General features: G+C 43.1%; 2 protein-coding genes, 1 long non-coding RNA gene and 1 pseudogene across 8 annotated transcripts; 2 read left to right on the top strand and 2 right to left on the bottom strand.

Annotated features, from left to right (window-relative positions):
* Positions 1 to 61,150, bottom strand: part of LOC111950536 (glutamate receptor 3-like) — a 98,871-nt pseudogene extending 37,721 nt beyond the window's left edge.
* A 20,352-nt stretch (positions 61,151 to 81,502) lies between these two features.
* LOC111950362 (uncharacterized) lies at positions 81,503 to 82,593 on the bottom strand. Its single transcript, XR_002875490.2, has 3 exons — positions 82,449 to 82,593; positions 82,195 to 82,302; positions 81,503 to 81,653 (listed from the first exon to the last, which is right to left on the bottom strand). It is a non-coding gene; the product is annotated as an uncharacterized lncRNA (long non-coding RNA).
* An 8,785-nt stretch (positions 82,594 to 91,378) lies between these two features.
* LOC111950748 (neuroligin-3-like) lies at positions 91,379 to 133,767 on the top strand. 5 transcript variants are annotated; one of them, XM_023968610.1, is made up of 8 exons: positions 91,379 to 91,951; positions 95,424 to 95,490; positions 98,828 to 99,510; positions 100,866 to 100,916; positions 103,391 to 103,540; positions 104,385 to 104,570; positions 128,415 to 129,204; positions 130,727 to 133,767. In XM_023968610.1, exons 3-8 carry the CDS (start codon positions 99,027 to 99,029, stop codon positions 131,565 to 131,567), a joined length of 2,502 nt encoding a protein of 833 aa, XP_023824378.1. In that variant the 5' UTR covers positions 91,379 to 91,951; positions 95,424 to 95,490; positions 98,828 to 99,026; the 3' UTR covers positions 131,568 to 133,767. The 5 variants fall into 5 exon arrangements, with proteins under 5 accessions (XP_023824378.1, XP_070290583.1, XP_070290582.1 ...); XM_070434482.1 differs by lacking the exon at positions 91,379 to 91,951 and adding an exon at positions 100,286 to 100,345 and having other exon boundaries at positions 95,262 to 95,490; XM_070434481.1 differs by lacking the exon at positions 91,379 to 91,951 and having other exon boundaries at positions 95,263 to 95,490.
* Positions 133,768 to 133,913: 146 nt separating this feature from the next.
* Positions 133,914 to 139,474, top strand: LOC111950750 (myelin proteolipid protein). Of its 2 annotated transcripts, none has more exons than XM_023968615.2 (7): positions 133,914 to 134,080; positions 136,424 to 136,610; positions 136,846 to 137,002; positions 137,338 to 137,515; positions 137,626 to 137,699; positions 137,869 to 137,934; positions 138,454 to 139,474. In XM_023968615.2, the coding sequence occupies exons 1-7, from the start codon at positions 134,077 to 134,079 to the stop codon at positions 138,526 to 138,528; spliced, it is 741 nt and encodes a 246-aa protein (XP_023824383.1). In that variant the 5' UTR covers positions 133,914 to 134,076; the 3' UTR covers positions 138,529 to 139,474. The 2 variants fall into 2 exon arrangements, with proteins under 2 accessions (XP_023824383.1, XP_023824382.1); XM_023968614.2 differs by lacking the exon at positions 133,914 to 134,080 and adding an exon at positions 135,715 to 136,013.
* The last annotated feature ends 4,705 nt before the right edge of the window (positions 139,475 to 144,179 follow it).

The raw sequence follows: 144,179 nt of genomic DNA, 5'->3' as shown, positions 1-144,179 counted from the left end.
GAACTCAACCTCTCACATTAGTCAGGACAGGTATACATTTATCCTGACCTGAATGAGAAAGTGATATCCTGTCACTTTTAGATACATCCTTCAAGGTCAAGTGGCAATGAACACAAATCTGTCTGAAAGGTCACAGTAACACTCTTTAGCGCATCATAATGAAGGATCATTATATGAGAGCCAGAGGCCTGTATGCACATACACACACCTCAGCAGAGGACAAGAAGGTCAGCGTTCAGCCATGATTAATGATGAATATGAGGCCTTAACACACACACACACACCATCATATGAACCTTGTATGTTTGTGTAAAATATTAAGGAAACCTAGCATGGGTGAAACAAACAGTGTCGTTATGAAGAGCGGAAGTCCTGTGTGGGTTGAAGGTCCTGGGAGCCAGTCAGTCAATCTCATTCCTTTGAACCGTCTGCCCCTGGCCCTCCATCTCATTAGAGCTCTGTTACATTTTCAGAGAAAACTCTGCAACAYCGCTGACTAAAGAAAACAAATTGTGGAATTACTTCAATTTCAATTGACAGATTGAATATTAGAAAAAAGGCCTTTGACCAATGTCACTGATAAGGGGATATTTCCAACATATCAACTATGTTAGAAAAAAACTAGTGGGATACATGTTTTATGAAAAAACCTAAAGCATTTAGTTACAGTTGGGAATTACATCACTAGTTAATCAAACTCTGTATATCAGCATTAAATGTCATCCTGAGTGTAACAAGCAAAAAATAAAACAACTGGGATGAAATTAAATTCTTGACAATAGCATTAGTGAACCCATTCCAAGCTTGTGCACAGCAGACATAAACAAATACATAAAAATCAACACTAATGGCCAACTMRGTGGCTGATCACCTAGGAAACGGGGAACCATTGTTAATAGTAGCTGTTATTCCTAAGTGAAAATGTAGCCCAAGAGTCGACCTCAAACAAGAACCAACAAGCTTTAATTGAGTTTTCCCTGTGTTTTTGTTATGTTGCACAATAACCCCTTTAAAGAGAGAATGTTCCCTCTGTTTGTGGTGTGTGAGGTTATTACAAGGCTCTAAGTAAGGGGTTTAGCCTTACTGCCCTGTTAAACGTGTCTGAGGGTAATGGAAAAGCCCTGGTAAAAGTCTTAGAGGCTAATAATGGAAAAGGAATAAGAAGTACAAAGCTGAAGAGGCCAGGAGAGGTGCCTACAAATGGAGATGGGACTTTCAGAGGTATTGAAGGAATGGAGGCAGACTGAATGGCAGATTGAGGCTCCTAAAAGGCTTCTTTGAAAGGATGGAACACAGCCAGAGAGCTACGTGGGTGAATCAGACTCTCTTGAATAAAGTCCTCTTTGTATTTGAAAACAAACAAGAAGTGCACAACCAAACTTTTAATAATCTTTTGTAGAATCAAGATTATCAAGATTAAATTCATGCACACAAACTAAATAAGTGGTGTCGCCACCTAAGATCCAAAGCTCATAAACTGTGTGTGTGTGTGTGATAATTCTTCCCATAGGTATAAGAGTATAAATATGATAGCAAACCTTGGTTGTCTATTCATTCAGTTGATCCACAAGCACCCAATACAACCAAACTCGGGTTGCAACGCAATTAGCTCTTACATCAGTCTTCAGGTTTCAGGTAAGGTAACTCATCATCCAAGTGGAGTTCAACGAACCCCCTCAGCTACAGCAGCAGTGTATTAGTGTTAAACCCCACTGTACTTTACCTGATCCAGGATGGCATTGATTCTTCCCACTTCACAGTCGATGAGGAAGCGTTTCTCCTGCCTACGGTCCATCTCCTCTATGATGCGTTTGTACTCTGTAGGGTCTACTATGCTGCCCACCGACCGGGCCGTAACCTGCCAGTTATTGGCCACCGCTGACTCCATGATGGCCTGGAGGATAGAGAAACCTGGAGTGGAGAGAGAGGGGATCAGTCACATACTGTAGAATGGTGAAAGGTGGCATTGTGGTTTGCAGAGAACAGTGAACTTAATCAAATAATTTCAGTTACTGTAAAGTCAAAATAGAAAGCTCTTTGAAAATCACTTTTTGGCACAGTATATCACGTTGTGTCATAGCCCATTTAAAAACRAAACTTATTGAGGTAATTTTCTGCTGGTTCTGTTCGTTACTTTTTCTTAACCAACCAGTGGAGGGCATGAACATTTTATGTGAATGATTTCTGTCCACTTGAATGGTATCATTACGTCATAAAAACAACCACAATACTCTCTGAGCCCATGAGAAAAAACCTCCCAAAAGGCCAGCCCTGTCAATATCACATTTCATGGGTCAACTAAATGGTACAGTAGGCATGCCAAATGAAAAAAATTGCTTATAGCTTCAAAGACAGCCAACTAGTAATTCTAGTCTGGAATTTTTTTGATGGGAGTGACAGAGTTTAGCAGAAATACTACTTGCAATGTGCCAAGAAGCTTTGGATGGACATTTTAATTGAATAGGATTTCATTTCAACTCCCAATGTCTCCRCTGACACATTGTGTAATGACTGAATTAATATGATTTAAAATTCAAATTGTGAAGTACATCATGTCAATGATATTGCCYCTCCAACTTATAGGTCAAAATGGATCTCACAGTCCTCTAGGGCTGATGAGCAAACCTCATTTAAACACTCTAAATGGKGCCTGGCCAGTGACACAGTGATAACCAGGACATGTTTCCTTTTCAGGAGATCAATGCATYGTCTATTATGCCAACTCAAGGTCAAAAGCTATAAATATAGACRAGGTAGAAATGCGGGTGTGAAATGGGGGTTATGCTGCGAGACAAGAGTAGCACCCCTTTACAGGTAATAGCCTTATCGAAATATGAATGTTATTTAATAACCACAATGAATAATGATGTGCTACCACTGGATTATTTATTCATAGCAATATACAACCCTAGAATAGGGTAATGAAAGAAAGCATGGATGGACAAAATCAATCAGACATTTGCATAGTTCCATTATCTGGCAGGAAAACGTGTATTAATTTCAGCAATGGTGGAAATGTGTGGTGGCAGTAGCTCATTATGTGGTAGGCTGTAAGTAATAGACAGAGAAAATGGTGCGGTTGGGAAAAGCTTTTTTTCTTCTCCTTCATCCCAGTACGAGAGCCAGCATGCTAGTCGGCTTGGCTAAATGGGCAGAGGCAGCAGCACGTGTTCGGCTATCCTTTCCTCTTAGAGCTGGGGATAAAATCGCTGATTCAATAAAATGATGAATATTATTACTGATGCTGAAGCAATCCGTGTATATTATGCTAATGTAGATTCGGTCTGTGCAGTGCACTACAGAGCAGGGGAAGAAAACACCCTGTCTCACTTTGACGGCCCAGTCTAAAGACACCTGTAGACCAACACACYTCACAGCACCTCCACTAACAGCCAGCCATCACAACCTCAGCATATTACTTTCCATGTGAATGGGACATTTTGATTCATGTCAAATGGAGAAAACATGTTATGAGTGTTCATGAATACTTTAAACAGGATAGAATGCTGGCCGTAGGCACCGTAAGTGGGTCTACTATATGCATAGATATATAGCGCTGTAAACTGAAGTGCTACCATAGACTAGCTAGCTAGAGCACATAAGAATTCCGAGCACAGCCACAGACTCAGCCATCCACTCTCCTCTCCTCTAGCTCCTCTCCTCTACCTAAGTGACCTTCACACAGCAGAACACTGCAGAAGGCTGTCCAACCAGGCTTGGCCTTTTATAAGACAGGCGGCTGTGAAGAACTGAGCATGGCCACATCATCATCGCCCACTCAGGTGGCGACTGGAGGAGCAGTGAGGAGCAGGAAGAGCTGTTTATGCACGTCTGATATTTCCAAAGGCTGGGAGACTCAWCAAGGGGTTTCATGCGTCTGGCGTATCGCAGCACAGTGTGAATGACAGTCAGATGTAAGATAAAACCAAGGAGCTGACCCCTGGATGAAAGGACATTGTAAAAGCACCATCAKGGCACACTGAATAACACAACACTTTTATCATCCATCCCCATAGCATGTTAAGAGAGAAAAAACACTCCAGTCTATGTCTGATAGCAGCACAGAGGAAATTAAAAAGCAAATGCTGAAATATGAGGTGTTTTTTCTGCAGCTTGCCTGAGACTTGATATTGAATAGAGTAAGCTGGGTAATGCCTGATATTTTAAGCATGTTACCAGGTGCTTATGAAGAAAAAGGATTTGGGAGGATTTAGAAATGATTCCCTCATGAGTTTTATTGTGTATCCATTTCCTGCTATAAGCTGATTTGGAAGTTTTGGGATTCAGATGTTATTGTGTACATCTCAATGTTAAACGTGTTGTGAACGTTGACAAGTTAAAATACTGAAGAGACAAAAAGAAATTAGCAAAAATTCTGACAGAAAATATAAACAGGGGATGAACTGTAATTCAATACACTTTGACTTTCATTTCAATGTGAAAAGAAGAACAATTTTGGACATTGGCATAGCCTGTCTGCTGTGTGTAAAATGAAGATAGTGTCACTCTGTGGGGCAAACAACAAAGTGAGTAAATGTTGGTTCAAGCTTTTTAGTCGACATTCTAAACAGATGACACATCACAGAAGTCAGAGGGCAAGGCAACCATCAAGCAAATTTTTAAAAACGGTCAATTATACACTTCCAGGCCATAATAAAAGAGCAAAGATGATCCATCTTGACAGACACTCAAGGGTTGAAACCGGTTATGGGAACAGAAGCAAAAACCGGAAAATAACTAAATTATYAGAGGAATAAAATCCGGAACAGAACTRTTATTTTAAAAGCACGAGAACCGGTTAATAACGTTATTTTACGTTCTGGGCATTTTTTTTCAGTCCCACTAAAATCGCAACAAAGCACATATGCAAAGCCCTCACTCTGTCACTCAGAAACGGATTCAAGCGTCTGCCTGCCAGCTGGAAATCTTTACCAGTGGGTGTGCGTGTGTGTAGGCTACCTGCCCCTCCCCTCTGAACCATATGTTACTGTAGCCTCCTGAGGACGTTAAACGCGTAATTCAGATATTAGGGAGAGATGTTTATTACAGAAGAATGGATAAACTTTTTCAAAGCTAGTTAAGAATACTACACAACTCGGAAGTTCAGAGASTTTCCAAGTTAGAAGCTGCTCCTCCGTAGGTATAATTCTGTGGGCCCAATTCAGATAATGCAAGATGACTGGCAGCACAGTGTGTTTGTCTTTCATTGTGATTAAACCATGCTGTTACMGCAAAATACAATTTGCTCTTAATGACTTTCCTATATAGTGTAACGACCCTGGGTTTATAAGCGCGGATATCAACTCTGCCGCTCGAGCATGCTTTTGGGGCACAGTCGATAGCGCGCTGGACTCCGGACTAGAAGGTCGAGGGTTCGAGGCCTGCTCCCTGCCCGTTTCATTACGTTGGTGTCAGAAGTTGGATCGGACCTTGYATCCACAACAGTGCATGTGCTTGGCCAGTGAGCGCGTTCCTATAAGGCGTAGAGTCSCAAGCTAGCGCAAGGACGCGCTCTTTGAAAGGAGGGAGTAGTGTAACGACCCTGGGTTTTTAARCGCGGACATCGACTCTGCCGCTCGAGCATGCTTTTGGGGCGCGCTAAACTTCGGGCTAGAAGGTCGAGGGTTCAAGGCCTGCTCGCTGCCCGTTTGATTATAATAGGTTCAATCGCTTACCTGCTCCATAGCAAACTGCTCTATCCACACTGATTGGTTAATTAATTTAATGGTTGGAACAGTTGAACAGACATGCGGGGAAAATGGTTCTGTTCAACGAAACGATTGGAAAATAATTTCAGTTCCAACCCCTGATTGTAGTACATTTCTTTAAAACATTTGATACATATTTGTGTGGAAATTAGTCCCAGATACAGAACTCAGGGACAGGGTTGACACCTTCATTTAAATCAGGTTCTCAACACTGGATGTCTATCATTTGAACTACTCTGACATGACAGACACTCTATTCAAGTGCAATATCTGACTTCCTGTAAGATGATGCAGTAAAGATGGAAGTCTGAAAAGCTCAAAGAATCTCTGTCTGACGCATGATACTCAATTGAACCAATTTTTGTCAGAGAGAAAAACATAAATGCTTCTATACACTATTTGATCTTTGAAAACTAGACATGGTGAATGAACGAACAAGGAACGTTCAAAACATAATTTTAATGGTGGCGATGTTGACTGGAAAATAAGATTTCTTGGCTCTTCACACAAATCTCATTTACATTTCTTCATATGAACACAATTCCCTGGCTCAGTGTGGAGGGTGAAAGGTCAAAATAATTATGCAGAAAACAGAGAAAATTTATTTATTTAAAAGAACAATTACAACCCCTGATACTTGTCAGTGTCCATTATCATAATTGGTCTACTTGAGTAGAGTAAAACATTTACATTTTCCTGGCGCTTCTTGTCTATTTCTCTTGCTCAAATTTTTTCTTCTTCTTGGGATCCTTTTACAGTCAGTGAAAGCTATGTTTACAGTATTACAAACTTTTTTTTTTAACGAAGAATATGTAAGAATTAAAGGCTATTACTCACCATTTAAAATATACAGTTATAAACAAAATAGACTACATCTGAGACTGCACAAGCTCAAAGCAGTGTGATTTGAATGCCGTCCTTGTATGTGGGAAAGATGGATAGAGAGCAGTCTTACTGTAGGTGGTGAGCAGTATCAAATCAAATTTTATTGGTCACATACACGTGATTAGCAGATGYTATTGCGGGTGTAGCGAAATGCTTGTGTTTCTAGCTCTGACAGTGCAGTAATATCTAACAAATTACACAACATATACCCAATACACACAAATCTAAGTAGGAATGAATTAAGACTATATACATATGGATGAGCGATGTCAGAGTGGAACAGACTAAGATACAGTAGAATAGTATAGACAATATATACATATGAGATTAATAATGCCAGATATGTAAACATTATTAAGTGACTAAGATATCGTAGAATCGTATAGAATACAGTAAATACATATGAGATGAGTAATGCCAGATATGTAAACATTATTAAAGTGACCAGTGTTCCATTCCTTAAAGTGGCCAGTGATTTCTAGTCTATGCCTATAGGCAGCAGCCTATAGGCATGTGCTAGTGATGGTTGTTTAACAGACTGATGGCCTTGAGATAGAAGCTGTTTTTCAGTCTCTCGGTCCCCGCTTTGATGCATCTGTACTGACCTCACCTTCTGGATGATAGCGGGGTGAACAAGCAGCGGCACAGGTGGTTGATGTCCTTGATGATCTTTTTGACCTTCCTGTGACTTCGGGTGCTGTAGGTGTCCTGGAGTGCGGGTAGTTTGCCCCCGGTAATGCTTTGGGCAGACCGCACCAATTGTGCATCTGTAAAAGTTTGTGAGGGTTTTCGGTGACAAGCCAAATTTCTTCAGCCTCCTGAGGTTGAAGAGGCTCTGTTTCRCCTTCTTCCCTACACTGTCTGTGTGGGTGGTAGGTATCAGTTTGTTAGTGACGTGTACGCCAAGGAACTAGAAGCTTTCCACCTTCTCCACTGCGGTCCCGTCGATGTAAATAAGGGGKCTGTTTCCTGAAGTCCAYGATCATCTCCTTTGTTTTGTTGACGTTGATTGAGAGGTTGTTTTCCAGGCACAACACTCCCAGAGCCCTCACCTCCTCCCTGTARGCTGTCTCGTCATTGCTGGTAATCGAGCCCACCACTGTAGTGTCGTCTGCAAACTTGATGATTGAGTTGGAGGCGTGCTTGGCCACGCAGTCATGGGTGAACAGGGAGTACAGGAGGGGGCTAAGCATGCACCCTTGTGGGGCTCTAGTGTTAAGGATCAGCGGAGTGGAGGTGATGTTTCCTACCTTCACCACCTGGGGGCGGCCCGTCAGGAAGTCCAGGACCCAGTTGCACAGGGCAGGGTTCAGACCAGACTAGAGCTTAATGATGAGCTTGGAGGGTACTATGGTGTTGAATGCTGAGCTATATTCAATAAACAGCATTCTTACATAGGTATTCCTCTTGTCCAGATGGGATAGGGCAGTGTGCAGAGTGATGGCCATTGTCTGTGGATCTATTGAGGYGGTAAGCAAACTGAAGTGGGTCTAGGGTGGCAGGTAAGGTAGAGATGATATGATCCTTGACTAGTCTCTCAAAGCACTTCATGATGACAGAGGTGAGTGCTACGGGGCAATAGTCATTAAGTTCAGTTACCTTTGCCTTCTTGGGWACAGGAAAAATTGTGGCCATCTTGAAACATGTGGGGACAGCAGACTGGGATAGGGAGAGATTGAATATGCCCGTAAACACACCAGCCAGCTGGTCTGCGCATGCTCTGAGGACGCAGCTAGGGATGCCGTCTGGTCCGGCAGCCTTGCAAGGGTTAACACATTTAAATGTTTTACTCACGTCAGCCACGAAGAAGGAGAGCCGGTGGAAATGTGTTATCCTCAAAGCGTGCAAAGAAKATGTTTAGCCTGTCCGGAAGCAAGACGTCGGTCTCGGCAACGTGGCTGGTTTTCCTTTTGTAGTCTGCCACATACGACATACGTCCCTGCCACATACGTCTCGTGTCTGAGCCRTTGAATTGTGACTCCACTTTGTCTCTATACTGACGTTTAGCTTGTTTGATTGCCTTGCGGAGTGAATAACTACACTGTTTATATTCTGCCATATTCCCAGTCACCTTGCCATGGTTAAATGTGATRGTTCGCGCTTTCAGTTTCGCGMGAATGCTACCATCTATCCAYGGTTTCTRGTTAGGGTAGGTTTTAATAGTCACAGTGGGTACTACATCTCCTATACACTTCCTTATAAACTCAGTCACCGTATCTGTGTATCTGTGCTACCCGGAACATATACCAGTCCACGTGATCAAAACAATCCTGAAGTGTGGATTCTGATTGGTCAGACCAGCGTTGAATAGTTCTTAGYGCSGGTACCTCCTGTTTAAGTTTCTGCCAATAGGAAGGGAGGAGCAAGATGGAGTCGTGGTCAGATTTGCCGAAAGGAGGGTGGGGGACTTGAGCTCCTGTATGTTCCTAGAATTACACCATGAGTCGTTATTCATGAAACACACCCCTTCGCCCTTCTGCTTCCCGGAGAGATATTTATTCCTGTCTGCAMGATGTACTGAGAATCCTGCTGGCTTTATCGACCATGTTTCCGTGAAACAAAGTATGTTACAGGCCCCGATGTCTCTCTGGAAAGAAATCCTTGCTCTAAGCTCATCAACTTTGGTATCCAAAGACTGAACATTAGCGAGTAATATACTCGGAAGCGGTGGGTGGTGTGCGCGCCTCCTAAGTCGAACCAGCAGGCTGCCTCGAGTGCCTTTCCTCCGCTGGGGAGAGTGAACAAAGGATCTGCTCCAGGGAAGTCGTATTCCTGGTCGTAATGCTGGTAGTTCTGGTGAGTTACCGCCGCTCTAATTTCCAATAGTTCTTCCCGGCTATATGTAATGACTCAAAACATTTCCTGAGCTAATAATGAAAAAAATTGTACATAAAAAACAAAATAGTGCAAAGTTTCCTAAGAGCTAGTCGCAATGCTACCATCTCCATCGGTGCCATCATACAGGCTAGTGTGTACTGAGGTTATGACAGTGTTTTGTCTCAGTTGGAGAGCTCTAAAGTGTGACCATGCGGCTAAACATTTTKGTGTGCAACCAATACTTTTATTTTAGGAGCACCATGAGGAAAAATAATTATCCAATAAAAAAAGTCAAGGCGTAACAATATTTAGTCGCAACACTCTTCTCTTCACTGCTCAAACAAGACAGGCTGATACACTGATTAAAAATCATAACGAAGGTTAATGGGAATTGTAACTCCAGTTATATGAGTASAGCGGAGCCTCATAGGGGGGMATCCCATTGGTTTACCCTGCTACCAAGACAGCATCGCATGAGAAAATGTATTATGCACGCACCTTCAGCCAAAGATGATTTCAGTGACTGGCTCAGCTAACGTTAGCAAGCTAACATTAATGTAGGACACATTTATGCTAGCTGTTGTGCCCATAGTCAAACTTCAAGTCAAACACTCAAATACTGCTCAATGAAGCACAATAATCCTTAGCTATATGTAAAATTGGGCCCACTGGGCACAGGCAATACAGCCATTCCTTTCTCTGTTCCCTGTGAGGAACAGAGAGTCTGATCTGTAGGAGCTCTTGACAATCTTAGGCAAAAAAGACGGATTAGGACGAGCTCAAGTCACGGCGAGACAGTTGGGTCGCGTTGACAGAGCCTCAAATCACTGATCTGTTTAGTGGAGGTCAGGGCAAGTAACAATACAATTTTAATAGACAACATTTTAAGAGGAATCTGATCCAAGTGCTCGAATGGCAGCTCACAGAGCGCWTCGAGCACCAATGTCAAATCCCACTGTGGAACTATAGTTTGGGTTGCTGGTCTCAGTCGCAGTGTTCCCAAAAGGAAACGTTTGAGGGGAGGATGGCTGAACAAAGACACTCTACCAAAACCCTCATGACAAGCTGAAATCGCTGAGGCGTACACCTTGATTGTGAGAACGAGTTCCTGTTTGAGAATCGTTTCCACCTGGCAGCATGCTGGGTCAACATTCTCTTCCACGCACCATTGCATAAACATTTTCCATTTGCTGGCATAAGTTCTGGATGTGGAACCACCACATCCAGAACTTATGCCAGCAAATGGAAAATGTTTATGCACTAGTGCTACCAATGGAAATAGTTAATGTAGAGCCCTGTTTGGAGGGTATGAGGGTATATGAGGTTTGTGTAGATAGTATACTGTGTCATTCAGAGGTTATGAGGGTATGTGAGGTTAGTGTGGATAGTATGCTATGTCATTTAGAGGTTATGAGGGTATATGAGATTAGTGTGGATAGTATGCAGTATGTTGTCTCATGTGAGTGTTATGTGAGGTAGAATGGACATTATGTTGTCGCAGGTGGTGGATAGCATCATGGCCTCTGCAGCATCATGGATGCTGTGTGGTCTTAACTCTGACTCAGTCGTCCCTGCTGCCTCCCAGGAGATGGTGACCTCTTTTAAACTCTCTCTCAGGCCAGGAATCTGAGTTACAGTATTTGCTGTGAGGACTTGCCCAAAGCTGAGCAGTGCACCACCATGTTGAAGTCACACAAAGCTTCTGAACCCACTTTTAGAGAAAGGTCACAATATCTCAAAGCTTAAGTCAGAGAGAAAAAACAACAAGAGCTACTCCAGAGAGAGACATTCCAATTCCCTGAACCAGATTTCAACAAAATTGAGTTTGTTGGCTGGCTTTCTTCTTGAGTTTAAAGCTTCACTTACAATACTTCAATGCCTTCCCTGTTTCTGCCCAGATGCCTAGAGAACACCCATCTCTTAAACAAACAAAAATGGCCTTTCATCTTGGGCAAACCATGAACTGAACACAGCACATTAATCTTTTTCATAATGCAGAAAGACCACTGTTCAAATGGGCCCTGCATTATCCTGAAAGCTAGTTCCCAAAAATAGATGAAAGGCATTGGAGAAAGGCGGTCAGAGACAAGTGAGCAGAGGACTGTGCCATTTTAAGTCATAGGGTCAGGGTCAAATTAGATGTGACAGACTGTGAGTCTCCTTCGGAGATGTTTAGAATTCATAAAGTAAATAATATTTGGTTGAGCTGCTACCGGGCGTCTGACAGAGCTTGACCCCATGTGCCATGTTGCTGTTTTTCTGTTGAGGCAGAGGCACAAAGGCTTTGCTGACTCCTCCATTATTTTCCCCAGGCTACGCCTCCCTACTGTTTTGTATTCTATTAAAGTTGCTGCTATTTCTCCTGCAAACAGCTGAGACTAGTGCAATCACTAGAAGAGAGAGAGAGAGAGAGAGAGAGAGAGAAGAGAGAGAGAGAAGAGAAGAGAGAGAATGAGAGACGAGAGGAGAGATGAGAAGCCGTACGCCCGATTGAGAAGAGAGAGAGAGAGAGATAGCGAAAGATTATAAGAGAGAGATAGTGAAAGATTATAAGAGAGAGATAGYGAAAGATTGGCAGAGAGATAGATAGTGAAAGATTGAGTGAGATATAGTTAAAGATTGGGGTAGCGAGATAGTGAAAAAATGTGWGAGAGAGAGAGAGAGTGAAAGATTGGGAGAGTGAGAGAGAAAAAACAGATCCTGGCCATTATAAGGCTCCTGGGCTCCTCTCTTACTATTGTTTACAATGGATTTGTGTACATTTCTCCCCTAATGTCAGGTTTTCACATACTACGGTATTGTAGCAGAGAGGGCACTGGAGGATACAAATGCAAGGGTATTATTCTGTTTGGGATACAAAAGCTGTATAACAATAGGGTTTAAATGCTAACACCTTGTAAATATTTACATACCTAGGATAATACTGAAATAAGTCACATTACATGTCGATGTTAGAGGTATGCACATTGTTCCGACCTGGCTCATAGTTCCTAACAACAAAGGGAGACCACGCATGACTTAAATCTAAAAACGAATACATTTATTATACTAAATAATAATAAATACAAAAATGTAACATAAGCTGTGGACGTCTGTAGGATCAGTAGCGTATGCAGTGTGTGGATGAGTGGAGAGGGTGTTGTATGGTGAAACAGACAAAAAACTATAGTCAGGGAAGAGGAAGAGAGAGAGTGTTGGCTGATGTGGCCATCCTTTATAGCCTGCAGGCCAAGCCTACATTTTAAGGTCTGTGACTGTGCTGGTTTTCCTTTTTCTCTGCACCTGCCTGCATCATGTGTACCGATTTCTGTATTTTTCCCCAGCAGCAGTAGGGGCGGTCGCTACATCAACCAGGCAGGCAGCAGAGAAAGGAGAAATGTCCAATGCTGAAATACTGATTTCTGCAGTCAGAGCCAGTACTGTAGAGTAGAACTGTCCAAGGTTCTGAAATATTATCAGCTTAGAACAGAGAGCAGTGGAAAGCAGGAGAAAGATCTGAGAATGGAACTGAAGCACTCAAGGCTGCTGCATTGGGAGATGTTGTGTTAGGAGATGTTTCAGCCCAGTGCTGAAATACTAGCTGCTCAAAGAAAGATGAGTACACACCAGTCTGAAATCCTGAGGTTTGTGATGGTGGGATGTAGTATCCAACGCAGATCGCAGACCAAACCAGACTGATGTGTTGAGTAACATACTCTAATGTGCTCCCTGGATAATAATGGGAATGTAGACTAGGTGTGCACATTATGGAGGACTCTAATATATCAGGCGGAAAACAAGCTGTTGTTATAGCAACACTATGGACTCTTGTGATTTCATATTTGACACTGAATTATATTCAAATATACATTTTTACTGTTGGTTCTCTAACTCAATGTCCTTTGTTTGTCACTCTGAAAACCGCATGATAACTGTTCCTCATTTGTCTTTGTGCTTTATGATTGAGAACATTTAACATTTTTTTTTTTACAATTGTAATGATTATGATCTTGTCTTATGTCTGTGACTCTCCAACTGGCTTGGGAGAGGCGAAGGTCGAGTCATGCATCCTCCAAAACATGACCCGCCAAACCTCGCTTCTTAACACCCGCTCGCTTAACCCAGAAGACAGCTGCACCAATGTTTCGGAGGAAACACCGTTCAACTGACAATCGAAATCAGCCTGCAGGTGCCCGGCCCGCCACAAGGAGTCGCTAGAGAGCGATGAGCCAAGTAAAGCCACCCCCCAGCCCAACCCACCCCTAACCCGGACGACGCTGGGCGAATTATGGGCCGCCCTATGGGACTCCCGGCCACGGCCGGTTGTAACACAGCCTGGGATCAAACMCCAGGTTGCAGTGATGCTSCAAAACTGCGATGCAGTGCCTTAGACCGCTRCACCACTCGGGAGGCACATTTKACATTTTAGTCATTTAGCAGACGCTCTTATCCAGAGCGACTTACAGTTAGTGAGTAACTCCAAAATGCATCAAGAGTGCAAATTACTCAGCCTAAAAGTACAGAAATCAATGTGTCATTCTTATCAATACCAGAACAACTCATTCCTTAGTTAAAAAAGCTCCCCTTCTCCCTCCTCTAACCTGCATGCTCCTGATACTGTATTTCCTTTGAGGAAATGTCAATAGCAAGATTAAAAATGAAGCCATAACACATTCTATATTCATAATTAAGGCATTTCAATTCTGAAAATGTAACCGCAGGGGTTGGAACTGGTTCAGGGAAGCGGTTCAGTGGACAGGGCCGCGTTTCCCAGAGCYCTCGTAGCGTTAAGATCATCATTAGAACCTTCTTACCATGCATCTTTAGTAGCCGAGGTGTTTCCCAAAGACTTCGTTAGTAAGGTAGCTCTTAAAACCTTTGAACCTCTATGAGTGATCCAGACCACTCGTACAGCAGCCAAAGTGCAACGTTAGATACTTTGTTGCCCTTTTTCACAGAAGATCTCTGCTAAATATTTAGGCTATCTGTCTGACTGTGTCTGCTGATAACTTCATAAACAAGTTGACTACAAATACAAAATTGCCAATGTATTTGCAATTGTTACAAACAAKTTGAAGGATAAAATGATGCTTCAAATGAAAACTGAGATGACTGCATTAGAAGATACATAGGCTACATTGGCTTAAAGTTGAAGTCAGAAGTTTACATACACTTAGGTTGGAGTCATTAAAACTAGTTTTTCAACCACTCCACAAATTTCTTGTAAACAAACTATAGTTTTGGCAAGTCAGTTAGGACATCTACTTTGTGCATGACACAAGTCATTTTTCCAACAATTGTTTACAGACAGATTATTTCACTTATAATTCACTGTATCACAATTCCAGTGGGTCAGAAGTTTACATACACTAAGTTGACTGGGCCTTTAAACAGCTTGGAAAATTCCAGAAGAATTATGTCATGGCTTTAGAAGCTTCTGATAGGCTAATTGACATAATTTGAGTCAATTGGGGGTGTACCTGTGGATGTATTTCAAGGCCTACCTTCAAACTCAGTGCCTCTTTGCTTGACATCATGGGAAAATCTAAAGAAATCAGCCAAGACMTCAGAAAAAAATTGTAGACCTCCACAAGTCTGGTTCATTCTTGGGAGCAATTTCCAAATGCCTGAGGGTACCACGTTCATCTGTACAAACAATAGTACGCAAGTATAAACACCATGGGACCACACAGCCGTCATACCGTTCAAAAAGGAGACACGTTCTGTCTCCTAGAGATTAACGTACTTTGGTGCGAAAAGTGCAAGTCAATCCCAGAACAGCAAAGGACCTTGTGAAGATGCTGGAGGAAACAGGTACAAAATTATCTATATCCTCAGTAAAACGAGTCCTATATCGACATAACCTGAAAGGCCGCTCAGCAAGGAAGAAGCCACTGCTCCAAAACCGCCATAAAAAAGCCAGACTACGGTTTGCAACTGCACATGGGGACAAAGATCGTACTTTTTGGAGAAATGTTCTCTTGTCTGATGAAACAAAAATAGAACTGTTTGGCCATCATGACCATATTTGGAGGAAAAAGGGGGAGGCTTGCAAGCTGAAGAACACCATCCCAACCATGAAGCACGGGGGTGGCAGCATCATGTTGTGGGGGTGCTTTGCTGCAGGAGCGACTGGTGCGTTTCACAAAATAGATGGCACCATGAGGAAAGAAAATGATGCGGATATATTGAAGCAACATCTCAAGACATCAGTCAGGAAGTTAAAGCTTGGTGGCAAATGGGTCTTCCAAATTGTCAATGAAATGGCTTAAGGTCAACAAAGAAGGTATTGGAGTGGCCATCACAAGCCCTGACCTCAATCCTATAGAAAATGTGTGGGCAGAACTGAAAAAGCCTACAAACCTGACTCAGTTACACCAGCTCTGTCAGGAGGAATGGGCAAAAATTCACCCAACTTATTGTGGGAAGCCTGTGGAAGGCTACCCGAAACGTTTGACCCAAGTTAAACAATTTAAAGGCAATGCTACCAAATACTAATTGAGTGTATGTAAACTTCTGACCCACTGGGAATGTGATGAAAGAAATAAAAGCTGAAATAAATCATTCTCTCTACTATTATTCTGACATTTCACATCCTTAAAATAAAGTGGTGATCCTAACTGACATAAAACAGGGAATTTTTACTAGGATTAAATGTCAGGAATTGTGAAAAACTGAGTTTAAATGTATTTGGCTAAGGTGTATGTAAACTTCCGACTTCAACTGTATATCATTMATCATATTGAAATCAGGCTGCTATGTGTAATTTCTGGCTCAATGTGTTTCATGATGTGTGACAACATGTGCGCAATGATGTGCCCAATCTGTGATTCAGTGCATTATTATTGAGTAAACATAAAATGCCGCCTCAATAGCCCATATACAGCCATAGGTGGTAATATCTCTCTAGGAGCTGATCCATTGTCAGTATTGCTGAATAATAATATTATAAGGTAAGATTTGGATGGGGAAAGCTGATCTGAGAGCAGCACTGCTTTTCTTTAGACCCCATTAGTATCAACACATGGTCTAATGACACGGTCTCTCTATACGTGCTTGTTTGGAAAACACTCTTAAAAATKTGCCTTGTATATAACGATGCATCTGGTAAGAATCATCATAAAGTTAGCATGCATTCGGAAAGTATTGAGACGCTTTGACTTTTTTCACATTTTGTTACGTTAAATCCTTATTCTAAAATGTATACAATACATTTCTTTCCTCATCAATCAACACACAATACCCCATAATGACAAAGCAAAAACAGAAATACCTTATTTACATCAGATCCTTTCCTATGAGACTCTATATTGAGCTCAGGTGCATCCTGTTTCCATCGATCATCCTTTGATTGGCTGTCCACCTGTCGTCAATTCAATTGATTGGACATTATTTGGAAAGGCACACACCTGTTTATATAAGGTCGCACAGTTGACAGTGCATGTCAGAGCAAAAACCAGCATTGAAGGTCACCAAGAACAGAGTGGCCTCCATCATTTTTAAATGGAAGAAGTTTGGAACCACCAAGACTCTTCCTAGAGCTGGCCGCCTGGCCAAACTGAGCAATCGGGGGAGARGAGCCTTGGTCAGGGAGGTGACCAAGAACACAATGGTCACTCTGACAGAGCTTCAGAGTCCCTCTGTGGAGATGGGAAACCTTCCAAAAGTACAACCATCTCTGCAGTACTCCACCAATCAGGCCGTTATGGTAGAGTGGCCAGATGGAAGCCACTAGTCAGTAAAAGGCACATGACAGCCTGCTGGAGTTTGCCAAAAGGCACCTAAAGGACTCTCAGACCAAGATTCTCTGGTCTGATGAAACCCAGATTGAACTATTTGGCCTGAATGCCAAAAGTCGTGTCTGGAGGAAAACTGGCACTATCCCTACGGTGAAGCATGGTGGTGGCAGCATCATGCTGTGGGGATGTTTTTCAGCGGCAGGGACTGGGAGACTAGTCAAGACTGAGGGAAAGTAGAGAGAGATCCTTGATGAAAACTTGCTCCAGAGAGCTCAGGACCTCAGACTGGGGCGAAGGTTCACCATCCAACAGGACAACGATCCTAAGCACACAGCCAAGACAATGCAGGAGATGCTTCGGGACTGTACATCGCAATTGGGAAACGAGTCCAAAACCATACCTGGAAAATAAGGGAATTTTTGAGGAACAACAACAGAACCAAGAACTAAAGTGATCTCTACTGTTCTGGAACATAATTGTTATTTTAAAAGCATGGGAACCAGTTAATACATATTTTTTAACTTCTGACATTTTTCCAGTCCTACAGAAAAATGGCAACAAAGCACCTATGGAAAGCCCTCCAATGTCTGTCTGCCAGCTGAAAATCTTTGCCAGTGTTTGTAGGTGTTTAGGCTACCTGCCCTCGAAGCATAGCCTACTGTACTGACATTACATCAGGCCTTTACTAGCATGATTCAGAAGATAGGGAGAGAGATTTTTGTTAATTAGAGAATAATAGTTTATTAACTACAAAAAGATAAGTTTTTAAGTCTGTTGTTGCTCTGCACACACAAGCTTGTTGGCTAGCTCTGGTCCAGCGTAAAGCCAACTGTGGCAAGTTCAAAGACATTCAAAGATCCTGTATAGAAGCTGCTCCTCTGCAGGTATAATTATGTGGGCCTAATTCAAATAATGCATGTCATAACATGATGTCCACAATCATCCAAGCCGCCTACCTTCACCCTCTCTTGCTCTCTGCCCACCCATGTTGTATTTGTCTTCGTATTTATTATGGATCCCCATTAGTTCCTGCCAAGGCAGCAGCTACTACTCTTCCACATTAAGGCACTTACAGTACATTACACATAAAATAAAACAGTACATCACATAACATTATTACAACACTACATATCATGGGACATGCATTATCATGCTGAAACATGAGTGATGGCTGCGGATGAATGGCACGAAAATGGCCTCAGGATCTTGTCACAGTATCTCTGCACATTCAAATTGCCATCCATAGCTTATGCCTGCCTATACTATAACCCTACTGTCACCATGGGGCACTCTGTTCACAATGTTGACATCAATATCTGCCCGGAGTACAGTTGAAACCGGGATTCATCCGTGAATGTTTATTATTTCTTTTATTTAACCTTTATTTAACTAGGCAAGACAGTTAAGAACAAATTCTTATTTATAATGACAGCCTATCCTGGCCAAACCCTAACTCGGACGACGCTGGGCCAATTGTGAGCCTCCCTATGGGACTTCCAATCACGGCCGGTTGTGATACAGCCTGGAATCGAACCAGGGTCTGTAGTGACACCTCTAACACTGAGATGCAGTGYCTTAGAYCGCTGCACCACTCGTGAAGAGCACACTTCTCCAGCGTGCCTGTGGCCATCAAAGGTGAGCATTTTCCAACTATCGATTACGACGCCAAACTGCAGTCAGGTCAAGACCCTGGTGAGGAAAACGAGCACGCAGATATGCTTCCCTGAGACGGTTTCTGACAGTTTGTGCAGAAATTSTTCGGTAGTGCAAACCCACAGTGTCATCGGCCGGATGTGGAGGTCCTGGGCTGGCGTGGATTAGTATTACATACATAGTATGCGGTTGTGCGGCCGGTTGGACGTACTGCCAAATTCTCTTATGGTAGAGAAAATAACATTTAATTCTCTAGCAACAGCTCTGATGGACATTCCTGCAGTCAGCATGCCAATTGCACGCTCCCTCAAAACACGAGACATCTGCACATTTKAGAGTTGTCACATACTGATCTGTTTCACCTGTCCTTGTGCTTGTCTCCACCCACTCCAGGTGTCAACCATCTTCCCCATTATCCCCTGGGTATTTATACCTGTGTTTTGTCTGTCTGTGCCAGTTCATCTTGTKTTGTCAAGTCAACCAGTGTGTTACTCTGTGCTCYTGCTTTTTCCTCTTCTCTGTSTTTTGCTAGTCCTCCTGGTTTTTGACCCTTGCCTCCCTTGACTCTGAACCTGCCTGCCCTGACCTCAAGCCTGCCTGCCACTCTGTACCTCCTGGACTCTGACCTTGATATGATCTTTTGCCTGTCCACGACCATTCTCTTGCCTGMCCCTTGGATACTAATAAATATCAGCGACTCGAACCATCTGCCTCCCGTGTCTGCATCTGGTCTCGTTCTGTGCCCTTATAAGAGTGGCCTTTTATTGTCCCCAGCACAAGGTGCACCCGGGTRATGATCATGCTGTTTGATCAGCTTCTTGATATGACACACCTGTCAGGTGGATGGATTATCTTGGCAAAGGAGAAATGCTCACTAACGGATGTAAACAAATTTGTGCATAACATTTGAGARAAATAAGCTTTTTGTGTGTATGGAACATTTCTGGGATCTTTTACTTCAGCTCATGAAACATGTATGTTGTTGTGGCACAATATCGTAGCCTACTATCATACTATTCCATGTGGTCAGCAGCACAGCACAATCACAATATTTTCCTCCCATTCCACTACATGCTTGAATGTGCCTGGACACATGGTGACCATTTGGGGCCTCTGGCGGAGTGGGCAGGCTTGGTTTTRTTCAGGGGGAGAGCAGGGGCACTCAGGGAGAACAGATGCCCCAGCTGTAGAGTCACCATCTGCTGTGAATGCACAATGCTCTATGAGTCAGCGCTTTTCACCAATGAGGTCATCCCACAGTCCATGCACACAGAGAGAGCCTTACAAAAACACAAACAACAAGACCAGGCTCACCTTTTACAAATGAAAAGCCCACCCACCCATACAGTACAATACACCACCTCGTTTTAACCTTCATCTCATACTCTGACTGAGAACTCTGACTGAGCGTGCCATTTTTAAAACACACTGTACAGTACCTCAGGTACCTCTAAAGCTTCAGTTGATCTAAAGCTAGACCTGTATCATCTATCTCTAGAGTAAATATAGTTGGGCACTCAAAAAGGATTTGTTTGCCGTCACAGAATCGTCCAAGGACACAGAGCTCCAAATTGGACCGACCCAATGTTCTCCATGTTTCGTGTCAGGTTGGGCCCCCCTGAGAGAGACACACAGGTCCTATAGAGAATAAGGACTTGACTTGGAGAAGTTGAGAGCCAATTGAAGTCTTGAAGTTTCAAGGAAGAGCTAACAAGAGCGGGAGAGAGGGACCACACAGACAGACGGCAGGCAGAGCCAGTGATGGGGAAGAAGAGATAAACAGCGTTTAGCCACAGCAGGCTGCCTRTGCTCATTGATTTGTACAGCGGGGCCCGGCCCGGGCTGGAAGTGAAGATGGAGTAGAGAGATCAATGAGATGGAGAGGACAGGAGTGGCTGGTTTGTGCCGCTCTCTCTTTCTCTTTCTGTTTCTCTCTGTCTGTTTCTCTCTGTCTCTCTCACTCACCCACACTGTGTTAATGAGCCTGTGCCTGACTGCTGAACGCAGCCATTTAGCACTGTGCAATTAATCAGACTTTTTCCTGCAGAGAGGAAGCCAGTGAGACTTCCAGCAGGGGAGCACTGTGATTTTACTCCATACATGCAATTTCCACCTCAAACCCTACCTTCCCCTACTGTCAGGGTTAACATGGGGACCAGAGAAAAGCTGTAATTTTGTCTGTACTATTGTAGTCTTTGTTTAAGATGATTTCATAAGATTATTCCAAAGCAAGGCAACAAAAAGTTTACTACAAAGACCTATATCCTACAAGAAATAGGTCAGTCAGTAAATATKACAGTATTTACACAGTATGTTAGTCACATAAAATGACTACTAAAAAGTAGACCCTCTCACAGCAGTGTGTGTGTTTGTGGATATTATATGAAAAGGGTTTTTGATTTCTCATATAAAAAATGTATCCGCTTTAGGGCATATTCAACAATATATTATTCAAAACACAAACACTAACAGGTTCTAGCTCTGAGTCAAAGGCACAAATCAATTCCATTCAAACACACTACTTAATTGATAATTTTGAGGTGCAGGGTATAAAAACTAAACCCCATTTCTGTAAACAAGAACTAGTGGTGAAGGACTCAAAACACTCTTCAAGGTCTCAATAGCAAAATCAATGGGATTTAGATTCAACACAACAATGGATATGGAATTTTCTAGGCATTTCCAGCATGATGGTGAGGTGGAATCAATGTGATACAGAGGTTAAAAGAGGAGAATATGACTGCYGGTGTGAGAGACACTCACTAAGAGGCCAAATCACATTTGAAATGGAATGCTCCATGGACATGGAAGGCAGGGTCGGAACCTCTGGGTGTTTATTTTCCTCCACACTCAGTCTCACAATCCCAGTGAAAATGTAGGCGGGAGATTGCTATTTTATTGTACCTTGCCATAGTAACAAATCTCCCTATTACAACCCAGTGTCTCGGAGCCTAAGCAGAGCTTACAGCCATGATGGGGTTAACCTCACTGGGATCCAGGAGAGTGGATTTGCATCCTTTACTATTTCCATTTTCATGCCTTTAGTTGTTATTTCAAGCTTGAGAGAGGAAGGGACTAGACTCACTAGAGTTATGTATATTTTTCTTCCTTTGATTTCTTGGTTCCTTTTGTTTGAGTGTCTCTGTTCAGGTGTGTTTGATGGCTTTGTCATCAGTGATGGAGAAATCATCCCACTGAAATTTGAGAGCCTCCCCAACTTCCAAAAGCTTCCTCTTGTTTTTGTAACAGRAAGTCCATATCAATGTTACCCAATAGTAAAGTGCCATTTAAAATGTCATTTTTAAAAGGTGGAATTTAGATGAGTAGTGATCACTGTCGAGCCTAAACATCCATGTGGGGAACAGAACAGCGAAGGGTTGGTAAGAACAGGAGGAGCAGGAGGGCTCTCTAGCCTTTCTTGCCTCAGAGCAAACACAAGCTGTGTGTAAGGCATACACAGCACAGCATGTGGGGTAAGAATCCAAACGACAGTGGCTCAAGTGCCAATGTTGCTGTCAGCCAAAGGCCCATTGGACCGAAAATCMATTTCCTATGACACAAACACTGCAGCGAGTTGATGGGGCTCTCCACTCCTGTCATCCGTTGGGCGGGTTGGAGTTATGCTTTTTTCTTTACTGCTTTCTTGTCATGCTGTGGAAATGGGGAGTGTGTTACAGATGGTAGCGATCTAGCCCAGACACAGCAGGGGGAAGGGCCTCCATAAGTCAAGTAAAGCTGTAAGGGGAGAATCAGGAGGCACATGGAGGAAGGTTGATTGTGCCCGAGAGAGACAATAAACCCCGTAATCACCTTTCCTCCAGCATAGCAGCCAACCAATTATCAGCTGGTACGGCCTGCCGCAGATACACAGACACTAAGAAACACTATCCATGTTTATGTTTCTGACAGGCGGACCCCAATTTCAAAGCAATTGGCAGTTTATTAATATGGTTTAGGAAGGGATAGACCATAAAGAAAGGATGTTAGCTACTACCATCTCAGTTAGGGTTGTGTTCTGTGGTGGTGAAGAGGGGAGATTTTTTTTTTTAAATACCGTTTTAAAATAAACCTATTCAATTATTTGAGAAAATATGTTAGAAGTGAGCAATCTTTTTTTCTAGTTGAAAGTTGAACAAAATGTTTTGATGAGAACCATTGACAATCCTGTCAACGTGGGTGATGGATAAAGCACCCACCATACTRGAGTTAATGCAAGCCAGCAAGGAAACCTCTTGAACGCACTGTAAAAGCTGGCTCAATGTAGGCTTAAAAGCACTTTGAATGCACTCTATATAAACCAGTAAACGATCCCAATACAATGAATAGCCCTCCCCATCGCTATAAATCTAAAGTGGTACAGAATATGGTCTAWTCTTTGAGAAAATACCTTATGTTTTGATAAAGCTCAATGGTATTGGTGTTAGGAATCTCCCATGAGCCACAGAGGATAAAGACTACAACTAAGATCTCCTATAGCCAGATGAAGAAGTGGGAAATGGTTTAYACTTTAGTTTTACACTATAGTGAATGGTAAATAGTGGTTAGAGCATTGGACTAGTAACCGAAAGGTTGCTGGATTGAATCCCCGAGCTGACAAGATAAAAATCTGTTGTTCTGTCCCTGAACAAGGCAGTTAACCCACTGTTCCCTGGGCGCTAAAGACGTGGATGTCGATTAAGACAGCTCCCCACACCTCTCTGATTCAGAGGGGATGGGTTAAATGCGGAAGACACATTTCAGTTGAAGGCATTCAGTTGTACAACTGACTAGATATCCCCCTTTCCCCTACCCTAAATGATACACAGGAGACAAATGCTGTGTAATTGTTAGCCTCAGCCTTTTTTCCTACCACCAGTATCTAATTACAGCAACAACATGGTACTGTAAACAGAATACCTGTTCCTGTACAGTATGTCTCTCTCTACAGCCAGCTTTACAGTACAGTATGTCTCTCTTCTACAGCCAGCTTTACAGTACAGTATGTCTCTCTCTTATAGCCAGCTTTACAGTACAGTATGTCTCTCTCTACAGCCAGCTCTACAGTACAGTATATCTCTCTCTACAGCCAGCTTTAGTACAGTATGTTCTCTCTACAGCCAGCTTTACAGTACAGTTGTCTCTCTCTACAGCCAGCTTTACAGTACAGTATGTCTCTCTCTACAGCCAGCTTTACAGTACAGTATGTTTCTCCCTCTACAGCCAGCTTTACAGTACAGTAGCCTGGTCCAGGACCAGGAATATCCCACTCTGACAGATTGGAGTGTCATTAGTGTTCTGTCTTAAGGCTGAACTCTCCAGATGTTGACCTTCACAGAGCAGGATGGAGACCTCTGCTAGCTCCCTCCATCAGCCCGTGGCTGCTGCTGGGGTACAGTGGAGAGGGAAAGGGGGGGGGGGGGCATGAAGGACGTGTAAAAGTCACATTGTGTTGTGGCTCCTTTATATAATCCAATTACAGTCTAAATTATATTCAGAGGATTACACTACAGCACAGCAACAGTCACACAGACAGAAACATCACCTGCCTTGGACTCATTTACTGAARCAGCCAGCGGCCTGTTTAATGTGGAAGCCAAGGAAAAGCCTCCAGACACTAAAGCACTTTAGGCATCATTACAGGCCCAGATTTAAAGCTTTTAGATCACTCTTAAAATGAGGACTGGGGATCAGAGGATTTCCACACTGAGGGTAAATAATTATATACTTCATGGCTTAATGTGAGGTGACATGGGTGGAGGAGAAAGGAGCTATAGCTTTACAAGCCAGGCTATGGCTTTACCAGAGAGCCTCTATGTACAGTATAGTACAGTATCTCATGTGTGTTGCCAATGCAATGAAGTTTGTCAGACTGTTAGCCAGGCTGTTTCTTACCCCTCTCAGTGTCGTAGAGGTAKACAAACTTCTCCCACTTGTAGTGGGCCAGCAGGCTGAGGACAGCTCCCCGTAGAGGAGGCCTCATCTGGATGACAAACTGCACGTCGGCATCGGCGGGGAAGCTGGGTGTGATGAAGGAGGTGTGCAGAGCCCCACAGAACGAGGTTAGCGTGTTCATGGACTTCTGGTCGTAGAAGCCGAAGATGGCGTACACTCCTCTGGAGAACTGGGAGCAGACTGGACAAACAGACAGACAAACAGACAGAACAGTCAGTTCTGGGTCGGAACATAGTCAGTCTAGAAATACAAACAGTCTGTTTGAGTAAGTTCAGGTGAGGTCCAGAACTCAGAACACAGTCAACCATAACAGGTTGGTTAGGATTAGGACACAGTCAATCAAGCCTCCAGGCAGACCACAAGCAGTCAAATAAGGTCATCTCTTCCCACATTCAGACATCCAGGTGAGGGCCAGAACACAGTCAACTACACACACAGTCCAATAAGGCCATATCTCTCCCTGCAGTCATAGAACATAACACATAGCCTGACATTTATTTATTWATTAATTTATTGACTGAGAACACATTCTMATTTACAGCAATGACCTGGGGAATAGTTACAGGGGAGAGGAGKGGGGATGAATGAGCCAATTAGAAGCTGGGGATGATTAGGTGGCCATGATGCTATGTGGGTTGGAAATKTGGGATTTTTAGTGACCAGAGYCAGGACACCTGTTTAACGTCCCATCCRAAAGAAGGCACTCTACACAGGGTATTGTCCCCAATCACTGCCCTGAGGCATGGGGATATATTTTTTGGGACCAGAGGAAAGAGTGCCTCCTCCAACATGATCAGATCTCAAAATAATAGCTACCAAGCAGAGAGAGAGAGAATGGATTAATCAGAATATTGTAGGATGTAGATGTGATGGTRGAGTAATAGAGAATTCAAGGGAGTTCATGTGTAGAAAATGAACTATTACTTGTAAGGTTGTGAAGGGAATTTAAACAGGCATTAATCTATATAAATAGGGAAATAAATGGTGACTATTTGAATAAATGACAGGCGTGTGGGATGTGCGTTCCCATGGCAGTGCTCTCTGCCTCTGTGCCCTTCACTTCTCCTTGGACTCAATGTATCTGCTTGGTTAATCAACTAGAACTAATGGGGGAAATCAGTGCACTGGCCACTGCTCTTAATGGACAAATACCTCCTACCACCATGCAGGATGCAGGCAGGCGTTGTTGCAGCATGGGCAGTGCTCGCTGGTCGCTGCAGTATAAATTGATTTATAAGAAGCTGCTATATTGGGCCATCTGTGGGGCTGATGAAAATTAGCTCCGGCTATAAACACTATGTACAATGCACCGGGTACTTGGTCTAACAAGGTGTAAATATTAGATTTTTACACAACAAAAAGGTGAACAAACCTCTCTTGTGAATGTACAAACGTTTTTAAACAAGCTCCTATGTCCCTCCTTATCTCTGTCTCCTATAAATGTTTTAAGTGGAATGGACGTTTGTGAACCCTGAATAACTACTCTACTGATAACTCCACTGTCCCACAGCATCTGGCTGATTCCTCAAGCCCTTTGCCCTCCGTCCACTGTGCTCCTCCTCTCCTCTMTYCACCTGACTGACTTCTTTATTAGAAAAYGAAAATGTTGCTGAAAATGTTCGTTTTTTTTCACAGGGTGGTCTGCTCTTGTTTTCAGCATGCAAAATTAGAAAATGAAAGAAATAACCATTGAAAAGGAATGCAGTGCTAGAGCTTATAGAATAAATAGGGGCCTAACCCTCAAAATAAATCTCTTGGAAACCTTGAAACACCACAGCATTGTTGCTGCATAAAACTAGAAAGACTGACCTTTGGAGTGGATTGGTAAAAAGAGAACAGTCCGGAGACACACCTGACTCATTTCGCGCTTCTGTGATCTTCCAGTATTATTTTCAAGTTCAATGCTGCATGTTACACAACACTGGTTTAAAGGCATCTCAGCATCATTCTTCCATCAAGCCAACCATTCACTACACATTTCTCTACCCATCTATCATGCTTCAATTCAACCACTTATCCATCCATCAATGAATCATCCCTCCCTCCATCCATCCGTTCATGGCCTTCTCCTTTGGTCTGGGCACACATCAGATGAATGTGTGTTTGTTCTGGGGCCAGGGGCAACACCAGCATAATGACTCTACTACAGCAGGTGTCTGTCTGTGTGAAGGTAAAGCATTCCATCTGCTTGGAATAACTAGCGACAGATGAGGCTGAAACCACTGCACGTGGCAGGAATCGACATGAGGCTGTTGTGGCATTGTTTCATAGTCTAATCATATAATTTTTTCCTGCAGACTTGAAGTACCTTTTTTAATTGAATGTGTTCTCCTCCCTCTCCCTTTGAAGAGGCTTAAGAAATAGGCATATGAGAAAATGCCAGAGTAGATTCCCATGCACTGCTAGTCCTCATATACAGTACCACAGCCTCTCTCAAAGCCAGCCCATGGCCTAAACAATAACAACCACACACTCCTTAGCTTACAAACCTGACATACCACAGACCTGATATATCGACTAATACACACATGCAACTGAGACACATTTATTTTTAAAGACAACCAATTCCAAGTCTATGGATTTTAACTCAAGACAAAGGCTGTTTTCTCCACTACATACCAMGGGAGCCAGGCTCTGGTGATAAAAAATAGAATCCCTTCCAAGCCTTGGTTTTCAATGCACGGAAAATATTGGATTTGTAATTTTCCACGACAAAGGGAAGGCTTTAACTCATGCTATCAATACATACTGTAGCATGGAACAGCCACATCATAATAATGCAGTGCTAGCATGTTTGCTGCACAAAATGGTAATAGCTCCTGTTTCGTCAAGGTTAAATATAGCCCCAATTCTCCTTCTGCATTAATGAGATCATACATCTGGCTCTGGGAGTGGATTAGCTGCTGGTATAACAGCATCATCTGGGCTCCGGGAGTGGACTAACTGCTGGTATAACAGCATCATCTGGGCTCCGGGAGTGGAGTAACTGCTGGTATAACAGCATCATCTGGGCTCCGGGAGTGGATTAGCTGCTGGTATAACAGCATCATCTGGGCTCCGGGAGTGGACTAACTGCTGGTATAACATCATTCCTGTGATCATGGCCTGGTCTGGCAATGGGGACGCACAACATTTTCTTTATTACAGGAGTGAATCAAAGCCCCGGGTGACAGGCCCTGTTCTACTGTTCTAGGGTAATTCACAGCTCTGTTCTATATGCTCACTAGCCTGGTTGCCATCTCTGTTCAGCTATTACATTCCACTCTTTGCCACTCCTGTCATTAGACAAAGACACTGGCCTTTCGGCAGTATTCAAATATGACTATTCTATCATTAATGAGCTCAAGGAGATGAGAGGATTTGATCCTGATTCGATAACCCTCAATTCAACGTCTATTCCACGTTGATTCAATCACAATTTCATACAAATTAGACTGATAGGAAAACGTTCTAACTTAATTCATACATTTGATTGGAAACATTCTAACATTGGGCATTCTTTGACGTAATACATTTCATTGTAAAAACGTGGGGAGTACAGAAAATTCCCCTTTATTGCATTTTTACCACCAGCCAATGTGAGCACAACATTGTGAACGCTGTAGCCTATGTTATATCCATCAAGCAAGAGCAAGGCAAGGTGCCTCTTTCCTCGAATATWTCAATTTTTTTATTGATCAAGTGACCTATCTATATTGCTACTTCTGGGACACGCATTGGGCTAGGATATTGGTTCAAGAGCTATAAAGGATTGAACGTAATTTGTAATAAGGGTTACATGGAGAAAATAGGACCTCTCTGAAATGAAAATGAATGGCCCTCTCTTCAGCCAAATATATTTTACTTAAACCCTCCCTGAATGCTTGAAAGAAAACAAGTGACCCTCCCCTACACCCCAAATAAGAATTAAAACAAAGTGGATAACACAGAACACCGTTTACCCTCACTTCTTGGACAGACCAGGCCTTATTTATGCAGTTTTAGAAACTCTTCTTCATCCTGTCAGCATTACATGGAAATGTAGGAATTTCGATAGCGCACAGGGCTGTGGGCCAGAGGGTTGTGCAGGTTCACAGACCACCACAGACAAGAGTAGGGGTGGAAAGATCTCCTTTACAGTAAAAGCATTGCATGAATCTATCATCGTAWTTACAGGTCCGACAAAAAAAATGCCTTTTAGAAATATTGAAGGCAATTCTACTTATTTTTACATACTAGCAGAATCTTTTTTAATACCACACAAATTACCGGAATTACAGGCTAAGAATGGAAAGAGAGATAGGCCTGTGTTCATAGTACCATATTTGTCCAATGACAAATAAGTGTATCTTGTTTGCAATGAAACTGCCCCTGTTTTGAAATAATTAAATGTGAGACGTCATTAGGAATCTGAGCATGGTATTTTTAAAAGTTAGGCCTACCTTCCATCCCAGACAGTAGGTCTACTTTCCATCCCAGACAGTAGACCTACCTTCCATCCCAGACAGTAGGCCTACCTTCCATCCCAGACAGTAGACCTACTTTCCATCCCAGACAGTAGGCCTACCTTCCATCCCGGACAGTAGGCCTACCTTCCATCCCAGACAGTAGGCCTACCTTCCATCCCAGACAGTAGACGCTACCTTCCATCCAGACAGTAGGCCTACTTCCATCCCAGACAGTAGTCTACCTTTCATCCCGGACAGTAGGCCTACCTTCCATCCCAGACAGTAGGCCTACCTTCCATCCCAGACAGTAGGCCTACCTTCCATCCCAGACAGTAGGCCTACCAATGCAGAGAAATGAAAGCTTTAACTGCTGGCTACTCTTCTTCCGTGGCTTCACCCAACAAGAGAAGGTCACACAGAAGTGTTTCCCTAAAAGCTGTCTGGGTTTAAACATATTCTATTGTACAGAAAAGCTTAATCAATTGATAGTGACAGAATTTGATTACTCCCCAAGCAAAGTATTTTTTTTGTCTCCTGGCTATAGAAAGTCGTAGCTCAGCCTCAATGTCAAAGAAACAAAACAATGATATCCCCATATGCATCAGAGTCACGTCTTTTCTGGGTATTTTACAGCTTGTTTCTAGCATAAAGCATCGCGGACCAAAGCACTGTTATAGATCACTTTATATAATCGGATATTTTTTATTTTCTTCAAAATCTTGAGCTAACAATGGGTAGGCCTGTGCTTTTTGCCATTTTCTTAAGTAAAAGGTAGGCCTATGGCATTCCCTCTCATACCCCCTCAATTCGAGTTCTGGTTTTAACTTAACAGCCCTTCACTGACACGGAGGTAGGCTATTTAAAGAGTGCATGGTGGGTGGAGGAATTGGCCAACTAATCTATGTATAAGTGCCTTCAGAAGGTATTCATACCCTTTGACTTATTCCACATTGTGTTGTGTTACGGCCTGAATTCAAAATAGATTAAGTAGATGTTTTCCTATCTACACACAATACCTCATAATGACAAAGAGAAAACATGTTTAGATAAATGTTTGTAAATGTATTGAAARTTAAATGAATACATATCTAATTTACATAAGTATTCACACCCCTGAGTGAAATCACCTTTGGCAGCGATTACAGCTTTGAGTCTTTCTGGGTAATATTTTGCCAGTGCTTATAGCTCCATTTCATTCTTATTCTGAAAATCTCCCCAGTCCTAAACGATTACAAGYATACCCATAACATTTTAGTAATTTAGCAGACACTCTTATCCATACTTTTCTTTTTTTCATACTGGTCCCCATAGGAATCAAACCCACAATTCTGGYGTTGTAAACACCATGCTCTACCAACTGAGATACACAGGAACACATGATGCAGCCACCATTATGCTTGAAAATATGCAAACTGGTACTCAGTAATGCGTTGTATTGGATTTACCCCAAACATAACTCTTTGTATTCAGGACAAAAAGTTAATGGCATAACATGTTTTTTTTGCCTTATTACTGTCTTTTTGAAAACAGGATGCATGTTTCGGAATATTTTTATTCTGTACAGGCTTCCTTCTTTTCACTCTGTCAATTAGGCTAGTATTGTGGAGTAACTACAATTTTGTTGATCCATCCCCAGTTGACCTCATGGTGAAATTTCCTTCCTCTCCGGCAACTGTGTTAGGAAGGACGCCTGTATATTTGTAGTGACTGGGTGTATTGATACACAATCCAATGTGTAATTAATAACTTCACTATGCTCAAAGGGATATTCAATGTCTGCTTTTTTTTTTACACCCATCTACCAATAGTGCCCTTCTTTGCGAACCATTGGAAAACCTCCCTTGTCTTCGTGGTTATATCTGTGTTTTGAAATTCACCTCATAGATAATTGTTTGTGTGGGGTACAGAGATGATGTAGTCATTCAAAACTCATGTTTAAACACTATAATTGCACACAGAGTCCATGCAACTTATTATGTGACTTGTTAAGCACATTTTTATTCCAGAACTTGGCTTGCCATAACAAAGGGGTTGAATACTTATTGACTCAAGACATTTCAGCATTTCATATTTTATTTTTAAAAAAATTTTTTTTGGGGGGGGGGACATAGTAACACTTTGACATTATGGGGTATTATGTGTAGGCCAGTGACAAAAAAAAGTTAATTTAGGCTTTATGTGGAAAAAGTCAAGGGGTGTGAATACTTTTTGAAGGCACTGTACATAGCAGCCTAAAGCCTATTTTCGTCTGTCAAAGGTAGGCCTACCTTGTATTTCTTAAATAGGAAGAAATAGGTTCCAACACAAACACCTCTTGTTGTTAGCAAAGTCTAAATAAAATGAAAACGGTTTAAATGAATTATGCCTACTCGAATTTGCCTACTTTCAGCACCATGAGCTGTCCATTTCCGTTTGATTGTGCCGCGATTGCTGCTTCAAATTTCAGTACCACAATGTGGTAGAATCTAGAATCTGGCTTATTGTGAGGTCAATAACTCTGATAAATACAGTGCATTYGGAAAGTATTCAGACCCCTTGACTTTTCCCATATTTTGTTACGATACAGCCTTATTCTAAAATCGATTACATTTTGGGGGTTTTCCTCATCAATCTACACACAATACCCCATAATGACAAAGCAAAAATAGTATTCTATACATTTGTGCAAATGTATTAAAAGTAAAAAACTGAAATATCACATTTACAACGATTGTAAATGTAAATGTATATCCATCTTTAAGAGGAATAGAGGGAGGACGGAAGAGAGAGAGAAGAGAGAAGAGAGAGAGAAGCCAGTGGAGATGCCATGAATTACGCAAGAAGGGAACAGTGAAGACAGAGATGTGTAAATTAAAAGTTAATTCATAGGCTAGGATATTAATCTTCCATTCKTATGCTAGCCTATATATTAGCCCTAGCCTACTACAGTGAATTCAGGCGACCACCACCTGTGCTACGGAATGACAAAAACAATATTTTTTTCAGACGCATGTTTTGTGCTAATGAATTGAAGTTCAACACAGCCAAMTGTGTCAGTTTAATTAAATGCGCAATAAAAAGGAATAGTGCCTAGGCATATTTAATGATACCCTGGCTGTAGGCAACAGATCGCAAGGCAGGCAATCCCCGATTCCCCACTGAGTTAATGACAAGTTCACTTTCTCATCCATAAACGCATATCAAGTGCAARTAAACTGTCCAGAAGCTCACACCAGCAGGATGGGGGGCCTTTTCATTAGGAGGAAAGTCTACCGTGGATCGCGAAAATAATTTCCACAATTTGAATATTATGCCTATGGGGACACCTATACATTTGGCAGCCAAGCACGAGTGATCAGTGTAGCCTTTTATAGTCTAGACATGATGTTGAAATATCTTCACTCCTATAATAAAAACCAGCAGGCTTCATCATAGACTCAATTGAATTAAAGAAATTACAGAGGGCATGAAAATAATTACAGGGGGCAGTTTGGAAAAACGAATGTCCATCAGAAAGTATCCTAAAGTAGCCTGTCTRGACTCCATCTTAATAAGAGAGGAGGGACTAATATTATAACTGAAATGAGCATAACAAAATTGTAAAAATGTCATGATGATTAGCAAATGCAAGGAATGACGACAGGTGCCAGTTTTGCGTTTCTTCCCTCTCATGGGATGAAACTGAAGCAAAAGTAGTGTAAGGTTCTGTATTTATTTTCTTAGTCAACCATGTGTTCTGTTTCGTTGTGTTCTTGAACGTAGCCCTGTTTCTTTGTGTTCTTGAACTTGTAGCCCACCTGATTCGTTTGTGTTGTTGAAATAGATATGTTTCCTGTTCTTTGTGTTCTTGAACGTAGCCCTGTCTTTAATTTTTGTGTCATCTGATGCTTCACCCTGTGTTAGTTACGTTCAACTGGTCTCATCAGCTCTTTATTTAGCTCAGTTCATTCTGTTTGTGCTTGGTGAGGTATTGTTCGTTTAGATTCTAAACTCTAAATGACCCGTGTCTTCACAAAATAAAAATGTAAATAACTTCACAGATCTTCATTGTAAAGGGTTTAAAAAGTTTTCCATGCTTGTTCAATGACCATAAACAATTAATGAACATGCAACCTGTGGAACGGTTTGTTAAGAACACTAACAGCTTACAGATGGTAGGCAATTAAGGTCACAGTTATGAAAACATAGGACACTAAAGAGGCCTTTCTACTGACTCTGAAAAAACACCAAAAGAAAGATGCTCAGGGTCCCTGCTCATGCTGTGTGAAACATGCCTTAGGCATGCTCAAGGAGGCATAAGAACTGCAGATGTGGCCAAGGAAATAAATTGCAATGTCCGTACTGTGAGACGCCTAAGACAGCGCTACAGGGAGACAGAACGGACAGCTGATCGTTCTCGGCCAGTGGCAGACCACGTGTAACAACACCTGCACAGGATCGGTACAATCCGAACCTCACACCTGCGGGACAGGTACAGGATGGCAAACAACAGCTGCCCGAGTTACACCAGGAACGCACATCATCCTCTCATCAGTGCTCAGACTAGTCCCAAATAGGCTGAGAGAGGCTGGACTAGGGCTTGTATGCCTGTTGTAAAGGCAGGTCCTCACCAGACATCACCGGCAGCAACGTCGCCTATGGGCCACAAAAACCCACTGTCGCTGGACCAACCAGAACTGGCAAAAGTGCTCTTCACTGACGAGTCACGGTTTTGTCTCACCAGGGGTGATGGTCGGATTCGCGTTTATCGTCGAAGGAATGAGTGTTACACCGAGCCTGGTACTCTGGAGCGAGATCGATTTGGAGGTGGAGGGTCCGTCATGGTTCTGGGGCGGTGTGTCACAGCATCATCGGACTGAGCTTGTTGTCATTGCAGGAAATTCTCAACGCTGTGCGTTGACATGGAAGAGACATCCTCCTCCTCATGTGGTACCCCTTCCTGCAGGCTCATCCTGACATGACCTCCAGCATGAACATGCGCACGCCCATACTGCTCGTTCTGTGCGTTATTTCCTGCAAGAACAGGAATGTCAGTGTTCTGCCATCGGCTGTTGGATCGGAAGGTGAGGGGCTAGGGCCATTCCCCCCCAGAAATGTCCGGGAACTTGCAGGTGCCTTGGTGGAAGAGTGGCGTTAACAATCTCACTCCTCTATGAGGAGGAGATGCACTGCAGTACTTAATTGCAGCTGGTGGCCACACAAGATACTGACTTACTTTGATTTTGACCCCCCCTTTGTTCAGGAACACATAATTCCATTTTCTGTTATTCACATGTCTGTGGAACTTGTTCAGTCTTGTCTCAGTTGTTAAATCTTATGTTCATACAAATATTTACACATGTTAAGTTTTGCACCGTTTTTCTTTTTTGATGAGTTTACTAAGCCTTTTCCTAGCCCTCCATGTGCTCGCCAGAGGATAGCCTGACTGCCATTAGTGCACGAGATGAGATCCTCACGACCCCTTGTGAGAGACCATATGCTGGTGCGGTTGGCCCTGGGTTCCTCCTAATGCAAGACAATGCTAGACTCATGTGGCTGGAGTGTGTCAGCAGTTCCTGCAAGAGGAAGGCATTGATGCTATGGACTGGCCGCCGTTCCCCAGACCTGAATCCAATTGAGCACATCTGGGACATCATGTCTCGCTCCATCCACCAACGCCACGTTGCACCACAGACTGTCAGGAGTTGGCGGATGCTTTAGTCCAGGTCTGGGAGGAGATCCCTCAGGAGACCATCCGCCACTCATTAGGAGCATGCCCAGGCGTTGTAGGGAGGTCATGGAGGCCACACACACTACTGAGCCTCATTTTGACTTGTTTTAAGGACATTACATCAAAGTTGGATCAGCCTGTAGTGTGGTTTTCCACTTTCATTTTGAGTGTGACTCCAAATCCAGACCTCCATGGGTTGATACATTTGATTTCCATTGATACTTTTTGTGTGATTTTGTTGTCAGCACAGTCAACTATGTAAAGAAAAAAGTATTTAATAAGAACATTTCATTCATTCAGATCTAGGATGTGTTATTTTAGTGTTCCCTTTATTTTTTTGAGCAGTGTATATGTGTGTGTGTATTTTAACCCAATAATGGTTGAATTGAAGACGTTTAAGCTGCCTATCAATCATTGTTTTTGYGAACTGTGGGCAGCCATTGAACAATGTGCATAGTGCCGATCCAAGCCTACGGAATAACAGTTTGAGGGAGTTCCTCCYTTCAAAACTCCTCAGTAGTATTGTGCACCTTACTGTCAAAAACAAGTTTAATTTAAGAAGACCACAAGTGGGTTTTTTATTGCTCAATCTAATGTGCTGATAAATGTCCATAGGCCTAACGAACACATGCTCAAATTTGCGACATTTTGAAATCATAAACAGCTGCAAATTATCGAGATATCTTTAGGCCTGTATCAAACGCAGCATACGACATACATTTTTAACATGCAAATAGCATTTTTCGGTATAGTGCTAAAAACATGCCATTTCATGAGAGCAGCACTTTATTTTTAACTCAAAGCAATGAGCCCAATCAGTCCTCTATGGCAACAAAATCAGAAACAACAGAGTAGGCTAATTATTCCTTAGTTTTGGGGTTATGAAAAGGGAAAACAATTTGGCTAATCTATAATTCCATATTTCCAAGTCCTATTCTTGAAGATCAATGGATATTACATTTATTGGAATGACTGGAAATGTGTCTGACTTTGGTTTTTAATGTAAAGACATAGCCTAATTGTATTATTATCTGTAGTAGAAAGAAATAGGTTAAAAKAAGCCTATATAACCAACCCGTAAAGTAAAATGCAACATCTATTCATGGCCAGCTATGTAAACTAACATTGATTTATCCTGCAATATGTCGTTCAATTGGTAATACTCATTTTTGTCTTCTTCAAATTCTTCTTAAGGAAAAGTAATCTAAAAGTAACTGAAAGTAATCGAAAAGTTGTTACTGATTACAATTTTGGACAGGTAACCTGTAACTATAACAGATTACATTTAGAAAGTAAACTACCCAACCCTGGTTCTATAAACCCACAGCTCTATTCTACAGTCGCTCCTAGCTCTGTGCACCTCTGCTCAGAATAATACCACAGAGGTGTTAAYCGCATGATTAACTCACAGTTAAAAATGAAGCATCCTTTCTCTTCACTTTCTCTAAGTATTCTCTGACATTCTGTCTTCCTCCTCTCTCCTCTCTTCTAACTAGGCCCCTCACCTTCTGACGTGGTGGTCTGTCATTCATTACTGCTGACGTAGCTAGCACTGCCTCCCCCTTCTCTCTCTGTTGGTCCCCCTCTCTTGACAACTCATTAAACGTAATGGGTGGTTGCTGTGGTCCCAGTGGCCCCAGCATTATATAATGTTTCCCAGAAACCTGGGGATTTGCACATCAGAAGGTCTCCCCTATAGGCAGCTGTTGGATCTATTGTGAGTCTTACACACCACTCAGTGAGGTGAGTATTAAGCTGTATGAACGCTGTGCACTGCACCACACCGCACCGCACAGCCCAGACAGCCTGCTTGCCTGCAAAGTGAATTCTTAAAGCGCTAGCTAGCTGCTATCGCTGAAGACTGGGTGAGGAGAGGCTAACAGAACAGAAGCAACAGGCTTTCTCTCCAGGTTGCTGCTGCTTTCCTTGCCCAGACAAGGTAACAAAAGAAGCATCAGTAAGGCAGTCAGAAAATCAATCCCCCATCCATGTGACTGAGTAGAGTGGTAAGAGGGCGTTACGGGCTAACTAAGGCAAACCAAAGCTCCTTGACATTGCTGAGGCCAACCTCCTACACAGGTTATTATACCTCTGATGGAGTAAGGATGAGCGTAGAGACTTTAAGGGTCCTGGGGTCTGACGGCAGACTGACAGTGGATGTGGGCCTACTATGGACAACTGCATCACCSTCTGGGGCACTGGATGACTAGAAATGCTGTTGCCTGAGGGTGAGGTTATTAGATTATTAGGTTATGAGGTAATGCCTAAGACAAGTAACCTCTGATGGTACTGGGCTGGCTGTACTCTACTGTGGTGCTGGGAGCCAGCAGGGGGGAGAGTGTTGACTGCTGTCCAGGGCAACTTCCCCCTTCTTCAGAGAGGCATCCTGGGTGAGAGGCAGGCCAGGGGCCCAGGGAGAGGCTCTAAGCACCATGGGAATACCTGTACAAGGGCCACATGTTCAGGGACAAAATAGAGCAGAGCCCACAACAGCTGCTGACACACACACACACACACACACACACACACACACACACACCACACACCCACACCACACACACACACACACACACACACACTATACACAATATTTGAAATTATATGAAATAACAACAAAAAAGCTCCAAACAGCTCCAAAATACAAATACTGTAGATGAAAGACATCATAATACTCTTATGGTATACTTATTGAGAAAGAGAAACAACCGGCACATGTTCAAAGCCACAGCCTTACTAACTACTGGATGTGAAATTGTTTTGGCGGTGGAAAATACTGTATTTATCCTACTTTAATGTGGGAAGCACTGTTAGGCAGACAACATAACCAATGGTACAATATGCTGCTGTTATGCTTCAAATGGATTTCACTGCTCTCAAGACTGTTCAAGCATACCTAAAGCATGCCTGTGGCCACAGCACCCCTGTGTTTCAAAATAAATACATACTTCCTTCTCTTATCCCAGAAGAGGACATTTTTTGAATAATTATTGTGTTTTTAGAAAACTTTTTTTTTCTSTTCAACCTTTATTTTTCCTGGTTGTCCCATGAAAAGAAATCTATTCCATGAGATTGATTCCAGATCGACTGTCTTTATATAATTGACTTGTATTTTATAGATTGCATGCATTAAACCAAATTAAATTGTGCCTAATCAGATCAATCTGTAATGCCATAATGAGCAGTGAGATAACATATAATGAGGGWATGTGAGTGTTTTTGTGGTTGTAACCGGCAGTAACTTCATATGGACCTGATATCTAATCTAGTTAAAAAAAAATGAATACATGAATCAAATCAAAACCTMATTTTATTCGTCACATGCTTCGTAAACAACAGGTGTGGACTAACAGTGAAACAGTGCTCGGCCCCCCGCTTCCTCTATTCTACTATCAGCTACTTTGTCTTGGTGACATTGAGGGAAAGGTTGTTGTCCTGGCACCACATTGTTATGTCTCTGACCATCCTATAAGTTGTCTCATCGTCGTCGGTGATCAGGCCTATCACCGTCGTTTCGTCAGCAAACTTAATGATGGTGTTGGAGTGCGCGGCCAGGGTGCGCGGCGAGGGTGTGAACAGGGAGTACAGGAGGGGACTAAGCACGCACTCCTGAGGGGCCCCCGTGTTGAGGGTCAGTGGGGCGGATGTGTTGTTGCCTACCCTCACCAGGCGGTCCATCAGGAAGTCCAGGATCCAGGTGCAGAGGGAGGTGTTCAGTTCCAGGGTCTTTAGCTTAGTGATGAACTTGGAAGGCACTATGGTGTTGAATGCTGAGCTGTAGTCAATGAACATCATTCTCACATAGGTATTCCTCTTGTCCAGGTGGGAGAGGGCAGTGTGGAGTGCAATAGAGATTGCGTCATCTGTGGATCTGTTAGGGCGGTATGCAAATTGGAGTGGGTACAGTGTTTCTGAGATGAAGGTGTTGATGTGAGCCATGACCAGCCTTTCAAAGCATTTCATGGCTACAGATGTGAGTGCTACGGGCATGGCATTTAGACAGATTACCTTGGCGTTCTTGGGCACAGGGACTATACATGTACATATTACCTACATGTACATGACCTCAATTACCTCGACTAACCGGTGCCCCCGCACATTGACTCTGTACCGGTACCCCCTGTACAGTATGTAGCCTCGCTATTGTTATTTTACTGCTGTTCTTTAATTATTTGTTACTTAGATTTTTTATTTTTTACTTAACACTTATTTTTCTTAAAACTGCATTGTTGGTTAAGGGCTTGTAAGTAATCATTTCACTGTAAGGTCTGGCGCATGTGACAAATACAATTTTGATTTGATTTGATATGGTGGTCTGCTTGAAACATGTAGGTATTACAGACTGGGTCAGGGAGAGGTTGAAAATGTGATAAAAAATGTAAAAGGAACAGCCTTCCGTCTAATTCCCCAGGTCTATCGGCTGATATGGTTATTCATCAGATACAGCCGACAAGCACAGAGACATTTTATGACTCATTTTCTGTGCCTTGTGCTCATTCCACCCAGAGGCTAGTTGTCATCGCTAGTCCAATCTTATCATAGTCACAAATGACCAAAGTTATTATCAGGCTGAAAAAAGTCCCTGAATGCAAACAAAACGTGACATACTATACAAATACAAAGAGGGTGCTTCTGCTTCTGTTATACCCATGATGTTAGAGCTGTGTACTAGTACTAGGGAAACTGTACGTTAGCAAAACTGGTCCTCTGTTTATAATATTGAAAACAGAAATTCWGTGAGTTTCCAATGTAACATCCAATGTAAGATGTTGGTTGGGATACATCTTCCAACAGGTAAGTAAATAACATGAAGTTGCACCAATGGTCTTCCTGTGTTTTCAGTTCTGTCCTCAGAACACATCTGAGGTGGATTACCGGTATGCCTAATCTCAGGCCTACTGGTGTATGTATGCAGCCCACAAGTAAAACAAAATAATTAGGTGGAAATCAGCCTGAGTGAGCAACGGTCAGGCCCACTGACTATTATGGTCCTGTATGAGAGAATTATGCTTTAATATTCCAACATGGTGGAACAGCAACACAGCTAACCCTCCACCCACACATACATTTGCATATTGCAGGAACAACAGCCCCAGACTGTTTATGAAGAGCAGGGGAAGGAGAGGAGAACATGCTGGATACAGATGTCATGTTCTTTAAAGTCATTGCTTTTTTAAATGCTGCTAGCTTTGCATCAAAGCCCTTGATTGGAGAGTTGAAAGAAATCACAAGAGAGCCTCACAAGAGAAATGTTGCACTCTGATGATTTTCAGTGTGTTGTATGCTTTTTGTGAGGAAAGGGTTAGGGGATTCAATAATTACGCATGCGAAGCAGCACTGTAGCAGCCCCACCACTGACGTTCAGACGATTGTAATGGGAGGAATTCCATCGTGACACCAGAGGGCTGTGCATCATCACCATGAAACCCAGTATGAAAAGTCTCCTTGGAATATTGCCTGCTAACCTCACAGGATCAAGTACCTTCCCTAATCTCCTTAAAATCCACCAACACACTCCTCTATAGACAGACAGTATAAGAGTGAAACCCATAGTTCTACTGTATATAAAAGATGATATGACACAAGTGTCAGCTTAGACAACTCATTTCAAACAGATGCTTGTTCTGAAAATGTACTGAAAGATTTAATAAACTGACAAACTGCCATGGGGGATTATAAATGAACATGAAGTGATTCTTGTACGATTACCTTTCATCAAGCACATGATAAAATGTTCATCCTCTTTGTGGTTTCACAATTCATCATCATTTAATTTGTCTTTGAGGCAGTAGTGTGATGCTCAATTAACTGCTTTTGCCAATTCAGTAGAGATGTAGGATCTTAATTTGATCACCCTGTTGCAGGAGAACTTTCCTGCAATGCAGGAAATGTAAAACTTGTAGTGTATTTGAGGTTCAAAAAGGCTTCTAAAGTTATTCCTTTCCACTTAGAAATGTCAGACTTGATTCTCCCTTATAAACATTTGTATCAAATGTTCATCAAATACCCCTACAAAAATGTCCATGAATTATAATCCACATATTAATTCACACTTCCTGTTGCTGCAGGATTATTTTCCTGCTGTAGCAAACTGGCTCAAATTAAGATTTTACATCTGTACAAATGCCGAGTGGAATTAAGAACGAGGTACAAGCAAGTCCTTGAAAGCTATAAATACAGCACCTTTAAATTATTCACCGGCTCAATGGTGTGGTTGGTTCGTTTTTCATTAGGCTTCTAAATGTGAAGCACATAGCTTGTTGTCCTTGAATAATCTCAGGTAATAGTGAATCACAGCACAGCACAGCACAGCACAGCACAGCACAGCACAGCACAGCACAGCACAGCCTTCAGTTCAGAGCTTCATTGTGCGCTGTTTTAGCTAGCTGTTGTGTAAGAGTGCAAAATCTTTCAGCGGCGGAGGGGGCCATTGTGACCTGTCAGTAGAGATCACTGTCGCTTGGTTGACATGCATGCACATTCTGACGCACAGGTTGAAAAGGGGCACTGCACATCCCAATGACTAGCCCTCAGGATCATCCAACACTGATGCCATTTTACAACCTCACCATTACCACCAAGTGCACTGTGGGCAGAACATACTGCCTGCTGCATGTGTTGGAACTGGGTGTTCAGTACTGGGGATTGGGTTAAGCACAAAATGAAATAGAACACTACTGTGTTTTGTATCTCCATGGGGTTAAGTCTTTCATTTAGATATTCATTTGAGACTGGCGGTGACATTCTATTCAGAGTGTATGTTATTATCTTTGTTTATCAATTACCGTGATTCAATGCACGGATGCCAAAATCCATCTGCCACTTTGTTAATTTTCTATACAACTTAATTTACCACATGCTGAGGAGAACCTGTTAGTCTAGTCAGGTGTGAGAAGTGACCTCCTCCAATGTAGTCCAAGCTGGGGATGTTTAAATGTGTCAGGATATCAGCCACTATCTCTGTAGTGCTCCTAATGCACTGTCTAGAACAATAATCTCCTGATACAGACGTCCTATGCTACTTTCATCTATTTTAAACACTGACAAAGGAAATTGAGAAATGTTGATTCATATATACACTACCGTTCAAAAGTTTGGGGTCACTTAGAAATGTCCTTGTTTTTGAAAGAAAATCATATTTTTTGGTCCATTAAAATAACATCAAATTGATCAGAAATACAGTGTAGACATTGTTAATGTTGTAAATGACTATTGTAGCTGGAAACAGCTGATTTTTAATGGAATATCTACATAGGCATACAGAGGCCCATTATCAGCAATCATCACTCCTGTGTTCCAAAGGCACGTTGTGTTAGCTAATCCAAGTTGATCATTTTAAAAGGCTAATTGATCATTAGAAAACCATTTTGCAAATATGTTAGCACAGCTGAAAACTGTTGTTCTGATTAAAAAAGCAATAAAATTGGCCTTCTAGAATGGTTGAGTATCTGGAGCATCAGCATTTGTGGGTTAGATTACAGGCTCAAAATGGGCAGAAACAAAGCACTTTCATCTGAAACTCGTCAGTCTATTCTTTTTCTGAGAAATGAAAGCTATTCCATGCGAGAAATTGCCAAGAAACGGAAGATCTCGTACAACGCTGTGTACTACTCCCTTCACAGAACAGCGCAAACTGGTTCTAAGCAGAATAGAAAGAGTGCCCAGCTTTTATTTTTATTGGCCAGTCTGAGATATRGATTTTTCTTTGCAACTCTGCCTAGAAGGCCAGCATCCCGGAGTCGCCTCTTCACTGTTGACGTTGAGACTGGTGTTTTGCGGGTACTATTTAATGAAGCTGCCAGTTGAGGACTTGTGAGGCGTCTGTTTCTACCTAGACAGTCTAATGTACTTGTCCTCTTGCTCAGTTGTGCAACCGGGGCCTCCCACTCCTCTTTCTATTCTGGTTAGAGCCAGTTTGCGCTGTTCTGTGAAGGGAGTAGTACGCAGCGTTGTACAAGATCTTCAGTTTCTTGGCAATTTCTCGCATGGAATAGCCTTCATTTCTCAGAACAAGAATAGACTGACGAGTAGCAGAAGAAAGTTATTTGTTTCTGGACATTTTGAGCTAGTAATCGAACCCACAAATGCTGATGCTCCAGATACTCAACTAGTCTAAAGAAGGCCAGTTTTATTGCTTCTTTAATCAGAACAACAGTTTTCAGCTGTGCTAACATATTTGCAAAAGGGTTTTCTATGGATCAATTAAACTTTTTAAATTATAAACTTGGATTAGATAACACAACGTGCCATTGTAACACAGTGGCACGTTGATGGTTGCTAATAATGGGCCTCTATAGCCTATGTAAATATTCCATAAAAAATCTGCCGTTTCCAGCTACAATAGTCATTTACAACATTAACAATGTCTACACTGTATTTCTGATCAATTTAATGTTATTTTAATGGATAAAAAATGTGCTTTTCTTTCAAAAACAAGGACATTTCTAAGTGACCCCAAACTTTTGAAAGGTAGTCTATATATTTTTTGGGGTCATTTCTAACCATTGAGACGATTGAGATATGGATTGTGTTTGTGTGCCATTCAGAGGGTGAATGGGCAAGACAAGGTGGGACTTTTTGTGTCAGTAAATTAATTATGCAAGAAATGTCGATGTATGCGCAAATATTGATATAATAACCATCATATCGAAGTAAACTTTGAATTACGCTATGGCATGTTGTGTGGTCATCCCACTACGACTCTTCGGGAAAGCATGCAAGATTATTAGGCTACAGATTAAATAAATTATGATGAACTTCACAGGATGGTGAAAGTGCAAGGTGATGAGCTTGATGCTACTTTCCAATAAATATAGAGGGTCTTATTCTGGTGACATGATCATCGATRCTTGGCTGCCATTTGACAAATAAAAATGAGTTCGCTCTTTTGTCCATAATAATAATATCATCATGTAAGCTATACGCACGCGCCTATACCAGAGTGGGCACACTCGCTATATAAAGTAAAACATTTTGTGAGAAAACCTTCAGTACAGTGGAAAATGCGATGGAAACCCATTTAACTTGTATTCTTTATTCGGTACATGGGAACTTAACTGCAAATGGTATGTCATCATGCACAACCTTTTATCTGCAACAAGACAATTTGATGGAGACATCTCTGGTGTGAAAATGTGTATATTGTTTTTGGGGAGATTTTAGAATATTGCATGAAAATCTTTCGCCAATTGGATGGAAACCTAGCTACTGTCTGTCATTCATGGTGCTAGATCTACCTCTGGTATTTGCGGGTGGGTGTATGTAGTACTGGAAGCCAGCGTCAATATTTCCTTTCTCCAATGACTCACAGGCAATGATGGCAGAGTAGTGCAAACGATGGTTACGGATAAACACAGAGTATAAAGTCAAGGAGAGGTCATTGGTGCTAACGACCAGAACATGTTGTTTCTGCTAAACAAAGTGCAGAAAATCTTTCATAACACAATACTTATGCTGCAGTCTCAAAGTGAAACTCATAGCGAAGGTCACAAAAGCACAGCATGTGTCCATAGTGAAGTTTGAACAAACTGTAGAAACCAATTTGGATTGTCTTGCAAGGCATTCCTGGAAGGACTCAAAATCATTTGAATATGCTCACTGCTTGGAAAATAAACACAAGAGGGTAAACATAGTGTCTGTCCACTGCTGAAGACTGATGTTTGCTCAGACACAATGATTATAAAGAGACATCCTGTGTTCCACAAAATGATTTTCAGTCAGAACAGATTCTTCTGAATTTTTTAAGCTCTTGTATTTATGTCATGCTACCAAATGATAACCCCACGACAAAACTGAGGATGACTGCTTGTCAACCTGGGGCAAGACATCCAAACTGACAGACTGTGTTTTTTTGTCAGTACATTATAACAAAAATGACACGCTTTGGGAAATTTTCGCAGTCTGTCCAAGTGCTCCACAAATCCAGAGGGTACACTTTCAACTTTCAAATGAAACAAAAGAACAGAGGCAGACTGTCACATTACTCTCCACTACATACGCCCGTGCCTTCAAGGGAATTTAATTTTATCCATCTTTATCCACTGGGTCAATTGTCAAAAATCTCAGAACTCAATCATTCCACAAGGACAAATTCTTGACCATTACCAATACAAGCATGTAATAATACTAATATTATTTGTCGTAATACTAATATTATTACAGTGTTGATCACAGTGTTGATTACAGTGTTGATCACCCACCAGATTGAGAGTCAATGATCATGATATGATACTGTTGTGGGTGGAAGTTTCTAGCTATAGAGATAATTACGTTTTACAGTAGGTTCCAGCACTCTGACCCGGCTCGGATTAAATCAAATGAATAATATATCCAAACATTATTATCTGCTCTCTGTAAATACACTTCCTACTCTGCCACCAGATCATAACCTAAGTTAGTCCGGTTCTAGGTGAGACAGACAGACATTCTATGGAGGCTGCTCTTCTCTGGGGTCAACATATTTGTCAACACTGGGCCATCATTCATGAGGTTGTCTTTATAAATGAGCAGCACTCAGAGTAGCAATGGGACTATCTGTTCCACCTGTGCTCTCACGGAGCTGGGAGAATAATTGACATTAGATTGAAGACATACAATTTTCCTCCAAACCATTCTATTGGTAAAATAGGCACTGCGGATGCTGTGCTCTCTCTGCCATATTGTAAAATGAATTTGAATGCAGTTGTCCCATCATTACCCCTGGTATGTCTGATCTATATCTTATATAGGGCATGCTGCTGCAGGGAATAAGTGTTTCCATGGGTTCCTGCTTTTTCTGGGACAAACAGCAATTGCTGCAATGAAAGATCCCAACGGTAGATAAATAGGCAAGCTAGAATAACTCTGAGTGGAGATATGGGATCATCTCTGGTCAAGAGCACACCTAGGCTGGAGGTCAGATGTTTTAAATGGAATAACAAGACCACCAAACTGCTGTTTAGCATAAAACATTATATATTTCAAAAGACAAATATATCTTTGACAGCAGCCTCCATGTTCAAGTTCACTATAAGTGTGTCTTTTGATATTGGTATTAAATATGCAGTTTGTTGAATTTGCCCTCCAGGGAACAGAATGGATTGAGCTGTATCTCATTACCATCTATTCTCCACTACGCTCTTAGAAAAAAGGTCTCCAAAAGGGTTTTCGGCAGTCCCCGTAGGAGAACCCTTTTGGTACGAGGGAGAATCCTTTTTGGTTCTACGTAGAATGGAAAGGGTCCTACGTGGAACCAAAAAGGGTTCTCCCTGGAACAAAAAGGGTTCTTCAAAGGGTTCTCCTAATGGGACAGCTGAAAAAACATTTTAGGTTCTAGATATAACTTTTTTCTCTAAGAGTGTAGATGAAGACTGCAAATTGGCCCTCCATCCTCTATGAACAAATAAATATCACACACACAGTTAAGGATTAACAAAACACTAAGAAACATTCCCCTGAATGAACAAAAAGTACAGAACATTCCTTCTTCTTCACAGTGGGTTGTAGTGTTAACAGCACCAAAGGTATTTTATCAGTACATCAGTTTACATCTCCACTAGTCTCTCTCTCATCCCTGGTGTCTCCTTCCTAGTAAACCTCCACATAACTCCACATRTAGCTAGTATTTTGTTGTGTTTTATCTAATGGCACCAGCTCCCTCTCCCAGGTACCCAGGGCAGTTAAATAGGAGGAGGTGGTGTGGTACTGGCCCTGTGCTGTCTCTGTGCTGCTGACCCGCTTTGCTGTCTCTAMAAAGCTGAAGCCAGGTGGCGTTCAAACATGACCCTAGAGCTAAGKTATTGTCCTGGAGCTATGCCCATAGACGTACTATTGAAGCTCAGCTAGCGACAAACCATATGGCCGCTGATCAGGAAAGGTTCGCTTCAAACATGGTCATCATGAGAGGAATTCTCTATGAAGTTCTCAAAGGTAAATTAATTGCATACCTTTGATTTTGGCTGAAAGATTGCTCAGCGCATGTAACTAACAGTGAACATTACTTCTGAGTGGATGAGTAACATAGTTACTCTCCTGGAATGGCCTATTTTGGAATTGTCCACAGTCTGACCCAAAGGTGGTTTAGCAGGGGCAGTCTAATTCCAGAGGAATTGTGAGCAGATCTCTCTCGGCGCTCCGTCCAACACTTCTAATCAAATCCCTGATGTTGTTTCAGCCAATAATCATAAGTCTGATGTAATGTTATTCATTATGACCCAGATCAGATGACAATCAGATGGTGCTGCTGGTAGTGGTGCATCAGCGGGACTGCTCAGTGCCATATGTACTGTGATAGAGCTTTACGGTGCTTCAATAGCACTGTGCTGGTTGAGTCATATGAAGGGCAGGGAGAGATTAGGAGCTGCTTTTCAACGCTATATAAATAATATACTGATATAATAACATCTGATAAAATAGAAGCATATCTCTGAAGAAATTGTGGTGCATGAAGACCCTGCTGCTTTTACTTCAGATATGGGGCATGGAGTAAGTTCTAAAAGATGCATGGTGGGGCTTTTTACTGTGGTTATACTGTATGTTCACAGAGCAGCTTGGGACTATTCCTCCTTTTAGGGTCAGATGCACAGACAGCCATGCAAAGTGTTTGTACATTATCTGAAGATATCAGCTTTAGTTTGTCTTTACTTATTTCAATATAACTGACAGAGTGGTGCTATTATAATAAAACATGCATAAGTAAATGCATGGTGGCTATTAACCCAGTTCCACTAGTGCTAGCCTAGACTTCCACTATTGCAGCATGATGATGGGTTTAATACATGGTGAGATGGAGGAGCTCGGTGTTGATTTATGTCCACTGTCCTGTCCACCCTCCCCACCACAGCACATCTAAACTTCCATCCYATTGTAACTCAGTTCACCTCCACATTGACTAGCATGATATAGTCAGCGGACCCCAAGGCCAATGTTTTGGCATACGTCTGTCTCCCTCCACCTCCCTACTTCTGTCTCCCTACTTTTCACTGCACAGACAATATTCCTATGAAAAATACCAAAACAATATATTTATTTCATATCGCACAGTGATAGTCAGTTCTTTAAGCGTGTGTATATTTGTAAATGTGTCTGTGTGTTGGTTGTGTACCGTACAGCCATATGTGTCAAGCTCTCGGGGGCTTATATTTTTCCTAGAAGTCTACACTCTTTGAAGTAATAGAAAGCTCTGGTGAAATGAATTCTGTTCTGTCACATATAAGGAAAATATTGAGAGAAAGATATGGGCCGTGAGAGCTGATCTCTCCATAGTCTTCACCACAGTGAAGCACTGGCCTTCAGCCTATTGATCTTCTCAGGCAATAACACAGTCATGGCCGATGGGGATGTGTGACTATCATTACATCCTGACCCAWCCAGGGGAGAGCTATAGAGCGACGGACGTTATTCTAATCTGACAGGCAATTCTAACAAGTGGCTCCTAATCGATAAATMATTTACACATGTTATGACTCCCTACCATATATGTAATTGATCGCCTGACTCRATCATGTGATTCAAAGACATTGGTTTAACCCTTTGTAGATGAATGGGCATTTTTTTAAGATACAAAGTCTCCACAGACAACAAAAAATCCCAAAACGTGCCATTTACAAAAGAATAACATCTAAAAACAAGCTATTATAGTTGTCACGATCGTCTATGGGTGAGAGAGAGGACCAAGGCGCAGCGTGTGCATAATACATTCTCCTTTATTTAGAGATAGGAAAAAACACGAAACGAACACTGTTAACAAACTAAACAAAAACAACAAACGACCACGAAGCTAACGACGTAGGTGCATACACAAGCAACAAACGTTCAACATAGACAATTACCCACAAAACCCCAATGCCTATGACTGCCTTAAATATGGCTCTCAATCAGAGACAATGAACCACAGCTGCCTCTAATTGAGAACCAATCTAGGCAGCCATAGACATACAAACACCTAGACAAGACACTGACCCATATACCATACAAAACCCCTAGACAATACAAAAACACATACATTCCCCATGTCACCCCATGACCTAACTAAAATAATCAAGAAAACAAAGAATACTAAGGCCAGGGTGTGACAGTACCCCCCCCCAAAGGTGCGGACTCCGGCCGCACAACCTAACATTGAAGGGGAGGGTCCGGGGTGGGCCTTATTATGGCGGCGGCTCGGGTGTGGGACGTGGCCCCCACTCCACCATAGTTAATACCCGCTTTGGTGCGCTCTGGAGCGGGCGAACCCTTGTAGCAAGTCCCGGACTGAGCCATCCCAGAGAGGGGCCACCGGATCGGATGGTAGCTCCGGACTGAGGGTAGCTCCGGACTGAGGGGTAGCTCCGGAACGGAGCTCCAGGAGCTTGAGGGGTAGCTCTGACTGAGGGCAGCTCATAACTGGAGGCGCAGCTCATGACTGGAGGGCAGGCCTCATGATGGAGCGGCAGTCATGAAGGAGGAGCAGGGTCAGGACGGGAGCCGGTGCCGACGGAGTGACGGCAGCTCATGGGCTGGGGTCGGGCTGCGCAGCTGGTTGAGGGATCTGGCTGCTCATGGGCTGGGCTGAACGGATCTGGCGGTGGCTTGCTGACGGACCTGGCTGCTAACTGGATCTGGCTGAGGATCTGGCTGGCTGACGATGGTGGCTCAGTTACGGATCTGGCTGCTCATGGCTGGCTGACGATTTGGCTGGCGATGCTGGCGCGATTCGGCGATCCTGCTACGTGGCGGCTGGCGGATCTCTGGCTGACTGGCGGATCGCTGGCTGACTGGCGCTCTGGCGGATCATGGCTGAATGCGTTCTTGGCGGAATCTGGCTGGACGGGGTCGACCTCGGACGGGATCCTGGCGTGATCCTGCGCTGACTAGGCAGGCTCTAGCGGATTCCTGGCTGAGCTGGCGGCCTCGAGCGCTGGCTGACTGGCGGGCTCTGCGGATCCTGGCTGAACGGCTCTGGCGCTGCCTCTGGCGATCCTGGCTTGGCGTCGGGATCCTGGCGGTTGCCTCTGCGGGATCTTGGCTGACTGGCGGCTCTGGCGGATCCGGCTGATGGCGCTTCTAGCGGCTCCTGACTGACCGGACGGCTCTGACGGCTCCTGACTGACGGACGGCTCAGATGGCGCTGGCAAGACGGACGCTTCAGAGGCGCTGGCAGATCGGACGGCTCAGATGGCGCTGGGCAACGGACGGCTCAGATGGCGCTGGCAGACGGATGGCTCACAGATGGCGCTGGGCCAGACGGACGGCGTGCCGGGCCAGAGAGTGCAGGCGCTGGGCAGACGGTATGGCTCAGATGGCGCTGGGCAGACGGATGGCTCTAAGATGCGCTGGCAGGATGCCAGAGCGGGACGGGATGGCTCAGATGGCGCTGGGCAGTACGGATACTCTGGCCGCTGAGGCGCACTTTAGGCCATGGTCGTGGTGCCGCACTGGTGGTACGGCTGGGGACCGCCATCTCAGGGCTAGCTGCGGGGAGCAAGCACACAAGGAACGGCACAGGATCTGAGACCGCAAGGAGGCATGGTGCGGTGGTGTAGGCCACTGGTGGTAATGGGCTGGAGACACGCACCATAGGCTAGTGCGTGGAGGAGGACAGGGCTCGAGACGCACAGGAAGCCTGGTGCGTGGTGTAGGCACTGGTGGTACGGGGTTGGGGTGGGGAGGTGGCGCCGGAAATACCGGACCGTGCAGGCGTACTGGCTCCCCTTGAGCACTGAGCCTGCCCCAACCTTACCGGATGCTCCCGTCGCCCGACCAGTGGGGAGGTGGAATAACCCGCAACCGGGCTATGTAGGCGAACCGGGGACACCATGCGTAAGGCTGGTGCCATGTAAGCCGGCCTGAGGAGACGCACTGGTGGCCAGATGCGTTGGCCGGCTTCATGACATCCGGCTCAATCCTCAATCTAGCCCTGCCATGCGGGGAGGTGGAATAACCCGCACCGGCTATGAACACGTACAGGAGACACCATGGCTCTACTGCGTAACACGTGTCTGCCCGTACTCTCGCTCTCCACGGGTAATACAGGGAGTATGCGCCGCAGGTCTCTACCTGACTTCGTCACACTCCCTTTTAGCCCCTCCATAATTTTGGGCTGACTCACAGGCTTCCTACCGGTGGCGTCTTCGTGCTGCCTCCATCTCGCCAGTATCCCTCCTCGCACTCGCCAGAGAAAATCCACCACGGGCTCCGGCACTCGCCCTGGTCGTCGCCCACCCTGTCACTAATCCAGTGTCCCATCTCTCCCATTGCATAACAATCTCGTGTGTATTGCTCCTGTTGCCGCTTGACACCTGCTTGGTCCCGTTTTGGTGGGTAATCTTGTCCACGATCGTCTATGGGTGAGAGAGAGACCAAAGGCGCAGCGTGTGCAAAATACATTCGCCTTTATTAGAGAAAGGAAAAAACAAGAAACGAACACTGATAACAAACTAAACAAAAACAACAAACGACCGTGAAGCTAACGACGAGGTGCAACACAAGACACAAACGTTCAACATAGACAATTCCCACAAAACCCCAATGCCTATGACTGCCTAAATATGGCTCTCAATCAGAGACAAGAACACACACTGCCTCTAATTGAAGAACCAATCTAGGCAGCCATAACATACAAACACCTAGACAAGACCCTGACCAATATACCATACAAACCCTAACAATACAAAAACACATACATTCCCAGGTCACCCCTGACCTAACTAAAATAATCAAGAAAACAAGAATACTAAGGCAGGCGTGACAATAGCACCTCTATAGTGAGACACCAATATGACTTCTCTCACTAGAGAAAACCCTTGAAAAGCATTTAAATAAGTGCAACTCATTTTCTACCAGCTCAGTTGATTGTATTGTTAGCATTGTCCCACCGTTAACATGACGCATCTTATTACAGACGATCCTGTCTCATAAATAGAATAAAAATAAAACAGATTTTTCGTTAAGTGGGAGACATCTGCTATGTTCCATCTTCAAACGGAATATCCATCTGTTATGCAGGTGTTTTGAGGAAGCATGAGAATGCATTAAAGAATGAGTAGCAGAGACCCATGTAAAATCCCACATTAAAGGGTTATGGAGTGAGGCTGAGAGAATAAAGAGTATCTTCTGAGATGAAGAACATACACACATACAGAACACAGTCAAAAATTCTGACACACCTACTCATTCAAGGGTTTTTCTTTACTTTTCTACATTGTAGAATAATAGTGAAGACATCAAAAATATGAAATAAAACATGGAATTATGTAGTAACCAAAAAAGTGTTAAACAAATCAAAATATATTTTTGATTTTAGATTCTTCAAAGTAGCCACCCTTTGCCTTGATGCAGCTTTGCACACTCACATTGTGAGTGAAGCTGGTGAAGCCAGGTGAAGCTGGTTGAGAGAAGAAGTTCCAACATATGCTGAGCACTTGTTGGCTCTTTTCCTTCACTCTGCGGTCCAACTCATCCCAAACCATCTCAATTGGTTTGAGGTCAGGTGATTGTGGAGGCCAGGTCATCGGATGAAGCACTCCATCACTCTCCTTCTTGGTTAAATAGCCTTACACAGCCTGGGGGTGTGTTTTGGTCATTGTCCTGTTGAAAAACAAATGATAGTCCCACTAAGAGCAAACAGGATGGGATGGCGTATCACTGCAGAATGCTGTGGTAGCCATGCTGGTTAAGTGTGCCTGGAATTCTAAATAAATCATGACAGTGTCACCAGCAAAGCACCCCCACACCATCACACTCCTCCTCTTGCTCACGGTGGGCACCACACATGCAAAGATCATCCGTTCACCTACTCCGCGTCTCACAAAGACACGGCGGTTGGAACCAAAAATCTCACATTTGGACTCATCAAACTAAAGGACAGATTTCCACCAGTCTAATGTCCATTGCTCATGTTTCTTGCCCCAAGCAAGTCTCTTCTTATTATTATTAGTGCCCTTTAGTAATGGTTTCTTTGCAGCAATTCGACCATGAAGGCCTGATTCACGCAGTCTCCTCTGAACAGTTGATGTTGAGATGTGTCTGTTACTTGAACTCTGTGAAGCATTTATTTGGCTGCAATTTCTGAGGCTAGTAACTCTAATGAACTTATCCTCTGCAGCAGTGTTAACTCTGGGTCTTCCTTTCCTGTGGCTCCTCATAGAGCCTGATGGTTTTTGCGTCTGCACTTGAATAAACTTTCAATGTTCTTGAAATGTTCTATATTGACTGACCTTAATCTCTTAAAGTAATGATGGACTGTCGTTTCTCTTTGCTTATTTGACCTGTTCTTGCCATAATATGGACTTGGTCTTTTACCATTTAGGGCTATCTTCTGTATACCTCCCCTAACTTGTCACAACACAAATGACTGGCTCAAATGCATTAAGAAGGAAAACAATTCCACAAATTAACTTTTAACAAGGCACACTTGTTAATTGAAATTMATTCCAGGTGAATACCTCATGAAGCTGGTTGAGAGAATGCCAAGAGGCAAAGGGTGGCTACTTTGAAAAATCTCAAATATAAAATATATTTAGATTTTTTTAAACACTTTTTTGGTTACTACATGATTCCATATGTGTCATTTCATTGTTTTGATGTCTTCTCTATTATTCTACAATATAGAAAATAGAAAAAATAAAGAAAACCCTCGAATGAGTACGTGTGTTCAAACTTTTGACTGGTACTGTACATGTTACTGAACAAAAATATTAACACAACAATTTCAAAGATTTTACTGTGTTACAGTTTATATGAAGAAATCAGTCAATTTAAATAAATTCATTAGGCCCTAATCTATGGATTTCATATGACTGAGAATACAGATATGCCTCTGTTGGTCACAGATACCTTAACAAAAAATGGGCATCACAATGGGCCTAAGGATCTCGTCACTGTATTTTTGTGCATTCRAATTGGCATCGATAACATGCAATWGTGTCCGTTGTCTGTAGCTCATACTATAACCCCACCACCACCATGGGACACTCTGTTCACAGCATTGACATCATCAAACCGCTCACCCACATGACGCCATAAACATGGTCTGTGGTTGTGAGGCTGGTTGGACSTACTGCCAAATTCTCTAAAATTACGTTGGAGGCGGCTTACGGTAGAGATCAACAGCTCTGGTGGACATTCCTGCAGTCAGCATGCCAATTGCACGTTTCCTCAAAACYTGAGACATCTGGGGCATTGTATTGTGTGACAAAACGGCACATTTTTACTGAGCAAGATGGCGCCGATAGAGATGGCAGCTTCTCTTCTAGTCCTTAGGAAACTGTGCAGTATTTAGTTTTTTATGTATTATTTCTTACATTGTTAGCCCAGAAAACCTTAAGTGTTATTACATACAACCAGGAAGAACTATTGGATATCAGAGAGACATCAACTTACCAGCACAACCAGCACTACGACCAGGAATACGACTTTCCCAAAGCGGATCATTTGTCTGCACCTCCCAGGGCATTTGAACTTATTCCAGAGGCCGACCCAAAAYAAMGCCACCGGAGGAGAGGGTGCCGGAGCATTCTTCTAGTGAGGCTTCGGATGCGCGCGCGCACCACCCAACCCCTTCCAAGTATATTACTCGCTAATGTCTGGTCCCTAGTTAACAAAGTCGACGAAATCAGGGCAAGAGTTGCTTTCCAAAGAGATATCCGGGATTGTAACATACTCAGTTTCACGGAAACATGGCTAGCTGGGGACATGCTGTCGGAGTGAGCACAGCCAACAGGATTTTCAGTGCATTGCACCGACAGGAATAAACATTTCTCTGGTAAGAAGAAGGGCGGGGGTGTATGTTTCATGACTAACGACTCATGGTGTAATTGTAACATCATACAGGAACTCAAGTCCTTTTGTTCACCTGACCWAGAATTCCTCACAATCAAATGCCGACCGTATTATCTCCCAAGAGAACYCTCCTCGGTTATCGTCACWGCCATGTATATCCCCCCGCAAGCGGATACCAAGACGGCCATMAAGGAACTTCACTGGACTTTATGCAAACTGGAAACCATATATCCTGAGGCTGCATTTATTGTAGCTGGGGATTTTAACAAAGCTAATCTGAGAACAAGGCTACCTAAATTCTATCAGCATATCGATTGCAGTACACGAGCGAGTAACACACTCAACCACTGCCACTCTAACTTTCCGTGATGCATACAAGGCCCTCCCCCGCCCTCCTTTTGGCAAATCTGACCATGACTCCATCTTGTTGCTCCCCTCCTATAGGCAGAAACTAAAACAGGAAGCGCCCGTGCTTAGGTTTATCCAACGCTGGTCTGACCAATCGGTTTCCAYGCTTCAAGATTGCTTCAATCACGTGGACTGGGATATGTTCCGGGTAGCCTCAGATAATAACATTGATGTATACGCTGACACAGTGAGCGAGTTTATAAGGAAGTGTGTAGGAGATGTTGTACCCACTTAAAACCTTCCCTAACCAGAAACTGTGGATTGATGGCAGCATTCGCGCAAAACCRAAAGCATGTACCACCAGATTTAATCATGGCAAGGCGACTGGAAATATGGCCAAATACAAACAGTCAAGTTATTCCCTCCGTAAGGCAATCAAACAAGCAGAGTGTCAGTATAGAGACAAAGTGGTCGCAATTCAACAGCTCAAACACGAGACATATGTGGCAGGGTCTACAGACAATCACGGATTACAAAAAGAAAACCAGCCCCTTCGCGGACATCGACGTCTTGCATCCAGACAAATTAAACAAYTTCTTTGCGTGCTTTGAGGACAATTCAGTGCCACCGAYGCGGCCCGCTACCAAAGACTGTGGGCTCTCCTTCTCCGTGGCCGWCGTGAGTAAAACATTTTAACGTGTTAACCCTCGCAAGGCTGCCGGCCCAGACGGCATCACTAGCCACGTCCTCAGAGCATGCGCAGACCAGCTGGCTAGTGTGTTTACGGACATATTCAATCAATCCCTATCCCAGTTTTCTGTCCCCACATGCTTCAAGAGGACCACCATTGTTCCTGTTCCCAAGAAAGCTAAGGTAACTGAACTAAATGACTATCGCCCCGTAGCACTCACCTCTGTCATCATGATGTGCTTTGAGAGACTAGTCAAAGACCATATCACCTCCACCCTACCTGTCACCCTAGACCCACTTCAATTTGCTTACCGCACCAATAGGTCCACAGATGACGCAATCGCCATCACACTGCACACTGCYCTATCCCATCTGGACAAGAAGAATACCTATGTAAGAATTCTGTTCATTGACTATAGCTCAGCATTCAACACCATAGTACCCTCCAAACCCATCATTAAGCTTGAGACCCTGGGTCTCAACCCCGCCCTGTGCAACTGGGTCCTGGACTTCCTGACGGGCCGCCCCCAGGTGSTGAAGGTAGGAAAAAACATCTCCACTCCGCTGATCCTCAACACTGGGGCCCCACAAGGGTGGGTTCTCAGTACCCTCCTGTACTCTGTGTTCACCCACGACTGCGTGGCCATGCACACCTCCAACTCAATCATCAAGTTTGCAGACAACACAACAGTGGTAGGCTTGATTACCAACAACGACGAGACAGCCTACAGGGAGGAGGTGAGGGCACTCAGAGTGTGGTGTCAGGAAAACAACCTCTCACTCAATGTGAGGAAACAGCAAAGGGAGCACCCACATATCCAGATCGACGGGACAGCAGTGGAGAAGGTGCATATCACCGACAAACTGAAATGGTCCATGCTCACAGACAGTGTGATGAATAAGGCGCAACAGTGCCTCCTCAATCTCAGGAGGCTGAAAAAAGGTGGCTTGTCACCGAAAACCCTCACTAACTTTTACAGGGGCACAATTGAGAGCATTCTGTTGCGCTGTATCACCGCCTGGTACGGCAACTGCACCACCCACAACCACAAGGCGCTCCAGAGGGTGGTGCGGTCTGCACAACGCATCACTGGGGGCAAACTACCTGCCCTCCAGGACACCTACAACACCCGATGTCACAGGAAGGCAAATAAGATCATCAAGGACAATAACCACCCGAGCCACTGCCTGTTCACCCCACTTCCATCCAGAAGGCGAGGTCAGTACAGGTGCATCAAATCTGGGACAGAGAGATTGAAAAACAGCTTCTATCTCAAGGCGATCAGATTGTTAAACAGCCACCACTAGCACAGAGAGGCGGCTGCCTACCTACAGACTTGATATCATTGGCCACTTTAATAAATGGAACACTAGTCACTTTATTAATGCCACTTTAAGAATGTTTACATATCTCGCATTACTCATCTCATATGTATATGATGTATACTGTATCCTTCACTATCTATTCTTTACTATCTAATGCATCTCAGCCRCTCTGTCACTGCTCATCCATATATTTTATACTTATATATTCTCATCCCATTCCTTTAATATATTGTATTAGGTTTTGTTGTGGAATTGTTAGATATGACCTGTTAGATACTGCTGCGCTGTCGGATCTAGAAGCATAAGCATTTCGCTACACTCGCAATAACATCTGATAACCATGTGTATGTGACCAATAAAATTTGATTTGGCCTTTTATTGTCCCCAGCACAAGGTGCACTTGTGTAATGGTCATGCTGTTTAATCAGCTTCTTGATATGCCACACCTGTCAGGTGGATGGATTATCTTGGCAAAGGAGAAATGCTCACTAGCAGGGATGTAAACAAATTTTTCCACAAAATTTGAGAGAAAAAAGCTTTTTGTGCGTATGGAACATTTCTGGGATATTTTTTTCAGCTAATGAAACATGGAACCAAAATGTTACACATTGCATTTRTATTTTTGTTCACTGTACATACATATCATCCATTTGGTCATTTCATCTGACAGTAAAAAGGGTGAGTAATTAATTATTGTGTTATTGTCCAATAATGTTAATGGACAAAATTTGCCCACTGATGCTAAATAGATGCAATGAATGATCTGATTTAATAAATGTGAAAATGAATATTATAGAAGTGCTGCGCATTGAAATGTCAGGCTTTGTAGCCTCTCTGGTCTAAGTCAAAKGTAATCCATGTTGGCTACTCTCCCCCTTCTTCTTCTGATGTCAACTTCAAAGAGGAAGTGACAAACAGAATCCCATTATATCTTGGCACTGGGTGTTATGAATGCTTTATGAAGGCTTCGTGGAAGTCTGACTGATATTCATTTCTGATTTTATTTTGTGTCATGCTTATAACAGACATGGTTTCCAAAAACTAAGATCACTATGATTCAGCATTGAAATACTGCAATATTATTGGGAAAAACAAAACACAAAAATCACACAGAAGGACAAATGTCCATTTGTAACTACAAAACCATTACAATGAGAGAGGTGGTTTTTGTATTTTTATAGACAAGCCCCCCCAAAGGCATCAAGCAAGCTCCAGATTTCCTAGTCTTTTTTTCTCTTTATTGAGTTACACAACCATCTGAGCAGCTAATTCTGTTTGCTGACACAGATTTGAATAGTCTGACTGATCCTTAGAGAAGTACAGTTAGAGAGAAGTTAGCCTGCCAAACRAGTGCTTCTGACACTCAGATGCATCCAATGCTGCGAGAGGTGGTCAGCAAGACTTTGGAAGCCTGCTCACTGTCTACAACCATTCTCATCTCGAATGAACCAGAGGGTCCCATTGCATGCCATTCAACAAAAACAAATGCCAAGACCTGACATTAGAATACACTCTCAGCTCCAACATGTTGAATATTAAATAAGCAAACAGATAAATATAATTATTTTCAGGTAAAAAGAAAAGCTATCCATAGCTAACTGTCTTCCATAAACATTGCAATACTGAACTGAACTGCAGGGTGCAGATATGGTAAATTACATCTAAGAAGGTTCCATGCCAAAGCAAAAACATTGTATCCTGGGGTAGCTATGTAGCACCAAACTGATGTTGGCATTGGCTCCTCTATGAACTGAAGAGAAAAATACTCACACTAGAAACGGCAATACTGTATCTAATCACAATGGAATATGCTACTGAAATGTGCTCATACCTGCATGTCAGTCATGTGACAGACCCATATTCTGTCAGATTGATCAATATAATAGAGCATCTGGAGGCATTTCCTGAAATAACTAAAACCCATCCGCTCCAATTAAAGGTCTATATCTCCCATGGCAATCAAATTAAATAGTCTGTTCCAGTAATTCATGAGAATTCATTCTACGAATCTAAGAGAGGAAAATTATTTTAACAAAATTATTTTATCACTGTCACAGCAAATGGATTTYGATACATCGTAAATCCAACAACTTGCAGCACAGGCTATAGCAAAATGATGCAACCAGATATAGGGGGGTTAAATAAAGACCAACACTGGGATACACTGCAGGCTTATCCATGTGYACCCTCATTACAGACCTATCGCTGGGATCTTACAATAGTGCCYCAAGTGAACAGCAACTAAGAGAGAAGACATAACACTGTCAAGTGCCATAAATTAACAATGTTTTACACCCAGGGCAGAGAGATGCTTCTCTGCCAGAGGAATGTGGAATTGTCATACCAGATAAATATTAACATRCAGCTTTTCAACAGAACAACAGCCACCTCTGTTGAATTGTATCCAAGGAAGGAGTAGCATTTCCTACATATGATGACCGTGACAATGTCATGCTATTGTTTAAAGCCTTTATCTCAGCTATAGACAGACATGACAAGTTTACTGTGCTTCATCGTATACATTACACATTTGTACTGTACCTATGCACCACTGTGTTTCATAAACCAGGCTGACCCTAACCTCCTCAACCCTGGAAAAAAATGTAAAATGCTATTATTGTATACAATAGTGTACATMTGTCTGCTACAGTGTGTAGATTTACAAAAAGCAGTGATATAACAGAGACCTGAATCTGTCATTTGGATTATTAGGCTATATAGAAATTACTGCAACAACCACCTATTTGAAATATCAATGGCTTCATCTAAAAATAAACTGGGGCTTGTATAGACAAACTTACTCCACACCTACACACAACAGTATTTCTATAGAATCATCTATTCTATGGTATCCTCCTAAACAACTCAAGCTCTATTCACAATCATAGTGGTGTGAAAAAGTGTTTTGTATACAAAGGAAGATATTATATCCAGAAAAAAAAGAATTAACAGTTAAACTATATATTTGTTTTATTCTCAATATTTAATCACCCCAGCTTAAAAGAAGCTGCATTGACACAACAGCTTTATAATGTTTCTATGTGAGTGGGTGTACTGTTGGGCTAGAATATTTTCTCATGAATTTTGAGCGGGGAGGGAGGGTGAAGCAGTTTTGGTAGTTGTTGAAAGAAATACATTGCCATAATTGAGTATCGTGGTACTCACACGCATGTGTGACGGAGAAGCTGTTCGAGGATTCGAGATTGTCTACATTGTAATTGAGATGGAAAGGTTTTTCCGTCACATTTTGATTGGTATTATACAGCTGGACAGCGAATCTGAAAGCGCTGTGCTCCTGCACTGTAGAGCGCATAAAGAGACCACCTATAGAAGAAAGAGAGGAGGAGATTACGAAGAATGTGACTTTTCATTGCCTAGTTGCTCTTATAATGTTTCATGGAAATACAGATGACGTCAATATCAGTCCTTATAAATCATCAGTCCAATTTTACGCATCACATAACTACCTGGATKACCCTTACTTTATCTAGAATAAACACCACGCATTTAATTATACAGAGATTAACTTGTTCATGTATTATCTACACTGCCCATTGCAGTCGTGGAAAGTTCTGTAGGAAGATACAGTACTTAAATAGGCTATGAGGAACTTTGTGCCATTTTCACACTCCACCACTCTAAAGCGGTGTTTCTCTTAGGTGGCTATTACCCTACCTGTCGTTAGTGTAGGCTATTACTGATCAATTTGACAATGAATTATGCAAATATAAAATTAAGTCAACACCACACAACACTGTCTTAATGTACATTGATCTCGTTTTATTTTCAGGCTAAAGAAAAAACATGTTAGTTATGCTATTTCAAATATAACTTACCAATATTTATCTGGTTTGGAAACGCTCCATGCGATTTCCCAAAAAGCCACAACAAAAAAAGGACAATGGCTATTACGCGTTGCCTCATTTTCTCCGGCCTCTGAATTTAACTCCTCAAACGAATCTGATATAGGAAAACCATGTACACAAGCCTATGCGCACAGAAAATCCGCCAGATGTGTAAGCAGCTCTCACTGTGTACTACCAGTGATATACTACAGGTACGTTGAGGTGCGAGCGGAACTGCAGCAGAGCGAATCTTATGCCGTTGAGAGGGGAAAAGGCAAAGACTTATCTCAAAGATGGTGGTGGAGCGAGAAGCGGATCTTATTGTGAATAAGGATCATCCAATTGGGCCAGCAGGGGGACGTTGATCAAACTTGATCTAACGTTGAATTATAACATCATCCTCCCCATCCCGCCACTGCAGACCTTGTTGGCTGGGAAGAAACCGCGCGGGCGCAGTGTAGTGTTTGTCCACATGGTGTAAAGAGAGTCAAGATACCATGGTATCATCTAACATCTGATCTACTCTACTCAAGTGGGCTAGTTGAGGGAATATCAAATTACTGGTAGACTTTAATGCATCATCTATAAACTATCCGGTGAAGATTAAATTTGTTTACATGAAAAAAATTGCGTTAGGCTAAATTATATTTCTAAATATATTATTGACACTGATATTAAATGAATGCCAGGCAAATTGGTCACCCTCTCATCGCCTGTGTAAGTGGTCTTTGGAGATATTCCTGAAGACATGCCAATGTATTTAAAACATCTACAGGCTTGGTGGGTCCCCCACGGGACGGTTGAGCTAACGTAGGCTAATGCAATTAGCATGAGGTTGTAAGTAACAAGAACATCTCCCAGGACATAGACATATCTGATATTGGCATGAAGCTTAAATTCTTGTTAATCTAACTGCACTGTCCAATTTACAGTAGCTATTACAGTGAAAGACTACCGTGCTATTGTTTGAGGAGAGTGCACAGTTATGAACTTGAAAAGTTATTAATAAACCAATTAGGCACATATGGGCAGTCGTGATACAACATTTTGAACAGAAATGCAATGGTTCATTGGATCAGTCTAAAAATGTGCACATACACTGCTTCCATCTAGTGGCCAAAATCTAAATTGCGCCTGGGCTGGAATAATACATTATGGCCTTTCTCTTGCATTTCAAAGATGATGGTACAAAAAAAAAAAAATCTTTTTTTTTTTTCTTTGTATTTTCTTTTACCAGATCTGATGTGTTATATTATCTTACATTCATTTCACATTTCCACAAACGTCAAAGTGTTTCCTTTCAAATGGTATCAAGAGTATGCATATCCTTGCTGCAATGCCTGAGCTACAGGCAGTTGGATTTGGGTATGTAATTTCAGGTGAAAATTGGAAAAAAAGGGGCGGATCCTGTTAAAATTCCCAGAACTAAACCTGTAACCCAGGCCAGGTATACTTCAAGTCCTATGAGTCAGTCAAATATGCCCCAAATTAGTTGAGTGCCACTTGAAGTTTTCATAATTCCTCCCATGATTGCAGAGTCATCTGCACTGCCTGCCTGTGGGGTATGTTTAGAGCGAATGTGATTGAGTCTGTCTAATTAATTCTGGGGTTACGGGATAATGTGAAACAGGTGCTGCTGCAGTGCCCCATCAAAGCCCAGGACTTATCAGACCCCTCTTCATCAAGTCCTACTGTGCCTCTAGTCACAGGAAGGCACCCAGAGAAAAGGGATATGATGTTCCATCCTGGGGAATGAAATCGCTCCCAGCGCTAGAGTGCTCTCGCCTCCACTAGGTTGGAAATGCTCATTAGTATTGCAGAGGAGTTGCACACTGTTGCTTGTCGACCTCAGGTGTAAACGTAACATTGTAAACGTAAATCCGGGACACTCCAATTAGTATGAAACGGTATGTTACATTTCATATGTTATGTATTCATTTGTGGATGTCCATCGTTCATTTYCTATGATATGTAAGGAATTACAATTCGTATGATACGTTACGAATGCAATTGCTGTGGCTAATGTTAGCTAGGTGGCTAACATTAGCTAGGCTAKGGGTTAGRGTTAGCGGTTAAGGTTAGGGTTGAGGTTAAGGTTATGAGTTAGGTTAAAGATTTAGGTTTAGGGGAAGAGTTAGCTAACATGCTAAGTAGTTGCAAAGTAGCTAAAAAGTAGTAAGTCTTTGCAAAGTTGCTAATATGCTAAAGTTGTCCATGATGAGATTCAAATAACGTTTGCGTTATATGCCTACCCATCCACCCCAACCAACCGACTTAGTGCAGTTATAAAGGTATTAAACCATCTTCTCTAACCACTATACACACGGTAGCATACAGCCTCTCACTATACTGTCGGGATGTGATCCTTCGAAACAATGAGAATTCACACACCAGCACATCTCTATCAAACCACTATGAATAAGATGATATAGATTACATTAGAGAAGCTCTTTGTTCAGAGAGTCAGTGTGTACAGTGGAGAGCCAAAGGCAAGTCAGCCAATCATTACGGCTTCCTGTCAGGACGAGGCCGATGCAGAATAGGTCAGACTGTATTGATCCAGATCAATCAGAGGGATTTAAATGCTTGGCAATACAACTCCGATGTTAATTTACAGTTCACTCACTGATCTAGGGCCAGAACAGTGGTGCTGTGCTGCACAACTGTTGGGTGATTCCATTCCAGGAGCAAATTGTTTTAGCTTTAGAACATCTACAGTATATTTCCTCTGTAAGACATCACAGATTTGATGAACTGCACAATTTTCCATTTAAATGGCATGTCCCTTTCGGCTCGGCTGTGGAAAATTATTCAATTTGTTCCTGTGCACTCGAAAACAAACAGACTTAATTTGATAGAGCTTGTGGCAAATCTGGCGCTTTACAGTCACTGAGGTGTGTCTGTCATCATGATGAGAGCCAACTCATCCAGAGGTAATATACAGGAACACCCTGAAATGAACCGTTTTTATACGACATCTCCCTTTGAAAAGAGAATGGTGTGGTGATGATGTTACTAGGTCTAAAACATCTCAGCAGGGAAAAGGGAAACAAGGACTCCAGGGTCAAGCTAAATAGGTTGGGAAGAGAACGGAAGGGAGATGAGCAAGAGGTGAGACGGGCAGTCAGGGAGAGATGCAGCATGACGCTAAGGCCTGTCTTTACTCACACGCTCTCTGAAGACATGGAAATGTGCTTTAGGCTTTTAAACAATGAGCAGCCAGCTGTGCATTCTTTCCACGCTAAAGTGAATTCAAGATCTGAATGTATGTACTGTTGGTGTTGATTCATTATATGCTGTTATTACTCTTATGTGCTGTTTGTATTCATTACAAATAGGTTTGGTGCAGACAATGGCTTGCTTGAGACATTTTCTTTGAATTATCCTAAGCATGCAAAGGTGTTGCAAATATCTGGCGCAGCTATCTTTTCATCATATTATAATGAGACACGCACACACAATGTGTGTGAATTCAACAAGACCCCACTGAGTGGAAATGCCAGTGGGCCATTCCAGCACCTCCTAAGGACTTTAAGTGAACATGCCATTTAGACACTGTTGACCATATGGTACAATTCATGGCACATTCTAATTTTGGCATACTCTCAATGCTAGCTGTATTTAGCTCTGTGATGACATCACACAAACAAACCATATCCCCCAGCGAAATATTTATATTTTCTTTAAATGTCAATATGTTTTATGCAATCCAAATTTACCAGCAGAAGAGACACACATTMATTTCGTCATCCATAGAGAAGTAGAAAGAACATCACCACTATGTGACAGATATCTACCATGTCTGACTGCAAACTTTACAGTGTATTTCTGCAGGCTGGAGGCCTGACTGGCTGGTGGAGACGTAATCATCAGAAGTTGATCACAAGCTGTTTCCATAGTAAGACTTTGTGTGCAAGGTAGTAATGTCTCTAGGGATACGATTCTTAAAAGTAGTGGCCACCTTTCATCAGTGAGAGCTTCTGATTTCTAACTCACATAGCCAAATCCCYGTTCCAGGATATTACATCTAATTCATATTGACTAATTCATATTGACTAAAGCTGTCAATATACTGTAGATGAAGTGAGATGTTTTTTTCCTTTGGTAATGGATTCTTAGAACACACAGAATTACACACAAGTTGTAAGCCTGAGGGAGTGGACTGGCCTATATACAGCCAGCCAGGCAAATGCAGTGTTCCACATTTGTACAATGAGCAGAGTGCAAACCGCTACAGTCAGACTCAGACCCATCTGCAATCTACAGTAATTAAATCAGTAAAAAGTAATTTTACTTCCCACTTGTTTCTCCAGCCGGTTTATTCTAAATAATTTGCCCTTTAATTTAATGGAACATGCATTGTAATGGAATGAGACTGCAGTCTAGGGGCGGACAATAATATGGTTTGCTATTTTTGTCAACTTGTTTAACTGTTTTTGAAGTAACTGTTTGATTACTCTCCCGGAAAAGCAGTTGACATATAGAAGACATGCAAATATTTCTGTCTGAATCCTCAGCTTGGAGGTGCTGCCTGTGTCAGGATGAAGGCTTGTTTATTTTACATCACATCTCCTGTTTTGCCTTCATTACTCAGAGCTAGAGCCTGTGAAATTGGATGTGGGCCGTGCCAGGCATGTGACTGTTTGCAGCGGCTCTGTCTTTCACATTCAAGTTCACATTAGGGCCAAAGCCTGCCAGAGAAACTGGCAAGTGCACGGCAAAAGTGTTCTGATGCATGAGCAGCCTAATTTTCCTCGGTCAGATAAAGCAAATTACGGTTGGCATTGGCTAATTAAAGATGAAAAATCCACAGGTAAACAATGTCTCTCTATGTAAACAGAGCACAGTGGATCTCCTGTCATACAGTTTAACTTCGGTATTAGAGATCAAGAGATGGGGTAGRAAATCAAAGTGAAGAGAACGTGACATAACCAGTGGTGTCGTCTGATGGGGGGGCGGTCCAGCAGAGCAGAATATGACCCACTTATTTGATTTTTGATATGCCACTTGTGTTTGGTTGGTTGCTAATATTGGAAAGGAAAGTCATATTAGTAGCCTACTGATGCATCTCAAAAACGCCTTAAATCCATAGACTGTACAAGGATAGGTTTACATCCGATGTATTCCATAGTTTTCCAACAAATACTGTACATTGTCATAGACGTCCTAATGTGGAGTTCATGTGTCTAGTAGTCCATTTTCCAGTTTGTTGCATGTACCCATGAGAGGAATACATTTATTTTTGTGTTCACCTGATACCTGTGTTTAACATTAACATTATGRTGTCTTTTCTCTTTTACAGTATTTGACATCAGAACAACAACAAGAGGAGACATGTCCTCTGTTTAGGGTACTGTACTGAAAGGTCAGAGGATAAAATAACATATTGAATCAGATGAAAGGCTATGGTTGGGATTCCTCTTGGTCTCTGAACTTCCTATAAACTCCTCTGGTAAATTAGCTGGACTTAATACAGTGCCTTCAGAAATGATTCAWACCCCTTGAATTATTCCACATTTGTTGTGTTACAGCCTGAATTCAAAATGGATTACATATATTTTCTTCTCACCTATCTACACACAATACCCCATAATGACATTTTAGCAAATGTATTGAAAATAAAATACAGAAATATCTAATTTACATAAGTATTCACACCCCTGAGTGAGTACTTTGTAGAAGCATCTTTGGCAGCGATTACAGCTTTGAGTTGTCTTGGGTATGTCTGTATCAGCTTTGTACATATGGATTTGGGAATTTTCTCCCATTCTTCCTTGTACATTTTCTCAAGCTCTGTTAAGTCAGATGGGGAGTGGCTGTGAACAGCAATCTTCAAGTCTTTCCACAGATTTTCAATTGGATTCAAGTCTGGGCTTTGGCTGGGCCACTCAAGGACTTTCACATTCTTGTTCAGAAGTCATTCCAGCATTTCTTTGGCTGTATGCTTAAGGTCATTGTTCTGTTGGAACGTAAATCTTCACCCCAGTCTAAGGTCATTTGCAATCTGAAGCAGGTTCTCATCAAGGATGTGCCTGTATTTGGCTCCATTCATTGTTCCCTCAATCCTTACCAGTCTCCCAGTCCATGCAGCTGAAAAGTATCCACGTAGCATAATGGTGCCACCACCATGCTTCACGGTAGGGATGGTGTTAGATGGGTGATGAGCTGTGCCTGGTTTTCTCCAGACATAGCGCTTTACATTCAGGCCAAATAGTTAAAATGTTGTGTCATCAGACCACAGAGTCTTTCACTTGCCTTTTTGCAAACTCTAGGTGTGCTGTCATGTGCCTTTTTCTCAGGAGTGGTTTCCGTCAGTCCACTCTCCCATAAAGCCCAGATTGATGAAGTGCTGTAGAGACTGTTGTCCTTYTGTTCTCCCATCTCAGCCAAGGAACTCTGTAGTTCTGTCAGAGTGGTCATTGGGTTCTTTGTCACCTCCCTGACCAAGGTCCTTCTTGCCAGTTGCTCATTTTGGTCAGATGGCCAACTTTTGGACAGAGTCTGGGTAGTTCTATATTTTTTCATTGAAGACCACTGTGCTCTTGGACATTTTAAACACTCTATAAATTGTTTTTTACCCTTCCCCAGATATATCTCGGAGATATACGGATAGTCCCTTGGACTTCATGGTATAGTTTTTGCTCTGACATGCACTGTCAACTGTGGGACCTTAGACAGGTGTGTTTCCTTCTAAATCATGTCCAAACAATCGAATTGGCCACAGGTGGACTCCAATCAAGTTGTAGTGACATTTCAAGGATGACCAAATGAAATTGGATGTATCTGAACTACATTTTGAGTGTCATAAAAAAGGGGTGTGAATACTTATTTAAATGTTATATTTCTGTATTTCATTTTCAATAAATTTGCTAACATTTCTAAAAACATGTTTTAACTTTGTCATTATGGGGTATTGTAAAATATATTTACTCCATTTTGAATASAGGCTGTAACACAACAACATGTGGAATAAGTCAAGGGATGTGAATACTTTCAGAAGGCCCTSTATGTTCCTTCACCAAAGTGCTCTGGACAAAAAAAAATCAAATGTTCACTTTCCATGGAAAAAGTATTTCATTGTTTCTGCAGATAAGATGAAAGAGCTGACCACCAGGTTGTTCTTGACAGTTTAATAACTTAGACAAAATGTGTTCCTTTTTACCATTTATCTCATCGCTGGCAGTGCCCCGGATTTCAGGAGTGGAGGCCTCAGGCTGATACACTAATGTTCAGTATCATGTATTCCACTCCAGGTCTTGACAGACTGAGACTGAGATACTTGGGAAGGATTCTTAAAAAGGCTTTTAACAAGTATCCTGGCTCGTCTGTACAACCATACCGGTATTCAATATAGAAATATATATATTTTTAAACAAAATGGCATAAATGAAAGTCAAATGTCAAGGCATATTTCAGTGGCAAAAATATGTTAKATATTTTATCAGTAGTGCTGCCAGGAAATATCCTGGAAATGCCAAAACTGCAAGGGGTAAAGATCCCATTAAGAGGTAAGGTAAGTGCATGCATATTTGTTTCAGTTTATATGTATGCTATAGTATGTATGAGARGGAGAGGAGCACCAGAAGTGCTTGCCCTGTCTCAATAATTCAATAGAAACAACAGAGTAGATGTGTCTTGTGAGATRCTGCCTCACACTTTTGATTAGCACATCAGCATGAGAGCTGGCTGTACCGTTGGATGCAGATACTGCTGCGTTTCAGCAAGGCCAGAAACAGGGTGGCGGCATTGCTTGCCAACATGTTTTTCAGCAGCCAGACAAATGGACAAAAGTAAGCCACAGGTGTGTCCTATCAGAGCCCTTGTTTGGTTACACAGCTCAAAGTAATCACTCGGTTGTGCCTGTTCTTCAGAAGAACACAGCTCTCATATCTGTTCTGGGGAGACAACAGAGAGCATAATAAAGAAGTCCTGAAGTAGTCCTCCATGTAAGCAATTGAATCCACCTAAGGGACTGTATACCAGCCTAAGGCATGGTAATAATGAAATGGCACTGTTATAAYTATTCACAGATAGTTTAAGTCGGATCATAAGCTCTCATCCATTTATATGCAGATGATACAGTCTTATACTCAGCTGGCCCCTCCCCGGATGTTGTGTTAAATGCTCTACAATAAAGCTTTCTTACAAGCTTTCTCTGCCCTTAACTCCAAAACAAAGGTTATGTGGTTTGTAAGAAGAATGCCCCTCTCCCCACAGGTATGATTACTACCTCTGAGGATTTAGAGCTGTCCTTCTGTCCTTCTGTGTACTTCTCTCAGCACATATCAAAGCTGCAGGCTAAAGTTAAATCTAGACTTGGTTTCCTCTATCTTAATYGCTCCTCTTTCACTCCAGCTGCCAAACTAACCCTGATTCAGATGACCAACCTACCCATGTTAGATTACGGAGGCGTAATTTATAGATTGGCAGGTAAGGGTGCTCTCGAGCGGCTAGATGTTCCTTATAAGACACATTGAATCACATACAGTATGCAGCTCAAAAGTTGTCATGAGATTAAGTCCAAGGCAGAATGCTGCTTTATTAGCATTGTCAGTGTGTCCAAAAGAGGGCAGCTCAAGGCTGTGTTTTCTGTTTTTGTTTTCCTTTGGAGATGTGCAGCAGAAACACTGTTGACATGAGCCTCATCACTCTAAGGCTATTTACTCTGAACGCTCCCCAGCTTCAGATGATAKGATGACCTTGCAGCCTCTAATATGTTGCTTCCTGGCAGAAGGAAGGCACAAATTGTCCTCCACGCCATTTCTCAGTATTTTTTAATAGAGGAGCAATTGTAAGGATGCATTCATTGTTTGGAACAACATAATTTCCCYCTATAATTCATGCAACATCCTCTAATGGAAGAGAATGTGCCACTTCATGGTACAGTTCCATTTGACAGCAAGATGCACTCACAATTTAGCTCTAATTGCAGATGAATACCTACAGCAATGCAGTACAACTACCACTGTGTATGCTATAATAATGAGACGATCTCAGTATATTATAGAAGTTGGAGAGCCATTTTATCCTGTACTAGCATGCTGGTAACTTCAGGGAGCTAAGGTGCTGCAGCACAAATTAATATTAACGGTAATTTGATTCCAACATCCGTGTGTCTTCAGCTGCAGAATATCCCACAGGCAAACTGTCAGTGCTTAGAGAGCGGCGCAAATTAGCCTGGCAATTTTAATTAGCGAGGTTCTGCTTTCTCAAAAAGCCCACCGTCTCCCTCTTCCTTTTGATGAGATATCGACTATGCCCATGCTGTAGAAAAATTACAAAAAGGTAAAACTGTGAGTCACAAAAGGAGGAACTGTATGCATGGGAGAGGCAGTAGACTGTGTTGTTACCAGTTTCCGTGTGAATCTAAGAACATTTTGGTGGGGTAATTAGAGTGACCAAGCTTCAAAAGACTCCTGATAAGAGGAAGTACTGTAGCCTATAGCATGGAGAGGACATAAACTAGGTCTGGTTGTACTGCTGCTCATACCAGCTCACAGGTTTATATGATCACGATTCAGTGTGAAGCCAGTGTTACATTGCTACGTTTTGAACAGGTTATACATGCATGACTATCTAAATAGCTATTTGTGAGGAAGAGGCATAGCTAAAAAACAGATCATAGTCAGTGAAACCAGAAATAACCAAATCATATATATATATATTTTTTCAATACATTTAAAAATGATAAATTASTGTATTGTATAATACTGTAGTGTAGCATGATTTTGTGCCAGATCAAAGTCAAATGTTCAATTCAGTGAACTGATTCAACCCCCTTTGGGGACTGCAGGTTCCTAGATTACCTTCAGGAACTTTAGGTTGGCCGCCCTATAMGTTCTCTCAATCAGGGGCCCACAGGGCCAAATTATTATTGTCATGTCAGCCTGAGGTCCATGTGACTTGACTGACAACATGTCTGACAAAACAGAAAGACCATGAGGACCAACCTCATTACAGCTTCTCTACCTACAGTGCTGTATACGGCTACTGCAGACCTGGGTCATATATGCATTTCTTCCATTTCAATTAGCCTTGAATTCTCTACTTATCCATAATTACCACAATGTAATCTGTTTGATTGTTATGACCAAACTACACTGAACAAAMATATAAACACAACATGTAAARTGTTGTTCCCATGTTTTATGATCTGAAATAAAAGATCCCATAAATGTTCCATATGCACATATGCATGTTTACATCCCTGTTAGTCAGCATTTTTCCTTTGCCAAGATAATTCATCCAACTGACAGGTGTGGCATATCAAGAAGCTGATTAAACAGTATGATCATTACACAGGGGCACAATGTGCTGGGGACAATAAAAGGCCATTCTAAAATGTGCAGTTTTGCCATGTAACACAATGCCACAGATGTCTCAAGTTTTGAGGGAGCATGCATTTGGAATGCTGAACTGCAGGAATGTCCACCAGAGCTGTTACCAGATAATCTAATGTTAATTTCTCTACCATAAGCCGCCTCCAACATCGTTGTAGAGAATTTGGCAGTACGTCCAACCGGCCTCACAACCGCAGACCACGTTGTATGGTGTCATATGGGCGAGCAATTTGCTGATGTCAAAGCTGTGAACAGAGTGCCCCATGGTGGCAATGAGGTTATGGTATGGGCAGGCATAAGTTACGAACAACAAACACAATTGCATTTTATCAATGGCAATTTGAATGCAGAGTTACTGTGACGATATCCTGAGGCCCATTGTCRTGCCATTCATCCGCCACTATCACCTCATGTTTCAGAATGATAATGCACGGCCCCATGATAATGCACGGTCGCAAGGATCTGTACACAATTCCTAGAAGCTGAAAATGGCCTGCATACTTACCAGACATGTCATCATTGAGCATGTTTGGGATGCTCTGGATCAACGTGTACAACAGCGTGTTCCAGTTCCCGCCAATATCCAGCAACTTCGCACAGCCATTGAAAAGAAGTGGGACAACGTTCAACAGCCTGATCAACTCTATGCGAAGGAGAGGTGCCGCGCCTCATGAGGCAAATGGTGGTCACAGCAGATACTGACTGGTTTTCTGATCCAAACCCCTACCTTTATTTTAAGGTATCTGTGACCAACAGATGCATGTCTGTATTCCCTGTCATGTGAAATCCATAGATTAGGGYCTAATTTATTTATTTCAATTGACTGATTTCCTGACATGAACTGTAACTCAGTAAAATCTTAGAAATTGTTGCATGTTGCATTTATATTTTTGTTCAGTATATTTGAAGATGTTGAGACTTGTTTGAAAATGTAGTACATGTAGCTATCTGTACTATGTTAGAGTTTCCTTCTTATCCATGCAAAAGTTAGATTTCATTTTAAGCCAGTTCAGTACACTGCTGCCATTCCCTAAGGTGGTGCCCCAGACTTACTGTATCTATAAATATGGTTACTGGGCTGCATYCCCCCAGTTGCACAGCTCTTTTATGCATACTGCTGTACCCCTTAACATGGCCTGCCACAGCACTAAGACATCCACCATGTCCAGATCCAGCATGGAGCGCTGCTGGTGGTGAGCACTGCACTGACTGACTGAATCACATCAGCTTTAGCCTCCGCCTCAGATAGCTAACCCTCCGTGCCTGTTATGTCCCCAGGTCAGCCTGAACGTCCCTAAACATCCTTGGCCAAGACACTGACATTCTGAACTGTGTTTGCTAGAGATATTATTACAACAAAGGCTTGGAGTTTTTCTCATCAGTTTGTGTGGTAAGTATAACACAACCTAAACAGCCTATTCAAAATACACAGAACAGTGCTGMAAAGATGTGGATGTCTGATGGCAATACTCAATCTGAATGACATTATGTAAACTAGATGACATGCTGAAACAGGAAAGTTGGAAACACATAATCGTCTAGAATGTCATTGTATGCTGTAGCATTAAGATTTCCTTTTACTGGAACTAAGGGGCCCGAACCATGAAAAACAGCCCCAGACTATTATTCCTCCTCCACCAAACTTTACAGTTGGCACTATGCATTCTGGCAGGTAGTGTTCCCCTGGCATCCGCCAAACCCAGATTCGTCTGTCGAACTGCCAGATGGTGAAGCGTGATTCATCACACCAGAGAATGCGTTTCCATTGCTCCAGAGTCCAATGGCGGCGAGCTTTACACCGCTCCAGACGCTTGGCATTGCACATGGTGAACTTAGGCCTATGTGCGGCTGCTCGGCCAGCAAAACCCATTTCATGACACTCCCGACGAACAGTTATTGTGCTGATATCGCTTCTAGAGGCAGTTTGGAACTCGGTAGTGAGTGTTGCAACCGAGAACATACCATTTTAAAGCGCTACACGCTTCAGCACTCRGCGGTCCCGTTCTGTGAGATTGTGAGCAGTTTTTGCTCCTAGAAATTTTCACTTCACAATAACACCACTTACAGTTGACTGGAGCRGCTCTAGCAAGGCAGGCATTTGACAAACTGACTTGTTGGAAAGRTGGCATCCTATGACGGTGCGATGTTTAAAGTCACTGAGCTCTTCAGTAAGACCATTTTACAGCCAATGTTTGTCTATGGAGATTGAATGGCTGTGTGCTTGATTTTATACACCTGTCAACAGCAGGTGTGGCTAAAATAGTAAAATCCACAAATTTGAAAGGGCGTCCACATACTTTGTACATAGTGTATATGTGCCATATKGTCCAAAGACAACAGACAGTTTTAAGTTTAAGATGTTTTCCTTTTCCATTTCCACTAGATTTTATCATCTTCCTAATCACAAAACAGCACTGAGTGCCATAGCAGACACTTTTCCCCCTGGGCCCTTGTCTGTCCCTCCTCTCCAACAGATCAGCAGCTGCTTACAGGGAGGCTGCCCAGCATCGTTAGGTAAGGAAGGTAGGTGACTGAGCCAAGGAGGACAGCACCTTCCTGCTCGTCTGAATCTCGTATTTTACATATCATTAATTCTGAATTGCTAATAAAAAGGTCTGTGAGCTTATTGACAGCTTTTTATCGCCTCAATTATTTCATGTCTTGCTTGGCTTGCAATAACCTATACAATTATTCATAAGTTAGCTACCACTATGTTGCCTTGCTACTGTGCCACAATACTCTTGCCAAGCTGCTGAAGCAACTGAAATTTACTGAAACGTTTCAGGTAGGTTATGCATGTTTGGTTATGAATAGAGGGATCATTTGTTGCCTTCTGCAGGTCTTTCATCAGATCCTTGTTATCACTGTGCTGACATGAAGATTGCACACTTGGCTATGTGTGGAGAAACAGAGATATAAGGCTTTAAGTGCTGGTGGGCGAGTCTCCTCTCTGCCTAAGTGCTACATGTTATTTCTGTTTCACAAGGAGGCATTTTATTAAGCCCAATAAAGTAATGGACTGCTATGGGAATTGTCACTTCTTCAGGGAAATGTGCAGTATGAACATGGTACAAGATGTATTAGAAGCTGACATAAAATATTTATTTGGAAGTACTCACTGAATCAGTTTCTTTCAGTGCAAAAAACAGCACACTCCCCACAGCCAATAGTAATAGCGGTTTTCTGTCACTTTGTTTGTTACTGTGCATGTGTCAGTGTCTCAAGTGTAATAACAAATAAAGCCCACTGAGACTCACATGACATCATCTGCAATGTCAGCCATCGTTACTGGACAGCAATGCCCTCTGCTGTTTGAAAATGTTGCTGCAGGTGGAAATGGGAATGAAATAGAAGAGTTGAATCCAGAGTACTTGTGTTTATCTTTTTAACCTTTATTTAACCCTTATTTTACCAGTAAATTGACTGAGAACTCATTCTCATTTACAGCAACAACACGGGGAATAGTTACAGGGGAGTGGAGGGGGGATGAATGAGCCAATTGGAAGCTGTGAACAAGCCATAAGACTCCTGAACATCTAATCAAATGGCTACCCAAACTATTTGCTTTTCCCCCCCCTTTTACACTGCTGCTACTCTCTGTTATCTCTGCATAGTCACTTTAATAACTCTACCTACACGTACATATTACCTAAATTACCTCGACTAACCGATGTCCCAGCACATTGACTCTATACCAGTACCCCCTGTATATAGCCTCGCTATTGTAATTTTACTTCTGCTCTTTAATTATGTTACTTTTATTTCTTATTGTTATTTTTTTTTTAAACTGCATTGTTGGTTAAGGCTGGTAAGTAATAATTTCACTGTAAAGGTCTACACCTGTATTTGGCGCATGTGACAAATAATTTGATTAGGTAGCCATGATGGTATGAGGGCCAGATCAGGAATTTAGCCAGACACCAGGGTTAACACCCTACTCTTACGATAAGTGCCGGATGACAAAAAATGACACAGGGAAAAAGTGACTCCTACTGGCCCTCTAATCGACCTGCCCGGTATCCTGGAAGGATATTGACCTCATCCCGTCAGTTGAGATGCCTGGTCATTCTTAAAAGTACCTCACCATCTTAGACAAGCATGCTCCGTTCAAAAAATGCAGAACTAAGAACAGATATAGCCCTTGGTTCACTCCAGACCTGACTGCCCTCGACCAGCACAAAAACATCTGGACGAACTGCAATAGCATCGAATAGTCCCCGCGTATAGCAACGTTCAGGGAAGTCAGGAACGCAAAGCCCCAGCTTTTTCAAGCAGAAATTTGAATCCTGTAGCTCTAACTCAAAAATTCTGGACACTGTAAAGTCCATGGAGAACAAGAGCACCTCCTCCCAGCGCCCACTGCACTGAGGCTAGAACACGTCACCACCGATAAATCCGTGATAATCGAAGACTTCAACAAACATTTCTCAACGGCTGGCCATGCCTTCCTCCGTGCTACTCCAACCCTGGCCAACAGCTCCGCCCCCCCCCCGCTGCTACTCCCAAGCTCCCCAGCTTCTCCTTTACCCAAATCCAGATAGCAGATGTTCTGAAAGAGCTCAAAACCTGGACCCATACAAAACAGCTGGGCTTGACAATCTGGACCCTCTATTTCTGAAACTGTCCGCCGCCATTGTCGCACCCCCTATTTCCAGCCTGTTCAACCTCTCCTTCGTATCATCTGAGATCCCCAAGATGTGAAAGCTGCCGCGGTCATCCCCCTCTTCAAAGGGGAGACACCCTGGACCCAAACTGTTACAGACCTATATCCATCCAGCCTGCCTATCCAAGGTCTTCGAAGCCAAGTCAACAAACAGATCACTGACCATCTCGAATCCCACCGACCTTCTCCGCTGTGGTTTATACAGAGACCTATCTGGCAACAGGACATCCGCCCGCCATGGAGCCAAAGCCGCAACCAAACGATCACTGAACCATTCGATTATCCCCCGGTACCTATTCTTTTCTGTCTGCAAAGTGGCCGAGATGTCCGAGTCCGGGTCACGCGTAGCACCATCAGCCACGTCTCAAGAGTACTAAACGATATCATAACCGCCATCGATAAAAACTACTGTAGCAGCCGTTCTCACGACCTGGCCCAGCTATCGACTCTGCAATCACCAATTCTTATCCGCAGATCCATTATGCCGTGCGTGGTTCTACATGACTGCCTTGCCTGGTTCACCAACTACTTCGCAGACAGAGTTCAGTGTGTCAAATCGGAGGGCATGTTGTCCGGTCCTCTGCAGATCTCTATGGGTACCACAAGGGTTCAATTCTCGGCCGACTCTTTTCTCTGTATATATCAATGATGTTGCTCTTGCTGCGGGCGATTCCCTGAATCCACACTCTACGCAGACGACACCATTCTGATATACTCTGGCCCTTCCTTGCGACACTGTGCTCATCAACCTCCAAACGAGCTTCAATGCCATACAACACACTCTTTCCGGCCTCCAAACTGCTCTTAAACGCTAGTAAAACCAAATGCATGCTTTTCAACCGGTTCGCTGCCTGCACCCGCACGCCGACTAGCATCACCACCCTGGATGTTCCGACCTAGAATATGTGGACATCTATAAGTACCTAGGTGTCTGCTAGACTGCAAACTCTCCTCCAGACTCATATCAAACATCTCCAATCCAAATCAAATCGAGCTGCTTTCTATTTCGCAACAAACCTCCTTCACTCACAGCCGCCAAACTTACCCTAGTAAAACTGACTATCCTACCGATCCTCGACTTCGGCGATGTCATCTACAAAATAGCTTCCAATACTCTACTCAGCAAACTGGATGCAGTTTATCACAGTGCCATCCGTTTTGTTACTAAAGCACCTTATACSACCCACCACTGCGACCTGTATGCTCTAGTCGGCTGGCCCTCGCTGCATGTTTGTCGTCAGACCCACTGGCTCCAGGTCATCTACAAGGCTATGCTAGGTAAAGCGCAGCCTTATCTCAGTTCACTGGTCACGATGGCAACACTCACCCGTAGTACGCGCTCCAGCAGGTGTATCTCACTGGTCATCCCTAAAGCCAAAACCTAATTTGGCCGCATTTCCTTCCAGTTCTCTGCTGCCTGCGACTGGAACGAATTGCAAAAATCTCTGAAGTTGGAGACTTTTATCTCCCTCAACAACTTTAAACATCTGCTATCTGAGCAGCTAACCGATCGCTGCAGCTGTACATAGTCCATCGGTTTATAGCCCACCCAATTTACCTACCTCATCCCCATACTGTTTTCATTTATTTACTTTTCTGCTCTTTTGCACACCAGTATCTCTATTTGCACATGATCATCTGATGATTTATCACCCCAGTGTTAATCTGCTAAATTGTAATTATTCGCTCCTATGGCCTATTTATTGCCTACCTCCTCATGCCTTTTGCACACATTGTATATTTTCTTCCTACTATGTTATTGACTTGTTTATTGTTTACTCCATGTGTAACTCTGTGTTGTTGTCTGTTCACACTGCTATGCTTTATCTTGGCGAGGTCGCAGTTGCAAATGAGAACTTGTTCTCAACTAGCCTACCTGCTTAAATAAAGGTGAAATAAAAAATAAATAAAATAAAATAACACCACTGGTCTCCCATCCAGGGACCGTCCAGGACCAACTCTGCTTAGCTTCAGAGGCAAGCCACCAGTGGGATTACATTTGTTATTATACTATAGATCAGTACATACATAGTTGTGTTAGTATTTGCCATGATCCAAAGTTGTTTATGGGCATTCCACTCAATCAGATGGATTGGTAGTCCTCTAGAGATACAGGCCTAATCAGAATAGACAGTCCTACATTGATTATGTCAGAAATGTTCATCATTATAGTACTAGCATGCAGAGAAAAGAGAAGACTATTCATGTCAATCTGTGTACATATACATGACAACACCAATACATAAATTAAAGTAATTACAGTGTCAGTGAGACCCGTAGTTAAACATACACTGTGATAACAATAACCTGACAGAGAGGGAGGACACTGGAATGAAAAATGGAACCCCTAACTGCATAGGATACACGTTATGTCAGGGCTCCTCTTTGCACCAAACCAAACAATGCTTTAGAGCTGCTGGAGTCTGATGAGGACACTGATGAGGACACTGCTGGGCAGAAAATACATTAAATCAGTCTTCTTGCTGCTGTACAGCCTTCTGGGAAGAAAAAATAATAAATCACCCTGCATTTCCTACACACTCACAAACTCGCACTGCCTTTACGCTGGCCAAAATAACCTTGCATCTAGCACATCACCTACTTACTGATGGTAAATACTGTAGATAGCTTGGTTATCTTAGCACTTCAACAACAGGGTTTGTTTTGTGCCTCAGACAGATATGCTTGATCGAGCCTCAGCTCCAATTAGTGCTGAATAAATGTCATGACACTAATGGTGTTCTGTAAAAGGAAAACAAGAAAAGATGATTGCTAGGGACACAAGCAGGAACTAGGGTTAAACAAATTACATTTATTCAATTTCTCATCATAATCATGAATGCCTACATAAACCTGTGTATTTTTATCTTCTGCATTTCAGGTTGTTTWTCTGGTTGGTCACTACTTTAGCCAGCTACTGCAGCTTCATAATGGATATAGAATTGAACTTAGAAAGGGACATAGCTACTTTCATAACACTAAATGTAATCACTAAATTGAACATCTCTTCCATTTACAGTAATAACCAGACGATGGCAGCTGCTGATTGGCTGTGAATATTGAGGTCACTTTAAGTAAGAGCCATCTGAACATCTCACAATCTGCTCCTGATTCTCTGGAATGAGTTCTTTATTGTCATGACCTCTCCATTCCTAATGGAGCACACACACACCTCATTTTCATGAAATGCTTTTTAGGTTCTAAGTGCTTTCAAAACAGCACTTCAAAAGACACAATTAAAGTTCAAAATATTACATTATGTCGTCACACAAAACAATACACAGCTTTGTCCAAGAAGATGCTGATTMATGTCTTTATAAACACAACCAATAGCAAGACTACAAAACCATCAGCAGAGGTCAATCTCCTTTCTCCAGTACTACAGTTGAGAGCACTTAGGGTCATAACTCAGCCTGTTATTTAGTCTTCTTCAGTGGAAGGCAGCACGCGGTTTTGATCGAGGCTATCCATTCATTTGATTTTCCTGTCATGCTCCTCCTTGCTGTGWGGCCCTGGGAGAAAACACATTGACTTATTGATTAGACTGAGAGCACAGGCCACATGCCCGCCTACCTTATATGAACTCATCAGTCCGTCAGCTTCTCCCCTGGCCGTAGCCTGCCAGCCAAAGGTGAGGAATGGTATCTCTCACTGGTATAAGCTAGAGGACATTACTTTACTATTCAGCGCTAATTAACAGTAAGAAAATTCATGAAATCTTACAAAAGCAAACAAATCAATCCAATGCATTTCATCTTGGCCAATCAAGACCTCAAGTCATRCACCTTCAAAGTGGGAACATTGCTGTTGTGTCAACAGTGTTATTTWATAAAGAGTCTGAGTTACATAAGTATGTAATGGAATGTCATAAACAAAGATTTGAAACTTGAAAAGTTCCATTTCAAAAGAGAAATGGATTGTTCAAAATTTGCAGTGAAAGCAAAAAAGTTCCCAGTACTTTTTGCAGAAGATCATTTTTGTGAGTTGTCTCTTTTGGCTCTGGACTGTCCCACCCCGTCCCTCGTCCTCCTCTACATYGTCCTCTGAGCTGAGGACCACTGAGTCTAACAGGGAACACACAGAACAGTTCAATTGTTATTACTATGTGTCTATAGATATGTTATCTGTAGTCAAATTACAGTTTCATTCTGTTTTATAAATGTGTTATAAATAGTGCCTTCAGAAACTATTCACACCCCTTGACTYTTTCCACATTTTGTTGTGTTAAAGCCTGAATTTAAAATGTATTGAGATGTTGTGTCACTGGCCAACACASAATACCCCATAATGTCAAAGTGGATATTKTTTTACAAATTAATAAAAAATATAAAATTGAAATGTCTTGTGTCAATAAGTATTCAACCCCTGTCATGGTAAGCCTAAAAWAGTTCAGGAGTAAAAATGTGCTTGACAAGTCACATAATAAGTTGCACGGACTCACACTCTGTGTGCAACAATAGTCTTTAACATGATTTTTGATAGACTACCTCATCTCTGTACCCCACACATACAATTATCTGGAAGTTCCCTCAGTTGAGCGGTGAATATCAAGCACAGATTCAACCACAAAGACCAGGGAGGTTTTCCAATACTGTACCTCGCAAAGAAAGGCCCCTATTGGTAGATACATAAAAAAGCAGATATTAAATATCCCTTTGAGCATGGTGAAGTTATTAATTACACTTTGGATGGTGTATCAATACACCCAGGTGCTACAAAGATACAGGCGTACTTCCTAACTCAGTTGCCGGAGAGGAAGGAAACCACTCAGGGGTTTCACCATGATGCCAATGGTGACTTTAAAACAGTTGCAGAGTTTAATGGCTGTGATAGGAGAAAACTGAGGATGGATCATCAACATTGTATTTACTCCACAATACTAACCTGAAATGACAGAGTGAAAAGAAAGAAGTCTGTACAGAATAAAATTATTCCAAAACATGCATCCTGTTTGCAATAAGGTACTAAAACACATCACTSAGTACCACTCTCCATATTTTCAAGCATGGTGGTGGCTGCATCATGTTATGGGTATGGTTCGGCAAGGACTAGGGAGTTTTTTAGGCTAAAAAGAAACAGAATAGAGCTAAGCACAGGCAAAATCCTAGACGAAAGCCTGGTTCAGTCTGCTTTCCAACAGACACTGGGAGACAAATTCATCTTTCAGAAAGACAATAACATAAAACACAAGGMCAAATATACAYTGGAATTGCTTACCAAGACAAAAATGAATGTTCCCGAGTGGCCTAGTTACAGTTTCCACTTAAATCAGCTTGAAATATATGGCAAGAATTGAAAATGGCTGTCTAGCAACGATCGACAACCAACTTGACAGAGCTTGAAGAATTTTTAAAATAATAATCCASGTGTGCAAAGCTCGTAGAGACTTACCCAGAAAGACTCACAGGTGTAATCACTGCCAAATGTGATTCTAACATGTATTGACTCAGGGGTGTGAATWCTTATGTAAATKAGATATTTCTGTATATTATTTTTWATAAATTTGCAAAAAATGCAAAAAACATTTTAACTTTGTCATTGTATGTAGATGGGTGATAAAACATATTTAATCCATGTTGAATTCAGGCTCTAACACAACAAAATGTGGAATAAGTTCAGGGGTATAAATACTTTGTGAAGGCACACTACTTGTATAACATAATAGAAGAGGGTATTCAAATGAAGAGGCAATGTGACAATATGGTGTGTAGGTGGAAGTTACCTCCGGTCTGTAGCTTGTCTTTGGCTTTCAGAGTGTTGTTCTTCCCTGAGGGTCTCTGCTGCTGCTGCTCCTCCAAGGCCACAGAAGTCTGCAGGGCTGTGGTCCGAGCGGCCTTATACTCACTCATCAGACCCTTCTCACGCCTGGGGACAGTCGTCTGTTGTCAGTTTGACAAAACAATAGCAGAACATTTCTTAACATGGTAAACTTGCAATTAGTCTCACGGGGTCATCCTTCCAAATCTCGTCTCGTTGACTCTTTTGCATTTAAATGGCATTCAACCCTAGCATTTGATTGGCTCTGTGTAGAAAATGACGTTCCCCCTCAGGAGAGAAATGTGTTTGTTTTTCATTTTATCTTGTTCTGTCTATCCCTCTTTTCCTACCATGTCAGACAAAAGTTAATAGCCTATGCAGCGTTATTTTTTGTTGTGCAATATCATGGGTAAGCTCTAACAATCGTCTTTCAGCTTGAAGATTTGGATTTCTACTGGTGTGGTCGTTTAATACTGATTGGTGGTGCGTAACAAATGTTTTAATGAGAAGCAGCACCCTCTGCTGTGCTAACATGGCATAGGTAATTGGCACCTCCCTGTGGCAATGGCAGATGCATCCTGTTTCAACAAAATGGAGGAAAGACATCCTATGAAGGGATGCATTGAGACAATCTCACAGAGGCTGTTCCCTGTTCCTCCTCACCTCCCTGGCCACCCTCTCCAGGTCCAGTTCAGTTGTTCTGTCCTGCAGGCTGTGCTGGAACACACTGGACTGGTACTTCTCCTTCACCTCCTGCTCCAGAGACGAGATCTGAAACAAACGGACACACAATAGACTCATGGATGTTTCGAAAATATTCCTTATCACAATTCGCCTATGAATAGACTGAACATTATTTTATAGTGGATGGTCATTTGTCTGTTTGAAAAATATATAAACCTCTTAAAGGAACATACTGTACAATTGAGTGAAGTTTGTCCTTTTCTCCCCTCAGTTCAATGTCCTTTGAGCGAAGCTGGACCAACAACATGAAGACCTTCTCTCTCCAGCGGCGCAGAACCCGAGTGCCTTTAGGCCCRGCCTTCAAGAGAGGGTCTGACCTAGTCTGTGGACATGACTAAGCCTTTACTTAACCCTCAGAGCTCTTAGATAGTCRTACACATGGGGGAATGGATATTAATAAAATATCTGACAAAAATAAGTGGATTTTACATCAGCTATGGCACTGTTAACAATTGATCACTTACCTTCTCAATCCCCTCCTCCTCTTGTAGGGCCAATATGTCGTTCACAGAGTTGAGTCTGACCGTCATAAACTCTGTTGTCACCTGCAGAGCCTCCTTCTCCAGCTTCTATAGAGGAATTCAGATTAGAATACTGGAGACTACTTATTATATAGTAATATGCAAATATGCTCATACCATACATTCATATTAAATCAGCCAAGATACACCTTGTTCTACAGGCAACACTTTATTTGCTGGAGGAACAACCAATTTCTCTGCTCAGTTAAAGCACCAACTGTCCTTTTCCTTGTGTGTTTCCTTAGAGCAGGGGTTACCAAACTTTTTCACTCAAGCCCCCCTTCCAGCATTGGGGAACATCCCACACCCCCTGTGTGTGCCACGTCTATTTCTATGGGCACAAGCACTGTTCACAACAACAACTGTTCACACCCCTCTTGTTGGCAGAGAGAAAATGTTGCCGTTTTAAAGCTAATTCTCTTCCAATTCTACATACATTTTGCCATGTGTCAAATGTGTATTCATGTGATATTTGATTGACTCAAGCATTACTACAAATTCTATGGGCTAAAAGTAACAACATGTGGGGTCTGAATACTTTCTTTAAAAAGGTCTAATTGGGATGTTAAATTGATATGCAGCATGTTTGCTCAATTGTTCAGAAAGAAATTCAAACAATCTGAAGAGGTCTTGTTACCTGCGTTTCATGTTTCCTGTTGGATTTATCCAGTTGCTTCTTTAGTTTCTGCATTTCCTGCTTGACTTCCTCCCAAGCCTGCAGCCTAGCTGTCTCAGCTTCCCTGGTCAGCCTCTGGGCCTCCTGTCTGCTCCTCTCCACTTCACTCCTCAGCCTCTCAACCTCCCCAGACTCCCTCTCCAGCTGCATACCACAGACAGCAAGCATTGTGTAATACAAAGTTAATGGAGTACATAAAGAGGTTTGAATGGAAACCTGGGAGCAGGGAATTGATATTTAAACAATAAATGGGGTGAGCCTCCTGGGTGGCGCAGTGGCCACCAGAGATTCTGGGTTCGAGCCCAGGCTCTAATCGCAGCCGGCCGCGACCGGGAGGTCCATGGGGCGATGCACAATTGGCACAGCGTCGTCCGGGTTAGGCCGGCAGGGCTATCCTTGTCTCATCGCGCACTAGCGACTCCTGTGGCGGGCCGGGCGCAGTGCACGCTGACACAGTCGCCAGGTGTACAGTGTTTCCTCCGACACATTGGTGCGGCTGGCTTCCGGGTTGGATGTGCGTTGTGTCAAGAAGCAGTGCGGCTAGGTTGGGTTGTGTTTTGGAGGACGTGTGGCTTTCGACCTTTGCCTCTCCCGAGTCCGTACGGGAGTTGCAGCGATGAGACAAGACTAACTACTACCAATTGGATACCACGGAATTGGGGAGAACAAAAAGGGCTAAATAAATAAATGGGGTGAAGCAGTGATTCACAAAGGCAGTCATTGGGGACTACAAGCATAACTGGCGAGGCTGGTGAGGCTACACCATTTTTTTGGACAGTCAATATACAGTTTTGCAATCATGCCATTGTTGCTGTTGGTAGATGCAAACCAACTGAAATTTCCCCCAGTTACTATCACATATAAAACAGAGGTGAGCTGGGTTGAAAATAAACAAAAACAGAGTTCTTGTGAATAACTGTTACTTGGGTGCTGRGGCTCTCTTTTTCCTCTCTCTCTTTTGAACCAGCTCCCCAGTGACTTGGCTGAGCTCAGTCATACATAACTCCTCCCACATCGCCTTCATTTAATGACTCTGCCTGCAATACAAGATGTAAGGAGGGAGGGAATATCACTGGGAAAACTTTATTTCAATTAGGCCTACTTCAAATAGAAGCAGGATACACATTTGTCAGTAAAATATTCAATATTGAATGAGGCATGTAACATCTAGGCTACTTACACAGTGTACAAAATATTAAGARCACCTTCCTAATATTGAGTTGCACCCCCCTCACTCTTTTGCYATCAGAACAGCCTCARTTCATCAGGGCATGGACTCTACAAGGTGTCGAAAGCGTTCCACAGGGATGCTGGATGTCCTTTGGGTGGTGGACCATTCTTGATACACACGGAAACTTGTGTGAAAAACCCAGCAGCATTGCAGTTCTCGACACAAATCAGTGTGCCTGGCACCTACTACCATACTCTGTTCAAAGGCACTTAAATATTTTGTCTTGTCTTTTGTCTTGCCCATTCACCCTCTGAATCATAGCATGGCGCTGACAGAGATCGCTTCGAGTTCTGAGGAAACTATGCAGTATTTTTTTTTTTTATGTATTATTTCTTACATTGTTACCCCAGGAAATCTTAAGTCTTATTACATACAGCCGGGAAGAACTATTGGATATAAGAGCAACGTCAACTTACCAACATTACGACCAGATAAACGACTTTCCCCGAAGTGGATCCTCTGTTCGGACCACCACCCAGGACAATTGAGCTAATTCCAGTAGGCGATCCAAAACAACGATGCCGCAGAAGGGGCAGACRAAGCGGCTACCTGGCCAGGCTCCGTAGACGTGCACGTCGCACATCACTCCCGAGTATACTACTAGCCAATGTCCAATGTCTCTTGACAACAATGTAGACGAAATTCGATCAAGGGTTGCCTTCTAGAGAGACATCAGAGATTGTAACATTCTGTTTCACGGAAACATGGCTCTCTCGGGATATGTTGTCGGAATCAGTTTAGCCACCGGGCTTCTCCATGCATCGYGCCGAYAGAGATAAACACCTCTCTGGGAAAAGGAAGGGCGAGGGTGTATGCTTTATGATTAACGACTCATGGTGTAATCATAACAACATATAGGAACTCAAGTCCTTCTGTTCACCCGATCTAGAATACCTTACAATCARGTGCCGGCCATCTTACCTACYAAGAGAATTCTCGTCASTTATAGTCACAGCTTTGTACATTCCCCCTCAAGCAGACACCAAGACAGCCATCAAGGAACTTCACTGGACTATATGCAAACTGGAAACCATACATCCTGAAGCTGCATTTGTTGTAGCTGGGGATTTTAACAAAGCAAATTTAATAACAAGTCTACCTAAATTCTTCCAGCATATTGATTGCGCTACGTGCATGCGCAATACCCTCGACCACTGCTACTCTAACTTTCGCGATGCATACAAAGCCCTCCCCCGCCCTCCTTTCGGCAAATCCGACCACGACGCCATCTTGCTCCTCCCGTCTTATAGGCAGAAACTCAAACAGGATGTACCAGTGACGAGAACAATTCAACTCTGGTCCGACCAATCGGAAGCCATGCGTCAAGATTGTTGTTCTTTGAGGCTGACGGGAACATATTCCAGTCCGCATGATCAAAACATTGACCTATATGCTGACTCGGGGAGTGCGTTTATAAAGAAGCGCATTGGAGATGTTGTACCCACTGTGACTATTAAAACCGTGGATGGATGGCGGCATTYGCTTAAAACTGAAAGCGCAATCCACCACATTTAACCATGGAAAGAGGTCTGGGAATATGTCTGAATATAAAYAGTGTAGCTATTCCCTCCGCAAGGCAATAAAACAAGCGAAATGCCAGTACATGGACAAGGTGGAGTCGCAATTCAATGGCTCAGACACGAGACGTATGTGGCAGGGTCTACAGGAAATCACAGACTACAAAAAGAAATCCAGCCACGTCACGCTTCCAGACAAATTAAACACCTTCTTTGCCTGCTTTGAGGATAATACAGTGCCACCGTCGCAGCCCGCGAACATGGACTGCGCACCCCCCTCCCCTCCCCTCCTTCTCTGTGGCTGACGTGAGTAAAACATTTAAACCTGTTAACCCTCGCAAGGCTGCTGGCCCAGACAGCATCCCTAGCCGCGTCCTCAAAGCATGCGCAGACCAGCTGGCTGGTGTGTTTACSGACATATTAAATCGCTCCCTATCCTAGTTTGTTGTCCCCACATGCTTCAAGATGGCTACCATTGTTCCTGTACCCAAGAAGGCAAAGATAACTGAACAAAATGACTATCAMCCTATAGCACTCACTTCTGTCATCATGAAGARCTTTGAGAGACTAGTCAAGGATCATATCACCTCCACCTTATTGGCCACCCTAGACCCACTTCAGTTTGCATACCGCCCCAACAGGTCCACAGATGACGCAATCGCYATCACACGGCACACTGCCCTATCCCATCTGGACAAAAGGAATACCTATGTAAGAATGCTGTTCATTGGCTACAGCTCAGCATTCAACACCATAGTACCCTCCAAGCTCATCATCAAGCCTGAGGCCCTGACCCGGGTCTCAACCCCGCCCTGTACAACTGGGTCCTGGACTTTCTGACAGGCCCCCCCCCCCAGGTGGTGAAGGTAGGAAACAAAATCTCCACTCGCTGACCCTCAAGGTGCGTGCTCAGCCCCCCCCCCCCTGTACTCCCTGTTCACCCACAACTGCTGGCCATGCACACCTCCAACTCAATCATCAAGTTTGCAGCACGACACACAACAGTGTGGCTTGATTACCAACAACGATGAGACAGCCTACAGAGAGGAGGGGAGGGCACTCGTAGTGTGGTGTCAGGAGTTGACCTCCTCCTTTTCCGCAGCAACCAGTGATCCGGTCAACAACATCAACGTAACAGTTTAGCTTCTGCCCTCTCCCGCCCCTACCTGGGCTCAAACCAGGGACACTCTGCACACATCAACTTCCGCCTCCCACGAAGCATCGTTACCCATCACTCCACAAAAGCCACGGCCCTTGCAGAGCAACAACTACTTCAAGGTCTCAGAGCGAGTGACGTCACCGATTGAAAACGCTTATTAGCGCGCACCCCCGCTAACCAGCTAGCCATTTCACATCGGTTACATATGCAGCTCGGCCATCGCTCATCCATATACTTACATTACATATTCTCATTCACCCCTTAAGAGTTGTGTGTATAAGGTATTGTTGTGGAATTGTTAGATTATATGTTAGATATTACTGCACTGTGGAACTAGAAGCACAAGCACTTCTACACTCGCATTAACATCTGCTAACCATGTGTATGTGACAAATAAAAAAAAAATTTTTTTTTTTTATTTCACCTTTATTTACCAGGTAGGCTAGTGTGAGAACAAGTTCTCATTTGCAACTGCGACCTGGCCAAGATAAAGCATAGCAAGTGTGAACAAACAAACAGAGTTACACATGGAGTAAACAATAAACAAGTCAATAACATGGTAGAAAAAAAAGAGAATCTATATACAATGTGTGCAAAAGGCATGAGGTAGGCAATAAATCGAATAATTACAATTTAGCAGATTAACACTGGAGTGATAAATCATCAGATGATCATGTGCAAAAAGAGATACTGGTGTGCAAAAGAGCAGAAAAGTAAATAAATAAAAGCAGTATTGGGGGTGAGGTAGGTAAATTGGGTGGGTAGTTTACAGATGGACTATGTATGTATTTGAATGGCACACATACACAATCCATGTCTCAATTGTCTCAAGGCTTAAAAAACCTTCTATAACCTGTCTCCTCCACTTCATCTACACTGATTGACATAGATTTCTCAAGTGACATCAATAAGGGATCATAGCTTTCCCCTGGAATCACCTGGTCAGTCTATATGTCCATGATGATAAATCACTGCTCACCTCTCTCTCCAGATCTATGTAGGGGGTGGAAGAAGCAGTTCGGTGTTGTCAGCTCCGCTGCCAGAACAGGGCTCCGGGCAGCCGAGCGGAAATGGAGGAAAACTCGCCTCCCTGCGACCTGGCATCCTTTCACTCCCTCCTCTTTACATTCTCCTCTTCTGTCTCTGCTGCTAAAGCCACTTTCTACCACTCTAAATTCCAAGCATCTGCCTCTAACCCTAGGAAGCTCTTTGCCACCTTTTCCACCCTCCTGAATCCTCCTCCCCTCCCCCCCCCCCCTCCTCCCTCTCTGCGGATGACTTCGTCAACCATTTTGGAAAGAAGGTCGACGACATCCGATCCTCGTTTGCTAAGTCAAACGACACCGCTGGTTCTGCTCACACTGCCCTACCCTGTGCTTTGACCTCTTTCTCCCCTCTCTCTCCAGATGAAATCTCGCGTCTTGTGACGGCCGGCCGCCCAACAACCTGCCGCTTGACCCTATCCCCTCCTCTCTTCTCCAGACCATTTCCGGAGATCTTCTCCCTTACCTCACCTCGCTCACAACTCATCCTTGACCGCCTGCGCTACATCCCTTCCGTCTTCAAGAGAGCGAGAGTTGCACCCCTTCTGAAAAAACCTACACTCGATCCCTCCGATGTCAACAACTACAGACCAGTATCCCTTCTTTCTTTTCTCTCCAAAACTCTTGAACGTGCCGTCCTTGGCCAGCTCTCCTGCTATCTCTCTCAGAATGACCTTCTTGATCCAAATCAGTCAGGTTTCAAGACTAGTCATTCAACTGAGACTGCTCTTCTCTGTGTCACGGAGGCGCTCCGCACTGCTAAAGCTAACTCTCTCTCCTCTGCTCTCATCCTTCTAGACCTATCGGCCTGCCTTTGATACTGTGAACCATCAGATCCTCCTCTCCACCCTCTCCGAGTTGGCATCTCCGGCGCGGCCCACGCTTGGATTGCGTCCTACCTGACAGGTCGCTCCTACCAGGTGGCGTGGCGAGAATCTGTCTCCGCACCACGTGCTTCTCACCACTGGTGTCCCCCAGGGCTCTGTTCTAGGCCCTCTCCTATTTTCGCTATACACCAAGTCACTTGGCTCTGTCATATCCTCACATGGTCTCTCCTATCATTGCTATGCAGACGACACACAATTAATCTTCTCCTTTCCCCCTTCTGATAACCAGGTGGCGAATCGCATCTCTGCATGTCTGGCAGACATATCAGTGTGGATGACGGCTCACCACCTCAAGCTGAACCTCGGCAAGACGGAGCTGCTCTTCCTCCCGCGGGAAGGACTGCCCGTTCCATGATCTCGCCATCACGGTTGACAACTCCATTGTGTCCTCCTCCCAGAGTGCTAAGAACCTTGGCGTGATCCTGGACAACACCCTGTTGTTCTCAACTAACATCAAGGCGGTGACCCGTTCCTGTAGGTTCATGCTCTACAACATTCGCAGAGTACGACCCTGCCTCACACAGGAAGCGGCGCAGGTCCTAATCCAGGCACTTGTCATCTCCCGTCTGGATTACTGCAACTCGCTGTTGGCTGGGCTCCCTGCCTGTGCCATTAAACCCCTACAACTCATCCAGAACGCCGCAGCCCGTCTGGTGTTCAAGCTTCGCTAGTTCTCTCACGTCACCCCGCTCCTCCGCTCTCTCCACTGGCTTCCAGTTGAAGCTCGCATCCGCTACAAGACCATGGTGCGCCTACGGAGCTGTGAGGGGAACGGCACCTCCGTACTTCAGGCTCTGATCAGGCCCTACACCCAAACAAGGGCACTGCGTTCATCCACCTCTGGCCTGCTCGCCTCCATACCTCTGAGGAAGTACAGTTCCCGCTCAGCCCAGTCAAAACTGTTCGCTGCTCTGGCACCCACATGTGGAACAAACTCCCTCACGACGCCAGGTCAGCGGAGTCAATCACCACCTTCCGGAGACACCTGAAACCCCACCTCTTTAAGGAATACCTAGGATAGGATAAAGTAATCCTTCTAACCCCCCCCCCTTAAAAGAGTTAGATGCACTATTGTAAAGTGGTTGTTCCACTGGATATCATAAGGTGAATGCACCAATTTGTAAGTCGCTCTGGATAAGAGCGTCTGCTAAATGACTTAAATGTAAATGTAAATGTCAATAAATGACATTGGTAAAAGTGAATTGTGTATAGGGCAGCACTGGACCGTGCCCTGGAATTAGCATAATCCTCTGAGGACTTCAGTCCTCTGGAGCTGTCTCCATGTAACATCAGAATCCTCTGGTTTTCTCTGCACAGTTCCAGAATTTCCTGTTTGGTSTGAGTGTTGGTGGGCCATGGGTTGGCAGAGTCTGATTGTGGTGTTGTGGCAGGGTGGACCCATGTTATTGGTGTGGTCCCTCGCCCCTTTGCAGTCCCTGGTACTGTGATTGAGGCAGACTGGATGCTTGCTGTGAAATGGGATGGGGGCATCAGTGTCTTCTGACTTCCCTCTGAAAAACAATATGCAATACTTAATACATGAGGATGATTAACTTGCAAAAAGCCCATGACAATACATCTGCAAGATAGGTTCAAGATAATAAATGTTAACATAATAATTCCATACAGAATGATTATAAACACATTCATTGGACCATCGCCGGAGCTAAAATTACTGGGAGTGAATGGTAGCGTACAGAAAGTTTGCCATCAAGGTGGAAAATTAACACAATCGAAAATTAACACAATCGTGGTGAATTTCAGCTGTCTACTCAGAAAACACGAGTGKTTTACTGTCATYCTATTCATTTAAAAGTTTTTCAAATGATCTACAGCCACTTTATTACCTGATTTCCCCACCGCTAGTCACGCTTTCAATGCTAATCCTGTAGAATTAGCAACTGTGCTGGTTCAATGASTGTTTMTTTTTCAAAMGCTCCTAATAKAATTGTTTAGAAGGGTGTGATTGCRGCGCGTAATTCKGGGCGTTCCTGCATGTGCAATTCCTCCCCTTTATACTTCTATTAGTCAATTTTACAGCAAGAACTCCGGTACTAGCACTGCTTTCCGGAAGTTAACGTTACGGCCCTCTCATCTCATTCCATCTTTCCATCAGAGAATCGTAAAATGACCAAAGTTCTACAACGAGTTACAAAAGACGACTCTTTCTTTTACTCACCAACATTTTGAACAACACTTTCATGGCAATGCCACGCCTGGTTCCCAAATAAATTGATGACGTATCGCGCGCAGCGATAGTCGAATGGATTCGGTTAAGTCAGTTCCAGTGTTGCCAGTTTAGCTGCTATATTTTCAGAGCTCTCCAGCGACTTTTATTTGTAAAGGATTCTAGATACAAGTTCAGCTACTTTTCAGGCAACCTTTGGGGAGTTTTGACACTGAGGGTTTTGATGGCATTTAGCGACTTTTCCTTATCAATTCTGCCGCAAACGAGAGTTGCAGAAGCTGTATATGTAACATAAGTCGCAGCATTGCGCACACACAGGATGGGAGGTAGAAGAGGAGGATGYGAAAACGCTACGTTGGGGACCACAGTCGTGCTGCAGCAAGGCAAATTGGCGACGTCGTCGCGGCAACGGCGAAATTCAGCAGATCACACTGAAACATAGTTGGCAACACTGGTCAGTAAAGTCAGTTGTCATGATGAGCCCTTCCTTYCCAGCCATCTATAGATGTGACTAGAAACTTGAGAGAATTAGAAACTTGTCTGCCGAAGTTGGGACTTGGGAGTGTGTGTTCACAATCATTTCGTTTTTATCGGAGTAGCTCATTTTTTGTTTATTTTACAAACATTTTTAGATGTTAATGCCGTAGTTGTAGCCTACCTTTTCGGTGAAAATCACTACAATAATTGTGCTTTAGATGTCACATTGGCCTTAAATTGGCTACACTATCTAGCTACTTCCCTCGCCTTACTGCAGCAAGTGGGTGCAAAGGACATGTGCACCATGTATCAAATCAAATTGTATTGGTCACATACAGACAGACGGTTAGTTAATGCGAGTGTAGCGAAATGCTTGTKCTTCTAGTTCCGACTATGCAGTAATATCTAACAAGTAATCTAACAAATTCGCAACAACTACCTTATACACACAAATGTAAAGGGAATAATAAGAATATGCACATATAAATATATGGATGAGCGATGGCCGAACGGCATAGACAAGATGCAGTAGATGGTATAGAATACAGTATATACATATGAGATGAGTAATGTAGGATCTGTAGACATTATTAAAGTGGTGTTATTTAAAGTGACTAGTGATACCTTTTATTAAATCCATTTATTAAAGTGGCAAGAGATTTGAGTCTGTATGTTGGCAGCAGCCACTCCATGTTAGTGATGGCTGTTTAACAGTCTGATGGCCTTGAGATAGAAGCTGTTTTTCAGTCTCTTGGTCCCAGCTTTGACGCACCTGTACTGACCTCGCCTTCTGGATGATAGCGGGGTGAACAGGCAGTGGCTCGGGTGGTTGATGTCCTTGATGATCTTATTGGCCTTCCTGTGACATCGGGTTCTGTAGATGTCCTGGAGGGCAGGTAGTTTGCCCCCGGTGATGYGTTGTGCAGACCGCACCACACTCTGGAGAGCCTTGCGGTTAAGGGCAGTGCAGTTGCCGTACCAGGCGGCGATACAGTCYGACAGGATGCTCTCGATTGTGCATCTGTAAAAGTTTGTGAGTGATTTAGATGACAAGACAAATTTCTTCAGCCTCCTGAGGTTGAAGCCTTCTTCACCACACTGTCTGTGTGGGTGGACCATTTCAATTTGTCCATGATGTGTACGCTGAGGAACTTAAAACTTTCCACCTTCTCCACTACTGTCCCATCGATGTGGATGAGGGGGGTGCTCCCTCTGCTGTTTCCTGAAGTCCATGATCATCTCTTTTGTTTTGTTGACGTTAAGTGAGAGGTTATTTTCCTGACACCACACTCCGAGGGCCCTCACCTCCTCCCTGTAGGCCGTCTCGTCGTTGTTGGTAATCAGGCCTACCACTGTAGTGTCATCTGTAAACTTGATGACTGAGTTGGAAGCGTGCATGGCCACRCAGTCATGGGTGAACAGGGAGTACAGGAGAGTGCTGTGAACGCACCCTTGTGGGGCCCCAGTGTTGAGGATCAGCGGGGTGAAGATGTTGTTTCCTACCTTCACCACCTGGGGGCGGCACGTCAAAGTCCATGACGCAGTTGCACAGGGCGGGGTCGAGACCCAGGGTCTTGAGCTTAATGACGAGTTTGGAGGGTACTATAGTGTTAAATGCTGAGCTGTAGTCAAGGAACAACATTCTTACATAGATATTCCTCTTGTCCAGATGGGATAGGGCAGTGTGCAGTGTGATGGCGATTGCATCGTCAGTGGACCTATTGGGGCGGTAAGCATATTGGAGTTGGTCTAGGGAATCAGGTAGGGTGGAGGTGATATGATCCTTGACTCGTCTCTCAAAGCACTTCATGATGACAGAGGTGGGTGCTACGGGGCGATAGTCATTTAGATCAGTTACCTTAGCTTTCTTGGGCCAGTAGATCTAATAGTTGCAACCCAACACTTTACGTTGCGTTTTATATTTTCGTTCAGTATACTTAGCATGTTAGCTAAACCTTATCCTAACCCTTTAACCTAACTCCTAAAATTAACCCTAACCCCTAGCCTAACAAACATTAGTCAGCTAGCTAACGTTAGCCACCTAGCCACTTAGATAGAGTTCGTAACATATCATACGTCTGGCAAATCGTAACATATAGTACATTTTGAAAAAAATCACAACATGCTGTACATTTTTACAAATTCATAACACATAATGCATATTGTAATTCATATCATATGAAATGTGTGATGGACATCGACAAATGAATACATACCATACAAAACATATCACACTAAATAGTGTATCTCAGATTTACATACAGAATAATACGAACTGCTTTGAGACCAGGTTGCGTAGTTGAGTGGAGCCTGGCTCTAGAGCTTGTGAGAGGAGTCCGACAGTGCATTCTCAATGGTTATGGTAAAAACAAAAGGCAATGGATAAAAGTGATGCATATCGATGATAAAAAATACAGAGGCCACAGCAAAGAACAGATTGCTCTGCATTATACTTTCTGGAGAGACGGCATTTCTCTTTCATCTGGCTTTGCAAAACTGTCATCTATGTGAGCCTACATGTATAAAGGTGAAATTACTCTCCTAGGAAGAATTCTTATGATTGTAAAACATCGTTTCCCACTCAAGTGGCTCAAGTGGTATGTAAACTCACCACAAGAGGGAGGTGTCCAATTTAGCGTCAGTACCAGATATCACAAATGGGGAGTTCTGTGTTTGGGTGGGTGATGCTGAGCGCCTGTTACTGAGGCCTATTACTGAGGCCTATTCTTGCTTGGAACTTATCTGACAACTATTCACCATTTACTAGGCTACAATTAATTTGGCTATATTAGACCATTCACATGTGAAAGCCTTTAATTTGATTTCTATTAAAACAAACTTCCTTATTCAATACCTGCACCATTTTTCCATTAAAGCTTTGAGATGGTTTTAGCAGAATGTGCAGAATCTTTTCAAATKATTTCCATTGGATTATCAGGAAGAATGCAGATTATATGTCTATCCATAGAGATCCTATTCAATTATTAGTATTTTAATTCCTAATTCTATGGGCCTATCCGTAATGAGCATCGGTTATGCTTATCACACACATATAACATCATTTTAAATTAGATGAGACCTGAGTCTGCATCGCGGTCTTTCGTTACACAAAGTACCCAGGGAAAGCCATAGCTCTAGTCTATAGGCTACCTGATGCGTTATGTACTAAATAGCCTAATCATTATAATAAAATATGCATCATTTTGATTAGACCAAGTTACAAATACATTCCCTTTTCTTATTACGCTCACGCTTATCCCCATCGTTGCCTAGAAACGCGCAAGGCAGTGGGGGCTCCTGACCTTGCCGTCGTGAACGAGCTGCGCGCGCACAAAACGAGAGGGCTAAGATATTAATTTTAATCAAGAAGACTAAATAGAACATATGAATTGAAAGGAAAATATTTACATTCGATTGTATTTACAAAATAATTGTGATCATCATTGCAGTGCCATGAAATCGAAGTGATATGGAGAAGAGCAAGCCGGGGATGAAGAGGAGTCTCCGGTAGAGCAGGTGAGTCGAAAATTCCCATTTCCATGAGATGGTTKGGCAAGATCTTGGTACACCACATAGCAGGATCGGGGCTGTTTTTTTCAGAATGTGATGTTTAATTGTAGTACGTTTAAACTGAATTGAAATATATTATGGGTGTTATTGAGATGTTTTGCGTATGATAATTAGGTTAAACAGTTGCAACGTTTTATTAGGCTAATCTACGGCATCCTGGGTGTTTATTTGGAAATTTGGAGGAGCATGGAAGTGGCTTCGTCTTTTGTCTTAACGTCTGGTTTTCAGTCTCTTATTCACTCTGACATTTTAACGCATCGTTGCCTACCTACATCACTGGTGAATCGATGCCACCAGCTCACCTTCAAAGAGGTGTACAGTGACGTTATCATTATCTTGACATTTAACTGTGCATGCTTTAGTTTTTACATTAAAACGAGTTAGACTAATCGAACGATTTGAAAGGATTACCACTGATTAATAATTTGCAAAAGGGCGCCGGATTTAGCAAGAGCACCTCAGAGGAGCGAGAGACTGCTTTACGCCGAACTCTCGTTATCTTTTACCCATCACCATTCTGCCAATGGTCAGAGGCTGCTGCTACCTTGATATAATTGGGATTTATTCATACCAATTTAGGAGAGATGTCAAAGCATGTTGTGTGTCCAATTAGACCCCCGTATAGAGTTATAAYAAGTTGTCATTTGGGTTGTAGTTGTAAAGGTGCTTATGACTGGCATAGCCTATAGAGCTACTGATAACATTAGTGGGCCTGTAGCCGCAATAACGGACCAAAACCATGTTGTTTTTTTAAAATGCTTACAAATTCATAAATATATTTGTTGTCCAGTTTTGGCCCTTAAGTGCAACATTTGTAGCCTATATTCGTGACGTTAACACACCTGTTGTGAGTGTAGCTAACTTATGGTTAATTGTATGCATTGGGCATATTTTATTATTCGAATGCATGAGACCGATGGCCTGCCATGACCGTTCAAGTGCACTGGGAAATGACCATTGTCCAAGTTCACTCTGTATTTTGTGAATCAATAGCCTTTTTTATTGGGACTGAGAATTGCGCACAGCTCACGAAAATAGGACATGTTGCGGCCGTGCTAAATGAAAGACTTTGACATGTCAGTATTTTGAAGTGATGGTTTCAATCTAAGGATGATGAGAACTCGGAATAATGTCTTTATTTTCAATCTAGGCGCATCAGATAGCTTTTACAGCTCTTACAACAGACAGTGGAGTTGTAATCTATTCGTATTCSTGTCTCGTCGCAAAGCCTCTTCCATCTCCCCTGCTGGTCTAAACACAATCCWATGTGTTGAGGGAATACACGTCTTCAGCTTTGACTGGCTTCCTAATTAATGGCTGAAGAAATGCTTAACCTGCTCAAAGAATAAGTAGCCAAGGCTTACTTTGTCAACCTTTAGCCTTTTTTCTCTATCAATACATTGTGCAATAAATTGCAATCATTGCGCAAGTTGAAAAGAAAAAAGAGAAACATGACCCTATATGGGTGATAATGAGGCATAATAGACATGTTGACTACCCCCCACCCTCAGACACATGAACACACATGGGCCTACATGTACTACCCTTTTCTATTCGTCTTTTCTAAAGCTGTTGCTGTTATGTTTTCACAACACAACTCTTACACTTTTAAAGAGTTAGAGGACTCAGAGATATTTCAGTTTTTGATAGAATCAATATCTGTTAATTCCAGCAAAGAGTAGCTTTGACTTTCAGGCGACTCAATATGCAACTCTATCAGTACACGCTAAGGAAATTGATTTTAGGGAAACAAGCTTGTTCTTGGAGTCATCCATATTGACCAGCAAGTACCCAGCCTGATGACCCAGGAGGCTCATTACTCTCTGTTTCTATTGCCTGGGGCTCTGCAACACTGTTGTTGCACTATTTTCATACGATTATATTAGCTGTTACTGAAGGGTTGTTGTTGCCATGCTGTTGTGGATCTTAACCAGGGTGACTTTGATGGGGGCCACAAAAAAGCAGAATTCATCATGAGGGGCCGCAGTTGCTCCTGGGTCTGCCTACCCACATCCATCACATTGCGAGCAAAACATTTTAGCAGCCCCCCTCTTGACTGTGAACAGAAATTTGTTACATGTTAGAGTTGATTTTGTGCAATTCTACACACTTTGCCATGGGTCGTAGGTTAAATGTTTCCGTTTTAAAGAAARTTTGCTGCAATCTACACATTTTCGGTGGAGAGCGAAATCTTTGCAGTTTTTAATGATATCTGATTGAGACTGACTAACAAAATCAATGGGTGCCCTCCTGGCCGGTAATTTGACCATGATTACTAAGTTTAGATTGCTAGGTTATTAGTCTAGCGGCCAGCTATCTAAAAAAATGTATTCACTCAATTATCCAATGTCAGCTATCAGTGAATGACATAAGATGAGAAAAACTGCTGATGCACAGCCAAATTTCAAAATTGCACCTTGTGTATTCTACTATTCTAACTCTTAACAGTAAATTGAGACCCCGACTGAGCTCCTAAAATTGATCCGAGGCCTTTCAAAACTGCGTGCCGGCAGTTGCCGTGATGATATGGCACTGTACTTCCATCACAGCTTTCCATCTTTCCACTCAAAGGTTACATCAGTGTCGTTAATGATTTAATACTGAAGAACCCAGAACAAACATTCTTAATGTAGTGGCTTTTTTTTACATTTCTGTCTCAAAGATTCATTACTGTCCTTTTACATGAGACAAAGTGAACGTACAGTACACTAAAGCCCTCACTTCCAGATGCATTGCAGCATTCACAGCGTTCCGCCTACATTGATGCAGATGCTTTTTCAGATAGTTCAAATCCTCTCCCCATGGTGATATCAGCCCACACTAGAACCATGAAGAGGTGTTAACACCAAACATGCTGGAAATKATATTGTCTGTTTGTAGAGTAAACTTATCCCTGGTGAAATCGTTGTGAGATATAAAGACAATTGAGGGCAATGAGTATGTTCTTTGTGATATTAACATTTGCATATATTTACATTCACATTCTGCTGGATTACAGACTCACCACCGTAGTGTGTTCAAATGGTCCCTTGAGTTCTCCCAAGTGATTAGATTGCTTTGAAATTATTGTGTGGGTTTTCTACAGGGAGCCAATCTTCTGTGTAAGCATACGAATGATGAGCTACTCTAGCACTATATATTKAATAGCCCCAGTTTTCAATTAATTTGGCAACATAGTCCCATCAAAATACTCAGCGGCATTGCAGTCAGCAACCCACACTTTTTTGTTGAAATGCTGATTTCGATGTTTGCTCACCTGACCATTTGTCTCTCTTGTTTGCAGCTCTGGGTTCTGAACATCAATGAGAGTTGAAGCTGGAGATGAGTGAATACCTGGCCTTTGTTTATTTGTTTTTAGTAACAATTGGAGCCCAGGGCAGGTTGAGCAATGCCTGGTTGAGTGGAATACAGTAGGTTATAAGGATTGAGAGGACACTCRAGTGTACATTGGCGTGGTGCAGAGGCACTCACTTGCCCAGACCATGTGGTTGGCAGAGTTCAGGCACCATCGGTTGCCTGCACACCTATCAAATCGGCGAGGAACYGCAACCATCGCCGCCCGCCGTGTTCTTTTCATGTGGATGTTATGTTCCTACTGGCAATTCACAGTGGCGACCAGCCAGAACTTCAACCCAACTGTTAACACCCAGTTTGGGAAGCTGAGGGGCCTCCGGGTCRCRGTGCCAGGYGAGGTCCTTAARCCCATTGACCAGTACCTTGGGGTGCCGTACGCTGCCCCTCCCATYGGGGAGAAGCGCTTCATGCCCCCAGAGCAGCCCTCCTCCTGGTCAGGGATCAAGAATGCTACCCACTTCACACCAGTGTGCCCTCAGAACATCCGCAACACAGTGCCTGAGATCATGATGCCCATATGGTTCACCTATAACCTGGACACAGTGGCCAATTACATTCAGGATCAGAACGAGGACTGTTTGTATTTAAACATCTATGTTCCAACAGAGGATGGTGAGTGGAATGGGTAAAATGGACCAAAGGGACAATCCATGTTTACTGTATTGGCCTTGCTGTCACCTTGCGATGATCATGTTTTGAGCATGCAGCAGTTKTCATTGTGCATCCCATTTGTGCCAGCCCAAGTTCTTTTCCCATCCAAAGTCATGTCATCAACTCTTCTTCACTGCTTACGTGTTGCCTCCCTTCCTTGTGTTCTGTAAGAGGAAAATGCATTCACACACTGATATAAAACGTATTAATGTGTCAGACAACTAATCATTTAAAGTCAGAATATAGCCTACAGCATTTCCGAACCTAACTACTGGGAATAGGTCAATAGGTGTGATAAATGAGATTCAGACACATGTTAGGCTGATTAAATATTTATTCTTGTGAACTAGATGTCTGTTTACAATGTGAGCGCCTTAACAGTATAAGAATCTGAGGTGCAATACATTTCTATATTTGTATGCTATGGATCTGTTGATCAATATTAACTGGACAAAATCAGAGCTGCCTGATCTCCAGTAAACACTATTGTGATTGATTAACACATTTTCGTTCCTTCATTTTTTTTGGACAGTATTAGGGCTCACACAATCTATAGACAGAGTGCATGTGAAATCATTATGCTTATTCTTTTATGAATATATCTAACCCCCTATCTCACTACCTCCCTTTCGTTCCTAAGGTGATGAGAAGTGGACCTGGTTGGTTGGGTTCCTGCATGTTTCTTACATTTTTTCAGAGGCTTCTGTTATTTTGTAGTCTTTCATTCATTTTTCAGTCAAAAGAATATCCAAGGAATGTGCCAGAAAACCCAACAAGAAAGTATGTAGAGAAGAAGGTATGTAAGCTAACAAAGGAATTTAAAGGAGCAGAGTGACTTGGGAGTTGGCTCAAAGCCAAAATCACAGCCTCATCGTCTTTGAAAGTTAAACCCAGTAGAGACTAATACATGTCGGTCAGAGGTGTGTGTGCATGTGTATGTGTTTAGAGATTAAGTGTTTTCCTGAGTAAGATTATTCCACACAATAACATCCACCCATGACATGTTTATTTGAATAGAATAAAAAATATATATTTCATTAGAAAACAAATCAACATATTGACTTCAAAAAGTTGTTGTTGGTACAATATGTAAACAGCCTAGTTTTTTTTCTTAACAAGACAAGGAAAAGGAGACTAGATCATATTTCCTCTCTCTGCTTAAAGAACAGACATGCTTCGTTCTTTTTACAGYAATGCAATTTTGGACAGATTTTCTGAGACACTGATTGGATATCACTATCTTCCTTGGCGGTCAATCGTGTTATTTTTGAATTCTCTTGTTCTTTCTTGTTTTTTTCCTCCCTCGTGAATCCTAGGGACCCAAATCAAGAGTCAAGGAGCGGATTTCTCTCACAGTGACAGTGAAGGTATTTTTTTGTGCTCAAAGTTTAATACACAACTTTTAGATTTTTGAAATTTCCACAGACCTTCATCTTCGATTTCTTGACAAACCTTTTACACCTCAGAAGTAGTTCAACCTTAGTTTATCAGTTTGCATGCAAAGTCAATATCAAGTCACTTGATTCTCTCAGCGCCTTCGCTATTTCACTCTTAATTGATTTGATCTGGACATCCATATCATATCTACAGTATTTTTGGTGTCATGGATTTTTTGGAGGACACTTGATAYGGATTTCGCCCTCTAACAGCCCCCTGAAGGTAAATGCTGGTCAATTTGTCATTGATCCCAAATGTACTGTACTCCATTTGTACAATGGATTATTGTATGGGTTATTTTTTGTCTCTTTGTCTCAGAGAAGTCAACCCTGTTCCTGGAGAGCCACAGGGTATGCACGATTTGGCTTTAACYGCCTGGAAGACCAGGGCCCAGATTCACAAAATGCTTATTTTATTTTTTAACAATTGTAATTATTATTATTTCTCCCCAATTGGTAGTTAGTCTTGTCTCATCGCTGCAACTCCCATATGGACTCGGGAGAGGCGAAGGTCGAGAGCCGTGCGTCCTCTGAATCACAACCCAGCCAAGCAAGTCGCACCAATGTGTCAGAGGAAACACCGTACACCTGGTGACTGTGTCAGCGTGCATTGCGGCCGGCCCGCCACAGGAGTCGCTAGTGCGCAATGGKACAGGAACATCCCTATCAGCCAAGCCCTCCCCTAACCCGGACGACGCTGGACCAATTGTGCGCTGCCCCATGGGTCTCCCGGTCGCGGCCGGCTGCAACAGAGCCTGGACTCGAACACAGAATCTCTAGTGGCACAGCTAGCACTGGGATGCAGTGCCTTAGACCACTGCTCCACAAAATACTTCTTACGCAAAAACTTAAGAAGCTTCGTAAGAAAATAAGAAGTTCATAAGATAGTTCATAAGTGCAATTCCTCAACAATATCTTAAGATGTTTGTTGTTAGGCAACCATTATAGRTAGCTATCTAGCTAGCAATGGCAATCATGTTAGCATATTTCTTAATGAGATTACTGTTCTAAAACATGTTCTTAGGTTTAAAATAATCAATACTGAAACTTTCAGATKAAGTTTGAGTGAATTAAACATGTTAATTAGCTTTTATGAGCTTTTTTTCTCACTGCCCTGAKTTTAAGACAAGGGTTTAGCTATCTTGGAAAAAKAACATTTCCAATAACTGGATTTTCAAGAATCAAATTTCTTCGTAACTTTTTGCTTAAGGAGAAACATAAGAAATAGCGCAATACATTTTCCAATAACCTTTTTGAGGAATAGCAACTTTGCTTAACTTTCTTATCAAGTCTTTAGTTAAGGGAAAAAATGGCAGTTAAAAATAAATATATTGTTAAGAAGGTTTTGTGAATCTGGGCCCWGGTGTGTTGAATTTAGTYGATCACTGCACGGATCAATTAGCTCAGTTGGTCAGTTAAGTGATTGACTAAATTCATCACACCTGATCTTTCAGTTCGGTTAAAGCTCCTGGCTCTCCAGGAACAGGGTTGCAATTCCCATGGCCTATACCAATCAACAAAGAGCTTATTTTTTTCAGCACTATAAATTGAACGTGAGTGCAATAAATGTACACATACAGTACCTCTTCATGTTTGAAAAAGTGACAATTTTGCTGTGTCTTCTAGGGATCACAGACCGTGATGTCTATAACCAACTGCATCTTATCTCAAAGTCTCCTCCACTATACTCTGTGGGTCTCATGGGAAGACCGTACGAGGGACTCATGAGGATGAAGCTATTACTATTCACTACATACTGTGCTATTCAGGCGATTGACTGTGGTGTAGGAGATTTGTGTCGTTTGTTGTTTTATGGCAACTCACGCCTCTCACATTGACATGGAACTTACAATTCAGGTCATATGCCTTGTTCTGACAAACTAGATCTAATTGTTGTTGTTTAATAAGTCGGGTACTGCAATTGAACCACTAATATGACACATGCAATGCCTGAAGCAGCATGCTCTGTTGAACACACAGTGAGCAAATATAGTATGAACCAGATACACKTTAGGGATACTACATGTGTAAAAAGTATTGCTAATAATAGAATAGTAGTAAATGGCTCTAGTATGAACACAAGTTTGTGGGGGCAAAAGAGTGAGCTTGACATAATATAGCGATTTTTCTTTTTTTTCTACTGCACGTTCCCTGTTAGGCCTGTATGATGAGTATCCTTGCTTTGCATTCTTGTCTCCATTGGTTCGTCACAACCACGACCTTAATCACCCAAGCACATCTGCTAAAATCGATGCCATTACCTTGAGCTTACCTTCAGCTTTAGTGGTGTAAATGTTGCTGAGTCTAGTTTCTGGGAGGGGTTACAGTATTCTGATGTTGCATTGCATTACCTTGTCCTTTAAAGCTTTACTGTACRAAGCGTAAATGGCTGATTCTCTCTGCAGACATTCGGGACACTGAGGCTAGGCCCGTGATGGTCTACATCCATGGAGGATCATACATGGAGGGGACAGGGAACATGATTGATGGGAGTGTGCTGGCCAGCTATGGGAATGTCATCGTCATCACTCTCAACTACAGGGTCGGAGTACTAGGTGATGCGATTCTCTTACTGTCTCTGAATGGTGTTTGTGGACATTCATTTCAGCCTTGAACAGTACATACAGTACTGGCATAGGATTGATAAATGTTCTTCTCATAACGTTGATCTCCCCACAGAGATCCTATTTAAGTTAGAGTTCTAATATGTTATTCTATGGATCTCCCTCCCACGAGAGTTTGAATTTGTTACATTTCTATGACTTGCTATATGACAAATTTTCTCCTGATGTATAATCCCAGGTTATGAAGGCAAGGCATTTTTTAGTATGTTGATATTGTATTGATGGGAGTAAGATTAGAAATGCAACAACGTAATGTCCTCCGTCAGAGGGCCAATGGTTGTGAATATCCATCACCTTCTACTTGTCGTATACAAGCTACAATATTCCAAAACACTGCTTCAATTAGTTGTTTTTTTAGGTGAATTTATCTAACCTGCGGAGAGATTGAGCGCTTTTGGCAGCCTATATGATTTTAAATAAGAAGGGATGCAGGAGTCACAGCCAAGGTCGAGAGTCTTTCTTGTAGGAGTGACACTTCATCTATCTCTGTGCGAGGGGCGGAAAGGGCCTGCCCCCCTCTCCGTGATTGATACTGGTGCTCTCTTGGCTCTGCCCCAAGGTAGACTGCCTMTATACACACAGCATAGTGGAGAAAAGGACAGGTTGCAACTCAAGGAGCCGTGCAGCGAGAGTGTCCTTATGAGAAGGGTCAATGGTGTCAGGATCAGAAGAGGTTTGTGGAGGCAGAGGAGAAGAATGATGGTATGCTAAACCACAGATGAGTGTTAAAGAAATCACATAWAATAACACTGATATCCTCTTTTGTACATTCCAGGGTTCCTCAGTACAGGTGACCAGGCAGCTAAAGGGAACTATGGACTCCTGGACCAGATCCAAGCCCTGCGTTGGATCAGCAAGAACATCGGCTATTTTGGAGGAGACTCTGGTCGCATCACTGTCTTTGGATCTGGAATTGGAGCCTCCTGCGTCAGCCTGCTCACACTGTCCCACCATTCTGAGGGTAAGCCTAAGACTCAACCTGGAGAGCCAGGGCAGGAGGGATGGGATAGTCACCAGTGAATCGCATGACCAATGCAGACGCCTTCATATATATATACTGAACAAAAAATATAAACGCAGCATGTAACAATTTCAAAGATTTCACTCAGTTACAGTTTCAATAAGGAAATCGGTCAATTAAAATAAATAAATTAGGCCTTAATCTATGGATTTCACATTACTGGGAATACAGATATGCATCTGTCTCTTATACACATCTAGATGTGTATAAGAGACAGTATATATACTGAACAAAAAATATAAACGCAGCATGTAACAATTTCAAAGATTTCACTCAGTTACAGTTTCAATAAGGAAATCGGTCAATTAAAATAAATAAATTAGGCCTTAATCTATGGATTTCACATTACTGGGAATACAGATATGCATCTGTTGATCACAGATACACTACTTTACCAAAAGTATGTGGACACCTGCTTGTCGAACATCCTAGCTATAACAGCCTCCACTCTTCTGGGAAGGCTTTCCACTAGATGTTGGAACATTGCTGCAGGGACTTGCTTCCATTCAGCCACGRGCAGTAGTAAGGTCGGGCACTGATTTTGGGCGATTAGGCCTGGCTCGCAGTCAGTGTTCCAATTCATCCCAAAGGTGTTCGATGGGGTTGAGGCTCTGTGCAAGCCAGTCAAGTTCTTCCACACCGATTTCGACAAACTATTTCTGTATGGACCTCGCTTTGTGCACCTGGGCATTCTTATGCTGAAACAGGAAAGGGCCTTCCCCAAACTGTTGCCACAAAGTTGGAAGCACAGAATTGTCTAGAATGTCATTGTATGGTGTAGACTCCATTGGAGTCCAATGGCGGCGAGCTTTACACCACTCCAGCTGACGCTTGGCATTGCGCATGGTGATCTTAGACTTGTGTGTGGCTGCTTGGCCATGGAAAACCGTTTCATGAAGCTCCAGACGAAAAGTTATTGTGCTAACTTTGCTTCCAGAGGCAGTTTGGAACTCAGTAGTGGGTGTTGCAACTGAGGACAGACCATTTTTACACGCTTCAGCACTCGGCGGTCCCGTTCTGTGAGCTTGTGTGGCCTACCACTTTGCGGCTGAGCCGTTCTTGCTCCTAGACGTTTCCACTTGACAATAACAGCACATACAGTTGACTAGGGCAGCTCTAGCAGAGCTGAAATTTGACGATCTGACTTGTTGGAAAGGTGGCATCTTATGACGGTGCCACATTGAAAGTCACTGAGGCCTTCAGTAAGGCCATTCTACTGTCAATGTTTGTCTATAGAGATTGCATGGCTTTTTGCTCTATTTTATACACTTTTGCTCTATTTTAACCACAACGGGTGTGGCTGAAATAGCCGAGTCCACTAATTTGAAGGGGTGTCCACATACTTGTGTATATAGTTTACCTTAAAAARAAATAGGGGCGTGGGTCAGAAAACCAGTCAGTATCTGGCGTGACCACCATTTGCCTCATGCAGTGTGACACATCTCCTTCGCATAGAGTTGATCAGGCCTTTATTGTGGCCTGTGGAATGTTGTCCCACTCGTACTTCAATAGCTGTGCGAAGTTGCTGGATATTGGTGGGAACTGGAACRCGCTGTCGTACACGTCGATCCAGAGCATCCCAAACATGCTCAATTTGTGACATGTCTGGTGAGTATGCAGGAGGGAAGAACTGKGACATTTTCAGTTTCTAGGAATTGTGTACAGATCCTTGCAACATGGGGCTGTGCATTATCATGCTGAAACATGAGGTGATGSCTGCAGATGAACTAGCACGACAATGGGCCTCAGGATCTGGTCACGGTATCTCTGTGCATTTAAATTGCCATCGATAAAATGCAATTGTGTTCGTTGTCCGTAGCTTATTTCTGCCCATACCTTAACCCCACCGCCACAATGGGGCACTCTGTTCACACTGTTGACATCAGCAAACCGCTTGCAAACAGAACGGCATTCACTCTGTCTGCCATCTGCCCAGTACAGTTGGAACTAGGATTCATCCCTGAAGAGCCCACTTCTCCAGCATGCCAGTGGACATGAAAGGGGAGCATTTGCCCACKGAAGTTGGTTATGAAGCCGRACTGCAGTCATGTCAAGACCACGATGAGGACGACGAGCACGCAGATGAGCCTTCCTGAGACGGTTTCTGACAGTTTGTGCAGAAATTCTTCGGTATTGCAAACCCACAGTTTCACCAGCTGTCCGGGTTTCTGGTCTCAGACGATCCGGCAGGTGAAGAAGACGGATGTGGAGGTCCTGGGCTGGCGTGGTTACACGTGGTCTGTGGTTATGAGGCCAGTTGGACGTACTGCCAAATTCCCTAAAATGACATTGGAGGCGGCTTATGGTAGAGAAATATACATTACATTATCTGGAAACGGCTCTGGTGGGCATTCCTGCAGTCAGCATGCCAGTTGCATGCGCCCTCAACTTTAGACACTTGTGATTAAACTGCACATTTTAATGGCCTTTTATTGTCCCCAGCACAAGCTGTTTAATCAGCTTCTTGATCTGCCACACCTGTCAGGTGGGTGGATTATCTTGGCAAAGGAGAAATGCTCAATCACAGGGATGTAAACAAATGATTGCATGACATTTTTCAGGGATAATTTATTTCAGCTCATGAAACATGGGACCAACACTTTACAAGTTGYGTTTTATATTTTTGTTCAATGTAGTTCCATCACATAATAAACACACACACGGCCCAGTGATTCATCAGCCTGTAGTTATCACAGACACATACTAGATACTACTTTATATGACACTTGATCTCGTAATATAGCTTCACGTGGAGCATTAACATGAATGTGTTTTGCTCKCTCGTTTTGCTTCAGGGAAGTGGCATTATTCACTCTGTTATACAGATCTACTGTATTATCAGCTTTTCTCTTCACCTTGTTGCTTTTATGCTAAAATGAAATATGATATTTCTGTATTATTTAGTGCTTTAGATCTAACTGTATACAACCCCTATCCTCAACTAAATCTGTATGAATTGAGGTTTTATCACAATCTATCATCTACTATATCAAGTGCAACTCCAAATGGGTCCAATTGAGTCCTTCAGAGGAAGTGAAGTGTTTGGATATGTGGCTAGGGTGGTGGGGGTAGTTGTGGAGTTAAGTGATGGCTATTGTTCCCCTCTCGTCAATCTAATCAGACTAAAAGCTTTCCCTCTTATAGCATGAACCTGTTTAACAGAAACGCCTATAAATTCAAGGTAATGCATGGATGGAGTCTATCTAGCGCACTACACTATCTATCAATTTAACTTTATTTATTTACATCTATACATCAAGAGATGTGTACACAGCACATACTGTGCATTATCTATTAATCAATACCATGGTCTTTAAACCTCACTTTGTTTTACACTCACTAATTTACCCCCGGCGTTTTAGAGAGATTTGCTGATATCTTTTCTTACCCTCACCGGAGTATACGGAAGGAGGGTTGTGAATGAATTGAGGAATGTCACTCAATCTGAAACAAAGATAGTGGCATCTGTGCCTTTACTCACTCTCTCTCACTCACTCACTCACCACTCACACACACACACACACAACACACACACAACACACCACACACACACACACACACAACACACACACACACACACAACACACACACACACACACACACACACACACAACACACACACACACACACACACACCACCTCCTCTCCTCTAATCAATCAGCCCTTTATTACATCAGACCACAGCTCTAACGGCAGCACAGCCAGCTTAGGTCCCTCACTGAGATTTGTGTGAGCCAGCGTCATACTGTGGTATACAGACAGGTTACCCACTCAGTCTTTATATCATGCATTTTTTCAAGCATTAATCAAGACCGATGATGACCGTTGCCGATATAAAATAATACAAATCACTTGGAGAATGTACAATTTTTAGACATACAAAAAAGCATCAATTGAAATGTTTTTCTACTGCCTGGCTTTGTAAAATGAGCTGGTTTCACAACAGGCCATATTTGGTTTGGTGGGTTCATAACAAAGTCAAAAACAGGAGGGTCAGTGAAGTGAATCATACAGTACAATCACAGGGAATTCTTTAAGGGACTGAAGAGCAGTGGGGTTTGTCCTTTGTTTTCCAGACATATCTGCTTGGGTTAGTGGATGTGCTGTATGGCCTGGTAGCCTGATGCTACACATCAACTCAATGCTCAGGGGTTTGCACTGCTACTATTATACCACTACTATTGCACATCCATTCTGACCTTGCAAACATAGTGTCTTCAGAGAAAGTTAAAAAAACACTCTTCAATTTGAAGACACACCTTGCAGTCATGTGATTAACCAAATTCGAATGATCACAAAAATATTCATACACAGTTTCACGCCTCCTTATTCCAGGATTGATTAGGCCACTTTGCCTTAGAGTTTACCCCAACCCTGGTGGTCAGGCAGCGCGTAGCCCCACACCGCCTGGCGTATCCCCACCAAAACCACCCCAATGACCGTCAGAGGGGTATGGTCATAGATTATCCATTATATTGACAAGATGGTCAAGTGACCGCTCTAACAAYGGAAATACATGTCCTCAAAGATGGAAGGCGGGCGAGATCAGGTGGGACCATTCTAGTCAATGAGAGGGCAGATGCACATGTGAACAACAGGSACAACTCGGCTATAAAGATGAGGGGTGTTGAATATTCAGTGTCGTCATCAACCGCCTGAATTTCATGGTATTTCAAATTCATCGACTTCATGAATATGCATAGCTCGTCTTGAATTCCAACAGGGACAACTCCGATATAAAGTGTTTTTTCTCAAAGTTGCTKGGATGTTAGACTTATATCAGTACACTCGTAACAACCTAAGCATATTCTGAGCGGAAATGGAGGAAAACTAAACTTCAGGAGGACCTATCATCCTTCAACTCCCTCCTCTCTAYCTTCTCTTCCTCTATCTACTGCTAAAGCCGTTTTCTATAACTACATTTCAAGCTTCTTCCTCCAACCCTGGGAAACTCTTCTTCACTTTGTTCTCCCTCCTTAATCAACCACCTTTTCTTCCTCCCTCTCTTCGGACAACTTTGTCAACCACTTTGAAAAAAAAGTTGACAACATCCTCTCCTCATTCACTGTTCCCACTCATACAGAACTACCCTACACCTTGACCTCTCCCCTGTCCCTCCAGATGAAATTCTGCGACTAGTGATGTCCGGCTGCCCAACAACCTACCACCTTGACCCCACCCCCTCCTCTCTTCTCCAGACCATCTTTGGAGACCTTCTCCATTCCTCACTTCCCTCATCTCATCCCTGACCACTGGCTGCACCCTCTTTGACTTAAAGATGGCCAGAGTCGCTCCCCTCCTCAAGAAACCAACACTCGACCCCTCTGATGTCAACTACAGACCACCATCCCTTTTTTTTTTTTTTTTCAAAACACTTGAGCGTGCTGTCTCTGACCAATTCTCTCATTGTCTCTCTCATTATCTCTCTCAGAACTATCTTCTTGACCCTAACCAGTCAAGCTTCAAGGCGGCTCACTCAGCTGAAACCGCTCTCTGTGTAAAAGAGGCTCTGCCAAAGCTGACTCTCTCTCCTCTGTTCTCATCCTCCTAGATCTATCCACTACCTTCAACACCGTGAACCATCAGATCCTCCTCTCCAGCCTCTCAGGGTTSGACATCTCAGGCTCTGCACACTCCTGAATTACGTCCTACTTCTTTATTTTTATTTTTATTTCACCTTTATTTAACCAGGTAGGCTAGTTGAGAACAAGTTCTCATTTACAACTGCGACCTGGACAAGTTACACATGGAATAAACAAGCGTACAGTCAATAACACAATAGAGAAAAATAATGTCTATATACAGTGTGTGCAAATGGCATGAGGCAATAAATAGGCCATAGTGGCGAAGTAATTACAATTTAGCAAATTAACACTCCAAACGAGCTTCAATGCCATACAACACTCCTTCCGTGGCCTCCAACTGCTCTTAAACGCTAGTAAAACTAAATGCATGTGCAGATGATGATGTGCAAGTATAAATACTGGTGTGCAAAGGAGCAGAAAAGTAAATWAAAAATAATATGTGGATGAGGTAGGTAAATTGGATGGGCTATTTACAGATGGGCTATGTACAGCTGCAGCGATCGGTTAGCTGCTCAGATAGCTGATGTTTAAAGTTATTTTTCCCTTCTTTTCTTTTTGCAATTCGTTCCAGTCATTGGCAGCAGAGAACTGGAAGKAAARGCAGCCAAAGTATGTGTTGGCTTTGGGGATGACCAGTGAGATATACCTGCTGGAGCGCGTGCTACGGGTGGGTGTTGTTATCGTGACCAGTGAGCTGAGATAAGGAGTGAAGGAGGCTTTGTTGTGAAATGGGAAGCCGATTCTAGATTTAATTTTGGATTGGAGATGTTTAATATGAGTCTGGAAGGAGAGTTTACAGTCTAGCCAGACACCTAGGTATTTGTATTTGTCCACATATTCTAAGTCGGAACCGTCCAGAGTAGTGATGCTAGTCGGGCGGGTGCGGGCAGCAAACGGTTGAAAAGCATGCATTTAGTTTTACTAGCGTTTAAGMGCAGTTGGAGGCCACGAAAGGAGTGTTGTATGGCATTGAARCTCGTTTTGAGGTTTGTWAACACAGTGTCCAAAGAAGGGCCAGATGTATACAGAATGGTATCGTCTGCGTAGAGGTGGATCARGGAATCATCCGCAGCAAGAGCGACATCGTTGATRTATACAGAGAAGAGAGTTGGCCCAAGAATTGAACCCTGTGGTACCCCCATAGAGACTGCCAGGGGTCTGGACAACAGGCCCTCCAATTTGACACACTGAACTCTGTCTGAGAAGTAGTTGGTGAACCAGGCGAGGCAGTCATTTGAGAAACCAAGGCTGTTGAGTCTGCCGATAAGAATACGGTGATTGACAGAGTCGAAAGCCTTGGCCAGGTCGATGAAGACGGCTACACAGTACTGTCTTTTATTGATGGCGGTTATGATATTGTTTAGTACCTTGAGCGTGGCTGAGGTGCACCCGTGACCAGCTCGGAAACCGGATTGCACAGCGGAGAAAGGTACGTGGGATTCGAGATGGTCAGTGATCTGTTTATTGACTTGGCTTTTGAAGACTTTAAAGGCAGGGCAGGATGGATAGAGGTCTGTAACAGTTTGGGTCTAGAGTGTAACCCTCTTTGAATAAAGGATGACGTGGCAGCTTTCACAATCTTTAGGGATCTCGGACGATATGAAAGAGAGGTTGAACAGACTGGTAATAGGTGTTGCAACAATGGTGGCGGATCATTTTTGGAAGAGAGGGTCCAGATTGTTCTAGCCCAGCTGATTTGTACGGGTCCAGGTTTTGCAGGTCTTTCAGAACATTCTGCTATCTGGATTTGAGTGAAGGAGAAGCTGGGGAGGCTTCGGCAAGTAGCTGCGGGGGGTGCGGAGCTGTTGGCCGGGGTTGGGGTAGCCAGGAGGAAAGCATGGCCAGCCATAGAGAAAATAATTCAGGATGCTAATTTCTGTTTGAAAAAGCTAGCCTTTGCTTTCCTGACTGACGTGTATTGGGTTCCTGTCTCCTGAAAAGTTTGCATTTGTGGGGACTGTTCGATGCTAGTGCAGTCCACCACAGGATGTTTTGTGCTGGTCGAGGGCAGTCAGGTCTGGAGTGAACCAAGGGCTATATCTGTTTTAGTTTACATTTTTTTTGAAGGGGCATGCTTATTTAAGATGGCGAGGAAAGTAGTTTTAAAAGACGACCAGGCATCCTCAATTGACGGGATGAGGTCAATATCCTTCCCGGATACCCAGGCCAGGTCGATTTAGAAACGCCTGCTGCCGAAGTGTTTTAGGGAAGCGTTTGACGGTGATGAGGGGTGGTCGTTTGACCGCGGACCCATAGCGGATGCAGGCAATGAGGCAGTGATCGCTGAGATCCTGATTGAAAACAGCAGAGGTGTATTTGGAGGGCAAGTTGGTCAGGATAATATCTATGAGGGTGCCCATGTTTACAGATTTAGGGTTGTACCTGGTGGGTTCCTTGATAATTTGTGTGAGATTGAGGGCATCTAGCTTAGATTGTAGGACTGCCAGGGTGTTAAGCATATCCCAGTTTAGGTCACCTAACAGAACGAACTCTGAAGATAGATGGGAGGCAATCAATTCACATATGGTGTTTATGGCACAGCTGGGAGCTGAGGGGGGTCTATAACAGGTGGCAACAGTGAGAGACTTATTTCTGGAGAGGTACATTTTTTTAATTAGAAGCTCGAACTGTTTGGGCATAGACCTGGAAGGTATGACAGAACTTTGCAGGCTATCTCTTCAGTAGATTGCAATTCCTCCCCCTTTKGCAGTTCTATCTTGATGGACAATGTTGTAGTTGGGGATGGAAATCTCAGAATTTTTTGGTGGCCTTCCTAAGCCAGGATTCAGACACGGCAAGGACATCAGGGTTGGCGGAGTGTGCTAAAGCAGTGAGTAAAACAAACTTAGGGRGGAGGCTTCTGATGTTAACATGCATGAAACCAAGGCTTTTTCGGTTACAGAAGTCAACAAATGAGAGCACCTGGGGACACGCAGGGCCTGGGTTAACCTCCACATCAYCTGAGGAACAGAGGAGGAGTAGGATGAGGGTACRGCTAAAAGCTATCAAAACTGGTCGTCTAGTGCGTTGGGGACAGAGAAAATAAGGAGCATATTTCTGGGCGTGGTAGGATAGGTTCAGGGTGTAATGTACAGACGGGTATGGTAGGGTGCGGGTACAGTGGCAGTAACCCAGGCAGTGAGTGACGATAAGAGAGGTTGCATCTCTGGACGCAGTTATGCTGGGTGAGGTCAACGCATAGGTGGGACAAAGGAGGTATCTGAGGCATGTTGAGTGGGACTAGGGGCTCCGAAAGTAAACTAAAACAATGATAACTATCCTAAACAACAGTATACAAGGCATATTGACATTTGAGAGAGACATAAAGCGAGGCATAAAGCAATCACAGGTGTTGATTAGGAGAGCTAGCTAAGACAACAACGGGTAAGACAACAACAGCTAATCAGCTAAGACAACAACAACAGGTAAAATGGCGATGAATGGGCAGAGAGGGTAAGTTAACTACACACATGGCCTGAGTTCGAGGCTGGGGCCAACAGATAAACAAAATGGAGTACCGTGATTAATGAACARTCYAGCAGGCATCAGTTATGTTGCCAAGTGATCATAGGGTCCAGTGAACAGCAATAGATGAAACAGGGAAACTGCTGGGTAGTCGTTGCTACGCTAGCAAGCGAGAGACACGGCGTTCAAAGTTAGCAGGCCGGGGCTAGTAGAAGCGTCTGCTCCGACGTCCGGCAAAGGCCGGTTGAGGGCACAACGGATAGAGTTACATCGGCAGACCAGTCCTTGTGGAACGGYGGGCTCCGTGTTGACAAAGGGTCCAGGCCAGTTGGCAAAAGCGGTATTGTAGCTGTAGTAATTTTGTTTGCTAGCCGGGAGATGCGCCAGGCTCGCGGCTAACTGGTGCTATCTTCGGGACAGGGGCGTTAGCCTCTATAGCACTCAGTAGCAGCTAGCTAGCAGTGATGATCCGATGCAAAGGTCCAGAGCTTACGCCAAGAACCCAGTGGAGTAGTGGTGGATTCTAGTCGTGTTGGGGTAGAGACCGGGAGGCATCAGCTGTGTAGCCGAGTGATCACTGAGCAGGCCRGGAGGTGGGCCTGGCTCAGAGCTATCTTCGGGGCTGGGCTACTYGGTGGCAGCTAGCTAGCTGTGATGATCAGGAGTAATGGTTCAGGGCTTATGCCAGGAATCCGGTGTTGTAGTGGAGAAAAACAGTCCGATACTGGCAGACTGGCAAGTATTATCCAGGCTAAAAGTGGCTGGAGTCTGTGCAGAAGGTAAAGGCCTCTAGCAGTGGCTGACAATGACTAAATAGCTAGTAGCTAATTAGCTGGTTAGCTTCTGGTGGCAARCTTCTGATGGAGGTTCTGTCTATAAGGTCTAAAAATAGCGGMTCCGTATCACATTGGGTGAGGCGGGTTGCCGGGAGGTATATTTAATTTAAAAATAGAAAAGAGATTGAAAATAAATKTAAATATACACMAAAAAAATATGAAAAATGTACACGGGAGAAACGACAAACCACATCTGCACTGCTACGCCATCTTGGAATCATACAGTATAATCACAGTGAATCCTTTAAGGGACTGAAGAGCAGTGGCAGGTCGCTCCTACCAGGTAGCGTGGAGAGGATCTGTGTCTTCACCACGTGTTCTCACTACTGTTGTTCCCAGCTCCATGACCTCTCCATCACGGTTGACAACTCCATGGTGTTCAACCTTATGTTCTCCCATGTCACCCCTCTCTGGGGTGACATGCACACGCCACTGGCTCTGCACACGCCACTGGCTTCCAGTCGAAGCTTGCGTCATCTTCAAGACCCTGGTGCGTGCATACGGAGCAGCAAGAGGAACTGCCCCTTCTTACCTACAGGCTATGCTCAAACCCTACATCCCAACCTCAGCACTCCGTTCCGCCACCTCTGGTCTCTTGGCTCTGTCCTGGCACCCCAATGGTGGAACAAGCTTCCCCCTAAAGTCAGGACAGCGGAGTSATCTGAAACCCTACCTCTTTAAAGAGTATCTTAAATAACTCTCACGGCGCCCTCTCACGTTATGAAAACTTTATATTTGGTTCTATAGGATGTTATCCATGGGTCATTCAATGGCCACAAGGAGACGTTTCATGATGGTCAGGGGATGTGTGGTTCCCTGTAAATTACCCGGATGTCACTGAGGACCATGTCAGGACCTTTATAGGATGTTCTCAGAACTTTAATGTACTAGTCATAGGATGTTGCGTGACTGTCCCAAGGGAGCATCCCTGCAAACAAACATTTGTTGTTAGGACGTCCCCAGAACGTCACGAAATGTTCGCCTAAAGTGGTCAGGATGTTGTGGTCCTCTGACAGTTTTGTTGTCCCAAGTTCGCTTTTAGAACATTCTTGGGACTTTGTGTCATGGTCCCCTGGAGGTTTTGTCTAGCTCCCGGTTTTTCCCAGGGCTGTCCCCAAAGACGTTTTTAGGATGTTCTTGGGACGTTGTGTCATGGTCCCTGGGGGGTTTTGTCACTTGATGGTCGCAGGTGTGCCAAACCATTATAAGTAAAGTCCTTAAATAATAAGGGGTTTTAAGGTAAGTGGTAGGCTGTTCAGCTAAAATAGTGTACAAATCTTAAATCTATGACAATAGGACTACATTTGACATAATAACTTAGTACTGACYTTTCGATATGACCCCACCTGGGATTTGGGGTATGCTGATCTTTCTGCTGCACAACAAAGTCTGTAGAATTTCAGAAGTCCCCTACACATTCATACCTATAAATGCAGAGATGTATTATCAAAAGAGTGCCATCTGCACTGCTATTTTAGTTATCAATTAATATGACTATTCTCTCATTGACTTATTTCAGCTATTTATTTGAGTTTGGGTTTTGAAAATAGTTGTCTAATGTTTGTGTGGCATATTATTCTGTTTGAATGTTACTCCTGAATCACTATGATAAATATAATAGTTTTTCATGAGAGTATTTTTAACAGAGTTTACATTTACTATGAAGTCCAAAGTGTAATAATACAGGTGAAATCAGTCATTGACATAGCAGGAAGATGGAAATTCCCGTTTGTGAGTTGAAATCCCAGGTGAAGACAATTACTGTATGAATAAACATACACAATGTAATCATGTGTGTCAAGTATGTAAGTGATAACACTTTACAATAAGGTTCCATTTGTAAAAGGTTTATAAAGGGGTTCTAATTATCTTATTAACGGTTACTTAACCATTAATGGTTTCTAATACATTTACAAATGATTATCACATTGGTCAAAATAGTGCAATAACTGGTCAGTGTTTGCCAAATAGTGAGCCAATATTTACCTCCATTTCTAAATGCTCTTACAAATGCTTTTAGGTGAACCCTTATGTATCATAATGCAACCTTGTTTTAAATAGTTGCACAGTTGAACAATAGTTATTTTCTCACTTTTGGGTGAGATGCATTGTTGCTCTGTCCAAGGAACTGAAGAGGATGGTTTTCTTGACTGACCTTTAATACCCTGATGCCCCGGCCAAATTTACATCCAGGACATTATTCAATCATTATTACCCTTTACCAGATTACCAGATTACATCAACACACACTTACCACTTYTCTGTGATAGTCCAAATATGGTGAACACTCTGGTGTGAAATGGTAACCGTAATACCTTTGGTTGAAACARTGGAGGTATCCTCTCACAACATGAGATACCATTAATCACCACATTCATACCCATCATTCATTGACTGAACATGTTTAACAAAGTGTTGAATCTTCTCTCATGTATGTAGTGATTAGTACCCAATACTGCCTATAAATATGTCGAAGCTCAAATCCTCTATCAATGATTTACCCACATATAAATGTATAACTGAGTTATCAACCTTTATAACTGCTAAAAGTATACATGTCACAAGCTACTCATTGTTTTCTAGCTCCTCTGCCCTGCAATCTTCCCCTGGTCCTTAATGTACAAGAGAAAGTAGTGCACTATGTTTTCTGTTAATATACCTGGTCAAATAATCGTTCATAAACAACTAAAAAACAACTATAAAATTGTTGATTCCCCCCCCCAAATTCTGTTTTATATTTTCTCAAATTTTGTTCTCAGTTAGATTTTTCCTGGTTTTAGAATTGTTGTTTTTCACTCTCAATTACAATTTGTCATAGAGAAACAATTGAATTGGTGTTTCTGAGTCCATATCAATGTTTAAATCACATCAAAATACTTTTTTTTTTTGGTCTTGAAGAAAATAAAATAAAAAATTGTGGGTGTATTCTGGCCCTTTACGTCACATCTAGCAAGTGAGGAATGTCCATGTAATGTGGTGGTCTAGCGATGGTTCTGGAGCCTATTGCTGCTGCTCATTTTATGGCAAAGTTCACAACTAAGAAATAATATACTGAACAAAATATAAAACGCAACGTGCAACAATTTCAAAGATATTACTGAGTTACAGTTCAAATAAGGAAATCGATCATTGAAAATAATTCATTAGGCCCTAATCTACAGATTTCACAATAACTGGGAATAAAGATATGCTCTTGTGGACACAGATACAATACCTTAAAAGGTGAGGTTGGATTAAGAAACAGTCAGTATCTGGTGTGACCACCATTAGCATCATGCAGTGGACACATCCCTTGCAAAGAGTTGATCAGGCTGTTGACTGTGGAATATTTCCCCACTTCTTCAATGGCTGTGCAAGTTTCTGGATATTGGCTGGAACTGGAACACGCTGTTGTACCATCAGTCCAGAGCATCCCAAACGTGCTCAATGGTGACATGTCTGGTGAGTATGCAGGCCAATGGAAGAACTGGGACATTCTCAGCTTCCAGGAATGTGTACAGATCTTCTGCGACATGGGCCTGCATTATCATGCTGAAACACGAGGTGATGGCAGTGGGGTGATGGCACGACAATGGGCATCAGGATCTCGTGAAGTATCTCTGCGTTCAAATTGCCATCGATAAAATGCAACTGTGTTCGTTGTCCGTAGCGTATGCTGCCCATACCATATCTCCACCGGCACCATGGGACTCTGTTCACAACGTTGACATCAGCAAACCGCTCGCCCAAATGATGCCAAATATCACGTGGTCTGGCGGTTGTGAGCCGGTTGGACATACTGCCAAATTCTCTAAAATGACGCTGGAGGCGGCTTATGGTAGAGAAAATTAACATTCAATCCTCTGGCAAACAGCTCTGGTGGACATACCTGTAGTCAGCTGACAATTGCACGCTCCCTCAAAAATTGAGACATCTGTGGCATTGTGTTGTGACAAAACTGCACATTTTTAGTGGCCTTTTATTGTCCCTAGCACAAGGTGCACCTGTGTAATGATCATGCTGTTAATCAGCTTCTGATATGCCACTCGTGTCAGATAGGTGGATTATCTTGGCAAATTATACATCACTCACAGGGACGTAAACAAATTTGATCCACAAATTTGAGAAGAAATAAGCTTTTTGTGCATATAGTAACATTTCAGGGATCTTTTATTGCATGAAACTTTGGTCCAACACTTCAGCGTTGCGCTTGATATTTTTTTTTCAGTATACATACAAATTAACAGTGCATTCGGAAAGTATCAGAGCCACTTTGAACATTTTCCAACATTTTGTTATAACCTTATTCTAAAAATAGATTTTTTTTTTTTAATTGTTCATTTAATCTACAACACAATACCCATAAACGACAAAGCAAAACTGATTTTTAAGAAAGATGCAAATTGCAACAACAAAAAAACAAAATCAAATCCCGAACAATCAGCAAAGACCTTGTGAAGATGCTGGAGGAAACGGGGTACAAACACGTCATGCTCATACTATCCACAGTAAAACAAGTCTATATCGCACATAAATGAAAATGTGCTTCTCAGCAAGGAATGAACGCACTGCACAAAAACGCATAAAAAAAGCCAGCTATGCGTTTGCAACTGACCACATGGCGGACAAAGATCGTACTTTTTGGAGAAATGTCCTCTGGCTGTGAAACAAAAATAAGAACTGTTTGGCCATCATGACCAGTTTGGAGGAAAAGGGGGATGCTTGCAAGCCGAGACACATCGCACCTGTGAAGCACGGGGGTGGCAGCATGTTGTGGAGGTGCACTTTGCCTGCACGCAGGGACTGGTGGCATCATCACAAAATAGATGGATCATGAGGGAGGAAAATTATGTGGATATATTGAAGCAACATCTCAAGACATCAGTCAGGAAGTTAAWGCTTGGTCGCAAATGGGTCTTCCAAATGGACAATGACCCCAAGCATACTTCCAAAGTTGTGGCAAAATGGCTTAAGGACAACAAAGTCGAGGTATTGGAGTGGCCATCACAAAGCCCTGACCTGAATACTATAGAAAATTTGTGGGCAGAACTGAAAAAGTGAGCAAAAAGCCTACAAACCTGACTGTTACACCAGCTCTGTCAGGAGGAATGGGCCAAAATTCACCCAACTTATCGTGGGAAGCTTGTGGAAGGCTACCCAAAACAATTTAAAGGCAATGCTACCAAATACTAATTGAGTGTATGTAAACTTCTGACCCACTGGGAATGTGATGAAAGAAATAAAAGCTGAAATGTTTTTCTCTTCTATTATTCTGACATTTCACTTTCTTAAAATAAAGTGGTGATCCTAAGGCAGGGAATTTTTACTAGGATTAAATGTCAGGAATTGTGAAAAATTCCTTTAAATGTATTTGGCTGAGGCGTATATAAACTTCCGAATTCAACTGTACCTTATTTTAAAGTGACAGACCTATGAATATTTATAATGGAGTTAAACATTTATATCTGCAAAAATTATACCTTATTTTAAAGTGGCAATCCACTGACCATTGACAAATGTGTTACCAACCTTTATAACTGCTGAAAAGATACCTTTTGAAGGTGAAATATGCAAAAATGCAACTCGTTAGCGTAATAATAAAGTTGTCATTGTGTAGAAAATCATTGTAAATCAAATTYTATTGGTCACATGCAGATGTTAATGCGAATGTAGCTAAATGCTTGCCCTTCTAGTTCTGACTATGCAGTAATATCTAACAAGTAATCGAACAAATTCACAACTACCTTATACACACAAATGTATACAATATGTACATGTAAATATATGGATGAGCGATGGTGTGCGGCATAGGCAAGATGCAGTAGATGGTTTAAAATACAGTATGTAACATATGAGATGAGTAATGTAGGATATGTAAACATTATTGAAGTGGTGTTATTTAAGGTGACGAGTGATACCTTTTTAAGTCCATTTATTTAATTGGCCGAGATTGAGTCTGTATGTTTGGCAGCAGCGATGGGCTGTTTAAAGTCTGTGGCCTTGAATAGAAGCTGTTTTTCAGTCTCTTGTCCCAAGCTTTGATGCATTGTTACTCACCTCGCCTTCTGGATGATAGCTGGTGGAACACAGTGGCTCGGTGGTTGATGTCCTTGAGGATCTTTTTGGCCTTCCTGTGACATCGGGTGCTGTAGGTGTTCTGGAGGGCAGGTAGTTGTCCCCCGGTGATGTCGTTGTCAGACCGCACTTACCCTCTGAAAGCCTTTGCGGTTGAGGGTGTGCAAATTGCCGTACCAGGCGGTGATACACCCGGACAGGATGCTCTCGATTGTGCATCTGTAAAAGTTTGTGTGATTTAGATGACAAGCCCTCAGCCTCCTGAGGTTGAATAGGCGCTGTTGCGCCTTCACCACGCTGTCTGTGTGGGTGGACCATTTCAGTTTGTCTGTGATGTGTACGCCGAGGAACTTAACTTTACACCTTCTCCACTACTGTCCCGTTGATGTGGATGGGGGGGTTCCCCCTCTGCTGTTTCCTGTAGGCCACGATCATCTCCTTTGTTTTGTTGACGTTGAGTGAGAGGTTATTTTCCTGACACCACACTCCGAGGGCCCTCACCTCCTCCCTGTAGACTGTCTCGTCGTTGTTGGTAATCAGRCCTACCACTGTAGTGTCGTCTGYAACCTTGATGAYTGAGTTGGWRGYGTGCATGGCCACGCAGTCATGGGTGAACAGGGAGTACAGGAGAAGGCTGAGAACGCACCCTTGTGGGGCCCCAGTGTTGAGGATCAGCGGGGTGGAGATGTTGTTTCCTACCTTCACCACCTGGGGGCGGCCCGTCAAAGTCCATGACCCAGTTGCACAGGGTGGGGTCGAGACCCAGGGTCTCAAGCTWAATKACRAGTTTGGAGGGTACTATGGTGTTGAATGCTGAGCTGTAGTCAATKAACAGCATTCTTACATAGGTATTACGCTTGACCAGATGGGATAGGGCAATGTGCAGTGTGATGGCGATTGCATCGTCAGTGGACMTATTGGGGYAGTAAGCAAATTGGAGTTGGTCTAGGGTATCAGGTAGGGTGGAGGTGATATGATCCTTGACTCGTCTCTCAAAGCACTTCATGATGACAGAAGTGAGTGCAATGGGGCGACAGTCATCTAGTTCAGTTACCTTAGCTTTCTTGGAAACAGGAATAATGGTGGCCATCTTGAAGCATGTGGGGACAACAGACTGGGATAGGGATTGGTTGAATGTGTCTGTAAACACACCAGCCGGTCTGCCAGCTGGTCTGCACATGCTCTGAGAACCTGGCTAGGGATGCCGTCTGGGCCGGCAGCCTTGCGAGGGTTAACACGCTTAAATGTTTTACCCACGTTGGCCACGGAGAAGGAGAGCCCACAGGCTTTGGTTGCGGGCCGTGGCACTGTATTRTCCTCAAAGCTAGGAAAGAAGTTGTTTAATTTGTCTGGGAGCAAGAAGTCGATGTCCACGACATGGCTGGTTTTCTTTTTGTAATCCGTGATTGACTGTAGACCCTGCCACATACGTCTCATGTTTGAGCCGTTGAATTGCGACTCTACTTTATCTCCATACTGATGCTTTGCTTGTTTGATTGCCTTGCGGAGGGAATAGCTGCACTGTTTGTATTCGGYCATGTTTCTGGTCGCCTTGCCATCATTAAAAGCGGTGGTTCATGCTTTCAGTTTTGCGAGAATGCTGCCATTAATCTACGGTTTCTGGTTAGGGAAGGTTTTAATAGTCACMGCGGGTACGACATCTCCAATGAACTTGCTAATAAACTCGCTCCCAGAGTCAGCGTATACATCAATGTTGTTGTCTGAGGCTATCCGGAACATATCCCAGTCCACGTGATCGAAGCAATCTTGAAGCGTGTAATCCGATTGGTCAGATCAGCGWTGTATTGACCTGAGCATGGGCGTTTCCTGTTTTAGTTTCTGTCTATAGGCTGGGAGCAACAAAATGGATTCATGGTCAGATTTGCCGAAGACAGGGCGCGGGAGGGCTTTGTATGCATTGCGGAAGTTAGAGTAGCAATGATCCAGAATTCTGCCTGTCGTGTCGCGCATTCGATATGCTGATAGAATTTAGGGAGTGTTGATTTTAGATTAGCTTTGTTAAAATCCCTAGCTACAATAAAAGCTGCCTCAGGATGTATGGTTTCCAGTTTACATAGAGTCCAGTGAAGTTCTTTCGGGGCCGACGAGTTATCTGCTTGGGGGGATATACACTGTGACTAATCGAAGAGATTTCTCTTGGAAGATAATACGGTCGGGATTTCATTGTAAGGAATTCTAGGTCAGGTGAACAAAATTACTTGAGTTCCTGTATGTTGTTGTGRTTACACCATGAGTCGTTAATCATAAGGCATACACCCCCTGCCCTTCTTCTTACCAGAGAGCTGTTTGTTTCTGTCGGCRTGATGCCATCTTAACCACTGTGAAATATGTTTTCCTTAACCAAAAATATTGTATTTTCAGCTGTTTGACGCTCGTGTACAAAACCGAAAGTAAAGTATGCACAAACAAACCTCAACAGGAAGCATAGAACATATCTACCACTTTTTAGACTTGCTTTCAATGAGAATGACAGATCTATAACCTTTTAAAGTAAGTGAAAACCTACTGACCTGGGTGGGTGTCCCTAACATTGCCAAAAGACAAAGCTGTGMATGTATCAGTGGTTTACCAATCAGGGCCTTGGCAACAGTAACAAGGGGTGATGTGTAATGAAACTTGATTGTTCGTGTCCTGGGTAGACGTTCCCGGGACCATGACACAAAGACCTTACCACTTTTAGACTACCATTTTGTGACGTTCCAGGGACATCCTAACGACTCATTTTTGTTTGCAGGGTTATATCTATTAAAAATGATGCATATCAGTTGAGTTTTTAGAAGTAGTTTGCAACAACAAAAATCCATGAAAATCGCTCTCTCTCGCTCTCTTATATTTATGTAGAGAGACTCATTGATTCACYGACTGACTGGGATTGTGGGTGTGTATTGGTGGTCAAAATGTAGATTGAAAGTCTTGATATTACTGCCAAAGTCAGGTTTAGTGCTAGGATTCAGGAATGTGGTTTGATGTTGTAGGGGATTTTWTCTGTTCGAAGGGAAGAGAGACTGCAGAATCTTCAAACAACTTTTAAGATTTGCAAAAATGGAGCAGTTAACTATGCACTTCAGTGTTGAAGAGGCCCAATGAACAGAGTTGGCTCTCAGCTTTTATAGAGTCCAACCTCTATGTGGCAGTTAGCAGATGTGTGCCAGCAGGGGTGGGGAACATAGTGAATAAAAGGCGTTTAGCTTGTCTGTGTAGATTAAGATAGCTGACATTGCCACCATTGCCTGTTCCTTCCTGCAACTTTCCACACATGGGAGTTCCTGCAGATAGTACAAACGGGATGTCACATACTGCAGTCCCATCCGGCTCTTATCTGTACGCCCAGACTTATAACTACGTCACACAAGACAACAAGACTGCATCACCCCAAAAAAGACTAGCATATAACAATGGACAATTCTCTAAGTAAAAATCAATCAATCAAATGTAATTATAAAGCCCTTTTTACATCAGCCGATGTCACAAAGTGCTATACAGAAACCCAGCCTAAAACCCCAAACAGCAAGCAATGCAGCTGTAGAAGCACTGTGGCTAGGAAAAACTCCTTGGAAAGGCAGGAACCTAGGAAGAAAACTAGAAAGGGGAAAAAGGCTCTGAGGGGTGGCCAGTCCTCTTCTGGCTGTGCTGGATGGAGATTATAACAGTACATGGCCAAGATGTTCATAGATGACCAGCAGGGTCAAATAGAAATGTCAATAGGCTTTTCATAGCCGATCATTCAGAGTTAGAGACAGCAGATGCGGWAGAGAAAGAGAGTCGAAAACAGCAGGTCCAGGACAAGGTAGCAYGTCCGGTGAACAGGTCAGGGTTTCATAACCGCAGGCAGAACAGKTGAAACTGGAGCAGCAGCACAACCAATTGGACTGGGKACAGCAAGGAGTTTTCAGGCCAGGTAGTCCTGAGGCATGGTCCTAGGGCTCAGGTCCTCCGWGAGRAAGAGCGAGTGAATTAGAGGGAGCATACTTAAATTCACACAGGACACCGGATAAGACAGGAGGAAATACTCCAGATATGACAGACTGAACCTAGCCCCCCAACACATAAACTATTGCAGCATAAATACTGGAGGCTGAGACAGGAGGGGTCGGGAGACACTGTGGCCCCGTCCGACTATACCYCTGGACAACCAGGCAGGATATAACCCCACCCATTTTGCCAAAGCACAGCCCCCACACCACTAAAGGGATATCTTCAAACATCAACTTACTACCCTGAGGCAAGGCCGAGTATAGCCCACAAAGATCTCCCCCACGGCACCAACCCGGACCGGAAGATCACGTCAGTGACTCAACCCACTCAAGTGACGCACCCCTCCTAGGGACGGCATGGAAGAGCACCAGTAAGCCAGTGACTCAGCYCCCGTAATAGGGTTAGAGGTAGAGAATCCCARTGGAGAGGGGAACCGGCCAGGCAGAGACAGCAAGGTCAGTTCGTCGCTCCAGTGCCTTTCCGTTCACCTTCACACCCCTGGGCCAGACTACACTCAATCATAGGACCTACTGAAGAGATGAGTCTTCAATAAAGACTTAAAGGTCAAGATCGAGTCTGCGTCTCTCACATGGATAGGCAGACCATTACATACAAATGGAGCTCTATAGTTGAAAGGCCTGCCTCCAGCTGTTTGCTTAGAAATTCTAGGGACAGTAAGGAGGCCTGCGTCTTGTGACCATAGCGTACGTGTAGGTATGTATGGCAGGACCAAATCGAAAAGATTGGTAGGAGCAAGTCCATGTAATGCTTTGTATGTTAGCAGTACAACCTTGAAATCAGCCCTAGGCTAGCACTGGAGCAATATGATCAAATTTTGGGGTTCTAGTCAAGATTCTAGCAGMTGTGTTTAGTACTAACTGAAGCTTATTGAGTGCTTTATCCGGGTAGCCTTGCAGTAGTCTAATCTGGAAGTGACAAAAGCATGGATTAATTTGTCAGCATAATTTTTGGACATAAAGTTTCTGATTTTTGCAATGTTATATTGATTYTTTTTTAAAAGCTGTCCTTGAAACAGTCTTGGTATGTTAGTCAAAAGAGAGACCATTAAAAGGTAATTTACCACCTTCACAAGTGCAGTCTCCGTGTCATGATGGGGTCTAAAACCAGACTGAAGTGTTTCGTATACATTGTCTTCAGGAAGGCAGTGASTTGCTGCGCAACAGCTTTTCATTTCTTTTTGAGAGGAATGGGAGATTCGATATAGGCCAATTTTTGGTTTTCTATATTTTCTGGGTCAGGGTTTAGCTTTTTCAAGAGAGCCTTTAATACTACCACTTTTAGTGAGTTTGGTACACATCCAGTGTTTGGTACACATCCATMGGGAGCCGTTTATTTTGTTCAACATAGGAAGGCCAAGCACAGGAAGCAGCTCTTTCAGTAGTTTAGTTGGAATAGGGTCCAGTATGCAGCTTGAAGGTTTAGAGGCCATGACTATTTTCATCAATGTGTCAAGAGATATAGTATTAAAAAATGAGTGTTTCCCTTGATCCTAGGTCCTGGCAGTGTTGTGCAGACACAGGACAACTGTGCTTTGGAGAAATTACGCAGATTTAATGAGGAGTCTGTCATTTGCTTTCTAATGATCATGATCTTTTCGTCAAAGAAGTTCATGAATTTATCACTGCTGAAGTAAAAGCCATCCTCTCTTGGAAAATGCTGCTTTTTAGTTAGCTTTGCAACAGTATCAAAAATATATTTTGGATTGTTTTTATTCTCCTCAATTAAGTTGGAAAAATAGGATGATCGAGCAGCAGTGAGGGCTCTTCGATACTGCACGGTACTGTCTTTCCAAGCTAATCGGAAGACTTCCAGTTTGGTGTAGCGCCATTTCCATTCCAATTTTCTGGCTTGCTTCAGGGCGGGTATTTTCTGTATACCAGGGAGCTAGTTTCTTATGATAAATGTTTTTTTTGTTTTTAAGGGTGCGACTGCATCTAGGGTATTACGCAAGGTTACATTTAGTTCGGTGGTTAACCAATTGTTGTGCTCTGACATCCTTGGGTAGGTGGAGGGAGTCTGGAAGGGTATCTAGGAATCTTTGGGTTGTCTGAGCATTTATAGCACAGCTTTTGATGCTCCTTGGTTGGGGTCTGAGCAGATYATTTGTTGCATTTGCAAACGTAATAAAATGGTGGTCCGATAGTCCAGGATTGAGGAAAAACATTAAGATCCACAATATTTATTCCACGGGACAAAACTAGGTCCAGAGTATGGCAGTGAGTAGGTCCGGAGACCTACTGAGTCGATGATGGCTCAGAAAGCCTTTTGGAGTGGGTCTGTGGACTTTTCCATGTGAATATTAAAGTCACCAAAAATKTTAATATTATCTGCTATGACTACAAAGTCCGAAAGAAACTCAGTGAGGAAYGCTGWATACGGCCCAGGAGGCCTGTAAACAGTAGCTATAAAAAGTGATTGAGTAGGCTGCATAGATTTCATGACTAGAAGCTCAAAAGACGAAAACGCAGTAATAAAAATTTTAAAAATGTATTTTGCTATCGTAAATGTTAGCAACACCWCCGCCTTTGCGGGATGYGCGGGGGAWATGGTAACTAGTGTAACCAGGAGGAGAGGCCTGGTTTAAAAACAGCATAGTATGTCTAATTTTCCACGACAGTGGGCCAGTCAGCTATTACTGAAGCATGACACTAGATATGCACGAAAAAAAAGTGAATATTACTTATTTTATTTATTTGGACTTTTACCCCTTTTTCTCCCCAATTTTGTGGTATCCAATTGGTAGTTAGTCTTGTCTCATCGCTGCAACTCCCGTACGGACTCGGGAGAGGAGAAGGTTGAGAGATAAGCGTCCTCCGAAACACAACCCAGCCAAGCCGCACTGCTTCATGACACAATGCCTGCTTTACCCGGAGGCCAGCTACACAAATGTGTCTGAGGAAACACCTGGCGATCGTGTCAGCGTGCATTGCGCCCGGCCCACCACAGGAGTCGCTAGAGCGCGATGGGACAAGAACATCCCTGCCGGCCAAACCCTCCCTTAACCCAGACGAYGCTGGGCCAATTGTGCGCAGCCCCGTGGGTCTCCCGGTCGCGGCCGGCTGCGACAGAGCCTGGACTCCAACCAGGATTTCTAGCATTTCGCTACACTCGCATTAACATTTTTACCCACTCCATAATGTAATAATCAACACATCAGTAAAAACATTTTTAYGTTATGCATTCAGAATGTTTATTACGTTATTGGCAGTTCATTACATTATCAGTTGCTATCCTCCCTGATGTAGTATTGATTTTTGAACATAGAGAGGGAGAGATGAGAGATTTTCAACAAGGCTACTGTGTGGAGTCATTGAATTTYCCTCTTTCCCAAAAGCAGTGCTCTCACAGATGAGTTTCCTCAAATGTGTATGCAAATATGATCCCTTTGTGTTGAGTGAGTTTAATTAATTCAAATCCCTTTTTAGCGCAGCCAATGTTACATATCCACCACTTGTGAATTATACACTATCAATTAGAATAAATACGATTTTCAGAGTTCCATCCTCTCCATTTATATTATTTAAGGACTTATCTGACATTTTAAGGAAAATTACAATTAACTGAGATGCACAGATTGAACAGACCTAAATTAMATTTTTATGATTTTAAAAAGGGATGTTGATGAGGTTTGTCTCTCACCATCGCAGATAAAACTGTGCAGTAAGCACAAAAAACTCTGGTAAAAACTGACATCAGAACCTAGAGAGATCCTATGAAGCTAACAATATGTTAAACTGCAGGCCTACAAATGTTCTGTATCAGATGGTTGTTGACCAGACAGCACTCATCTGATCTGTGTTTGTCTGTCTGTGCCATGATCTCCCCAGGCCTGTTTCACAGAGCCATCATCCAAAGTGGCTCAGCCCTGTCCAGCTGGGCCGTCAACTACCAGCCTGTCAAGTACACCCGCATGCTTGCTGAGAGGGTGGGCTGCAACGTGCTGGACACCCTGGACATGGTGTCCTGCCTGCAGAAGAAGAGTGCCAGAGAGCTGGTGGAGCAGGACATCCAGCCAGCCCGCTACCACGTAGCCTTCGGCCCCGTCATCGATGGTGACGTCATCCCCGACGACCCCGAGATCCTGATGGAGCAGGGCGAGTTCCTCAACTATGACATCATGCTGGGCGTCAACCAGGGGGARGGGCTGCGYTTYGTGGAGAMTGTKGTGGACSTGGAGGAYGGCGTRTCYGGCAGCGACTTTGAYTTTGCYGTGTCGGACTTYGTGGACAGCCTGTATGGCTACCCGGAGGGGAAGGACACTCTGAGGGAGACCATCAAGTTCATGTACACGGACTGGGCTGACAGGGACAACCCRGASACCAGGAGGAAGACRTTAGTYGCYCTGTTCACTGACCACCAGTGGGTGGAGCCCTCGGTGGTGACGGCTGACCTGCACGCCCGCTACGGCTCGCCCACATACTTCTAYGCMTTCTACCACCACTGCCAGAGCCTGATGAAGCCTGTGTGGTCGGACTCGGCCCACGGGGACGAGGTGCCCTATGTGTTTGGCATCCCCATGGTGGGAGCCACTGACCTGTTCCCCTGCAACTTCTCCAGGAACGACATCATGCTCAGCGCTGTGGTGATGACTTACTGGACCAACTTCGCCAAGAGTGGGTGAGTACAGCACCCCGAGACCTGGTCAGACTCACAGGTCAGTACAGCACCCCGAGACCTGGTCAGACTCACAGGTCAGTACAGCACCCCGAGACCTGGTCAGACTCACAGGTCGTACAGCACCCGAGACCTGGTAGACTCCCAGGTCAGTACAGCACCCCGAGACCTGGTTAGACTCAGACAGGTCAGTACAGCACCCCGAGACCTGGTTAGACTCAGACAGGTCAGTACAGCACCCCGAGAACCCTTGTCAGACAGAATCCATTCTGAGTCTTCATTGTGGTATGCTTGTATAGTAAAATTCTGGGGTCATTCTTTCATATTTCCCATTTGTGTCCCTGTATTTGCCTAAGAAATTCTATAAATGATAGATGGAAAGAGTTTTCCTAATCATATTCTATACTGTATTGAAGCCTGTGCAGAAGAACCAATATTTATAGACATATAGACACACTTCACTTATATCTTAAAATGGAGCCTTGCTGCATTACACCTCTGCTTAAGTCACAGCAGAAAACGGGAATTAGCACCTCTATAAAAAAAATTACAGTAAACACTGATGTAGACACAGATGCTCAGTAGAAAGTGGGTTTTAGATGGGCTGAAATGAAAGATGTAGGGCAGGGATGGGCAACTGGCGGAGTCTCAACTTACTGTTGAGAGTTAGAACAGCAGAATACACAAGGTGCAATTTCGAATTTTGGTTGTGCATCAATCACTGACAGTGCCTCAATTAGCCTGAGTCAGGATTWWWAAAAAATTGATTGGTAAATTAGTCTAGCCAGTTTTCTAAACTTGTAGTAATCATGGTCGAATTACTGACCGGGGGCCCCCCATTGATATTGTTAGTCACTCTCACTCAGATCTCATATTCAAAACTGCAAACATTTCTCTCCACCCTATAGCAAAATGTATATAGTTGCAGGAAATTAACTGTAAAACTGCMATTTTTYCCCTCTGCCCCATGACAAAATGTGTAGAATTGCAGGAAATGTACTCTACAACTTAGTTTTTTTCTCTCCACTGTCAACACAGGGGCTGCTAAAATGATTTGCTCGCAAGGTGTTTTACACGCAATTTCACTTCCGCGCCTCAAAAGGCTAGGACCGGCTCTGACTGCATGTGTGGGTATGCAGAGCCACTGCGGCCCCACAAGAAGAGTTCAGATTTTTTTTGTGGCCCCCACCCCTATCAAATTTGCCCATCCCTGATGTAGGGAATGCTTAGCACTTGAAAAAAGACTGTGACATTATGTACATCAACCAGTCTTGTCAGCTTACAACTGGCCTTGACCAGCAAAACTTGTCTGTTGACATCTAGCCTCGCAAAGCTGCCGATCTCGCAAGCTTACATTAAACGCTGAATGGATATCCGTGCAGCGTTTAATGTAAGCTTGCGGGATCACCGGCTTTGCGAGGCTAGTTGACATGTCCCATAATGAAGCAATTGAAAGAATAACTTCTCTATGTATATTATCAATGATGCCTTGTCTTTGACCCCTGTCTTCATTGCATGTCTGCAGTGACCCCAACAAGCCAGTGCCCCAGGACACTAAGTTCATCCATACCAAGGCCAACCGCTTTGAGGAGGTGGCCTGGTCCAAGTACAACCCCCATGACCAGCTGTACCTGCACATCGGCCTGAAGCCTCGCATCCGCGACCACTACCGCGCCACCAAGGTAGCCTTCTGGAAGCACCTGGTGCCCCACCTGTATAACCTCCATGACATGTTCCATTACACCTCCACCACCACCAAGGTCCCTCCCCAGGACACCACCAACTCCAACGGCAAGAGAACCGGCACCACCAAGCGTCCACCTGTCTCCACGGCCCACAGCAGTGATGGGGAGGAGACGGGTCCTCTGATCGTGGCTAACCCCAGAGATTACTCCACTGAGCTGAGTGTCACCATCGCTGTGGGTGCCTCGCTRCTGTTCCTCAATGTGCTGGCCTTCGCCGCGCTCTACTACCGTAAGGACAAGCGCAGCCGGCAGGATGGCCACGGTGGCCCCCACCAGGCCAGCCCCCAGCGGCAGAGCAATGGCAACGACGTGAGCCACACCACCACCGACGAGAGCCTGTCCCATCAGATGACCCAGTGCAGCCAGATGAACCAGTGTGACACCCTGCATGACCTCCACGACCTCCCTGACCTACACGACCCCCTGCACCTCTCCCCCAACATGGACTACACCCTGACCCTGCGCCGCTCACCAGACGACATCCCCCTGATGACGCCAAACAACATCACAATGATCCCCAACTCCCTGATGGGCCTGCCCAACATGCACCCCTACAGCACCTTCCCAGCCGGGTACAACTCCACCGTCCTGCCCCACTCCCACTCCACCACCCGGGTCTAGACCTAGCCTGGGACAGAAGATATACAGACCACAGTCGACAGTGATTGTAGAGGTGAGCTGAGGGGCGAGCTGTGCTGTACATTAATTAATACAAAGCAGTAGTTGGGTTGGGATGCGTGGGTAAGATAAGTTTGAGTTTATGTTCATACTGCAAGAGCCATGCAAAGCTTTTCCTGGTCAAAGGGTGCAGAATCGCCGCCAATATACTACTGCCTCCTCTCCTCATAGAGGGAGGTCTATAAGCAGTGTCATTTTTTTAATCATCAATTTCAAGACTTTTGTGAGCTGGTTAAAATGAGAAGTGCTTTTTATTTCCCATTGTCTTTTGATGGTAACATTTTTGGGAACATTCTCTTGTACGACCTCAGCATAATGTTTGTACAGTTGGATTTGTACGGGAAGCTTTTTTCTTCCTATGATATCTGTTTTGATCTTCAACAATTCTGTGTGGAACAAGTGTCATCTGGACTCATCACTGACTGAAATAACATTTGTAAAAAGCAGAAAATCAGTGTTATTAAGCAATTTTATACATATTCCWCATGTTAAACTCAACTTAAAAGGGTCTTTTTTACTGACTAAAGAATTGCAGAAATACTATGTTACTGTGATCATTTGAACCTTTACTACAACATTGATTACAATTTGTAGTAAAAGTATCACATTTATCCAATAATATTTCTATTTGAATATGAACAATATATCACCCCTATATACAGTATGTGCGTGCGTGTGCCCGAGTGTGTTTACACTCTGAAGTGTAATGTAAAGGTGTAAATTGTTAAGAAATTTGTTTGACATTTTGTTTGAAGTATTGGCTTTCATCATATTTAGTGTTGTACTCCGATCTATGCTTGTCTGTCTAAGTACCTTTGTTCATTTTCAGTTAACTGTGTCTAATTTTGCTGAACACGTTGTGGGAATACAACTTCTGCTTTGTTATAAAAAGATAATAGCTTAAGATGGCACATACTCTAACCAACTGATATGATTCCATTGGCTTGGCTTGTTTGTACACAATAAACTTAGACCAGCACTTTTTTAAATTGTTTGTTTGTTTATATGAATTATATAGGTATTGACATTGTTTGTATAAACTATTGCAGACTAAGCAAGCTGAATTTCCCCCATGCGCTTCATCTAATTACACAAAACACAGATTTTGGAGCATAAAATGTCTTCAAGCATTACTATAAGAGGCTCTTTTGAATGTAATGGGCACACTTCAGTGTTATTCTGGGAGAATACACATCCCTCTGAGAATTATTAGCACCTGGCTTTCCTTGATACAATCATAGATCAATATCAATGGGCTTATTTTTAAAGATTTGTTTGGAACGGAGTGGTCGTCTTGTCAAAATACATCAACATATTTATAATGAGTCAGATGTGGCTAGATGGCCAATCTTATTAAATTGTATTACATACAGTATCAACAGGATTTTTCAACCGCAAACAAAGAAAAACATTCATCTTAGATTTTGGGCATCGGCAGGGCAATACTCCATTTTGACTGGGCCCAGTGGAGATCAGATGTTATTATGCTACATTTGTAACTGTGTGATGGTCATGGGCTGTAAAGGAGGAAAGCCAAGGAAGATAAGAGGGTACAGGCACACTCCAAAAAGACAGTGTGTTGTTTGCTCCTGCTGCACACTGGGAACATTGTAAGGAGTGTGCTTTGACATCAACTGGGTCAGTGATGAAGGGAGAGCAGCAGCTGGACCCAGCCCTCAATGTCCCCTTGTTAGTCTTCTTCCTCAATGTCAGTCCAGTGGCATTTCCATGGCCTGCTTTTTGTTTTGCTCCTTTGTCTGTATATTCTTCATATCTCTATGTTTTCTGAAGAGTCAAACACACCCACCAGCCAGCATCTGCTTTAACTGACGCCTGCTTTAACTGACCATATGGCGTCCTTTACGTGCCTCAGACAGGCAGCACAGATACTATGCAGACCATGAATAGCCTGGCCAATGAGAAAGAATGAACTGGCCATGCAGCGGCCCACAAACTGAATACGTTTCCAACAGGCAYCCAGCACACATGATGATCACGCTTACAGTGGGGTCTGAAATTATTGACACCCCTGATAAAGATGAGCAATAATGACTGTATAAAATAATTCAAATACTGAGCTATATTGTAAGCTCAAAAACATTGGGAAATTATATATTATACTAATACAATTGCTCAGAGAGTCTTTGTGTTTTGTGTGAACTTGGTATGCATGAGAGTGATTGAAATGCAAGTGTAAACTCATTAGGGCCTTTGACCCCTGCACTGTCCCTAATGTTGAACCCRGGGCTGTATTAGTGATGGTCGGTGGCTGAAAAGGGACTTTGTGTCTTTAAGATCTGTCTCTGTGAGCTGGTGGTCTGTCTATTGTTGGTTAGACAAAAGCGCAAGTCAGATTCATCTAGGAGTGGTGGGGAATAACTTCTCATATCCTCATATCACAGTCACAAAGCCGCCAAGCTAAACCTCAATAACCCCATACTTCTCTCTGAACATGGGTAAGTGGTCATCTAATGAGTCTTTCATATTTTCTATTAATATCTTAAAAGTTAGTCTGTGGAATATGATTAATCTACTTTTGAAATATAATTTTTCTGAGAAGTTTTGTGTTCCTTCACTGGAGAATAATATGAAGCCTTCATTAATATTGTGATAATTACTGGTTTTATTGCAAGTTGGTTGTATTATATGATTGTCTGATAWTATTATGATGTCCACTTGTGGGTACCTCATGGGTTATTCATATTATAACACAACATTGGTAATATCGCAACATTGGAAGCGTAGGCAGGATTGATAGAATTTGATTCCAGGTAACACATAGATAAAGGAATACATATGTTTTATTACTAGTATTGTAGACTAAACAGTCAGTTTTGAACGTTTTGATCAGCCAAGCGTATTGATACTCGTTACTCTTCATTTTAATTGACATTTCTTGAACATAAAACATGTTATTCAAATAAATTCAATATAATCATATCAATTATGTTCAAATGTTAATCAAACCACCTCTCTCACACAGCTTATATCTGTGAAACATTTTCTGAAAGGTGGCTTGAACTAATTAGGGTTCAGATAGACAGATGACCAGCGTAGGCAGCACAGAGGTCATGCAAGGTCGATCGTGTCAAAGGCTCTCACACTCCCACACTGTGCAGGGCATAATKWGCAAATTTGCATGAAATCCTTTGTTACACGCCTTCCATCTGACTCTGGAGCCAAGTTTAAGCCGGCTATTCTGCCATCACTACTATTCCGTCAAAAAAAATACTTTCTCTGCACAAAAGTTAATTCAGATTTAGTATGCCGTAAAGACTTGGTTTGGTATGATCCTTCAATGCATTCCGGTAATATCTGTGCTGTGATTTTATTCATGGGTTATCATGGCACATTTGTCATTCTAACTGGCGTTTCAGAGCACAGCTGAAGAGGGGGTGTCTGTAGCCTATATAGTTTCCAGAGACTCAAACAACCTCCAAGCTGTTGCTGTTTTTATTTAAATGACAGTTTGTTTAATTTATATCCTCTGTTCATTCCTACCCACTAAAATCACACAAACCTTAAGATTACAGGAATGTTTAGTCTGCGTGGAACATTTGCCGCAGCTCAATCATTTATTATGTATGATCATGACACTGTTTGCCCTTCCCGAATGGGSTTTATAGATCATACAACTTTAATGAGCAACATTGTTGTTGTTGTGAAGATATTTCAGTTCCAGCTCCCATTTATTGTGCTTCCTCCCACCCTTGAACACTTGAACTGCGGTCCCCACCCCCTGCTGACATAGAAACTCATTCAGCGCCATGGTACCAGTCCCAGCCAGCTGTAGCCGGAGGCTGGCCTGGGCGCATAGTACTGACATTGCCAGTGATACTGTGAGAATCCTGGTGGTGGAGAAACCCCCCTGACCCCCGCCCCACCCACCCAGATGCTCATGGCTTGTTTATTAGATTGTTGGTGTGTGTGTGGTGGTGCTAGTGTGGTCTTTGTTTGTTTGACATCACTGGCCTTTGTTCTCCTCCACTCCTAGCTAAGACAAAAGGCATTGTGTCTCCTGCCACAAAGACAGGCTCTCTCTCAAGGCCCCTGGAACCCATCCTTCAGTGCCCTCTCCTTTCTCTCCTCTCTCTCCTCTCTCTCCCCTCCCTCCTCTCCTGGTGACGCCTGTGGTGGATGGCAGTTGGTGGTGAAAGAGGGATGAACTCTGGAGARTAGAGGGGCTGAGCTGTGAGGCGTTGGCTGGAGCTGAGGAGCTTTTACACACGGATGAAACCATTGCAGACAGAGCAGTTTTTTGGTTAAAATATCCTGCAGCTGAGCCTTTAGCATCACCGGTTCATAAACTCTTTGYTTGTTGTTGAGGAGCACAAGATCGAAAGGAACAGATGTTTCCGGTCAGACAGCCTTGGCTTTGCAAAGCCCTAGGTGCATCTCTTTCTCTGATTCCTATACCAATACAGCCATTAACAGTCTGGATGTTTGTTATCTGCTTCCCCAGCACAGCTTACATTGGAGGAAGTGTATGAGAATGCTGTGAAGTCAGTGGTGGCTGGTTTTGTATWGACACTTTAACATTGTTTGATTGGATACACTGCACTTGGTTTCGCTGTTGATTTTCGCTGTAATTCTTCTATTGCTTTCATGCCTGTTGATGGAAGTTGATGGTGGCTGTTGTTGGATTTTTGGGTTAGGGTTAGGGTTAGGGTTCGGGTTAGAGTCTTTTTGTTTAACAGCTCCCCGAGCAGGGTGACTGAGAGATGTCTGGACTGTGTCCTAGATGTGCTGTGTGTTGGTGTGTGCCGCCAGTGCGTTGATGTATTATGCCCCCTCACCAGGTTGTTATGATTGCTGTATCCGATGCCTGGGGGCAGTGCCCTACCCCTCCCTGGTTGCCACTCTGCTCTGCTTCACCGGCATGGCACTGTTCTGTGGCTGCGGGCACGAGGCACTGGCCAACACCGAGGTGCTCGTCGAGACTTACTTCGCTCGTAACATACAAGACTATGTTATCCTGGCCTCGTTGTGAGTGACTCTTTAAAACTTTTCTGTTTTAAGTGCAATAACCTAATTTAATTGTTTGTATTTATAGATAGGTTGTGCAAATCAAGCAACAGAAATGTAAAGGCTCTTGCAGAAGTAGTAGTAGTATTGGTAACCCTTCCTTAAGATAGGTTAAGAGAAAACACCTCTCAACAGCACCTTTTGTCACCATGGAATCTCTGACTTTTCCTTATTATGACCTGTCCTTGTCTCCCAGTATCAAGTACTTCCAGTACGTGATCTATGGCCTGGCCTCTTTCTTCTTCCTCTACTGCATCCTGCTGCTGGCCGAGGGATTCTACACCACCAGCGCCGTCAAGCAGACCTTCGGAGAGTTCCGGAGCACCAGATGTGGCCGCTGCCTTAGTCTGACGGTGAGGAGGGAGGAAGGGGGGAGAGGGAATGACATCACCTCCTTCTTAGGTTGCTAAAATAATATTGACACTATAGCCTACTCTAGCTTGTAATCTACCCACTGGTTGAGAAACAATCCATAAACAATTTATAGATAATTATCCATAAGTTAATTATCCATGAATCCCTGTTGTATTGCTTCAGRGATATTAGGCTCATGTTAGAGTATTTACCCTCTATAGTGTTGTATGGCTGCAGTAATGRAGCCTTATAGGACATGTTGTGTCACATCCTGTATCCCCCCTGGAGTTTGACCAATAACTTCCTGTGACCTGCTCTGCTTGCTGCTCCACAGTTCATCATTGTGACATACGTCCTGGCAGTGATCTGGCTGGCGGTGTTTGCCTTCACAGCCATACCCGTCTTCTTCTTCTTTAATATGGCACAGACCTGCCACACCATCAACATCCTGGCTGAGACGACACCCAGCATCAAYCAGCACGGCTGGGTCTGCATGGATGCTCGGCAGTATGGTACGTTTAGCTTATGATTGAGCTTATGATTGTTAGTCTTTTTTATTTATTTTTTACATTTAAAATGTACAGTATTTAATTTCACATTAATGAGACAAGCTTCTCGTTAGGTCTGCTGCCTTGGAATGCAATGCCAGGGAAAGCTTGTGGAATGACCTTGGCATCCATTTGCAAAACAAAAGAGGTGAGTTGCTGTTCGCGTAGTCTTAAAACTACTTTGAAAGAATTAGTGTGTTTCTGGGTTATGTAACCTTTCATAAACCCACAAAATACACAGCTAAATTATTATTCTGAATAGCAAATCAATGTACAATGCATGCGCTATTTAAGAAACCTTTTTTTTCTATTTGCAGTTCTTTGTCACCTATGACCTGTACATCGCTGCCTTTGTTGGTGCAGGGATTGCTCTCTTGGCTCTGGTGAGTAAGAATGTCCACCCAGACTGATGAGTCTATGRGGTTTGTCACCGTCTTTGTTTAGGTTCAGAGTATGACTTGATTTTGCAGCTCCAACTGGGTTAGTTTTAGACATACCACCAGAGAGGTATGGGGGTTCATTTTAAGGCTCTTTGGCAGAGAAAAATTWAATTCAGAGAAATAGAACAATCTTATCATACTGTCCATCAGTACAGTAAATATTTATTGATTTTCAACAATGATTAAGGTGACAAGACCAGCTAGGTCGTAATAGAAAAGCGAACCAATCMCTAGAGAACTGACTTAGAGTATTCTATAGGCCTACTGTAGGGGCACCTAAGCGAGTGATAAATSTGTGCACAAACAAAGAGATCATCTTGTGATGCCCTATAGGCTACTGAATAATTKATATGTCGTCTGAATGCAGCTGCACTTTTGTGAAAACCTTTTTTTAAATGTTTTAAAACCCTTTTCTCTTTTGTCCCGCTCTCCTTCTCTCTCTCCATCTWTTTCTCTMWTTAGTTTCTGTATGTGGTAGCTACCACCTATAACTATGCAGTGCTGCGGTTCCTGGGCAGAAAAGGGCTACGCTGTTAAAAACGGTGCCCTGTCACGTCTCCATCCGCCCATAGACTGGGCCTGAGGAGAGCCGTTACACATCACACTACTGAACATTCATCCATCCCCTCAGACACGCCTGCAGTCTGGATCCCCTACCTACTGCTGGCTGCTTCCCTGGAGGGCTCTGCTAACTGACACATGGTTCATCTTGACCATCTGATTTATCACTTCAACAACAGTCTAAGAGATGAATAGAACTCCTGGTCATCATAACTTCAAGCCCATCCCCCTGGTCATCATAACTTCGAGCCCCTCCCATCCYCCTGCTCACCAGTCTTATCCCCTCGGTTCTCAGTCCAGGAAGATGACTCTCTGATGTCTGTTGCTAATTCTTTTTTACATTGGATGTAGCGTCTCTGGTTTTGGTTTGCAATTATACTTTTTTTGCTTTTATAAAGTGTCCCTGACATGATTGTCAGATTGTGTTATGTGGACTCCATTCAGTCCTCTAAATCTGAGTGACTGAAAGAGATGACTGCTCTCCATGCTTATCAGAACTAAGAATTACACCCCAGTCCCCTCGCTTACTGATATCTATATAGATTGTGAACATGATCTAGCTGCTTTTGCTTTAGATTGTGTATGTAAATGAGCTGTCCGTTACTGTAACCAAAGCAAACAGCTGAATGTGCCAAAGTGCTGTACATTCAAGTGAAATGTGAGAGTCTCTCTTGTCTAAGTGTGTCAAAGGACTTATGGCATCTTTTTTGCACTCACTCTTGATGTATAAGTATCTATTGTTTGTCCTTTTAAATGATTACCGTGTGGAGGGTGAAAGGAAACCCAATTCTATGGAGGTGCTAAAGTTCTAAGATACCTAGTTTTCATTCTCCACATGTATTAATGCTCTCTGCTTTTAAACCATAGGGTTGCTGTGTTGATTTTGAATTGAGCAATTAAACTTAATCAAAGCCATTTTAAACCCAAGGTATTAAAATATTGTGCTTCATTTCATTGTCATTGTAAAACAAAACTTCCAGTGAGGTTGTCCATTTGGGTAATATAATGCACATCAATAAGAGGGGTAAAATGTTATTCATATTTTATTCACAGTTCAAATATGTTGACATAAATGATGGAAACGGTCATAAACTTTTTACATATGTTTTTGTTATTACAGATATACAATGAGTATTCAAAACATTAGGAACACCTTCCTAATATGAAGTTGCCCTCAGAACAGCCTCATTTCGTTGGCATGGACTACAAGGTGTCAAGCATTCCACAGGGATGATGGCACAAGTTGACTCCAATGCTTCCCACAGTTGTGTCAAGTTGCCTGGATTTCCTCTGGGTGGTGTACCATTCTTGATACACATGGGAAACTATTGAGCGTGAAAAACTCAACAGCATTGCAGTTCTTGACACACTCAAACCGGTGTGCCTGGCACTTACCATACCTTGCTCAAAGGCACTTCAATCTTTTGTCTTGCCCATTCACCTTCTGAATGGCACACATAAACAATCCATGTCTCAAGACTTGTAAAATTCCTTCTTTAACCTGTCTCCTCCCCTTTATCTACACTGATTAACAAAAAAATACATTCAGTGTCAGCAAAGAAAACAAGAACTGACGATAACTTTGGAAATATAACGCATACAAAAAACCTTTAAACATAAAGTTAGCAAGTAATCTGTCAGAATGGTTGTTTTGGTGACCATGTTCCAGGGGTGACACTGTTGTGCCCTCTGTTCCAAGGTGATGAGAAGTCCTGGGGCCTACATGGTTTTAGTAAAGCAGCCATCACAGTGGATCACTCTCCAATGCAGAAACCATGGCAAGTCCATCACGTCCCCCAAGGCTACTGCACACCCCAGTCATCACGTCCCCCAAGGCCTTACTGCACACCCCAGTCATCACGTCCCCCAAGGCCTTACTGCACACCCCAGTCATCACGTCCCCCAAGGCCTTACTGCACACCCCAGTCATCACGTCCCCAAGGCCTTACTGCACACCCCAGTCATCACGTCCCCCAAGGCCTTACTGCACACCCCAGTCATCACGTCCCCCAAGGCCTTACTGCACACCCCAGTCATCACGTCCCCAAGGCCTATACTGCACACCCCAGTCATCACGTCCCCCAAGGCCTTACTGCACACCCCAGTCATCACGTCCCCACAAGGCCTTACTGCACCCCAGTCATCACGTCCCCAAGGCTTACTGCACACCCCAGTCATCAGTCCCAAGGCCTTACTTCACACACCAGTCATCACGTCCCCCAAGGCCTTACTGCACACCCAGTCATCACGTCCCCACAAGGCTCTTCTGCAGCACCCCAGTCATCACGTCCCCAAGGCCTTACTGCAACCCCAGTCATCACGTCCCCAAGGCCTTACTGCACACCCCGCACTGGAAAAAGGAAATGTTCCGCTCGAGAAAGAGAGAGCGAGTATATGTATGTATACACTTAGGCTCCCGAGTGGCACAGCGGTCTAAGGCACTGCATCTCAGTGCTAGAGGCGTCACTACAGACCCTGGTTTGATTCCAGGCTATATCACAACCGGCCATGATTAGTAGTCCCATATGGCGGTACACAATTGGCAGTGTCGTTAGGGTTTGGCCGGGTAGGCCGTCATTGTAAATAAGAATTTGTTCTTAACTGACTTGCTTAGTTAAATAAAAATTACAAATGTATGTATGTATCAAATAACTTAACCCAATGAGTCCCACTATCAAGCTGGCTTGATTTCAGACTCCTAACCCCTTTTAAACATTGTGTGTTTGAGCTACAGGCTTCTGAGTTGTACTATTGGATTCGTCTATGTCTTCTATTTCTTGGTCTTTGAGATTAATGGGAACCGTGCTAGAGCGGTGTTTGTGAGACAAGGGTGGATCCTGAAGGGATTTTACAAAAACTTCTGTAGAGTTGTTTGAGCTACGCACACGCACATGTAACATGTATTGCTCACAAGCTACACAAGAGTAGTTAAAAGGTAAAGGGTTCTTCTACATGGAAGATCAAAGAAATTCCAGGACATAGTGTCTACAATACTGTAATTAGCTTACATCGTTGCTGTCACAACTCCACACAGTTGTCACTGACTACATATAAATGCATTTTATCTTTGGCGGACCTTATTTGTTGACATCTTTAATAAAACTCATGAATAAAACTCTGTCAAATTGTTAAAGTGTAAATGTACAGTTGAAGTCAGACGTTTACATACACCTTAGCCAAATACATTTAAAACTCAGTTTTTTCACAATTCCTGACATTTAATCTAGTAAAAATTCCCCGTCTTAGGTCAGTTAGGATTACGACTTTATTTTAAGAAAGTGAAATGTCAGAATAATAGAGAGAATGATTTATTTCAGCTTTTATTTCTTTCATCATATTCCCAGTGGGTCAGAAAGTTTACATACACTCAATTAGTATTTGGTAGCATTGCCTTTAAATTGTTTAACTTTGGTCAAACGTTTTGGGTAGACTTCCACAAGCTTGGGTGAATTTTGGCCTCCTCCTTGCCGCACACACTTTTTCAGTTCTGCCCACAAACCTTCTATAGGATTGAGGTAGGGCTTGTGATGCGCACTCCTTGACTTTGTTGTCCTTAAGCATTTGCCACAACTTGGAATTATGCTTGGGGTCATTGTCCATTTGGAAGACCCATTTCTGACCAAGCTTTAAAACCTCTACCGCTTCTCCCTCCCGGATCCGGGATCCTCCTCATCAAAAAGCTGACTAGCATAGCCTAGCCTAGCGCCACAGGGATATCATACAATATAATTTCATGAAATCACAAGTCCAATACAGCAAATGAAAGAATAAATCTTGTGAATCCAGCCATCATTTCCGATTTTTAAAATGTTTTACAGCGAAAACACAAATATATATTTATATTAGCTCACCACAATAGACAACACACAAACGCCATTTATTCACAGCCAACATAGCTTTACAAAACCCACAAATAGAGATAAAATGAATCACTAACCTTTGAACAACTTCATCAGATGACAGTCTTATAACATCATGTTATACAATACATTATGTTTTGTTCGAAAATGTGCATATTTAGAGGTACAAATCGTGGTTTTACATTGTGAATACGTAGCCATAATGCACCAAATTGTCCGAGAAAATTTTGGACAGTCACGTAATCTAACCAAAAAACCATCATAAACTTTACTAAAAAATACATGTTGTACAGCAAATGAAAGATACACTGGTTCTTAATGCAACCGCTGTGTTAGATTTAAAAAAATAACTTTAGTACAACGTACAGCATGCAATATTGTGGACAGCGCCCAACAATTCTCCGCCTTGTTGGAGCCAACATAAACCACAAAAATACGAAATAACATCATAAATATTCTCTTACCTTTGATGATCTCCATCAGAATGTAGTGCAAGGAATCCTAGTTCCAGAAAAAATCTGTTGTTTTGTTTTAGAATGTCCATTTCTTTGTCGAATTAGCAACTTTGGGCTAGCCATGTGAGAGGGCACATGTCCAAAGAACTATTAGCGCATGGAATGAAAAATTCCAAAAGTCCAACAAATTCGAATAAACTGGTCAAACTCGGTTGAAAATCCAACTTTGATGTTTTTCTCATATGTATCCAAAAAAATCTGAGCCGGAGCATTTCGTTGTGTATACCTAACGCATTTCAGAAGACAATGTGGGGTTCCCTGGTGCGCAGTTGAATACTGCCAATAGAGCGGACCTGTCACTCCAAAAGCTCTCATTCGGTCTCACATCCCCATTCAACATTCCTGCCTGTTGACATCTAGTGGAAGGCGTATGAAGTGCATACAGATCCATAAATATAAGCCAGTTGAATAGGCAGGCCCTGACACAGAGCCCCATTTTCAGAATTTTCACTTCCTGTTTTGGAAGTTTGCTGCCAAATGAGTTCTGTTTTACTCACAGATATAATTCAAACAGTTTTAGAAACTTCAGAGTGTTTTCTATCCAATAGTAATAATAATATGCATATTGTATGATCTAGAACAGAGTACGAGGCCGTTTAATTTGGGCACGGTTTTTTCCCAAAAGTGAAAATAGCGCCCTATTAAGTTAACTTCCTGACTGATGTCTTGAGATGTTGTTTCAATATATCCACATAATTTAAATTCTCATGATGCCATCTATTTTGTGAAGTGCACCAGTCCCTCCTGCAGTAAAGCACCCACAACATGATGCTGCCCCCCGCGTGCTTCACGATTGGGATGGTGTTCTTCGGCTTGCAAGCCTCCCCTTTTTCCTCCAAACATAACGATGGTCATGATGGCTAAACAGTTATATTTTTGTTTTCATCAGACCAGATGACTTCTCCCCGAAAAGTACGATCTTTGTCCCCATGTGCAGTTGCAAACTGTAGTCTGGCTTTTTTATGACGGTTTTGGAGCAGTGGCTTCTTCCTTGCTGAGGCGGCCTTTCAGGTTATGTCGATATAGGACTCGTTTAACAGTAGATATAGATACTTTTGTACCTGTTTTTTCTCCAGCATCTTCACAAGGTCCTTTGCTGTTGTTCTGGGATTGATTTGCACTTTTCTACAAAATACGTTCATCTCTCTAGGAGACAGAATGTGTCTTCTTCCTGAGCGGTATGATGGCTGCATGCCCCATGGTGTTTTTGCTTGAGTACTATTTTTTTGTACAGATGAATGTGGTACCTTCA

Source organism: Salvelinus sp. IW2-2015, linkage group LG23 (genome assembly GCF_002910315.2).
Source record: "Salvelinus sp. IW2-2015 linkage group LG23, ASM291031v2, whole genome shotgun sequence".
Lineage (NCBI taxonomy): Eukaryota > Metazoa > Chordata > Actinopteri > Salmoniformes > Salmonidae > Salvelinus > Salvelinus sp. IW2-2015.
The sequence above is the reverse complement of the archived record's forward strand: the minus strand, read 5'-3'. Positions and strand labels throughout refer to the sequence as shown.